Source organism: Typha latifolia, chromosome 12 (genome assembly GCF_019914945.1).
Source record: "Typha latifolia isolate L0001 chromosome 12, TyphaL0001v2, whole genome shotgun sequence".
Lineage (NCBI taxonomy): Eukaryota > Viridiplantae > Streptophyta > Magnoliopsida > Poales > Typhaceae > Typha > Typha latifolia.
The window spans coordinates 745,986-869,197 of NC_133097.1; the positions used below are offsets into that span (position 1 = coordinate 745,986).

Genomic DNA, 123,212 nt, shown 5'->3' on the forward strand with positions numbered 1-123,212 from the left:
TCATATTATTGCTTAGGGGCTTGTTTTAGACCATATAATGATCTAACCAATTTGCATACTTTATTTACTTGACCTTGTAAAATAAAACCTTCTGGTTGATCCATATAAACTTCTTCATCCAAATAACCATTTAAAAATGCTATTTTCACATCCATTTGATGGATTTTGAAGTTATATATTGACGCTAATGAAATCAATATTCTAATCGAAGATATCCTAGCCAAAGAGGCATAAGTATCAAAATAATCAATGACATTAGATTGTCTAAACCCTTTGGCTACCAATCTAGCCTTATACTTATCAATATATCTATCAGATTTAAGTTTTCACTTAAATATCCATTTACATCCAATAGGTTTAGAGTTCTATTTCTTCTTTCGGTCACACCATTTTGTTGTGGTGTATATGGAGCAGTCCTTTGATGCACGATACCATGATTTTCACAAAATGCATCAAAATCATTATTAAAGTATTCACCTCCCCTATCACTTCCAAACATTTTTATTTTACCACCAAGAAGATTCTCAACTTCATATTTGTATAATTTAAACTTACCAAGTGCTTCATATTTTGTCCTTAATAAATAAACATATGCAAACTTAGAAAGGTCATCAATGAAGGTAATAAAATATCTTTTACCACATCTCGTGAATTTATGATTTAAGTCACAAACATCAGAGTGTATCAATTCGAGTAGAGTTATAGAAACTCTATTTACACTATGAAATGGTTTTCTAGTCAACTTGGTTTTAACACAAGTTTCACATTTACTTCTATAATTTTGTAAATTTGAAGGAAGTAAATCCAATTTAACCATTTTTTTAACTAAATCAAAATTCGCAGATCTAATCTAGCATGCCACAATGACAAAGAGTCAACAAAATGAACAGAAGCATCATTCTTTACTAAATTTAGTTTAAACATATAATCTTCGGCATAGCCCTTGTCGACTAACAAGCTTTTTTTAGTTAGTACAAATTTGTCCGATACAAACACAAGCTTATAACTATGCTTAGAAAGCAAATCACTCGAAACAAGATTTTTTCGAATCTTGAGGGCAAGGTATACATCAAGTAGAGTAAGAGTTTTTTCCTATGTGAACTTCAGTTTCATTGAACCCTTTCCAATTACTTTAGTAGAGGAAGAGTTACACATATAAAGCGAGACATCATCATTTACAAGTTCATATTTCTTAAAAAAATTTCTCTCTCCACAAATATGACGAGTCGCGCCTATGTCCACCCACCAATCAGTTTTAGAAACTACCAAATTTGTCTCGAATACAATAGCAACAAGATTTTCTTCAACTTTGCTGGATTATTATTGCTTCTTCTTAAGAATGCGACACTCATTTTTGTAGTGTCCCTTATTCTTGCAATAATGATTTATTAAATTCTTTTTGTTGTTATTTTTCTTCTTCTCATTAGAAGGATTATCTAATCGGAATTTCTTCCCTTTCTTGTTGTCTATTTGAACAACATAGGCAATTTTTGTCATTTCTACAATTTCCTCGGCATTATCTCAAAGTCTTGACTCTTCCTTAATTTTGAGTTGTTGTTGAAGAGCTTCAAGAGTTAAATTATCACCCTTTCTCTTAAGAGACTTGCGGTAGTCTTTCCAACTTAGAGGTAATTTGGCGATGATAATACCAACTTGAAGTTTCTCCTCTACAGAAATATCTTTAGAAAGCATTTGTTATACAATAAGTTGTAAATTATGGACTTGAGAAAAAAATAGGCCTATTGTCAACTATTTTAAAATCAAAGTAATTGGAGATAAGATAGCTTTTGTTACCAGAGTCTTCTATTTTGTACTTATTTTCCAAGGCTATCCAAATCTCCTTCGTAGTCTTCATATGAGAGTACATATCAAATAGATGGTTGGTGATGACCCAAGAATAGTACCATGACACAAAATATTATCCTCATTCTATTTTTGCTTTGCGGCTTTTTCTTCTATAGTAGACTTCTCGGTCAAGAATTGACACTCCTTTTTCATTACATAACGAGTCTTTATCACCGTAAGGACAAACTCAACTTTCTCCTTCCATTGCTTATAGTTTTATCCATCAAAGCGATCAAGTTTGTCATGCAGCAACATGGATAAAAGTGCAGCATTCGAAGTAGCAATTTGAAATCACTAAGTCAGAAAATTTGTTCAAAAATTATCGGAGAAAATTAAAAAGTGGAGATGAATGAAATCAAATGGCTAGGAAGATAAATCTATCTCTTGAACAAATTTACCATCCACTTGTTGTGATTGGAAATTACGAAGGCAATTTATTCTTGGGATACAAGGCCGTTATGAATCAAGGTGCAACATGCAAAATTAAATTTTGATCTGAATAAGAGTTAATTGTAACAAACCAAACACTAAGGTCTTTGAAATTATCCAAAACAATAGCACCATCTTCTATTTATAGAAAATGAAAGGACATCAACTAAAAGGTGCTAGTAGTTAGATAACTAAAAATTAGTTATGATAGTTAAATAACTAACAAACAGTTATAATCATGAAAAGATGTCTAATCTAAATATCTACTCACAAAATTTTTTATTTTAAAATAACACCATAGAAATACTAATATTTCTAACAATTCCATATGGAGAGAGTCCATCTATCCTTGTCTTAATTTTGCTACTCATCATTAATCCTAGAGCTATAGATTGCACCAAGATTAGCTTAGAATCCTCAAATAAAGGTTGTTAATGCTTTTCTTATTTACTTTTGAGTATCCTTGGGTTATTAATCTACAATTTTCTGATGGTATTTTTATTCGTCATGTTTTCATTTATAGTGTTTAGGGTTTAGTCTTCAAGGGTTTATGGCTTAAGTCATGACTATAGATTCTACGCCATTTCTGCAGAATTTTTTAAGTTCATCAACAAGGATAAGACATCAGTTCTGCAGTTTTCTGTTAAACATGAACATAAGCTAGATTGCAGAGGTGGCTATGTGAAGGTGCTCAATAGTTTTGTTGAGCAAAGGAAGTTTGGTGGTAACACACCCCATATGTGGCAATTGTTGGCGGTAATAATCTGATTCCAAAGAGTTACAAAAAACCCAATAAAAAATATATAAATAAATTAAATAAACTTACAGATCACATAATATAAAATTATGTATAGTTGAGTCTAGTGTTTGACACTATCTCCTTAAGACCAATTTGTCCTCCATCGATTGCTTTTGGAACAATGGACGTCAGTCTCCTAGGATACAACGATTGCTTTGCATTCGAAAGGAAACAACTATTCAAATGCCTTGTCGAACCTGAACCGTGATGTACTCTCTCTCAAATGCAGACTTAAGATTCGAACCGGACTTAGAAGAAATGAACCAGTGTATAAAATTATGCAGATTGACAGCCTATTTATAGAATTAAACAAGCTCGACGAAATGATGCAAATGGTCATGAATGGATACACTATTTCGGATCTGAAACTAATTAACAGTTATATTGTGAAGGGATGCACCAATTCGGGTCGAGTTCAACCAACCAACTTACTAATTAACTGTTCTAACAACCAACCAACCCGAACCAGACTAAATTTGAACCCGTATCAGACAAAAAATTAAAATTTGAACTTGACTCGCACGTGCGAACCCAGCCGGGCGGCGCACGCATGTGTGAGTTAAGTTGCATAGTATCATTTACCCACAAAATAGGTACCCCTTTTGGGGCCCAAAGCCTATGAGAAATTTGTCACTTATATACTATACTAATATTTCTCAAATATTCAATATGGTACTAAACTCACTTCTTTTTATTTTTCATTGCTATGATACTCACTTTAGAGCCAATTTTCATTAACTTCTCTTTATAGATTTAACTAAGTAAATATATGACAATAAAGTATTCTTTGAGCTAAATTAATTTTATCATTAAATTATCATTAATAATGTGTGGACTCTACTTAAAACTTAGTTCAAAGTTAATAAAAAATTCATGTCAAATACATGAAATTACCAACAACATTTGACACTCTTATTTCCCGTCAAATCTGATTCTTCATGATTGTAAACTAGATATCTGTAGAAGGTTGTTTCACATGTTCATGTTTTTTGCAGGGTCATGATGACATTCCCAAGGAGATTACTGATCCTGATAGCAAGAAGGTAACCTGCAGTATTTCTGTTTCTAATCTTTCACAAGAGCCTATAAAAGATTTTAGTTTGTTTATAGTAAAAACTAAACTCATGATGTGAGGAGAAATGGAGTATAATCTTGGTACTTGATCTGCAATTAGCAGCTATTCAATCTGACATTTTATTAATGCTTGCTTCAGCCTGAGGACCGGGATGATGAGGAAGGTGGATGGACAGCCCCAACAATCCCCTAACCTTGAATACAAGAGCCTGCGGAAGCAAAAGATAAAATCTTCCTCATTTGTATAAGGTCATCAATGTAGGAGCCAATTTCTGATACCCATTTCTACTTGACAGAAAATTAAGATTCCTAACTACCTGGGCAAATAGAAGGCACCAATGATTGACAAGTTGTCAATGTTCTATCCTATGATAAACCGCAGGAGGCAAGCTAAATGTTATTGATTTGGATGTTGTGTTTGAAGTGCTAATTTTTTTTCTTGGTAACTTATCAAAATGCAGTCTGATGGAATGAAAAAAGAAAAAGAAGTAGCAATGAATATAGTAAAAGTATTTGGAACAAGATCCCCCCTCTCTTGTGCACAAAGCACAACTCTTCGGTAATTGGAGTGAAACTTTGATTAATTTTTTTTTTCCTTTTCTTTTCTATTCTTTTCTATAGGTTCGACTATTAAGCATCCTTAACAAAATAGTTAGATCTGTTTAACTCGTTTGCTAGTAGCATTGATTAAACATTGTTTAACGCATGTCAAACATTGTTCTTTATATGATGTGTCAAACATTGTTTAATGCATGTTAGATGTTATTGGATCTGCTTGCTAGAAGTGCTAAATGTTGTTGGATAATAGTAAACAGTAGATCTCTCATACCATAATTCTATTATGGAAGTGTCTGACTACTTGTTTGAAGGCATATGTTAGGCAAAAGATGTATATAACTATGTAAGCTATTGTAATAGTGTAAATTACATTGAATTAAATGTATAGTAATTAGAATTCTTTAGATAATTTTATCTACCTTTCGTTGAGCATCACATATATGTGGTTTACTCAAAAGTTTCCTATGATATGACATGATTTTTCGTTTCTTTTCCTACGTTAGAACTTTAATTTATTTATAGTTTAATTTAATTTAGTTTCATGTCTCTTTATTTAAAATTGATGTTTGGTATGAGAATCTCAACTTCGTCTTTTTCTCTATCTTCTATCTTGGTTATGTACGTTCTCTTTTGTTCTTTTTAACAAGGTCATAATCTTTGGACAATAAAATAAAAAACTTAATATTGTTATTTGCTTATTTCAAACTATTTATAATTTATAATGGATTATGAACTTTAAATTATGTTTTAATTATTTTGGGATTGTTAGATTTGAGAGTTGGAATACATAAATTTTTAACTTATATTGATGGTTGAATTGTGAAGCTAAAACTATATTGTAATTTTCATGAGAGTTGAGCTATGTTATATGGATTTGTGCTACGGTGGATCATTAGAATTGTTATTTTTACATTGTATGAGTTTTAAGTTGAAAAGAGCGTATTTTATTTGTATCATATACTATTTATATAGGATAAATTAATAAATATTAATTTTTATATAGAGTTAATAAATATTTATGTCATGTTAAACAGATTATCATGTCGCATTAACATGACATGTTTATAAGATGGGTTACATGGGTCGTATCGTGTTAAGTGTTTAATATTTGGATTGTGTTTGTATCTACTAAATGTAATTCATCTAATAATCAGATTGTGTTCACATTTAAGTAAATTTGATTCAATCTGAGCTCATCAGAATTCACTTAACACTACTCAATTGCCACATTAATTTGTATCACAAGTCTAAATAATAAGTTTACTAAAATATTTGTAAAATAAGTTATGTAAAAGGCAATAAATTCGACCAATAATTTTTTTTTATGAAGAGGATGAAACTTAGACTAGGGCTGTCAAAATAAACGAGCTGCTCAGGCTCAGCTCAGGCTCGACTCGATTGACGCTTGAGCTCGGCTCGGCCCGGCTAGAGCTGAGTCGAGCCCGAGCCAGATTAGAAGGCTCAAAATAAATTTCGACGTGAGCTGGAGCCGGCTCGCTCAGGCTCGGCTCGGTAGGCTCTGCTTTAGTATAATATTTATTTAATATTATATATAAATTAACCATTAGATCTTTATCCAATGGCTACCATTAGATCTTTAAAATTAGCCATTAGATCTTTATCCAATGGCTACTATTAGATCTTTGAAATTAACCATTAGATCTTTATCCAATGGCTACCAGCCTACCTATCTTTGAAATTAATTATTAGATCTTTATCCAATGGCTACCATTAGATCTTTATCCAATAGCTACCATTAGATCTTTGATTATACTAACCCTAATCATAAATATAATAAAAATGTCCCAACAACCCACCCAATCTTCTCATCATTTCCTCTTCCTTTTCCTCCTCCTCCGACGATTGGCTACTCCGGCCTCTTTCGCCGATGGCCTCCTCCATCAATGCCGACTCGACCTCGATGTCAGCCCCCTCCTCCATTGTCGTCAACCACGACGTCAACCTCCTCTTCCTTCACCTCATCTGGCCTCCTCGTTCTCCATCGACAAGCCACCGTCGCCACCTTCTCCTCTCCGTCGGCCTCGCCTCCTCCTAATCCACCTCCGGCCTCGGCAAGCCACCGCCTTCTCCTCTCCATCGTCCTCCTCTTCCTCATCCTCATCCTCCTCCGCCTTCTCCTCTGATTTGACTTCCTCATCCTCCTTTAGCCTCAGCAAACCGCCATCCCCGCCGCCCCCTCCTACTATAATCAAGCTTGGGTTCGGCCCCAACTCGATATGGCTCAACTCGAGTTGAGCCGAGCTGAGCCTAAACATATTTGGAGGGCTCGAAATTAATTTTGAGCCGAGCCTGAGCTAGAGTCAGCTCGCTTAGTCTTGGCTGGTTTACACCCCTAACTCAGACTACCATGTATGCACCCAGCCCAAGCTGGGCTGAGCCACACTCTACCCAGCCCACCACACAGCCCTTTTCCTCCGTCAACTAAGAGTTGACGAAAAGGAGGAGATTAGTGGTTGCTAGTGGGCACTCTATCGGCAGCCAAAATTGGCACGCTGATCGACACCCCACTAGTAAAGAAAGGAACCCATGGCGCCGATCTAGCCAAAGGAGCTGAGAACTCCTCTCAATGGAGAAGAAAAGCTCAACTACAGAAGGGGGAGTTGTCGGCAATCTCAGCCATTGTTGGCCCTAGTCGACCCCACCGAAGCCCTCACATTGGCCAGTAGAGGCCAACCAAGGAGGAGATCCACCGTTAGAGGTCGTCGACAGCAAGAATGCCCTTCACCAAGGCCGACGGCAAGGGTGAGATGTTGCTCGACAACTCTAGCCATGAGGTCACCATTAGATGACACCCGAAGCTTCATCTCGCAAAGAGGTATGCTTTCGACCAACCGACAGGAGGAGATGATGACAGGGGTAGCTGGAATCATCCTCGGAAGTCAGAAGTAGACTGGTGGCCTCTTCCAAAAGTGAGGAGAGCCCACGAAGGGCCTCAACCATGAGAGCTTCACGAGGTGAAGCTCCCCCTATACCGGCATGGCGTCGACTCGAGCTAGCCGACTGGCTGATCTCCAGACAAGACCAAAAGAGAAAGAGAAAGAGAAAGGCAAAAAATATAATAAAGGTTAATTAAACCAAAATTAATTTCAAAAGCTCGAAGAAGACTCGCGGACGAACATTTTTATGGCAATGGCAAGCTTTGGTGGCACTCCGTCATAGCAAAAACTAAAAGAGAGAAGACGATGACTACGGGGGAGAAAAAAGAGATAAGAAGAGAGGGAAAGGGAATAGTAACGCTTTAAATATATATTTTTTATGGGGAGTTACAGATCTCAGCCCCCGTTTACTTGTAGAATAAGGGTGGAATAAGCATAAGTATTCTAATTTTTAAAACCAGAAGAAGAGGGCTAATACTAGTATAAGCTATTGTAATGTTTAGTTCAATACTAGTATAAGGCGTAATAATTATATTTGATGTGATATAAAGTTGATATTAAAATAATAAAATTGTATCGGGAATTAGTGATGTTTTAAAACCAATGCCGAAAATACCTTTGACTATATGTTAAATAGTAAATAATATGGGGCATTTCTACTGCAGACTTTCCTGCATTATGCAAGGTTATAATACGGTCTTACAACCCCGCACTCCGGTGTGCAAGGTATTACCTCGCACTCTAGTGTGCAGGGCTTTACCTCACACTCCGGTGTGTAGGGTTTTACCCAGCACTAAGCGGGGTTATAACCTCGCACTCGGGTGTTCATTGATGCTACTTGGTGAGGGCGTCGAAGCGATCATAGGCAAGTGCGAAGATATTGCCCCACCATAAGGAGACGCGGTCGAGGACGACAATGGCTCTAAGTTATAGTTTGCATAACCTCTCTTTGCATCCACAATAAAAACGTCGAAAGGCACTACTTTGAAATCTTCTCACCCGAATTAGGTGTGCGTATTGATAGAGAAACGCAAGACAAAATGCCACATTCACGCAAGTAATTTGTACACATAATTTGTGTAAATAATGTATTGTGTCAAATATTTCCTTGCGGGAAGATGCAGATTTGTTCTCGCGCTACGGAGTCATAACCCCATAGTATGCTGGTATGCGGTGTTATAACCCTGACTCGAGTATGCGGGGTAAGAATCCCGCACTGCGCGGTAATGCGAGATTATCAATCCGCACTGCGCTGGTATGTAGGGTCATAATCCTGCACTCTTCTTGGTTAATCGGAGAGATAGGAGATATGTGCTCCTACAAGGAGAGTGTGTGCGAAGCATGGTCCTAGTGCTTCATGGGAGGAGTGGTGTGAGAAGCTGTAATAACCCAAGGTTAAAAAATAAATAAAAATTATGCACTGCATGGCACGACAGCTCATGCCATGCAGTGGCAGCAGAGATGGGCACCACGCGCCCCAAGCGCCGGCCCGGCCAATCTGGCCGAGCCAGCTGGCACGGTGGGCCCCTGCCGCCGCCGCCGCAGGTCCCCTCCCCATCGCTTCTCTCTCTCTCTCTTATCTTCCTCTCTTTCTCTCTCTCTCTCAAACACCCCTTCTTTCTCTCTCTACCTGCTGCCGCCGCCACCTCCACTAGTGCCGGTGAGCTTCCCTCCTTCTCTTTCTCTCTCTCTCTTTACCTCTCTCTCTCTTTCTACCTCTCTCTCTCTATCTCTCTTTCTCTCTTTGTCGACTTCCTCTCGGGACCGCCAGAGGATTGAGCCATCGGCGAGAGGCCGGCCACTGAGTGGCCACCAGCGGCCGCACCCCTCCCCCATGGCCCAACCCTCTTCTTCTTTCTTCTTCTTCTTCTTCTTCTTCTTCTTCTTCTTCTTCTTCTTCTTCTTCTCTTTCTTTTTCCTCTCCTCCTCCTCCTTCTTCCCTTCTCTCCTTTGGCTGCACCCTGCAATGGGTGCTGGGCTCGGCCCAGTGCCCTTGCAGCGCCTTGCTGTGCATGGTGCTGGGCTGAGCCCAGCACTATATTATATATATAATTATATATAATTATATATATATGTGCACAATTAGTTTAGCTTAGTTAATTTAATGTATTTAGGTTATACAAATTAAATATAATTATATCATAGTTAGTATATAGTAATTATATCATGTTTAGCAAAATACCTGCAATATAAATTACTATTTTAATCCTAAGTAGTTAATAGTAATTATTAGGGTTATGTACGTATATTCTTACGTAATTAATTGCAGTAACTTAATTCTTATTTTCTTAATTATCAAAGAGAATAATAGACAGATAAAATATATTTTAAATACACTATTAAATAATATAATTATGATTAATAAATAAATAAAAATATAGAAATGAAGAGTACATAATTACAGCAAGAAACTATCCTTTTGTCAGGTTAATTTTAATTAATAGAAAGACTCACATATTTGTTATAAATAATTTTAGATCCCGACCCTCTTGTTCAAGATCCCGTGGACTTAGCTATCGAAGCGTGATCGTTTTCGTAGCAGCGTGAACGAGTGGTGGTTTGGTATTTGCAGTGATGTGAGTAGTCTTATCCCTTAGACGCCTTTCTCAAATTATGTTATATTATATATTTATGTACATGCATGTTTTGGCCTCCAGCATGATTATATGATTTTATCTAGAGATGATTACAGTCGAGCATATTTTATCATGCATTGGATTATGCTGATTTAGAATATGAGTACATTGGTGATATATATAGAGATGATTAGAGATGATTCTGTTGTTATGATTGTTTACCGAGTTGATCTGTAGAATGAGTATGCATATAATAGATTAGCATGAGTATGCATGTGTTGATGATATAGTTGGAGACTATATTGCATCATTTTCTCTTGATTCCTATTCCACCTAAATTCCTATTATGCATTGACTTGTTATCGTACTGGATATATGCATTTGATCTGTCATTTAGAAGGAAAGCATGAAATGTGATTGATAGGATAGTTGATAGAAAGCGTGAGGATACTCGAGTGGGCGCGAGGGTTAGGACTCGCTTGGTGGATGATTGATCGCTCGACATAGTCGCGATCCTGTTGGCCTTACGTCCGAGGTCGTTAGTCTATGTGCACAGTAGACATTCGGACACATGCCGTTCGCCACGGCATATGTGGCGAGTTATCCTCACAAGATTTCTATTAGTTAGAAGGGTGCCCGATCTGGATCGATGTTGATACCCTTAGCGGATGGCAGGGTATGATTATATTTGAGATACTCCTTGCGGATGGCAGAGTATGCTCTGAGCCTTCGGGCATGATATTGAGACCGGGTACCGGGTGTTGACTGTGCATAGTGGTCTAGTATGATGATATGATACCGAGATGTCGGTAATGATTGTGATGTTGAGAAATGCATATGATTTTATTATCATTTGGTTATCTGATTATTGAGTGATCAATATGCATCATATATAGTTGTATTTGATATTATAGTATGGTCATGGTCAACATGCATCATTTGTCATATTGCATAGAGAGTTATGATGATAGTATAACTTAGAGATTTATTTATACATTGTCAAGGACTATGTATTTTATCAGTTATGACATGACATATTATCTATTTTTCACTTATGTATTATTGATGTATATTCATATATTCATCCATAGCATGATGCTCTTCCTGATTCATATTATCTAGTACTTGATTTACTCTTTGTTTGGCATCACTAATTCGGGGTAAGGTCTATTCACTGAGCCTTTAGCTCATGACTCTCTTGTTTCCTCCTTTCCAAAAACCCAGGTGAACGAGAGGAGCATGATACTCCCTTAGAGGTCTTGTCGGTGAGTGAGGAGTAGACTGTGGTTAGTGTTATACGCCAGAAGAGTTATCTTATCTGATGTAATAGTTGACATCCTCCAAAGTGTATCTGTATTATTGTCTTATATTTTAGCAGGTGACATTGTACTTGTATAATTATGTATATATCACCGTTATGTGTATGTAGTTATAAAAAGCTCTTGATAATGTGTTGTGGCTTGTGTGGGGCCAATGTAGGGTTATTTGTATGCTGTTGACAGTTAGACTTGAGTTATTCTTAGTTTAAATTTTGTGGATAAAATCATGATATTATTACAGGTTTATTTGATTGTCAGTATCTAACCGAATGGTCAGGTGCTATGTACGTGCCGTGTGGGCTCGTGCCATGCACGTGTTTAGAGTTTGGGTGTCACAGAAGCATGGTTGTACTACTTCGTCGGAGGAGAGGCGTGCGAAGCATGGTCGTAGTGCTTCGTCGGAGGAGAGGCGTACTAAGCATGGTCGCAATGCTTCGTCGGAGGAGAGGTGTGTAGAGGTTAAGGGAGCTCGGCATTGGGCTCGGTAATGGAGGCCATGGCTGCCTTTCTAGAGAGAGAGAGAGAGAGAGAGAGAGAGAGAGAGAGAGAGAGAGAGAGAGAGAGAGAGAGAGAGAGAGAGAGAGAGAGAGAGAGAGAGAGGGAGAGAGAGAGGGAAATCAAACTCCAGCTGATTAGATGTTAGACTAGTGCTGTCAGCTCAAAAGGGTAAAATAGTAATATCTAGGTATTAATAAATTAGTTTTTAAAAGTTGTATGAAATAAGATGAGAGAGAATGTTAAAATAATATATTATAATAAAGTAAAATATTGTTTAGTTACTACACCAGAATAAGGAGACATAAGAAGCCTATTTCTATTTCACAAGTGAACGAGGAGCCTAGAGTGTCGATATTGATCGCGCTTGATAGACAACACTAGCGAGCAAGGATACCACTTTCTTATGAACAACAGATTCGACATTACTTGAGCCTTCCAAAGTTGAGGCATGCAGAACTTTAAATGTTGGACCTCCATTTGCTGTTGCGGCGGCGGTACATATACAAATGACGATAATGAATGACCAGTCTCTTTGATTATAGGAACGTTTTACACTACATTAGAAGTAGATGTCCTTGAGAAGTAAGATACATTAGCTGATTATTTTGTTCTTCTGTTGAAAGAAAAAAGGGATAAGTAAATAAGTTTAAGATAATCATAGAACATATAACATGGATATAGGAGCACTTTACCAATAATAGGAGAGAACTTTCCAATACAATTCTTCTTGGGTTATTTGTACCAAAGATTTAACTTGGTTTTACTTTTGTGAGCCAGGGTCATTTTCAATAAAAAGGTACTTTATATAAATTGATGATGCAACGTCATCACATGCATTTTTATTATGATAGTTATAGCATGAACACAAAATTCAAGGAGTTAGTTAGATATCCTCACCATCGCCTTATCATAAATGTGCATTCTTTAATAAAAAGATAATAATAAGAAGAAGAAGAGAAAAAAAACATATACAAACAAGCTGCCAAAATTCAATAAAAAGAAGGATCTTTCTCATTACGCTTTCAGTTTCATCAGTCCAGTGTTTCTACAAAAACCGGCAAAGACCTAGCAGTATTATAAGTTCAAATATGGCGCGCTTTCCAGAATTGAACAGAGCATTCATCAGCTCAAGAGATAAATGGCACAAAATTTACCAGCCATATTTATTCATTACGTTTTCTAGAAAATGATCCAAAAATGAACAGCTGATACGAGATTTATAAATAAACAAATAACTTATTATGGACAACGCACAGGAGAAAAATCATGTGCTACAGATTTATTTTCACTCTCCAGACTCTTCATTGCCTATATGCATGAATAGCATGCTCGCTGAGACTATGTAAATGTGCAAATAATACATGGCTCACGACAAAGAAGAAGCTCAGCTTTGTCCCTTGACACAAATGAACTAGAATTCTCGCATTCTTACCCAGTAAAAGGAGAAGGATTATTCTGGCAGCAGAAGCAAGTCCAAATGCCACAGATACGAATGAGATCGCATACAATACAATGGTATCTAGTCTTCCTCTTCATAAAGCAATACAAAAGAAAATGGCGCAAACTTGTATCCATCACCCTCATAAAACTTGTTCTGGAACTCCACCCAGTGAAGCCTCAAGGCGTGTAAGAATGCACTTAACGTTTCCATCACAAGCAAGACACCGATAGTGGCAGAGATGAACACAATTAAGCCAATGATGAGAATGAAGATATTATTGTACCTGATGAAATACCAGTTATTCACTCCACAAAAGAGAAAAGGATACTAGATGGAAGAATAATAACTGTAAGAAATGAATCAAATAAGGAAACTCACCCCCAAGCAAGGAGGAGAACTTTCTCATAAAAAACACTGGACAGCTCCGAATGGGCAAGACTGCAGGCAGCACATCAGATATGTTGTTAATTACTGTTGGTGTAAAATCATAGAGGAAAGTAGTTATAAGATAACAATCCGGAGTAAAAGGAACATGAAGTCCATATGAATATACTAAACTAAGCTGCTGCTTTCATATGCAGGTAGCAGATAGTCTACTTTACGTTCTTCCTCTAGTACAGCCTAGTGACTTCAATCTTGCACAGTAAAGGCAGTGAATTTTTCCCAACGACATAGAAGATACTGATAAAAGGGACTTCTCAAGAATAATTTGATCACTTTGATACCTGAGAGCCCATAATCGAAGATATGACGCAGTATTTGAGACAGCTCCAAGGACAAACTCAATTGTATGTATCAGTTGGTGCACAAAAACTTCACTAAATTCAAATTCCTCATTCTCATGAGAATTGTGGTCGTGGTCCACCTCAAGTGATTCTTCTGTGCTCTGAAGCATGGTGTATGATTGGCCTTGATGCCTCTGATTTAACAATCATAAAGATTAATCAGCACGATTTAAGGAGCCAGTCACTTAAGAACAAAAAGGCAATCTGAACAAATAATTACCTCCTGATGTTGCTTCTTCAAAAGCAATGGCTTCGGAATTAACATCCAGGGCACAGAAATAAGAGCCAGAAGAAGTAGCACAAGCTAACCACATGATGATAAGCATGTTAGTGTAAAAATGAACAGAGCAATCTAATAGAGATTCATATAAGATTATAACAAACCTGCAGTGTTTTCTGTCCAGGAAATAGCTGGTTCTCACCAAGATCATCTGTTGGACTGAGGAACATATATATCATTACATGGTATAAATCTGCTTTTGATCCAGTGCACCATTTTACAATGATGAGTAGTGACAGATAACCGAATAGACTGTTCAAGAAGATCAATTGAGGAACAAACTGATACCTGTGACAGAACAGCTGAAGCTATTAACTATATACTTATACATTCATTACTGAATAGAAACTTATATTTAAGTTAAGAAAGAAAGGTTAAATGAAAACAAACTAGCATACTAAATGATGCCCTCAGAGGTTTACTATAGTCTGAGCATTCAAGATGATTAAACAAAAATATTAACGCTGTCAAGTTCTAATGATCATATGATCCATACAGATAGATTTATTTACCCTTTCATGATAGCTTTAGGTGTCTAGGTAATAATAATGCATCCAGAGTTCTATTCAAGTCTGGACTAAAAGGAAATGAGCAGATTGTGTCATTGACAATTTCAAATTGTTCTCTCAGCAACTAGTAGAAGCACATAAGAAACAATACAAAAAGTAGCAGACTATAAGTCATAATACTTAGCCTAACATCATGGCAAATTTATAGAAAATAAATAAGTATAGCAAGTACAGAGACTATGTTCATGTGGTGGGGGCAAGAAAAATGGAGAAACCAAAACTTGTTAAATATATATCAATTGGAACCAAACATTTTTCACAATACGTAGCATCATCAAAATTGGATAGATTAGATGTTATCCATATCCCCAAGTATGTCATCCTCCGAGACGAACAATGTAAGGAGAAAGATATCAGATATGCAGTGAGCAGTAAGTCGAGCAGTGAATCATCAGTATGAAAACTAAAAATGGAAATTAGATTAATGCAATTACCAAATATTAATGCTATTCCTGAAGAATGTTGCATTAAAATAACTCAATAGAATGCCCAGATTCATTTGAGCTACCCCAATGAGGATAGACATCTTCATCTTCAATGAGTTAAGAAATGGAAGCTCACTACGGCTACCATGCCACTCAGGATCCACGCCAAACGGGTAAGTATTCCTCACCTTAATCAAACCTGCTGTAGTAGCATCCCTATAAGAAAGATAAAGGAAAAAAAAGGCATAAGCTACAAAATAATAAAAAAAATTAACTTTCAAAATGGACTTACCCTTACCTGCAAGAAGGATCACGACAGCCGTAGGCTGATTTACCGAAAAGCTCAAATGGGACGGAGAAGAACTCATTGTAGATTAATCCAGTATAAATTGAAAAAAGTCCCATCATCATAATCACATAGCGCCCACCAAACATCATTTCCATGATGTCTCCAAGCTTCTGTGAATCCCAAACAAAATTAAAATAATCATTAAATTATTATAGGAGCCATTATAAAGTAGTAAATGAATAATCTTTAGGGAAAGGAAAAAATTTTAATGAGCTTGGAATTTTTCAAGAAACCATAGCCATAGAGGTCATCAATCAAGACTTCAGGAAAAAAAGAATAAAGAACAGACACAACTATCATGATGATCAATGCAGTAGTTTAAAAGGCAGCTAAAGCGACAGCCTTGACGAGGCCACGCAACGGTCGCCCCAAAAACTAGAAATGTGCGCAACTGCCGTGGTGGGTTGCCTTAGCAAAGAAAAGCGTTTGGCGGACCGGGCAGCTGGCTGTGCAGTTGGCAGTTCGGCCACCCTTGGCATCGAAGCAGGTCAGGTATGCTATTGGGTTTGAGAACTAATTGATATATATATATATAGGCAAAATATATTTTACCCTTCTATACTTATGCCCAAAATCACTTTACCCCACTATATTTTAAAAAATCTCTTATCAATCTCTATACTTATGACTAAATTGAAACCATTAATTTTTCTGTTAAAGTTAATAAAGCACATTCAAATAACCAAATGCTCCCGTTGTATTAATTAGACAAAATAGATAGGTTTTTTTATCTGACTTTTTTTACCACATATTTGTCTTGTTTCTAGATGTGATATAATTATTAAACTTCATAAAACAATCAAATTTAATAAAACTTACTATATAGTTAGCACAATCTAGAAAGTAAAGAGAAGAAAATATGAGTATTCTTTAAAGAGAAAAAAATACTTATATAAGAGGAAAAGAGTATAACCAAATGATTCATCTTCTACACTATCAAGCCCTAGAATCTTCTCCTTCCCTCTCAAGTTCGGCCTGTCCCGAGCTACCATTGTCGACAGTAGCAAGCAACACAAGGCAGCAATGGATGATGGTAGGTTTCTCTCTTTCACTTTCGCTCACACTATGACTCTTACTATCTTCTCACCTCTACCAACAGTACCCCATTGGCGGGCACTACCTCCCATATCCCACTCACTCTCATTGCCTTGATTAGAGATTTAATTATCTAAGAGGCTATGAGCTATATTGTTTGCTCATTGCCTTGATCACAGTTAGTGGGGTTGGGTTGGTAAATTGGATAAGTGCACTATTGAAAAAATTTGTAGTGCACCATTAAAACTTTATATAGTCTATGAAGCACGAATACTGGATACGGAGATATGGATATATGCATATGGGGATACGACATGGATACGCCAATAAATAAATAACTAATATATTTTCAATATGTTATCAACCAATATAACATATAGTAAAAAATAATTATCTCAAGAAATGATAAGATAAAAGAAAGAAAGCTAGATTAATATCTACAAGCCTAAAACATTAGAATAATATTATAACTAAAATTGATATGAAACTCAAAATGTTAGTAAAACATTGAAAAACTATTAATCTACAATTAATTTTGATCTTTAAATGGCTTCCAAGTTATGTTTAGTTCATTATCAAATAAACCAAGGTTCCAAGTATCAAAACTGGAATCGAGATCGGCAATCCAAAAAAATAATGCATATCAGTCGTATCGATAGTATTGACCAAGGATTCCAATTTCAGCCGATCCCGAGTGGGATCGGCCGAAATCCAGGCCGAAACCAGCCGAGATTGGCTGGTTTCGGCCTGTACACCCTGCAGCAGCAGCAGACAGACAGCTGCTGCTGTCTGCAGCAACTGTCAGAGAGAGAGACTAAAAAAAAGAGGGTGAGAAAGGGAGAAAAAGGAAGAGAGAGTGAAGGAGAGGGAAAGATAAAAAAAAAAGAATGAGAGAGAGAGAGAGAAAGATAGGAAAAAAAAGTATGAGAGAGAATGAATATTTCAAACTAACAGTTAGAGGGATAGGAAAGAAGAGAGGGAGGAAGAGAGATTTTTATTTTTTAAGCTTTATATGAGTAATTATTATTTCTTATTTTCTTATAATTTTTTCTAAATTTTTAGAAATTTCTCAACATTTTTAATAATATTTAGAATTTTATTTAATTAAAATAATCTGATCCAATACAGGCGGCCGATACGGCCGATACGTATCATTTTTCTGGACAACCGATCCCGATCCCGATACCGATTTTTGGAACCTTGGTATTGACAATATCGGTCTCCACATCGGCCTGTATTTTTAAATAATTTTCTAATACAGATAAAATTCTAAAATTTTTAGAAAAAATAACAATGAGATATACATTTAAATTTTTCTTATATAAAAATAAAAAATAAATACAATTTTCTTAATCTCTATCTCTCCCCCTTTCTACAACTCACACTTTGACTCCCTCTCACACAAATAAAAAATTGTCTTCTCTCTCACTAACTTTTTCTTATCAAACTCTCTCTCCACTAATTCTCTCTTATCAAACTCTCCCACAACCCCTCTCTCTCCAAGTAACTCTCTTATTAACTCTCTCCCTTAAAAGAAACACTCCCTCACCCTCACCGAGTACCACCTCTCCCTTACTGGCATACTTTTTAAATTTTTTATTTTTTCTCCATGTCTCTCTCTTCACATTCTCTTCCCCTTTCTTCTTCCCTCTCTTACTATCGCAACCCACAAACTCTCTTTTTTCCTCTCTCTCTCTCTCTCTCTCTCTCTCTCTCTCTCTCTCTCTCTCTCTCTCTCTCTCTCTCTCTCTCTCTCTCTCTCTTGCTCCCTCTCTTTCTCTCTATTTCCCTCTCTCTTCACCCTCTCTCTCTCTCTTACCCTTACTCGTCTCGGGCAGGATCAGACCCAAAACAGATTGGGTATCCATTTCAGCTAATCCTGCTCGAGATCGGTCGAAACTAGGATCCATGAAATAAACAGAGCCTTAAATATCATAAATGATTGGATAATCATATATACATATAAAGTATATGTTTTTTATCATCTTTTAACACAAAAAAAATGATTGGATAATCAAGAAACATATCGTGGCCTTATCCCGCCGTATCGGTGCCATATCGGAATATTAAAATTATTTCTTTCAATATGGACACTCCTCCAACAGTATCTCATACGTATCGAGCTGTATTAGAATTTGGTACGGAAGGGCAAACAAAGTATCCGTGCTTCATAGCATATTTTAGTATATATTATATATCATATATAACTATTTTTAAATTTTTATAATATTAAAAATACAAGACCGTTTTGCGGCTGCATGCTGCCTAGGCTCTACGCGGCGAGGTGACGGCCCGAAAACTGCAATCCCCTTTCAAACATTCGATCAACAATACACTAACAAAGAAACAAATTGTCGCATTTTAAAACAAAAAGTCTAATAATCTTCAAATAAATTCCTTTCTCCATGAGATTAGGAGACCAACTAACTTCGCATTTTAAAACAAAAAGTCTAATAATCTTCAAATAAATTCCTTTCTCCATGAGATTAGGCAACCAACTAACTAATTATGCTCAGATTGAACTAAACAAACAAAGCTTGATCATCCATCCTAGGATTGAAAGCTTGATCAGAGATAGGCTCTATTAAGCTCAAACCAATTATACGATTATACCCCTAATCAGCGCCAATTAAATCCTTGATATATCCAAAGTTACTCTCCTTAGTAAGCCTATAACTAATCATCATGACAATTTTATATACCTTAAGACATAACTAACAGTTTCTTGCCCATTAGTTTTAACTTTTAACTTCTCATCTTGCAAAGATGATCTTAATCCCAAGTATGTGACAAGTAAAACAATGAGACAATGAGGAACTTATCTCAGGAGTATGTTCTAAGGCTATAGAATCAGCTATCCTGACATATAAAACAGAAAAGGATGAAGGTGTTTAAATGTCAATGAGATGGCAAAGCAAACAAAGGAACTGGTTTTCATCACTAGGAGGGAGGTATAAGCTAACGAGTTTTGTCAATATTGGGTGGATAGACTATGTGACCAAGTATATTTAACTGATAAAGGCATACGCAGTTCAAAGAAGTAAAGTTGCTTGGAGACTATAACTCGCTAGTCTTGTTCTGCATCCATTTTTTGCCAAATCAAGTAGCCGCTAAATTTAGAAATACCATTTATGGTTAAACTTCCATTTCAAACCATGATTGCTGCCTATAAAAATTGCATGATGTACTTATTCATGGCCTAACTTTGCTGGATTTCTTTTCCTGAAATCCCCTTGTAGAAAGTTGTGGTAATAGTTGACCCTGAATAGTTTGGGCTAACAGTTTGTTAATATTTCTGCAATCATGGTTTTTATAGACTATGTGACCGAGTAGATTTAACTGATAAAGGCATACACAGTTTAAAGAAGTAAAGTTGCTTGGAGACAATAACTGGCTAGTCTTGTTCTGGGTCCATTTTTTGCCAATCAAGTAGTAGCCCCTAAATTTAGAAATACCATTTATGGTTAAATTTCCATTTCACATAGTATCTTCTCATATAACTTTTATATTCATAATCATATTTTGCAGAAATATTAACAAACTGTTAGCTCAAACTATTCAGGGTCAACTATTACCATACTTCTACAAGGGGATTTCAGGAAAAGAAATCCAGCTAAGTTAGGCCATGAATAAGTACATCATGCAATTTTTATAGGCAGCAATCATGGTTTGAAATATTGAACAACACCAATATGTATCGTTATTAGCCATTACCAATCCAAAACAGGAGCCAAAATCATGTTTTCCCTTAGTTTTGGCCCGTGATCAGCTGACATGTATTGGCCATATCAGCCCATTATCGGTTGTGTCGAATCATAAGTCGGATTCGACCTGACTCCAACTTTTTCCACCATTTTAATTTTCTCCCTCTTTATTCTCTCCATTCTTCTCCTTCTTTAGTGATTCACGGTAGATTCAACCAATCAAGGCAGATCCTGCATCGAAATTTGATATTGTTCTTAGTATTTTCACTCTTCATATTATGTTACTAGTTGCTACTATCTTACGCAAGTAATTTACATATTTTTTCCTTCCATTTTTCCTAAATTTCTAGGATTTCCCTATGCTTAATATCAAAAAATGCTCTAAAATCGGAATGGCTGATACAACAGCAAAATCGGGCCATATAGCAGTTATAATTGGAACCAAATTTTATCATTTTTCCTGGCGACCGATGTCGATATCGATATTTAGAGCCTTGGTGGCAATAGATTACATAGAGTTTGAGCTATGTGCAAGATATGCATCTTAACATGTGACTTATTAGACAGTTATTTTGAACACAACTCAAAAGTCAAAACCAAGCAAGTGGGTTAGTTTCTCATATCAAGTCCAGCAAAGAAATCCATACCTAACAGCATAGTTTATTGCATATGACTGTATTACATATGAATAAAAGTTTCCTACCAAATAATTTTTCCGCTTCAAGGAAAAGATATAAGAAAAAATTTGATCATTCAACAATGCAGATTATGTAATATGATAAATTACAGATTAGTGCTGTGAAAATAATCAAGTCGGCTTGAGCTCGGCTTATTTTAAACTTGATTAAAGCCTAAACCAAGTTTAATTTAATTCAAGCTTGAATAGAATCAAAATTTGGCTTGAATTGATTAAGGCTTGAAATTAATTATTGATTAACTCGTTTAGGCTCAAACTCGAAATTTCAAAATTAAAATAACTTCAATTCAAACTTGATCACAAATCTATGCTTGAAATTATTTTTAATTAAAGCTTAAACAGAACTAGGCTTGATCAAACTCGGCTCAATTACACCCCTAGCACAGATAGCCATGAATGCCAGTTGCATCCTCTTAAAGAAGTCCATTTTTCACTGTGGTAGCAAGAATTGAGAAATTAGAAGCTAATAGACTTTCCCCCATTTATGGTGGAAGAAAGTAAAGGGAAATAGCGCGCCCTGCATTTTAGGCAATAATAGAAAAAGACAAGGATGGGAACATGAAGGTCTAAACTGCAGTGTGTAAATGATAACAAATGTGCAGTGCAAATTGCTATTTATAAATTTTCCTAAACTAAATTGTCTATATGTTTGGGAAAAACAATAGAAAAAGAATTGTAATTTTTCAATTTTTCAAATTATATGTTTGCACATTTTGTAGGGAATAGAATCATCCGACTTTGAATAAGCACTCATGCATATCACACTATCACAGATAGAAGTTACAAACAAAATATTTAAGGGATGCAACTGAAGCTGCAAGGCATATGAAATCAAGTTAGTGATTTGCTTAATTTTGAATTGCAAGTGCCAGGCAAATGGTCTAGATAAGTGTCTTCTGAGTCCTCCGTAGCTTAATTTATATGTATAATTGACATTTAAAGAACAAGGAATTGAACAATTGAAGTATTCAGAAGTCAAAAGAATAATGAAAGAACTTAAAAGAGCTGACCTGCGAAGAAAGTTTCTTTTCCCGGAATATGAGATACAATGTTGCCAATAATAAGCAAAAGCCATGGCCCCAATCTCCAAACATGACAGCAAATAGGAATGGAAACGTAACAATGGTGTATACACCAGGATTTGCTTCTTGATACTTAGCAATCCTGCAGTTTTCATAGAAGTAGCTATCACTATAAATCCTTCATATGGGCAGCATTCCAGATAGAATATTTTTATCATATCAAAAAGTCGGAATTGCTTATATATCAGCAGCTACTAGTTATATTGGAGGATCAGTGTGTACATTTATAACACAAACTTGCTTCAAGATCCTCCTCATGACACAAATTGAAAAGAAAAATGTTGATGCTCCAAAGTAGCATATCTAAGTAATGGCAGATTGGCAGATGAGCAGAAGCACAAAGAATGACATAGAATATACCACTAAGTATCAAGATAATTCAAAACCTATCAGAGTCTAAAAGCAAACTAATGAAAATAATATCACAAAGAACAAAACTATCTTTAGCCAAGGACGATTTAAAGAAAGGATAAAATAGGGGAAAAAGGCCGCAGATTCATGGCATCATTTCAAAATCTGGTGCTCAAGTAAGGTTTTAAACAGGTGAACAATGATCCACCTAATGCCAAGATGTTAATCAGGTGCCAAAGCTAGAGCCCATGCGTACATCTTGTAAGGCAGGTTGGCGCCTAGGTAAAAAGGTTCTAGGAAATATAGAAAATCACAAAATAAGAGAATAACAAATTTCAGAATGTCCCAATATTTAAGTGACATATAAGTGTTCTACCACTACAAGAAAAAAGCACAGGTAAGTCTAGTTAAGTCAAATAAGTCTTTAACGCAAGTTCAATTAAATTATGTAAGTATTTAAAACAAATCCTAATTCGAGTAGTACCAGTCTTTAAAACTAGTCCTAATATAACTCATTATGCTCAACTTCTATATATAGAGGGATTGAACTCCTTTATTTATTCATCCAAGAATTGAAAAATTATTTTAGCCTTAAGTTTATCTTAAGAGTAAGAGTAAGATAATCTGAGTAGAAGTATATTAATCTCTCTCTATTGTATTCCATCTTTTCCTTCATCACCACCACTATCATCCCTCCTGCAATCAAAATCGACCACCTTCCATCTACTCCATCAACCATCATTCATCCTAACCAAAGCCTAGACTCCTTTGTTATTCTCAGACAAGATGACAATCACACGTGGGACAACGACAAGATTGGTTGAGGAGACTTCCACAGCTAGTGATCCTCTGATTGTAACTGGTGCGGTACCAGAGACTATTAACTTATCAGAACCATTGACTCCACCTCCGCTGACTACCCAACTAGAGGTGTTGCAGACCTTGCGGTCACTACAAGCATCCATGTCAGAGATGGTGTTTGCTATTCCTGAACTCCGTGACAAACGGACACCACAAGCACAAACAAAGAGGCGTGCGAGAGAACCATGGCCAATGGCGAAGGCCGCGTCTCTCGAACCGGTCAAAGAGGTGGGCGCCCTAGGTTTTGGGGCAGACCCATCATTTAGACATGCACACCAATGAAATACCCCATCAGGAATAAGCGCACGAGATGGAATTCGGCACACTGAAACTCCACCCCATCCAATTGCTAGGGCTTGGTCTGACCCGACGGTGACTAGAGCTTGGCCCAAACCACCTGCACCTTATGCTTGGACCGAGCCACCCACAGTCAGGGTTTGGCTCAAAATAAAGCAAGGTAGACCCTGACATAAATAGTTTGCACCAAGACTAGAGCTTGAGCAACCCGCGGCCAAAGATTGGCCCAAGCCACCTGCAGTTGGGACAAGCAATGATCCAAATCAATGGGTCATGAAACTGATGCCACAATGGGGCCCCCCTCTATGTGGTAGAAAGGACCCATGTGGAGAACAAGGACATGCAATCCAAATAGACTGGCCATTTATAGGGGATCAAGTCCGGACCATACAACTCAAGTTCCCCCATGTTCATAAGAGATGATCTATAGACTGGCTCTATCGAGCTAATCAATTCTTTGCCTACCAAGGGACCCTAGACCACCAAAAGGCTCTAATAGCCTCGTTCCACTTAAAAGATTTCACGAGCAGATGGTTTCAGGCGGCACAATAGACTTGTTTTCGTCTTGGGACGAGTTTGCGTCGACCCTATGACTAAGCTAACTCAACGGACCATGGTCCAAGCTTATCAGGAAGAATTTGAAAGGATTTGCAACCGCATATCAGATTAGTCAGACTCAGGCCTCCGCAGCACCTTCATCAACAAACTCAAGTCCGACATACAAGCAGAGGTCAAGGCCACACGGCCTAAGACATTGTTGAAAGCCTTTTCTACAATTGCCATGATGGAGAAGAAGATCAAGGAGCTCAGAAGAAGCTCCAAGACCCTATGGACCCCTGCGGATTGGAGAGGATCCCAACTAACTGCATCAAGCGTTGCTAGTTTCAGCCCTCCTTCTTAGCCACAAGGAGGGAAGCCCCTACCACCTAAAGCTCCTCTCACCGATGCTGGAGGGCAGCGAAGGAGCTTCTCTCGACGGCTCACTCCAGCACAAATCGAGGAAAAAAGGGTCAAGATTTTGTGTGCTTCTAAAGATGAGAAGTAAACTGATACACTTTGTTAGAGTCTTTTCTTATTGCATTAGTTATTTATTTTTATTAAAATTAAATTCTTGTAGGTCGCGTTTTCGAATGCGGAAGGGGTCGCATTCGAACGCCCTTGCAAACGTCTACATCAGGTTCGCAAAAACAAAGAACACAAAATGTGCGTTCGAACGCGGTCGGGCACGTTTGAACGCCTGCATCGCGTTCGCACATACAGAGAATGCCTTTTGTGCATTCGAACGCAATCGGACGTGTTCGAACGCGATCGACGGGATTCCACTAGGATTAGGGTTAGTTATTGTTATTAGGGCTTGTTGGCTAGCCTATATAAAGGTGTGGATGGCAGCCAAATTCATTATCTTGCCTCTCTATCTTCTCTCTAACCTAATCTCCCTCCTCCCTCTTCACCAACCTACCACCTCTACCATTGGCAAGGTCTCTCCTAACTTCTAATCTCCCTCGTCTGTCAAGTCCTCCCTCTTCTTTGGGATCTCGACCACTTCTTTACCTTCGTTTTTATCCCTTAAACAACATCTCCCATCCACCCTCATCTTCATTATCATCCATAACCCTTCGTTTTTATCCCTTAAACAACATCTCCCATCCACCCTCATCTTCATTATCATCCATAACCCTAACTTCCACTTCACTCGTCACCACCACCATCATCCACAATATATCGTGTTTTTGTCCCAGTTGCAATATGAATCTACGAAGGGCGTAAATACGAAAAACGTAGATCAGGGAGTTATGGAGCGATTCCACTTGGTTTGGTAATTTTTTGACGACAGGAGAATATTTGTGGTAAATATTTTCTCGGTTGCGCGGACTACTACCTGCAATAAATTCAGATCTTAAAGGAATCGTTCTGTAACCTATCATAGACTCTGAGCCACAAATGCAGAAAACAACCTGCAACGATCAAGTTCCTCGGAGACGAGAAGAAGGGGAAAACTAAGTCATAGGGCGATGAAGAGGAGGTCGCGAACATAGAGGCCGCAGACCAAGAAGATGTGGTGCATGCTAAGTTGAGCCTACACACCTATTCGGACGCTACAAGTAGAAGGTTCAATAGAGAAGCACCAAATCAAGATACTAATCGACTTGAGCAGCACGCACAATTTTATGGATGAGAAGGTGCGACAAATTGGGTTGCGGGTGACTCCAACCATCAATTCAATGTAGCCATTGCAGACGACACAGTCTTGCGGACCAATAGCAAGTGCAATGTAGTTGAGGTGCAGATCCAAGGTGAGGCATTTCGATTAGACCCTGCACCGCTAGCGCTCAAGGGGGTCGACTTGGTCTTAGAAGTTTAATGGCTTCAAGGCTTAGGTCCAATCCTAGTTGATTTTAGCATGATGCAAATAGACTTCGAGTACGATGGGAGACCAATTCAACTCAAAGGGTCACGATCGAACCCTAGGGCTAGCCTTCAAGCTCTAATCGACTTACCACAAGCTAGCTACTACAGCTTGTTGATGTGACTGGCCTTAACCACAAAGGAACCGAACTCAGATAACACAATAGCCACTGATTTGAACTCACTTCTCCAAGGGTTTGGTAAAGTCTTCGAAAAGCCATATGGACTACCGTTTATCTGAGACCACGATCATCAGACTGAGATCACACTAGAAGCGGGAACAACAAACATGAGTCCCTATCGCTATACGCACGCCCAAAAGGATGAGATCGCACAGCTAATGTGAGAAATGTTAGACCAAAGCATCATCCAACCAAGCCATAGCGCCTACTCCTCACCAGTGCTACTAGTGCGAATTAACAATTTATGGCGATTCTGCGTGGATTACCAAGCACTAAACGCCATCAACATCAGGAACCAATATCCGATAACGATTATCGAGGAGTTATTGGATGAGTTAGCCGCCACCATCTTCACTAAGTTAGATTTGCAATCCGGCCACCAGCAGATTAGAGTTCAGGCGGTCGACGTCCACAAGATAGCCTTTCAAACCTATGATGGATACTACGAGTTTTTTGTAATGCTCTTTGGCCTCACCAACGCCCAGCAACTTTGCAATGGCTGATAAATGATGTATTTCTCTCGCTCCGTCAATAGTATGTTTTCGTATTTTTTGACAACATCCTCACTTACGACCAATCAAAGGAGGAGCACCTACACCACTTACGGACAATCATGGAGATACCACAGGCGCACGTGTAGAAAGTGAAGAAGAGCACGTGCCTTTTAGGGCAGCCACAAGTCGAGTACCTGGGGCACTTCATCTCTTCCGCAAGTGTGGAGGCCGATCTTGCAAAGATGGCTAGCATGGTGTGCTCACCACGACCGAGGACACCCAACGAACTTCGCAGCTTCTTGGCCTCACCGGCTACTACTGATGCTTCATCTAGGGATACAAAAAGATTGAGGCCTCATCGCCCGCCCTACTCCGCAAAGGTGAGTTCGAGTGGAATGACAAGGCGAAGCGGGCATATCAAGAACTCAAACGAGCCATGATCGAGGCACCCTTGTTAGCCCTACTAGATTTCACCAAGACCTTTGTGATCGAGTGGCATATCTGGGTCAGGGATCGACATGATTTTGATGCAAGAAAGGTGACGCATATCCTACATGAGCAAGGCCCTCTTAGATTGATCGTGCCAATTCTCAACGTGCGTGCATGCAGTTACCAAGTGACGCCTATACCTGATCGAAAGACGATTCATAGCGTACCAATCGAAAGAATCTACCCTACTTACTCGAGCAAAGGATCTACATCACAGCACAACAAAGGTGGCTCTCTAAGTTATTCGGATATGACTATGACTAGGTTTACAAAAAAGGGTTCAAAGAACGATTGATACACTCTCGCATCAGCACGAGATCAGGGAGGCCATCTTGAGGGACTCGAGTCTAGTGGAACTTACGACTTAAGTGGCTCAAGACCCGTCAAGTCAAATCAAGTACAGCACGAGAGACGAACTCATGCTCAAAAGGGACTAGATCTTGATCCCGACTGATACAGACCTGCGAATCACTTTGATCAGCCACTTCTATGACTCACCCCTCACGGGCCATGAAGGCATCTTTCGAACCCACAAGCAACTAAGGCTCAATTGCTCCTGTACTGGTATGAAGAAAGGCATGCACAACTACAACCACACATGTGAAGTCTGCCAACAAGCCAAAATAGATTCGACTCAACTTGCTAGCCTTCTCCAAACCCTTCCTATGCCCGAATTGGGAAGACATTCGATGGACTTTATTGAAGGCATACCAACCGTCCAAAAGCAAACAATTATCATGGTAGTGGTTGACCACCTCTCCAAGTACGCAAACTTCTCAGTCCTCCGCCACACCTACACCCCACGGAAGGTCACGAAAATCTTCGTCCACGACATGGCTAAACTTCATGGCATACCACGATCTATCGTATCCCAATATTCAGTAGTCAGTATTGGCAGAAATTCTTTCGGATGAGCTCAGCATACTATCCACAGACGGACGGGCAAACAGATGTCTTGAACCGGTGTTTAGAGCAGTACCTACGATGCTATGTTGGAGAGCAACCAAGGCAATGGCTCCAATTCTTATCATTGGCGAATTAGGCCTATAACACTGCCCACCACTCGGCCACAGGCACCACGCCGTTTGAGGCAGTCTACAAGAGGTCACCTCCTACCTTGGTCTCCTAAGCACCGACCTAGCAGACGGAGCACACAGACACCAAGGAAACCCTAGTGGATTGGGACACTTAGATCCTAAGGATGAGGGCCAACTTGGCGGCTACACAGAACCGCATGAAGCAATTCTACAATAGGCAGCACCTGGATCGGACATTCGCGGTAGGAGATTTCAAACCTTGATTCAACCTATTATGAACCAAAAGCTGGCCAATAGATACTTTGAGTCATACCAAGTGATTGAACGGGTAGGCGAGATAGCCTATCGACTTGATTTTTCGATGACTTGCGGGTTCACCTAGTATTACATGTTTCAGCTTTGTGAGCCCAAATTTCAATAGAGAAAACTGATGTGGCCAACATACCCGACTCAGCCACACATTACCAAAAGCCACCACTTTGACTTCTAGCCAAGAGAAGGATTTGAATAGATGAAAAATTGATCACACAAGTACAAGTGGAGTGGTCCAACAAACCAACAAGAGATTTGACTTGAAAGTACGAGTTCAAGTTGATGCAGTGCTTCCCGGACTTCTCACCTTAAGGACAAGGTGATCGAAAACATGGTGGAGTAATGTGGTCCAGGTCTGATCGGATTGATTCACAGAGGCATTGGGCTCAATAGATCGAGTCTATTTATCTTTTAATTATTTCATAATATAAGCTCTTAAGGCAAGTCTAGTTAAGTCATGTAATCCATTAAGACAATTCCAAATAAGTAATGAAAGCCCTTAAGGCAAATCTAGTTAAGTCATATAATCCATTAAGACAATTTCAAATAAGTAATAAAAGCCCTTAAGACAAATCTAGTTAAGTCATATGACCCATTAAGCAAGTCTAATAAATCCTAAAATTTCTTAAAGCAAGTCTAGTTAAGTCAAGTAAACATTTAAAGGTAAGTCTAATTAAGTCATGTAAGTCTTTAACGCAATTCTAATTCGAGTTGTATCAGTCTTTAAAGCGAGTCCTAGTATGGCTCATTGTATCTAACCTGAATAGATAAAGAGATTGGGCTCCTTTGTTTATTCATCCAAGTATTAAGAAATTGTTTTAGTCTTGAGTTTATCTTAAAATTAAGAGTAAGATAATCTAACAGTAGAAGTACATTAACCTTTCTCTATCGTAATCTATCTTCTTCCTACACCTTCACTACCACCATCCCTCCTACAATCAAAACTCACCACCTTCCATCCACTCCATCAACAATCATTCACCCTAACCAAAGCCTGGACTCCTTTGTTGTGGATCGACTATAATCGGTCTATAATATGAAGTCCAATTGCGCCGGATGAAACAAAGAACAAGAGGACATAAAAGATTAAAAAAGAAAAGTTGATAATTTAGCATAGCACACTCAAAAGGAAAAGTAACATCTTCTATCCTATGGCACATCAAAGTTTAACCTAAAAAATCAAATTAAATACATCATTCTAAAGGTTTGCTTCTCATGCCTCAACAAATATTGGCCTTGGCTAAAGAAAACATAATGAAATAAGTACTAAATCAAAAGGACATAATTACTGCAAGAAAGAGCAGAATTTCCACTGAATATGTTTCATTTGCTCAAACATATCAATGGCAATTCATCCATGATTTATTTCAATGCACTTATTGGATTCATAAGAGGCACTCAATGCCTGTATTTAATGCTGACATGCTTAAAAATAGAAGACAACTTACTGTTCCCTCAATTTTTTTTTCTGAATTAACCAGATATCCATCTCAAATTTTAACTTGTGTCGCATTCATGAAGTTATTCCTGGACCCACACTAACCATCAGAAGTAGACATAACAACTAATACCAATAAATGGAACACAATTTCAGGCCATAAGTATTTATAGCTTTCGTGTTTACTATGGTTAGGAACCATAAATCAAATACTTATTTATGGGTAAACATAAATCGTAATCTGTTCTCTCACTAAGAATTTTCTGCATTTCAAAGTGCTATCACAGCACTAATGCAAACATTCTAGCCTTTTCCAACAGAATGACATTTAAAATATCTAGTTATCTTTCCCTAATCACCCGAAGCTGACACAACAATGTCTGTGGTTTTACTTTGAAACCTGTGAATCTAATCACTTGTATTCTAACGACAATGGTCTTATCAGATCAAAGAAACATAGGTTGAGTAAATGTTTCCTTGAGCTATGATTCTTCAATACCCCAGAATTATTAGTATCTTTTCACAGAAAACAGCCTAGCATCAATAATATTATAATACTATTGATTCTGTAATACTATCTAAACAAGATCAGCAATTTCAGATGTTTGCTTGGAAATGTGCAGGAACTAACCCATATGCATCGACAATTTCCTGAAAAGCGGAAGTGAATTTATTTGTCCGGAAATATGTAGGAGGAGGTTCTTTCGTGTAAAGAACCTGAAATATTGAGCCAACTTGGGAGTTACTGGCATAGGTAGCCCGCTGCAATGCATCTTGAATCTGCAGAAGTGCACGTAGAGAGATACTAATGAGCCCATACAAAAATAACAAGAACATGAAGATCTGTGGCAAAATAACACCGCAGACAAGGATTACAAGGGGATAGAGGTACCTGGCCTGTTGCAAAAATAGGGCTCCAGCCCTCGGCAACTAAGCATTTCTTTGTCACATCAAGGCTCAGCATGTTTAAAGTGTGATAAACAGACTTCTCTCTCCTTGCCTAAAATAATTTACGTTTAGATACAAATGGAACTAAAGAACTATGCAAGATGCCTATCACTAAATATTAGTGCCAAATGATTCGGGTTTCAAACTAGCAATATGAAAAATTGAACCACAAGCCAAGTCACATGAAATAAGAAAGAGGGCAAATATAGGGGTAATTTTATGTACAAGAAAAAGAATATGTATGTAATTAACTTACCAAGTGATTCCATTGCTCAAACTGATGGGCAATATTTTTGAGTATGTTGTCACGATAAAGCAATCCAACATCAATTGTAGACTTCAGCTCTGAGATCTTTCCTGAGGCCTGGACATTTAACAGACCCACAAGTCCATTAGTTCATATTACAATAATATCAGCAAACAACAATAAGAAACATAGAGAAGACTACCACTGTGTCTGAATGCCTGATCACTAAATAATACATAAAAACCCATTTCTTCACCAATTTAAGAGATAACACATGAAAGAGATACCATATTACCATACTAGAAAGATGGCAAAGGAGAACCCTAGTATTCCAAAAGAAAGAAGCACTATAGCAGAACTATATGCAAAGAGTAAATAGTTTCAGCTAAGAATTTTCAACTAGAGGATTGAGAAGAGTCATGTTCAATAGTCATCAATAAATGCCATATAGGATGTTCCAATGCACAAAGCACCTGTTAATGCAGGTCTAGAAACAAAATTGCAGCAGAAATGCAAGTGAAATATTGTAATCATGAAGGAAATATTGGTGTTATGACCCGATCTTAGCTATTCGATCAAGCTCGAGTGCAGGAATATTTATAAAAATTTTTCGTATTCAGAAAATTACAAAACAAGATCGGTTCACTCCGTATCTTCCTGATCTACAATTTTTATATTTACGTCCTTCGCAGATTCAGACTGTAACTATGGCGAAAATAGACAGCGTTACGGTAGAGGGAAGATGACGGGTGGTGGTGATGAAGGCGGTGATGGAGTAAGCATGAGTTATAGATAGGGTTTGCACAAGGTGTTGTTGGGTGAAGGAAGAGAGAGGAGAAGATGGTCGGTATCCCAAAAAGGAGGGAGGGTTTGACAATCGAAGGAGGCTAGGGATAACTGGCGTCGAGGTGGCATGCAGTTAGGGTTTGAGCGAGGACAGAGAAGTTTCAGATTAAAGGGGAGAAATAGGTTAACTCAATAATTTATTTCATAATTCCATAATGAGACTTCCACATATTTAAAGGCTAGCCTATCCACCAAACAATTAAAAAAACTAGGCCTAATACAAGCTTTCTCGCCGGGTGCGTTCGAATGGGGTCGAGCGTGTGCGAACGGGCTATTTACGTTCTATGTATGTGCGAACGTATACAAATGTTCGAACAGCCCATTCGAACGCGACTTTCTCGCGTTCGGACAGCCCATTCGAACGCGACTTTCCTGCGTTCGAACGGGCAAATCACATTCTTTGTATTTGCGAACGTATGCAGGCTTTCGAACAGAACATTCGAACACGACTTCCCCACTTTCGAACACGACAGTCAGAATTCTTATTCTTCAAGAAAATTAAAAAACTATAACCTACTAGGACTTGACTAAATTACATAAATATAATAATTAAGAATTAGACTCGATCCATCTATCCCAATATCTTTCGAGATGATTCGATCTGGTCCAAATCACATCAACTGGAAAGTCACTGCTATGCACTCCTAATTTAGGAAACCTACTAAGAATATATGCCTACATTGTTGGTTGTTATAGTATCATTACACATCAACTTTATAGCTACAATACTCTTAACCAAGTTTTACTGAAAAGCTTTATACTTATCACTGCCACTAGGAATGCTACATTTCAGAGGAAGAAGTGTAAGAAATACAAAGCCATCTCGCATATATTCTCCCACCTCAATAGGTTAATATATAATAAGCACCAGGGTTTATCCAGGTGACTTAATATCCTCATCTCATTGATCACCATGACAATCTAAGTATGCTTGGCAACATTGTAAACCCAACAGATGAATAGGACATCAATCTCCACCTCTATTGCTACAAGGAGTAGACTTCACATTTGAAAGGTGTTAGAAAACCATAATCTTAGCTGAAAATTTTTATCTCCAAGCCAAAAACAGTCAAAAGAAGAAAACCCACTCTATGACCACAGTTCACTTTGCTAAACAAGATGAGTCAAAACCTCATTTTGCAACAAAAACTTGAAATCTCGATGACTGCATTCCCCCATTAGGTCATTTACACTAGGTAATCTCAGTTATACATACAGAGATAAGAGATTACATCACATAGAGTTGAAGATGCTCCCTTTACCCCTTAAATTTTAAGAGACTGTGTACTATGCCACAGAATGATGCACATCAGTAAGTGTTCACCATACAGGCTGCCTAAAGCCCTAACAATTTAAAGCATTGTCATATGATGCCCAAATATATCGAAAAGAAATTCACTAGTTGTAGATATTATCAAGTATGTCTCACAAATTCTAAAAGCATCATAATTAAAATATTGTATTAGACGCCAAGCAATCGGATCTGAGCAGATCCGATTTGAAGCACTGATACATAGTATACATAAGTAAATGCAGGCCTTTGAAAAGAACGGAAGAAATAAAAATGAGATAAAGATCAACAACAGAGCATGTGAAAACTTAAAGAGAGTTACTACAGATAATCATTTGACTTGGACCACAAAGTTATGCTATTCAACCATAAGTTCTGTGCAAGTTTAGAAAGTTCTGAAGCTTATTCATCGACACTACAAATCATCAGACAAGTGTTTGAAGGGAGGAAGGTCAAATTGCAAGAAAGCGCGAGCACAAACCTCCTCAATCATCTGGATCTGTTTTCCAACATCTTCTGTGAATGGATAACGATTTGCTCCAAAAGCTTCGCAGATCTTTAAAATCTTGGTCTTTGTTCTTTCCCCCGAGTAGAAGACAACAAAGACATTTTTGGCAACCTAGAATGTTAAAGCCAAAGGAATGGGCATCACGAAATATAATGAAATGTAAAGCAACTTCAGATTTACCACCTATCCTTAAAATTGCAAGAAGGATAAAATAAATTTGAAACATCAACCGAAAAAACAATCATGTAACAAAGGCGAACATCAAGTTAAGGCCACTAAGCCAGACAGGTTATGCAGGATTGCGAAGTATATTTGTATAGGTTTCAGCTAGCATTTATTCTTTATGTCCAGTTCCACACAAGCGCCACAGATGCACAAACAAATACAAGATGCTTAAACCTGGCAATTCCATTGATTGGGTCAAAGACTAATACTAATCCTAGAACACTAAAAATTAATTATTTAGGAGAAAGATTGGAACACTACATATCTAGTTCATGACTTTATAAGGACAACCACCTTTTCTCCTGAGACGGGGTCTGTGACTGGGTCATCAATTGGTACTTGTCTAAGGAATATGTTGCCCCTGGTAGCACGAAATAGAATCCGTTCAAAAGCCAATGACTTATCTTTCGGCACAAGGCCACTAACAAAGCCAAGCTTTACTTGCTTTGATGGATCCATTAGCATTTCCTGAAAACAAAAACAAAACAAAAAATAAATTTAGATGAAAATAAAATTTAAATAAATAAGAAGGACTAAATGTTGTCCCCTATATTACCTGCTCCGGCAACAAAGGGCTCTCAAGAGAACCATCACCAGTTTGCTGTGCTTCTAGTTCTCTTTGTTGAGCTGTAGCACTACTTTGAGCTGAGTAGAAAAACTCACCAGCCTGAAAACCAAAGCAGGTCAGGGTCAGAAGTCAGAACAACATACAGATGAGAACTATGGGTAAGATTTTTCATTTCTACAAGCATCCTATTATGGGAAACAGGCTTTCTCTTCTAGTGGTCGGCTGTGCTCATTTTTTGCAATAGTGGTGTCAGAGAGCATCAAGGAGATGATGAATGACATGAGCAAGTAAATAGAAAGAATAGTTGACTTTAGGTACTTTTTATTCTTTAATTTAAATAAGATGAAATATTCTTACTTTGATTCAATTCTGCTAGTTACTCTGGTTAGATTTAACCCATGGTGTTTTTAGTGATTAAATAGATGATAGAGGGATCGTGTCAAACAGATTGAAAAGGTAGGGTGTAAGGTGTAAAAACTAAAAACCCAATTGGTGTTAAAAAAAACTCCCTAACTAGGATGAAGTTTAGACATGGTAAAATGAGATTCCCTTTATTCCAGTTTCTTGATTAATGATTAATTATGCATATACAAGCTTTATTGGAAAAAGTAATTTAAATTCCAATTGAAGACAAACTATTCTTATCACAACAGAAGTTGCTTAGTAATACAAGCAATTTGACATTTACTTGCAAAGCTAAAGAGATTACAAGCACTAGAACATTTGCTCACATAAGCACACCATTATGCTCAAACTATAACATATAATAAAATTAGCATTTACTAAAGATACCCCAATATATGGTTTATTTGCTTTAAGATAATGCATACCTTTTGTAGAACAAGCATATATTCCAATAGCTCGTTATAAGTACGTTGCAACTTTTCACTATTTGCATTAACTTCAATTAGCTCAGCTTCTAGGTCTCCAAGTTTTATCTGGCATACACATAAAGGTTAGAACGAGGACTATTAATTTATACACTCTGCCTATTTATTCAGTAACCGGCATACCTCTAAGTCATCGAGATCAATATGAGCTGGTGTCGTAGGCATTGGAGAAGGTGAAATACCTGCCTTTGTCATTTGTTCTCGGAAAAACCTTAGCTTGCGAGCCATCTCGCCACATCTTTTGATCTGCAAACAATTTTGATTAACATTGCAAATGTTACTATCAACTTTTAATTAAATAACCACTCATCGTGTGTCAGACTGTAGGATAAATCACCCAAAGACTACTGTTTAGCCAATGAGAAAAAGAGATGATATGATTGTCATTCCACCAATAGAAAATCCATGATATCTTGTATTGCATGACCAATATGTACCTCAATCATGAGGCATGACCTTTACCTAACAGGTCAGTGAGGATGTAAAACCACAATAAATGATGTTCTTGGACCAATTCCCCTATTGAGAGATCAGCTCCATGGCTAATAGACTCAAACCAATGACCACTTGGGTGCAAGAGGTAAGCTTTCTCATTACACTAAGCCCTCAATTAGTCAATTGAGATGGGTAGAATTTAATTTTTTATTAAAGCCGGTCTTGTTCCTTCTAAACAGAAGCCATATGAAAGATGGCGCATGTTTTTTTTTCAGTGTTTTGGTAAACCTATTTATACTACGATATAACATGAGATCAACAAATTAATTTAAAAATCTCGTTACAAACGGTTGGTTCTAACTTCAATCAGATTTAGCGGTATGGCGCTTACAACTGGATGTATAACCAAAGTCCAGATTGATGCATAAAGTTAGTTGTTGGTGTTCAAGCATGACAATCGATAAAAATGTTGCGGTAAACAATAATAGATGGAATTTGATGATCAAATGTAGCTTGTGTGTTGAGAGATCTTTACTTCTTAATTCAAAATTTCAAATGATTCAAGATGTTCGTTGAGCATAAAATTACATTGTCACACAATTGTGAAAGTTTAGATGATATAAGAAAGCATTTAAATTTTACAACTAAGAAATTATGTTTGCTCCCTATCAAGGATGGCCATGCCGTGGGTGCCAGGAGAAAAATGGCTCTGCCATCGGCCTAAAGGGAGAGAAAGAGAAGGAAAGAGGAGAGAGACTTGTCGTGCCGCCTTCGCCGTCGCTGCTTTCAGCTTTGCCCTCGGTTCCCTTCCCCATGCCCTAGTCATGAATAGATCAGGAGGAAGAAGATGACCCATAACGGGTTGAATAAAAACTTAAGTTAGCAAATCTAACTTAAGGTAGGCGAGAGGGGACGAGAGCGGCGTCAAGCACCGGCAACAACAGCACGACAAGTCTCCCTCTCCTCTCTTATTCTCTTTTTTCTCTCCCTCTAGGCTGATGAAGGAGCTATTTCACGGGGTGCCATGTGGCACACCTCGTGCCATATGTTAGTACTACATCGGCACGGCTATCGTTGTTCCCTATTGGTATTCCTATTGAAATACATTGCAACAGAACAGGTTGACAAGACAACATCAAAGAAAAAGCAGAAAATATAGCAATAACTTAGAAAATTATGCCAATGCTTGAGAGGTATCAGATATACCTGATTAGCATATGTCCGTTGGAAGGGACTTTTATCTGCATTAAGCTGAAAGAAATGATATGTTAATACTGATAAAAATTTCTATCTGCACCAAGAAAAAGATTAAAACAAAAAGCATAGGAAAAAAAATTCTCTCTTGTCAATCTTTCACCCAATTCTGCTACAGTTCAAGTACAAACTGACCCATGACCCCAAATATAGACTACAAATATAAAAATAAGACACTCTCCCTAAACTGTCACATCATGAATGATTCATCAAATCTAAAGAGTTAAAACTTAGATAAAGCCCTTATAACTAATGTAAAATAGTTTGCTCATCAATGAAATTGAAAAAAGGCAAAGCTTGAGTACTTGACCTTACCAATTCAGCATATACCTAAGACTAACTATGGATTTTGTATTATTATCACCAATAAATTCCTGCTACATACTTCACAATAACTTAAAGAAAAAAAAATACTAATAAGTCTGTGTCCATCTCTATGTTTCCAACTGTATGCAGAAAATGCTTCTAGGTAAAGCAAAGAGCCAAAGACCATGTCAACTTCATTGTCATAGATGCCATGATTTCAGAATAAACATTTCCATATTGCAGCCTTTGCACTAAGAGACAAGAAATGATAACATAAGCCTCATGAGTTAGTCTGGATTCTAGACCCTTCTGGGCAATATTCTTTTTGGATCATTGTTGACTGAAATTAAGATTCTTCACCCTGGGGCTCTGTCAAAAGTCCATAGTTTGGCTATATTTTCCAAGTTTAAGGTGAAAGTTCCAACAAGTGATCAATCAGATAATGAGCAAGTAGCTAAAGAGAATAAGTACATGAAAAATAACCAGTGAGAATAACTGGCAGTATTAAATGGAAACTGTTGATAAACAGTAGTTCATTTTCTCGAGTCAGCAATATATCATACTTGCAATTATGCAACTAGTCATGCAGTTAACATCATCTAATGGGTACTTGCCAGCCAGCTTTAATTTCTCAAATTCAAACTACAAAGCCCAATAAGAAAATCGCTAAGGAACTATTGAGTAATATGCCTTTTCCTCGCCAAACGGAAAAAAAAACTTTGAGAAGGAATTGCAAAAATATGCAAAAATAGAATTTTAATGAACGGACAAGATCAGTCAATCCCAGCAATTGAGATAAACTAAATATACAATACAAGATAGCCTAGTATTGCAAGAATGGGAAAATTTCCTGACGTAATTAAACATTCATAGGTCAAAAGAGAACTCCATGCCAGTATACACATTGCAGGTTGCATCCATAATTCATCAAAGTTGCATACTAAAGTAACTATATTGACACTAGTCACATAAAATTCACAAACTTAAGAGTTTAATCAATCACAACAATCAAGCTAAAGAATATGCATCATAAGGCAAATCATTTTTTACCACAAAAGAAGAAAAGTTCCCCAGTCATCTGGTAACGTCTCAACATTGAGAACTCAAAAAATGTAGTGAAACAAATTTCTGATAAGTGGGAGATCAAAAGAGAACTCAAAAAATAACATTGGAGGTTGCATAAGATTTCAATCAAGGTTACGGTAGCTTATTGATACAACATCGCAACCACTTTTGTATACCTCCCAACACTATTGAGGTAGCAAGCAATGATAGGAATGTACTCAGATGAATAAAGTTCAAAGACAACATAAAACATGAATCAACATTGAGGTGTTTCATGGGATAGAGTATGAGACCAGATCTGGAAAGAAAAGGAAAAGCTTTGACCCATCTCATGCACAAGTTTTATGGAAGTTTGGTGCTTTAGAAACACAAGCTCATCTTGTCAAATTGAAACCCTCATAGCAGCAGCTGTTTAATTCCATTTGACCAACAGAGTTAAATTGGAGACCAATACATAAGAATATTATTGCCATGCCTCAAAAGTAAGAACAATCAAATAAGCATAATGGGCAGTGTACAAATCGAAGGAAAGAAATACAAATAACGGATGGATCCAACACAAAATCGCAAGTAAACATGCTCTTAAAGGAATTATTAAAAGCTGCAAAACATGGTGAAAATTCAAAGAAACTCAAAAGCCCAAATGAGATCACGAGCAACGTTGACCCCTTTGTCAACTCCAAAATCCCATAACAGAAATACCCACATTTCTCCAATCATGCAAAATGCTCGACATTTCCCAAACCCATCTATCCGTTAAGTACAAGAAGCGTCTATCAGTCCAATTTTTAACTCGTGACCCAAAATCCTATCTTTATGGGTCCCCTTGGCTCGCTCCTCATCCCACTCGTCGAGATCACCACAAATCAACGGCAATACGCCATAATCTCCACAAAATCCAAAACCCCTCTTTGTCTTACCTCATTTTTCACACAAAAACAGTAAGCAGATTAATCTTTAGATGAGGAAACAGAAAAAAGAAGAAGCAAACTGGTGTTCAAACATACGTCTTTGAATTGAAGGAGGCCGAGATCGCCGAGGTAGGACAGTGTGATGTGTGCCGACTCGATTGGGATAATGATCTGCACCAGCTGCATCGGCTCCGATCGCATCAGATCCATCGGAGGGCAACACCCGCCCCGAGGTGGATTCAAGACCTCGTAGTCCCCCATTTCTCTCCCTTCTTCTCCGATTGATTTCTCTCTCTCTCTCTCTCTCTCTCTCTCTCTCTCCTTCTTGATCTCTTCCCAATTTCGGGCAAAAGGACGATAAGGAGGTACGTTCTACTGGATCCCGTACACCGATCGGGTCGGACGGGATCGCTCGCCGCTTCTCCTTTCCCTCGGCTTCCCTACCCCTTCTTCTTAACCAAAAAAGAGAGGGTTAGATTAGAAACACGACGACTACTCCTTTTTCTGGCAGAATTATTAAAAAAAATCACGGAAAAACGCTACGCTCACAAAAAGTTTCACAAACTCTCTAGAATATTGGTGACGTGGCAAGGGGCCGTGGTTTAAGATCATGACACGTCATCCTATCTATGTGATTGCCTCCGTTAATTATCCCGTAAGGGTGGGGCCCACTTACGACGTGTGGATCTTATTTGAGTAGCGCAGTGGAAACGGTACGAGTACGCAGAAGTCTCCCAAGATCACTACCGTTTAGTGTTTCGCCACCATATATGAAATTATTTTTGTACCCCTAAGTATTGAGGAATCCTGCGCTGCACCGTTCCTGCGGATACGAAAGAGAACAGGGGCAAATTGGGCAAATCAGAAGAAGGCAAGAAAAACGAGGAAGTGGACGAGATCTAAGAGGGATAGGATGGGATCATGGGACGGATGATTTTATCGCTGGGGGAGGGGATCGCCTGCATACACAACTGGAGGAATCCTTTTTGCATCTAGAGTGGAGCGGTACTTTTTGGACTTAATATTATATTAATAAAAAATTGTTTTTTAATAGCAGATTAAAAGTATATCTAAATTTAGGTTTCTCTCCCTCCCTTACAGCTTCTTAAATAATGATAACACTCGGTCACGTTAGAGCATCCAAAGGAAGGGCCTAGTGCAAAAAGTTTCAGGCTTTGAAAAATCCTCTTGAAGCGATTTTGAGGCGACTTTTACTTTCACTTTGCCTCTATAGCCTAAGGAGAGGGTGCCTCCTCTAGGCCCTCTCCTACTTCCCTCTCTCTTCCCTCTTCTCTAGATGGTGATCCTCATTGTTTGGGCCGCATCCAAACTCCTGGCCCTACTCCTGAGGAGAATGCAAAAAAGGTCTGACTCCCATCTTCCTAAACTCCCATCTTCCTAAGGGTTGAGAAGCTCCTCCCACAGTTCCACCTCCAGTGGCAATGTCTCGCTCTTCTTCAACCCCAAATCTTACTCACTCATGGGCACGTGCGGCAAAGGGAACTCCGGCCAAAGTGTCTAGCGCCAACATTATCTTAAGAGCAACTAGCCATGTTTAAGGCCTCAAACGCTAATATCCTCATTATCGATCCTGATGTCCTTATTATTGATCTTGCTGTCCTTGAGGAGAGCAGAGTTAAATGGAAAAATTCCTTATTCGATAAGTTTCTAGGTAAGGCTCCTTCTTTACATATCGTTAGAGCTGAACGTATTCAGCAGTAAGGGCTCACTAGTCGTATTCAAATCATGGATAAATTAGAAGAATTTTTCCTTCTCGATTTAGCAATAAAGAGGACATGATTACTATTCTAATTGAAGGTTCTTAGCTTGTTAGAGGATCAGTGCTAACCTTATAAAGTGGAAACCGGATTTTAGACTGACGGAGGAACATATCTCTAAAGCTCCTATATGGGCCTGGTTCATGGACCTCCCTGATGAATACTGGAAACCCCACATCCTTGTGGAAGTGGCTACCATGGTTGATAGACCGCTTAGAATTGATGACACCACTATGGTGATAGGTCGAAGTGTTTTCGCTAGGGTTTGTGTTGAGATCGACCTTACTAAACCTATTAAACATGGTTTCTTGCTTGGACCTAAACAAGTCTACCAAGCTATTGCCTATGAGAACTTGCCCTCTATTTGTTTTGTTTGTGGTATTGTGGGGCATCGAATTAATGAATGCCCATTTAGGAAGATGCATGTGCAACCTCGAGTTCAGGCTAGCCCGATGCCTACCCCCATACCGGCTGAGGCATGTACCCTAATGGAAGTCTCTATGCCTAATAACTCTCAACAAGATATGCCTGATGCCCCGGGGTGCTCTCTAGCAAACTCTATGCTCTGCAAGTCTCTCTGACGCCTCTATGGGCTAAGGGTCCTCGTTAGCCGACGGCTAGCAAGGGGAGTTAGGGGGGCCGTAGAGGTCAAGGATCGACTAGTAGCACTAGGGGTGGATGTGGGCACCTGAATGGGTCCAAGGGCTCCCACCGTCTCCAGCCTAGTGTGAAATGGGATCAATCTTAGTCGAACTAGGCTCGATCTGATGGTGAACGATTGATTCGTCCGATTCTGGTTAGACCGAACCAGGCCTAGGTAGCAATAACAAAGAGCCTCTTACTTTAGGCGCCTCGAGTCTAGTGGATGTGACTACCACTTCCTCGAGCCACGCCCTTCATAAATCTTCCTCTAAGACCGCTGGCCAAGTGGCTCATCAATCCCGTCAAGTGGGTCATTAACATGACACCAACACGCAAACCTTTGAAATGGCTCCTACGCGTGGCACAATGGCTGGTAATAGAAAAGGCCACTAAATTTATGAACGTTGGAGGTTTTCAGGTGGCCTATTCTGAACCGTTAGATCAGATGAGTCAGGAAATAGGGTTGGCTAATAACCCTAATACGATTGGGGTAAGGGATATGGACCTATACTGTAATAACCCAAGTAGGGATTAAAAAAAATAGAAAGTAGTGCCCTCGTGCCCAACTTGCATGGTGAGGGCCCCAGCACCGCCACCCTTTTTCCCCTCCACCACTGCTCTCTCTCTCTCTTCTCTCTCTCTCTCTCCCTCCCTCCCTCTCTCTCTCTCTCTCTCCCCCTCCCTCCCTCTCTCTCTTTCTTGCCTTGAGCTCAGGCTCGCCGTAGTCGAGCCGTCGGCGAGAGGCCGACCGCTGGCTAGCTAGCAATGGCCGAGCCCCTCCCCACTAGCCCGGGTCTGCTCCCTCTTCCCTTCTCTTTCTTCTCTTCTCTTCTCTTCTTTTTTTTCTTTTTTTTCCTTCTTTCTTCTCCTTTCTTCTTCTTCTTTCTTCTTTTTCTTCTTCCTTAGCTATTCTTCCTCTGCAATAGTGCTGGGCTTGGCCCAATAGCAGACGGTGTCGAGCCCAGCACTATGACAAGGGAATTACTCCCTTTTAATTTGTTACATTAATTATACGATTTAGTTTCTAAAATTTAGGTAAATTAGTTTATTTAGATGGTAGATTATTTTGATAATTTACACTCACTAGTATAAGTATTAGCTAAGTATTTTTGTATAACAATTTATTAATTATAGTTATAAACATTTGCATATGATTATATATGGTTTAGCAATTGTTTATTAGATTAATACATGTAATCATATTGATAATAATCTTATATTTTATATAGTTAGTTTTATTTAAAAATAATTAAATTATATAAGTTTCTATTAATATTTATGTATGCTTATACATCCATATATTTAATATATTTGAATATGCAATGTGTTTCTAGCACCTTATTATTATTATATATTATTTTCTATGCAATAAAATGATGAGCTCAAATAATTATTTTTATATTTATGGATAATGATTATTATATGTATGATTAGTAACTAGTTAAGTAAAAGTAGTACTTGCCAAATAATTAGATTATAGTTAGTTATTTTATGTACATATATTTTAATTATAGTATTATATATCTGATTCTTTTATGCTTAAGGAAGTTAATTATGATGCCTAATATATATAATTAGAATAAGGACATCTGAATTATATATATATATAATGTATATCAAGTTATTTAATAAAATTAAATAATTTATTATATTTTGCACTAATAAATTTTAAATGGGATAAACGGCTAACATCATACTACTTAAATAATTTCAGATTCCGACCCCCCTGTTCAAGACCCCATGGACTTAGCTATCGAGGCTTGATCATTGTCGTAGCAACGTGAACGAGTGGTTGTTTGGTAATTGCAGTGGTGGTGAGTAGTCTTATCCCCTAAACGCCTTTCTTAAATTAGAAAATATTATATATTATGTAAATTGCAGTGGTGGTGAGTAGTCTGCAACGGCACTTCGTCAGCTCCGGCTTCGGCAACCCGAGAGAGAGAGAAGAGGAAGAGGTATTGAGGTGGAGAAAGGCGCGATCGAGGAGGGGAAGGTGGGGATTAATGGAGGTGGGGGGAGGGTAGCGTGCACGGCAAGGGAAATGGAATAAGAAGGAGAAGAGAGGACGCGGGGGGTGGGGTGGCAGGTGCTTGTGACGCACGTGCTCGGCGCGTGCGTCATGGGATTTTTTTTTAATTTTGGGGTGTTACAAGGCGCAAAGGTTAGGATGCGCTTGGTAGATGATTGATCGCTCGACATAATCGCGATCCTATTGGCCTTATGTCCGAGGTCGTTAGTTTGTGTGTGCAGCAGACATTCGGATACATGCTGTTCGCTAGGGCATATGTGGCGAGTTATCTTCACGAGGTTTCTATCGGCTAGAATGGTGCCCATTCTAAATGGTTATTGATACCCTTAGCGGATGACCGGGTATGATTATATTTGAGATACTCTTTGCGGATGACAGAGTATGTTCTAAGCCTCCAAGCATGATGTTGAGACTAGGTACCGGCATATGTTGAAAATTGCATATGATTTTATTCTCATCTGAATATCTGATTATTAAATAGTCAATTTACATCATAAATGGTTGCTTGTGATATCATAGCATAGTCATAGACGGCATGTATCATGTGTCATATTTGAGAAAGAGTTATGATGATACTATGGCATGAAGATTTGCTATCGAGGATTATATATTTTTATCAGTTATAACATATTATCTATAATTTAATTATATATTATTGAGGTTACATTCATACTCTTATTCATAACATGATGCTCTTTCTGATTCATATTATCCGGTACATGATTTATTCTTTGTTTAGCTTCACTAATTCGGGGTAAGGTCTATTCACTAAGCGTTTTGCTCATGACTGTCTTTATTTTTCTTTTCTAACCCTCACAGATAATGTGGTACGTGATATCAACTTAAGATATCCCAAGGAGATATTTAGAAAGATGAGGTGAGCTATAGACATGAGATGGTTTAAAAGATAATTTAACTAGATATTGAGTTGTACCATTATTGATATTTGTACTTTATTGTATAATTGATAATTGGTATAATACAGGTCAGATTATAGTGTGCTCGTGTATCAGTTGTTTAGTTATATCTGGATAGTTTGTCGTGGCCTGTGTGGGTCTTGCCAAATTAATTAGTGGTCTAGTGTATATTATTGTGGACTTTGATATTCATATGTTAATAGGTTTATTTGGTTGATAGTATGTTTTATTTGGTGTTGGATTATGTGATCATGAATATGTTAGCAGGTATTATTTGATGATGTCATAATTGTATGTGCACAGGAGAATATCTGTGCATGATAGGCCCTGCCCGACCTGTTGTGTGCGCCACACGTGTCGTGTGGGCGCATAGACGTGCACGTGCGTGTGCCAGACGGGGGCGTTACAAAAAATGTATGCACATGCATGTTGTGAATGTGATAATGTCATAAGGTAAATTATTTTATTCTCTACACTACTCTTAGATTATAGGAGTTTCACTTGTCTGAACCGCCTTCCCAATACTAGCTGCAACTACGCCACGAGATTATTCTCATAAGGTACGGAGTCCACCTCGATAAAAAAAGTAAATAAAAAGTATAAGCACAACAATCCTATCAGTAATTAGTTAAACAATTTTACTGACGTTCACTACAGGCTTGGGTAGGTCCATCTGCGAATTTCCATATTTATTAATTAGATTGAGCTAGCATAGTTGTATTAGCGCCTAACACATTATTAAAAGCAATTTAAAATACATTTATCTCAAATTCTCGTTCCATTAATTACTTTCATTTAGGTAAATCACATAGGCAACATTGGATTAGACCGTTTCGCTAATTAAGATAATCTGCTTAATATACTTTCCCTACAATAATCTGTATTAATTCTCTGCCAGGAGCAATTACTATAGATACACACAGATCACCGACTTAATTTGCTAAAACTTAATTTAACCAAGTATACACGACCTCGCTAAATCCCGAATTAGAGTTAGCTCCTTTTATGTGTTATTTATAATAGCACTCTTAGGCCGTGGTCTAATTCATTAAAATTAATTTATAAGATAATTAATAAAGCAAACGCTACTATCTGCTAAAAATATGATTAATTAAGGCTCACGGTTGCCAGCATTAAAAATAATTAAATAATGACTTAAATAATTTAAAGAGATAATCAGCGAGAATCATTAAAGAGAGATGGAAGGGAATGCAAAGAGGAGAATGAGAAGGAGAAGAAAGAAATACAGAGAGAGAGAGAGAGAGGAAAGTTAGCGAAGGGGTTGCGGCAGCAGTGGCAACTGTGAGGCCGTCACGCCTAGTTGGCTCAATTGGGTTGCCTCATCCCTTGCGCGATCCCACCTAGCATGATATAAGACCAGCAACGTTGTGCAATAATTTTTTTTTAGGATTGGGTTTGTTACAAGAGAGAGAATAAACGAGTGAAGAAGATACACGAGGAGAGATGAGGCTCACCGGCGCTGGTACCATTGTAATGGAAGCGTGACCGTGGTCTATGATGGTCGGGATTAGCAATTGAAAGAAAGAAGAACAGAGAGAGAGAGAGAGAGAGAGAGAGAGAGAGAGAGAGAGAGAGAGTTTGATAGAAAGAGAGAAGAGGCGATGGAAGGGGATTCTGTGGCTGTTGCGAGTGGTGTGTGGCACCAACCACGTGGGCGCCTTGGGCACGAGGCTGGCCATGTCGTGCCCATAAGCAATTTTGATCTTTTCTAGAGCTGGGTTATTATAAGTGCCGTAGTGACTTAATCAAGAACACCTCATTCTATTGAGGCTCAAATTTATGTTATCTAAAATTAATCTTGATGTTCGAAGAAGAGCTTAAAAAGTTTAGAAGGAAAAATTATTTTTAACCAAACTAGCTCTCTTCTAAATGCTTTTTATTGAAATAAACTACCGAAGCTTAATATTAAAAGGGGTCTATTTTATTATAGCCGATAGTAAAATACTAAATTTATCAGTGTTTTATCCAACAAGAAATGTTAACAAGTTTGGCATCTTTAGAAACTAATATGATCGTCATTTCATGTGTGACAAAAGAAAGATAGACTTACTTGAATCTATTTGCATTTCATCTAAATTTTTTTATAAAAATCACATAACTTTAATGTTTTAAGTATAGAAGTATTTTATTTTATTAACTTTCATATATAAATATTATTTTTATTGATATTTTTATGTAAAAATAAAACTCTAACTTTATAAATGTTTCACAAGTTATTTGCACCAAAAGCCCATTTGGTTTTCGATTTCACGAGGCAAGGTATTTTTCTGTTTTCCTTGCACTTTAGGTTTTTCTTTATTTTTCTTTCAACTTTACCCTTTTTCTCATTTAGTACCTCATTAAATATTGACGGGATACTATAAAAGAGAGAAATATCCCGGTACTCTTCTTCTTCGCCTTCTCTATCTTCTACTTTCATATACTGCTACTATTTATTCTTTCTTCTTTTTCTTCTTTTCTCTTTGCTGCTATTGCTTCTTTTTTCATCGCTTAATTTTTTTTCTATACAAGTCTCTCTTATCGCTATTTAATTAATAAAATAAAAGATTAATCGAAGATAATAGTGAGATAATTAGTTGAAACACCCACTTCCAAAAATCATGTGTTCCTCGCGTGGAGAGATGATCCACGTGACTCTCACATGACCTGTCAGTATAATAATCTCCCAAGGTATCTAAGCTAAGTCTAGAAAATACCATAATAATCCAAGTAAATAATCTAAAGTTACAATTATCACAGGCCTCAACAAACCTCTAGGAATACAAGTCCATACACAAATTTAAAGCATAAGTCCAACTAGAAATAACAGAATAAATAATATTAATAGAAAAAATAAATCTGCTACTCCTAGATATCCACGTCCTCCATAATTAGCTCTAAAATATTTCCACCAAAATGACAGTGACCACAGGGCCCAGCAAGTATAATCCAATAGTAATCTATGAATTTTATATTGCATGATAAATAGAAATGCATTGCCATAATTATCAACATATTAAGGTAAATGTGTACAATGCCACTTTCAATAAACTTTCATCATCATAAATCAATATATCATAATCCACACAATAACTGTGTCAATAATGTCATATTTCATAAAGCAACATAGTAACAAGGGGGACTAGTCATCTAGCGGTATTATCGCTCATACATGCCTAGCGACGCTGCATATGACCGGTTGTCTGTGGCCATCCAACTAAGGACCCCAATCGTAAGCCTATCATCACCAATATCATCACCACTCTAGTAAATCATCGCACAGAGCAAAATCATTATTTGTAGTTGAATCATCGCACAGAGCAGAATCATCGCATACAGCAGAAAAAGCTCATAGCTCAATAGAAGCCCTAACCCTACGTCCTCAGGTACCCCTAGAGCTATAACCCTACCACTCAAACATCTTACTAATATTATCCTAGACCAATCTCCAAATAGGTCAGTGTAATCACCTAAATGCTCCACCAGCTAACGACCTCAGGAGTAGACTGCTAATATAATACTATATAATACAATTTACCTTTAACCTCGGATTGAGTGGGTGAGAGGGTACTACATAGTTGGGATTAGGCTAATAATGATACGTGCATGTGGTGCTATGACTTCTAGTATTTATTATATCATGATCATCAAAGTAACATGTATTATAACTAGGCATGGGGTTTATCATACTTAAGCGATAAATAGTAATTAATACAAGTAAAAAATGGCATATGTAATTATCATCATAGCAATAACATTATTCGAAGACTAATATAGGATCTAACTCGCCTAAAATATCTCTGGAATCTGTCTCACTCTCTTAAACAGTCGGCTCCTCCTAATTTTTGAGATCCTCCTCGCACAGTAATAGGTCTAATAATTTATAAAATAAAATAAAATATAAGAATGATGAACTTATAGAACTAACTAACTTGTTGCATAAATTAAGTTTGATTTTCTAGGTCCAGGTAGGTGACTTGGTCTTGTATTTATTCTTCTCTAGTAATATATTATTTTGTATTAATTAAAAATGTTCATTTATGGTAAAATTAGAATTATTCGCATTTGCAAATGTCAAAGATAATTGAAATGATTAATACATTCAAATGCCTAATTTAATTATGTATTATCCTAAATTATGTTAATAACATGATTGAGAAAAATCTAGAAAAGTAGCTAACATAAATTTATAAAAATATTAAAAGACTAAGGGCTAGCTAATGATTCATAGGTTGGGCTAGGCTCAAGGCCCAGCCATCATTAGTGTTGAGGAAGTGGGCTACGGGCGGGCCAACCCACAGCCCACTAGGCCGAACAATAGGCTAGCTACAGGTGTGGGCCACGACCCACCCTGTAGCCTGCCCAGAGATTGGGTGGGCTAGGCTTACGAGTCCAGTCCACCACTACAACCACCAAAAATAAATTTGGGTGGACTGGGCTGAGCCAAATCCACCGCTAGCTACGGGCATGGGCTGCAGCCCACCCTGTAGCCCATATATGTCACAAGCCTAGTCCACCACTGGCTACGGGCTTGGGCTGCAGCCCAACCCGTAGCCAACACACGCCGGTGGGGGTTTGATCCAACCCCTACCTAGTTCAGTCTTCCTTTAGAGAAGAAGACTAAGATAGAAAGATGGAGATGGAGCTGCTACTGCCGGCGATCACCGTTGCTGATAGCCAAGCTCCACCGGCTCCCCAAAGCCAACGGGGTTGACTTGGATTCTTATTTGTAAAAGTTGCCTGCATCGCGTTCGCAAATACCGACAGGCGCGTTCGAAGCGTTTGCAAATCCAGAAGAGCGAACTCGGTGCGTTCGAACGCGGTCGGGCGAGTTCGAACGCAGTCGACGAAAATTGTGTTTTTAGGGTTAATTTGAGTTGTTGGTTAGCCTATAAAAGGATGTGGTAGGCAACCAAATTGAGGATTGATTATTGAGATTGAGTTTTTGCCTTGCCTCCTTCGTCTTCTTCGCTCCCATTCTATCAATCCTCGGCGACGCCGCTTCTAACCTCCCTCGTCCGGCTAATTACCCTAGTCCCATAGGGGTGGCCCTCTTCTCCCCCTTCGTCCAATCTATCCAACACTTGCCCTAATCCTTCCATCAACCACAACCCTTCCACCATCACTTTTCACCGGTGCCACCACATTAATGCCGGTCCACCAACCATCATTTCCTAGGATCTCGTGCCTCCATCCACGAATCCAAAACAGAGCATCCTGACGTTCGTCCACTAAACAGACGATATCTCGAGATCCACAACTCCGATTCGCCTGCAACTAGATTTGTTGGAAAGCTCTTTTCTGGGGTTACAACATATCAATGTTTACGTCGATCCGACGGTGGCCTATTTTGGGATATTATTTCAAAGTTCCGTGTCGATCTAGTTCCAGATCAAGAATTGGAAGAGATCGACCCTTTACCAAAAAGGCGAGATCGTATCAAGCTGGTATCAGAGCTCCATAGCCAAAGGCGTGATCGTATCAAAATAATAGAAAAGAAGAATAGAAACAGAAGAAAAAAAGATGAATTAAATACTAATAACAAGTTTCAATGTTCTTTCTATATACTTTATGTATACTACAGAATTTACATATTTCACTCTTCAATTTGCATCGAAATAAATAATAATCATGTAGAGTAATATTTTTGGTTATTTAACTAGTTCTAATTATATCATAACTATCTCCGATTAATATCTAATTATTAATTAAAGAGTGATTAAATAAACTTGTATAGAAAAAAGATTAAGAGATAGAAAAATTAGGAGTAGCAATAAGAAGACAAAAAAGAATTAACAACAGCATATGAATTAGCAGATGAATAAAATGAAGAAGAAGAAGAAGATGATGATGAGTATGAGGCAATTTCACTCTCTTATAGTGTCTCGTCAATAGATAATAAGATACTAAATTACAAAAATGACAAAGTTGGAAGAAAAATAAGGAAAATTCATTAAGTGTAAGAAAAATCGAAAAAGATCCAACTCGTCAAACAAATAACTTATTATTCACTAATCTCGTGCAAACAATTTCATCCACGTTAAGAGAGGGCTAGTTTGGTAAAATAAACTCAACGATGAATAGGAATATTTTGTTTGGATAAATTTTTGACAGAACCACATTGACAGTCATGGGACATTTTAGTAGGTCGTCAAAAAAAGCTTGGCGGCTCACGAAGCTCGCGACCTTGGCTCGTTAAAAGCTCGACTCGTGCTCGGGTCGGCTCATTTTAGGGCTCGAGCCGAGCTAGATTTTTGAGCTTGAAAGGTTAATTGAGACAAGCCAAGCTCGAGTCAACTCGCTCGAGGTCGGCTTGGATAGACTTGAAATATAATATGTGAGATAATATTATATATATATCAAAATAAAAGTATTAATGGCATATAGCATAGTTGGTTAAACCAACTCTTATTAACCCTAAGTAGGGTTCAAATCCTCTCCTATACCATTTTCTCTATTTTTTCCCATAGACTCTTAGCCAAGTTCACATCTAGAATAGGGAGGAATAGGAATAGCTAAACTTAATTTGTTATTCCTAAAATGATGGTTGTATTCTAGGAATAGCTATTCTTATGTTTACATGTATTATGGAATAATGGTGTAGTAATTATTTTTAATGTGATATAAAATTAATAAAATAATGGGAAAATTTACTATTGTACCATTCAAGATTGATAGGATAAAGGGAGAGAAGCTTATAATATTATAAGTATGCAATATATGCATGAAATATTGCATTATTGTGCTTTACGCACCTACCAGCGCGTATTACTATAGTGGGAGTGTACATATGCATTGTGTGCTAGTACGTATGTAATGCATTATCTTTTGGCGAGCAATATTAATTATTATCATGTTTTACTTATCTACCGGCGCTTATTACTATGTTAGGAGCATACCTATGCATTGTGTGCTAGTACATATATAATATAGTACTTTTTGGCAAACAATATCAATCATTATAATGCTTTACTTATCTATCAGCGTCTATTTCTATAATAGAAGCATACCTATGAATTATATGCTGGTACGTATGTAATGCATTATATTTTGACAAGCAATATCAATTATTGCCATACTTTATCTATCTAGCAATATCTATTACTATGGTGGGAGCATACTTATGCATTGTGTGCTAGTACACATGTAATGCATTATATTTTAGCAACCAATATCAATCATTACCATGATTTACTTATCTACTAGCACACATTATTATAGTGGGAGCATACCTATGTATTGTGTACTGGTACATATGTAATACTTTAAAATATTAGTTTATTTATATTAGTTTTTTGTTATATTTAATCCTACATATTTTATACTAAAAAATAATATGTTATATTTTAAATATTATTATATTTAATGTTAAAAATATTAAAGTTTTATTTTACATGGAATATATATATTTTTATAATCTTTGCAAAATGAGATTATTAATAATATCAAAATATTTATACTTTCATATATTTTTTTAGCTTAAAACATGAGATTATTAGTAATATTATATTATTTTTTTCTAAATTTTCTATTTTATTATTTTTAAAAAGATTTAATTAGATTAATATATAGTATAAATAGTAAATATGTTATTTTATCTATGAGTTAATATTTAATTCAATAAAATATTAGTTTATTAATATTATATTTTGATGTTATTAGTACATATAAAAATAATTTTAATAATAAGATAATTTATAAAATAATTATTGCATCAATTAAATAGTATATTATTAAGAATTTTATAATATTTATATTTACAAGAAAGTAATATTTAATAATAGTAATACTTTTTAAAATGTGTTTATTTTTATGAAATATTAAATTATTGACATTTATGCTGTTTAAATTAAATTTTATTTATTTAGTATAAAATAAAATAAAAAAATATGATAAGAGAGAAGAGAGAGTATTATGATAGGATGTTAATTAGACGTTTAAGAGAGAGAAAAGATGGGTAATAAATTATGATAAGATGTTTGAAAAAGATAAAAGATAAATAATAAATTATAACAAGATTTTTAAGAGATGTTATAGTCAAATCAAGGGTAAATTAATAATTAAGTTAGTGTGATATAAAATATATATATTTTAGAATATGATTATTACGGTGTTTAGTTGCTATTATGGAATGAGAGGTTATATTTTGAAATAAGAATTTTTGTTATTCTTGAAGTGAACGGGCTTACATGTTTAGTCCCATTTTGAAAATTGAGAAATATAGATACGTAGTGTCATTCCCTCTAAATGCAACAAAATTAGTTGTTGAATTAGCTTAATATAACACTTAGATTTTGGATAGAGGCGTCTGCCCACGTTGGCCTATTAAGCAGCCCATGAGCTGTTGAGTTGAGCTCGAGCCTCATCGAGCTAGAGCCAAGCTGAGGCGAGCTGAGCTCAAATCAACCTCAAGTCCGAGCTGATTTTTTCCAAGCGGGCTCAACCTTTGCTCGTTTACACCCCCCTACATTTTAGTAGTCACTGTGGGAAGAATTATTACTCTAATACTAAATTAGTTGCTCCAATATTATACTCGATAGATATCGTTGGGAAGGGAACAAGCTATTACTAGTCACTACCAGTAGTCGCTATCAAACTCTTTACCCTTTGGTTTAAACTTAAATCTTTCCAAAGAGGAAGCATTCCATGGAAGAGAAGGTAGTCCCATGCTCCTGGTTGCTCCACCGTTACCACCATCCTCTCTCTCTCTCTCTCTCTCTCTCTCTCTCTCTTCTCCACCATTGGATGGCCTGCTTGCTTCTCTGCAGGCAACCGCTACAGCTAATCCTTTTTGAGCGCAAGGCAGAGGTGAGCAGAAGGGGAATTTTTAGCTTATTTTAACAAATCTGAGCTTTCTTTCTTTCTTTCTTTCTTCTCCTCTCCATTCTCTGATGAAAAAGTTGTATATTTTAACCACCTACATTTTGATCTTATTGCAAAAGACAACCTCATTTGGAAAAATATAGTGCTATCATGCTTTAGATTTTGCATGCGGGATGTAAAGAGAGATCATCAAGATGCTGCTACCTCACTAATTCTCATCCAAAGTTTGATACTAGATTTTCCTTGCAATTTTCCTTGCAATTTTCCTCTTTTTTCCTTGTCCTTTTCCTTTTGTTAATCAGATGATGCGATTTACTTAAATTTATCCTTATTTTTGATTGAGCTTGTTATGAAAATTCTTCTGTTTGATACACTTTTTTTTTCCTTCCGGCTAAATAGAGGATTTTTCTTTTCTTTCCCTTGTGAGGTGACGAGTATTATCTATTTTAAATTATTTAATAGTTCTTCTTAGTTTTATTCTTTTTTAATAAAAATATATATGGTTAGAAAACTCAATTAGTGATCTTTAAAATAATATTAATATATAATAGTTTTAGAAGTAATTTAAAATTACTACTTTTTTAATTAAATGCATCAAAATTATATTATACAAAATAAACATCGAAATAAGTATTACACATTATTACTAAAAATATTAAAATTACATTACACAAAATAAATAGAAACTAATATTTAATAATAAAAATAATAAATATTTAATAGTCTGGTAAGTCATTTCCATAGTCACCGGTTCTGTAGACACTTTCTCTTCGTGGACTATATCCACCTCCTCTGTATTGATATTTCGACGAACCTTAGACTAGAAAATAAATATTGTTTCTTCTACTAAATTTATTTCTTTTTCTTTGAAAAAAAGAACGACGTACATCCGGATCTTAAACCTTATTTGAATCAATTGATAAGATTTCTCTATGATCACGATTTATATTCAATTGCATAGCTCGTTGTTTTAATTGCATAGCTCGATCTACTATGTTTGATGTATTTTATATTTGATTTATTTTAATATTTATTATTTATTAAAAAATAATTTTGAGTTGTTATATTTTATGACACATCGATTTGAAATAATAAAAAATAGATATATACTTAGTTTTTTGTGGTATTATTTTTGTTAAAAAAATAATTAGTAAAACTACTTATATACTTAGTTTAACTAACTATATTATTTAATAAAGTATACATATGAAATTAAAATTGTTGGATTAAATATTTATTAGGCAAAATTAAAATTTTTAAAAAGTCTGAAAAGAAATGAATCAGGGCTCCAAATTTGGAGTCCACTGGGCTTCAGATTTTGAGATTTAGAGCGCGGTTGGAGATGCTCTAATTTGAAGCCCGATGGACTCCAGTAGGGCTCCATAGCTAGCTCCAAATTTAGAGCTAGTTAAAGTGGAGCTCCAAATTTGGAGCCTTACCAAAATATTTGGAGCCTGGCACAATTTCTTTTTAGGCTTTTTAAACATTCTAATTCTGCTCAATAAATATTTAATCTAACAATTTTAACTCTATGTGTATCCTTTATTAAATAATCTAGTTAGTTAAACTGAGTATATAATTAGTTTTACTAATAAGTTTTTACCAAAAATATTACCGTTTAAAATAAGTCTAATATTAAATTAGATTTAAATAATTTTAATTTTTTATTATTTATAAAATAAATATATATTTTTTATTTAAAATCGATGTGTCCTAAAATATAATGATTCAAAAAAAAATTTCAATGTAAATATTAAATATTAAAATACATCAAATATAAAATATATCAGACATAAAATACATCTCAGAGACATCAAATATGAAATACATCAATAGACATTATATTTTTGGGTCTCTGCCATAAGTATTCAATCAGTGCATTTCGAAGCTCAAAATGAACCTCTTTATCTTAGATCTTTGTAGGTCGAGTGAGGAATCATTGAAATCGTTCGTTATCATTGATTTCTATCCCTTCAATGACTAGAGGTTGAGTAAAATCAACAATATTGGGTTCCTCGTCTCATTCATCCTCCACAGGCACATTGTGTAGTATCACACAAGTAATCATAATGTCGTGTAATACTCGTTTATTCATTTTTAAGTCAGAGGTTCATCGAAAGATTAATATAAATGAGATGGATATAGTCAACGAAGAGGTGGCTACGGATCCGGTGAGTATGAAGATGACTTATCGGACTATTAAATATTTATTATTTCTATTATTAAATATTATTTTTTATTTATTTTGTGTAATTTTATTTTTGATATTTTTAGTAACGACGTGTAATGCTTATTTCGATGTTTATTTCATGTAATGTAATTTCGATGTGTTTAATTAAAAATTAGTAATTTAAAATTACTTTTGAAATTATTGGATATTAATCTTATTTTAAAGATTTGGATGAGAGTTTTCTAACCATATATTTTTTATTAAAAAATAATAACACTAAAATGACCTATTAAGTGATTTAAAATAGATAATATATATATATATTATATTATTTTTTTAATAAATATAGAGCCCGGTGCATTGGAGTGCACCAGGCTCTATATTTATTATTATTATTATTATTATTATTATTATTATTATTATATATACATTGTCTTTTAAATCAATTAATAGATTCTCTTAACCTAATTATTAGTTTAAAAAAATATTGTTAGAAAATTTTCATTGAAAATTTTAAAATTAGAACTAATATTTAATACTTTCAGAAGTAATTTTAAATTACTAAATTATTAACTAAAAACATCAAAATTATATTACACGAAACAAGCAGAAATTAGTATCTAATAATAAAAACAATAAGCAGAATTACATTATATGAGAAGCATCGATTTTAAATAATAAATAAGAAAAAAATTTATTACTTAATTTTAAAAAATAAAAAATGTAAAATAACTCAAAAGGAATTTAATATTAGATGTATTTGATAGGTGTCGCTAAGACTTTTTCAATGACACATTTTTTGTTAAAAATTGATTAGTAAAACTAATTATATGTTCAGTTTAAATAATTAGATTATTTGTACAAACAGAATTTAAATTATTAGATTTAGAGGGCAGAAGTTAAATTTTAAAAAGTTGAATAGTAATTTAGTGCCGGGCTTCAAATCATTGGGTCACGCTCTAAATTATGAGCCCCACTGTAGCGGGTTTCAAATTTGGAGCCCTGATCGAGCTTTGAATAGAGCCCCACATTTGGAGAACTTGGAGCTCAACCTATTGATTTGGAGTTCAGCTCTAAATCATTGTTCATTACTTTAAAATTTTAGTTTTGCTCTCTAAAGTTTAAGGTAATAATTTAAATTTCATTAATATTTTTTATTTAAAGGAATTTAGCTGTCTCATGAACTTTCTGCAACAAATCTGAACTTCCTTTCTTCTCTTCTCCATTTTTCTGATGAGAAAAAAAAGTTGCATATATGTTTCTTTCAGGTTTTCTTTTTGGGCCTTTTGCATATCACCAACCACATATTGATCTTATTGCACACAATCATCTCATTTGCCAATGTACGGTAATATCATACTTTCTTTAAGCTAATAGATTTTCCCCTTTTGAGGTGATGAGGATAAGCACCAGGTCTTCATGAGATGCTGTTGATTAGATGGAGAAAACCATTACATTCTTCATTGGATCTTTTCTAGATGGGTGAGGAAAGTAAATCCTTCTTTGGGTTACCTCATTTGGAAAAATATGGTGTTATCATCTTTAGTTTTGCATGCGGGGTATAAAGAGAGACCATCAAGATGCTGCTGCTTCACTAGTTATCATCCAAAGTTCGGTACTAGATTTTCCTTGCAACTTTCCTCTTTCTTCCTTTTCCTTTTCCTTTTGTTAATCAGATGATGCAATTTACTTAAATTTATCTTTCAATTTGATCTCGTTATGGAAATTCTTCTTTTCGGTACACTTTTTTTGTGTGGCTAATAGAGGGTTTGTGCTTTTCTTTCCCTTGTGAGGCAATGAGGATAAAGCACTAGCTATTCATGCGGCGGGTAAACTTGAGGCTGAGAGGTAGCAATGCTCAAGAATGCCCCTACTTACAAACACTTCACAAATATTCTATGCTCAATTTTTTTCTTCTTCTTTTGATCAAACTAGCCCTCTTTACAAACTTATGAGTCTTGGATAGGCTACCCATAAACTTTCTACGATGATTGGCTTGGTAGTTGGATGGCCTACTTCTTTGTTGGTAACCACTGCAGCTACACATTTTGAGCAGGGTGTCGGTGAAAGTCTTATGGGCTTTTTGGCTACAAAATCTGAGCCTCCCTTTTTTTTTGGTGTGTATCTTCAATTTTTTTTTCCTTTAAAGTTTGCCTTTTGAGGGGTCTTTTTATGGGATTATATCTCTATTTTGGCAAGAGTATGTATGGATCCAATTCCAGATGAATTTCAATTGATTTCATTTGGAAATGAATCTGTTGTTTGTGTTAACCGAACCATATCTCCTAACCAGGTTTCTGTTGCAACTCCAGATGATAAACAATCTATCAATTTGTTACATCAAACTGATCATTTTGGCTCTTTAGATTAGCTTGAGCATGTCTTCTGTTATACTTTGTATATTTGTTACTATTGATCTGTTCCCTAGTATCTATCTCATAACAAGCTTATTATAAATATACCAATCTAGTAAGGTTTTGGTATGTTTGCCAAAACCCAATTCTCTTCAATCTTTCATGGTATCATAGCCTTTTTTGGCTCACACCTGATCTTGACTTATAATGTCTTCCTCTTTAGCTTCTGCTTCTTCCTTTATTTTACCAAATATTGTCCAATTAGTTTCAATAAAACTAGATGGCTCGAACTATTTGAATTGGATTTATCAGTTTATGCCAATCTTGAGGAGCAATGATCTTCTGGGTTTCGTGGATGGCACAGAACCGTGCCCAGATGAATTTTTGTCAACTTCGGAAGGAAAGTCGACCACCGAGGTGAATCCTGCTTTTCGCCTCTGGCAAAAAAAGGACCAATTTGTTTTGAGTTGGCTTAATTCTACCCTTCATGAAAAAGTTTTGTCAATTGTTTACGGACTTCATATGTCTCAGCAAGTTTGGCAAGCTCTTGCCAATCGATTTGCTTCTCTGACGCCTTCGCGTATCAGTGAACTCCGGAGACAACTTCAAGGCTCGCACCACCCTGTCCGAGCACCAAACATTCGCTATGATGACTTGTCAATTGGCCAATAAGAAGACCAATTCCGCAGTGATCTCAATACAACAATCAGAACAATAATAATTGGACACCTCCTCCTCGTCCCATTCCATTAGCTTCTAAGTTAGATTCATCTTCTTGCCAAATTTGTGGTATGAAAAATCATGTTGCTCTTGACTGTTTTCACAGGTTTGAGTTATCAAGGGAGACATCCTCCTCAGCAACTGGCAGCTATGGTGGCTAGATCAAATGTTCTTTATGATGATGCTACTTTGTTTGTAGAAAGTGGAGCAAACCAACATATTCCTCCTGGCATCACCAATCTCACCAACTCCGAGCCCTATAATGGAGAAGAGAAAGTAGCCATAGTTAATGGTAATGGTCTTAATGTTGAAAACATTGGTTTTCTTATTCTTTATGCACTGAAATCCAAGTTACATCTTTCCCAAGTCTTACATTGTCCTAAAGTTCTAACTAACTTGCTCTCCATAAACAAGTTTTGTCTTGAAAATTCTTGTTATTTTCTTCTATCTGACACTCATTTTGTGATCAAGGACAAACTCACAGGGCACACACTACTATCAGGACGAAGTGAAGGATGAGGGTTATATCCGATCAAAGTGAACAAGAACACAATAAATAAATGTCAATCTAGTATTGCTTTGTTAGGTGTCCGAACTTCCATAGATGTGTGGCATGCGCATTTTGGGCATCCCTCATCTCAAGTTACCTCCAATATGGTCAAACACTTTCAATTGCCAGTTGATGGTTCTATTAGCTTTAAGCAAATATGTCATTCATGTCAATTAGGAAAAGTCAAATAATTGTCGTTTGGTGAGTCTCAACATGTGTCTTCTTCTCCTCTAGAACTCATACACTCTGATGTCTGGGTCTCTCCTGTGATATCCAATAGTGGTTATCGATACTATGTTTTGTTTGTACCCTATTGCCAATGAATTTGATGTTTATATTTATTTTGTTCAATTTAACACTCTTGTTGAGAATATGCTGTCTTGCAAAATCAAGAAATTTTATTCTGATAATGGAGGTGAATTTACATCAAGTCAGTTTCAAAGTTTCTTGCGTTTCAATGGTATTCACCATAGGCTCACATGCCCATACACATCTCAACAAAATGGATTAGCCGAGAGAAAGCATCATCATGTTATGGTTGGCTTATCATTATTGGCACAATCTTCTCTTCCTAAATCCTATCACCTCGTCTCCTAAATGATGAGTCTCCTTTTAGCAAGTTGTTTCACAAACATTCAAATTACCATTTTTCAAGAATATTTGGATGTGCGTGCTATCCACTATTGAGGCCTTATGCAATGACAAACTTGCCTTTAGGAGCAAGCAATGCATTTTTCTTGGTTATTCTCCTAATCATCATGGATATAAATGTTTTGATCCTGTCTCTTGCAAAACTTATCACGACATGTCGTTTTTGACAAAAACTTATTCCCAGCTCGGATGTGACTCTCTCAAACTCCCTTCCTCAGTAAGGATGCGTCCTCATCAGGTATGTCTCTTGATACAACTCCTACCTTTTCACTACCCCACGATATTTTAGAGCCTCATATTGATCATACAATACAATCTGAACAAACCTCACCCTCCTAGAATCACACTCTTACTCAAATACCACAAATAACTCTTCACCCCTAGAATCATGCTAATGAAACTCCCTCTCCTATTTCCACTACCATTGTTGAAATTCTATATCTATCTATTCCCTCCACATTAGAATCATCTCCATCTCAACCTCTCCCTTGTATGACAACTAGGTCTCAAACTGGAACACTTTGACCCAAAGCTTTCCCATATTTTCAAATATTTTGCACTATAAAGCATTCTCTCCAAGCCCTTACTGCTGTTTTAAACATTAAAGAACCAAAATCTTACTCACAGGCTTGTGTCTCAAGATATTGGCAGGATGCTATGGATGCTATGGATGTTGAATATAATGTACTTATTGCCAACAAGACATGGATTTTGGTTCCTCGACCTATTGATCATAATATTGTCAAGACTCGTCGAGTATTTAAGATCAAACAAAAGTCAGGTGGCAGTATTGATCTCTTTAAAGCAAGACTTTGTAGCGAAAGGGTATGAGCAAGTGAGTGGATTAGATTTTTTGGAGACATGTAGTCCGATGATCAAACCAGCTACTATTTGGGTGGTGCTTGCAATAGCAATTTTCTTTGGCTGGACTCTTAAACAACTTGACGTCTCCAATGCTTTCCTCTTTGGGATGCTACTCAAGGAGGTTAACATCGAGCAACTGTAGGGCTTCGTTAATCCATTATATCCATATTATGTTTGCCACCTTAAGAAAGCTTTATATGGCCTAAAACAAGCCCCTAGGGCTTGGTTCCTTTGCCTTTCAACCAGCTTACTTGATCTTGGGTTTCAAGGGTCCAAAGTAGACACTTCACTCTTTACTTTTCATAGAGATGGTCTTCACATTTTTATTCTTATTTATGTGCACACATGATTGGTGTAAGCCTTATCCAGCTCCATGTATTTTTTTTGGGGGGGGCAAGCTTTCCTCACAATCTAGTACACCATTATATGATGTAACTGAGTATAGACAACTTGTTGGAGCTCTTCAATACTGCACTCTTACTCGTCCAGAGATTGCATACTCAGTGAATCAACTTTGTCAGCATCTTCATTCTCCAACATCATGTCACTTGCAATCGGCTAAGTATATTTTATGCTACTTAAAAGGCGCTATTGATCATGGTCTTTACTTCTCTCGTGGTTCTTTTAATTTACAAGCTTATTGCGATTCGAATTGGGTCAGTGATCCTGATGATAGGCGTTCTAAACTGGATATGGTGTGTTTCTTGGCCTTTGCCTAATTTCTTCGTGTGCCAAAAAACAAGCAGTTGTTTTTTGTTCTAGCACCGAAGCAGAGTACCGTGCATTAGCTATGGTGGTGGCCGAGTTATATTGGCTTCGAATGCTTTTATGTGATCTTTGTTTACCACTATTATCTCCACCAATCATCTGGTGTGACAATCAAGGAGCAATGTCACTTGCATCTAATCCTATGTTTCATGCTAGGACTAAACACATAGAGGTTGATTATCATTTTATCAGGGAGAAGGTTACTAATCGAGATGTATATTTACAGTTCATTTCTTCTTATGATCAAGTTGCATATATTTTTACCAAGGACCTTTCCTCTAGTCGGTTTCAATACTTGAAGGCTAAACTCATAATGATTGAACCCACCATTCGTTTGACGGGGGTTGTTAACCAAACCTTATCTCCTAACCAGGTTTCTGTTGCAACTCCAGATGATAAGCAATCTATTAGTTTGTTACATCAAACTGATCCAGATTATTCCTACTCTTTAGATTAGCTTAAGCATGTCTTCTATTATAATTTGTTTATTTGTTACTATTGATCTATTGCGAATCAGATCTGGAACGATTTGTCCATATGATGATCTTGAGATTTTGAGAGGTAGTAACCTCGGAAGTTTCAGATCTAATGGCCTTGGAATGAAATCAATCGGAGATCCGAATGGAAAGTTATGATTAAAATAGTGGAGCAAGGTCGAAGTAGGGCAGAATAGTAATTAACCAATATTACGACAATCATCAGAGGGTGGTGGACAGCCAAGAGTGGTGGTGGACAGCCAAGAGTGGTGGTGGACGGTAGTATACAGCCAAGGGTGGTGGTGGACGGTAGTATAGTACGGTGGCTGCTGGTGGTAGAAGGTGGTTAGAGTTTTGGAAGATCGGGATGTTTCTACGGTTATGATTTACTCCTAAAAGGATAAAAGAGATCTAACGACTAGGGTAAAAGATAAGGACAAAAATAATAACTTAGCTAAACTCAGATTCATTCCCTGATTATTATCAACACATGTCCACTCTTATTTATAGGAGTAATATTTTCTAGCATATCGAATCTACATGCGGATTATCTGATTTATTTAAAATTCAAACAAAAAGATAAAGCTAACTAACTAACTAACTCGACTCGACTTGACTTAACTTAACCCATGTGGTCGGATTTTCCTCTAGTATCTATCTCATAACAAGCTTATTATAAATATATCAATCTACTAAGGTTTTGGTACATTTGCCAAAACCCAATTCTCTTTAATCTTTTAGTTTGAAAATAATGGAATTAAAATGAAATCCATTTCTTGTTGCTTGGAATGAGGTAGGTATTCATTTCATTACATTTCCCTTTTGTATTTTACCCTTTGAACATCAATATAAATGTAGCAAAATAAGGGTTAGTTTTGGGATTCCAAAAGGTTAAGTGGGAAATGAATTCCATCAACATCCAACTTTAAATCATTGCATTTCGTTAGAAATCCACTGAAATAAATTGCTAATTATTCATGTGGATGCATCATAAATGTTATCATCTTTAGGTAAACCATATATCTAGCTAAATAAGCTTCTCTCAACTACTTGAGTGCATATAATAGATGTGATACTGAACTGACCTGGTTTGGTCAAAAATTCTCCGTTGGCTGACTTGCCTAAGTAGGTCTAAGTATCATTTGATGTGTGCTAATGCATCGATCATACGCAGCCAATAGTTTTGATCATGGTCGAAATTGAATGTAGTGTATGTAGGATTCGAGCAGGCACAATGAGGGTTTCTGGATACGCGTGATCGATACGTTGATGTGCATCTGATAATATATCAGGACTTTGTGATCAGCTGGGATCAAATCCCATTCCACCACTAATCCTCTCTTTTTCCACTCTATCCTTCTGCGTTTGTTCCTTTCTATTGATAAAATGTGCTTGGTAGTTAGATGGTCTCCTTGCTTCTCTAAAGACAAACTAGATGGCTACTCATTACTGAGGGAAAACTAGAGTTGAGTAGCAAAAGAATTTTAGCTCTCATATGATCTTACTACAACAAATCTGAGTCTTTTCCTTCTCTTCTCTTCTCTATTTTGTGGTGAAAAAAGCCACATTCATTTTCCTTTTAATGGCACGTAGTCTCATGTTATCTTTTTTGGGTCTTTTTATTTAGCATATCACCACCTATATTTTGGTCTTATTGCAAACAACTACCTCATTTGCAAAAGATATAGTGCTTTTATGTAATAGATTTTTGCATTTGGAGGCGATGCGGCTGGCATCACTTCGCCGTCATATATTCTTGCAAATATTTTTTCCTCAGTCTTCCTTCTTTTAAACTGACGACGTGATTACTTTGAGGAAACCTTCTTTTGGTGGTTTCTTTGATTGTTTTTTTACACCACAGTTACAGAAGTGCTTCTTTTCATCACAAATTTATCTTCGGCTAACCAGAGTTTTTTCTTCTATTGAGGTGATGATGATAAGGACCTGCTAGTCATCCTGATTAGATGGATAAAACCTCTCCTATTCTTCTTTGGTCAATTTGCAGGAAAATCAATAGATTTATCCAGTAGGGTTACGAAAATAAAAATGCTTCCAGTCCTTTATAATGTATTTTAAGAGAATTTTATCTTTGAAACACTTTTCTCCCATTTAATGTTTCCATTATACATTCTTTTTATGTTATTCTCACTAACTTGCCCTCTAGCTTTTTAAAAGTTACTGACAATGACACATATGAGAGAATGGAATGATTATATTATACGGATTTTCAAGATATTTCTCACTAAACATTAAATAAAACAGAAGTCGAAGTTCTAAAATTACATATCCTCTTGATGTCGTACTATTATTTTGACGCTATAGTTTTAGTGAGCAGATTATTTGAGATTATACTTTATTTTAACATGATAGTTTTAATGAGCGAATTATTTGGGATTATGCTTCATTTCAAAAGAGATACTCGAAAGATCACATTCATTGTTTTTGCCTCGCTAGTATTGCTACTGTCAATCTCTAAACTATTTTACACAGCAACTTTAATTAGCGGACTATTTCAAAGATATGCAACTAATTACATTGAGATAAGTATTGAATACTCTTTCAACTAGTTTTCGTCATCGCTAATCATCATCTCATTTGTAGTAAATTATAAACCTCTATTCCTAAAACCCTGAGCAATCTTCTTGATTATATCTCATTCTCAACATAAGTTTTGATTCGTTTTACTTGTGCTTATCTTCCGTCTAGTTATTTTGTTGGATACCAATATATATATATCGCTAGCGATCTATCTAATTCCATAGTGACCTACATAATTTCATATATACCTATGTAATATGACATAGACTAGAGTAACCTATTAATGTTCGATGTAATTCACAAGAGCCTCACCTTATTCGCTATTGACTGACGTAACCTATTTATGTTGGTGACTTGTGTATCACACTTAATACCAATATAAGTCAGCTAGATACCTACAAATAGGGTTAGATTAGAGGGAAATAATATATTTAAACTATGATAGCTGCAAATTTGACAAACTCATGGAAGGGCATGTTAGCTTATAGGATATAGAGTTGAAGTACCCTTTCCTATAAGGGACCACGAGATTTTTGTTGACATCTTAATGGACCGTGATGCTCGTTTTATGTTTGAAGTGTGCCTATTGTACGCCCGAGTGATCAGCATATTTGCCATGAAGATAAGGTAAATACCATACCTACATAAATGCATACTATATCGATGTATGCGTAATATCTTAACGATCGACGTAAGTTCATACTTTACATAATAATTTAATGATCGACGGAAGTCCCTACTGCTCTACTTAATATCTTATTAACTGATGTAAGTACTTACTCCTCTACTTAATATCATAATAATCGACGCAAGTCCCTACTTCTCTATGTAATATCTGATATTCTTAATAAACGAAGTAATTTCCTTCTTTATGCAGGTATACCGGGACCTCCATCACGGAATGCACAAGTTCCAAGTCTATCTAGCTTGCCAAGTACTTCGACTGTTAATCTTGAGCAAGAACCTTCAACTAGTTTCCTTAATGTTTAATCTAGTTTACAAGATGTTATTATTGAGAGCAACCAAAATATCACTATCACTCTAAAAGTCAGAGATATCCCTGTTGGTGTTATGGAAGAATCTCTATCCGAGATGCTAAACCATTAGAGTCCTGATGTAGAATAACTGTTACCTGATAGTTATGAATTAGAAGATTTGTTTCCTGTTAATATTATTGTACAACTGGTTCTTACTAGTAAAAATATTGCAGACCTTAATACAACTGCAGATGATGCTAATGTAGTAGACGACTATGATTTTGTTCCTTACTGTACTTGCGAGCTATATGTCATTGATATGCAGTCAGTAGAGGGAAAACTTGTACCTGGGTAATGATGGCATAGGATATGGCCACGACCGAGATCCATTTCCATCTGTAGAAGCTGTAGATCAATACGTCCTATATTTTGACACCCCAGAAGCCAATGAAACTAGATTTACTATTGGAGAATTATTTGTTGGCCAGGTGATTTTTGTTAGAAGATCACTTAGGGAGTACGCTATCAAGCATAGATTTGAGTACCGTTCAATTAGGTAGATTAGATTTACGCACAGTGCATTGTTAAGGAATGCCAATGGAAGATTAAGGCAAAAAGTTTTTCAAACTACAAACATTCTGAATAATAACTTTTCTAAAATAACATATATGTAACAATTCAATTTGTGCAAGAGATTACAAGTAGTGCTCAAGTGTGTTCATTTCAATTAAGAATGAAGTGGATATGATTTACGCAAGAGATCACAGGTAGTGCTTAAGTGTATTCATTTCAAACAAAGTTAGAAAATATGTCTTAGATGACGAAAGATAACTTTGGCTTATATTATAGGGTGCAACTATATTAGCAATGTTATATTAAGCGGATATGCATATCTATTTTCAAATTACATAAAACCACTATGTAACCTCTAATTCTTTGACATATTTACATATGTATACTATAGAGATGGTTAAAACGACATGGAAAATTGGTACGGTGTTGTTATGTTGTAACCCAGAATTTTGAAACATGAATAAATAGAGATAATTATTTAGATAACGAGGAATTTTGTTTTATCTTATATATATATATATATATATATATATATATATATATATATATATATATATATATTATGATTCAGATTAAATCAAATTAATATTTTTAAGCTATATCTTCAAGATCTTAGAATCTCTATCCTAATAGCACTCTTATTGTATTTTTTTTTCAATTATAAGTGGGGGGCCTAGAATGAAACCTTAGGGAATTTAATAGAAGAGTTTGGGGGCAGCACTGTAGTGCCACTGTATCGAGGAAAGAAAAAGAGATCATACTTAAGAGATATTAAAGAGAAAAAGAAGAGAGAGAAAAATAGTAATATTGTAATACCTCATCCGACACGAGCATGTGCACGCCCACATGCTCACACAGCATGCACGGTGCACGCGATAGGACAGACGAGACCTATCAAGCATAGATATACCTATACTCAACACAACTCATCTTAGAAATAAATCATACTATTAGCCAAATAAACATGTTAACATCTGAATATCCAAGTTCATAATAATATACACTAGACCTCTACATAATTTGGCAAGACACACACATGTCACGATAAACTATCAAGATACAACTATACAATAATGTCCAACTGGTATAACATTTTCTATTATACAAAATACAGTATAATATAGTGAGATACAAAAATATACAACATCATTACAACTCATATCTATATACACTACCTTCTATACCATCTCATATCTATAGCTACCTCATTTTTACTCTAAAATATTTTCTTAGGACATCTCAAGTCTCTATCATGTACTATATATCTAGGGGTGACAAATCTTGACCCGACACGATAACCCGGCTCTTAATCAAGTTTGGGTTTAGTATAATCGAGTTTAGGTCATAAATGAGTCAATTCACTTAACCCGTTTAATAATTGAGTCGTGTTCGGGTTTATATAGCTGACCCGTTTTGACCCATTTAAATATACATGTTGGGTCAAGTTAGGTATAAGGTAACTAAACTCTAAAACCTAAATTGTTCATCCAATCACCCTCTCTCTCTCTCTCTACTCTCCATCACAACCGCGGCCCATAGCCGCCTCATCTCACCGCAAGAAGATTTCGTCGTCGCCTCTCTCTCCAATCTCTCCAGTAGCTGTCTACCACCTGTCGCGATGCCTCCTGCTTAGTCTACACCTGCCGTCTATCTTAAGAGTTCGTCGGCGTCCGTCCATAGTGCCTCTGCGCCTTCTCTCTTTCCAAATCTCTCTGACCGCCTCCATTTGCGGTGTCTCCTGACTTCCACCTCCGTCTCCGCCTCCGTTCGAGTTCCTCTCACCTCCTCTCTCCACCCCCCTTACCCTCGTCGGATCTCTTCCCCATTTGCCTAACCCTTACAGTCGCTACCTGCCGCCTTCATTGCCACTATTGTTTTTCACCGCAACTGCTACCTGCCACCTTCACCGCTATTGTGGCTTCTGCCAAGATGACAAATAGGTGAGTTAAGGGTGCATATAAGTGTTTGTTTATTATCCATTGTGTGTGTGTATATATTTGTTTGTTTCTGATTATAAAAAAAGGAAACATTGACGGTAGTTAGATTGCTATTATGTGGAGCAATGAAACGTAAAGTGTAAACGCTTAATTTCAAATGTAAAAATAAATTAAATACAAGCATATTTTCTTAAATCTGGAGAATGACTTTAATGCTGATATCAAAAATCTAAAATATATTTTGAAGTTCTCAGATGAATTGTTATTATGTTAGATGTGTAAACTGACTATGCGAAGGCTTTCTATCTTTTCCTATGTATCTATTATTATGTTAAATACAAGCATTTTGAAGTTCTTAGATGAATTATTAATGTTGATTTTCTTAAATCTTGTGTATCAGATATTCTTAACCCTTCAAGTTTGTCTGTCATTCCCATTCATCATTCGAAAACAAAAGCAGCATTAACAATGGAATGGCCACTCCCATGTAGGTGAAAAAAAGACTATCTTTTTTCTATCTTGGAACATAATAATTCTCATGGCTTATATTGTTTGGTATCCTCTTTTTAATTCGATTGTTAATTAATGTTGTTCAACTTCCTTTTATGACAATATCCATACTGTTACAAGAATAATTTGCTTTATTTATTTTGATTAGTTGGTGCCAGCAGCCACAGAGCTTGTGATTGCGAAATTGCTTTACCTACAGTGGATGGATCTAGATCAGCCGATTCATCTTTACATCAACTCAACTGGAACAACTCGTGATGACAGTGAAACTATAAGTGGTTTTAGTTTCCCCTACTAGTTATAGCTGGAACTTTGTCATCATATTTCAAGACAGTTCTATTTTGTGTCTTGTATTCTCCGTGGGTCTCTACTTTCCTTTTAAATGCAAATAAACTTTTTCATGCCATTTATGTGACTTAAGATTATAGTCTAAGTGATAATTAAATAAACACCTCACCTAGATATTTCATAACTGATGGGGCTGTTCGAAGTCGATACTTGATGGGGCTGTTCAAAGTCGATGCTTGCTAAGGCTTTCTCAATGTCGGTGATATGTTAAGAAGTATTGAAGCGGCATCCATCATGCACTTTGATTGTGACGGCAATTCAAAAGGCAAAAACATCAAATTAGTAGGTATTTCTAAACTTGGTACATGAAGAATTGATGGCCTACTATTAATCAGGTTGATAAATTTGTAGGATGAAGCACCAAATGAAAGATGAGTGATATTGCTGAGTTGTTGTTGATGCTGCATATTGTTGTTAATGTTGAACTGTATACCAGACCTAACTTCTCTTGTGCATGAGACATTCTCTAAGCTGAACTGGCTCCTTGGTGCAGTCTCTGAGACAGAGAAGATGCCTTGTTCATTGGTCTCAGGTAAGGGAGATACCCATGAATGAGATAGTGCTATCTGTGGCTTTCCCTCACCTATGGCTTTCCCAAAAAGGCTTAATGTTAGTATTTATTTATTTCAAACTATTTATAATTTATAATGGAATGTAAATTTTAAACTTTATTCTAATTGTCATGGAATTGTTATATTTGAGAGTTGGAAACTAAAACTTGTTGTGTAAATTTACTGTAAATTTTGTTCTAAATTTTATTCCATATAATTTGTTGTATGATTTAGGCTTAAGAATTGGAAGTTTGTTCTAAACTTTGTTGTATGAATTTTTGTTATAGTGAATTATTAGAATTGTAATTTGAATATTGTATGAGTTTTGAATTAGAAATAAGAAGTAGGTTATTTTATTTGTATGATAAATTAATAAATATTAAATTTTATATAAGATTCATTAAATGGGTTAGACGAGTCGTGTTAACCCGGCCCATTTATCTAACGGATTAGGCGGGTCGTGTTAGTATGACCCGTTTATTAAACATGTTAGGCAGGTCGTGTCGTGTTACCCGTTTAATAATCGGGTTATGTTCGTGTCTACCAAATGCAACCCTTTTATTAATCGGGTTGTGTTCATGTCAAAGTAAAGTTAACTTGACCCAAATCTGACCCGACCCGATTGGCACCCCTATGTATATCTTGAGGGGGGGGGGGGAGGGGGGTTATAAAAATAAATAAAAAGAGTCATGAGCTAACGGCTTAGTGAATAGACCGTATCTCAAATCAATGATGCTAAACAAAGAGTAAATTATGTATTGGATAATATAAATTAGAAAGGAGCATGATGTCATATATGGGCATGCATATATATGTATCATCGGTAAATATATATAAATATAATCAATATTATTTTATAAATGAGCATATTATATCTTCAATCAAAAATATATCTTATGATAAAATTATAATATATCATCATTCAATATAACAATATATGATGTATAACAATTATGATCTAGTGATAGTAGTCACATTAATAATGATGCATGATGCATACCAACCACTCGATAATTATAAATGTCAGAGTCAGCTACAATATATATATATATCTAACTATCATAGTTAATAGTCTCAACTTTGAATATCATCCACCATACTGTATCACGATAATCGAATCCAAATTTGATACCTATCCTACTATCATGCCACAAGCTCAAAGCATACCTTGCCATACGTTAATTGTATCTTTGAATATAGTCATACCCTGTCATACGCTAAGGGTATTTCAATAATAATCATACATTATCATACGCTACGGTATATTAATGATAGTTGTACATTGTCATACACTAAGAGTATAACCATTAATCATTACCATACTCTGTCATTCGCTAAGAGTATATCGAGTATCAGTTTAAACTAGATACCGATCTAGTCATCACATCATATATATATGATTTTTTATACATGATAAATTATATGCATATATCCAGTACTATAGCAATTCATGCGTATCAAGAATTTATGCGGTAAAGAGGCTAAGAGAAAAATAATATAATATAGTCTTCGACCATGTATTTAATACATGCATATAACTAGTCTATCACTTGCATACTCATGCTAGAGATTAATTTAATTAAATGAATGATAAAATATGCTCTACTAAAATTATCTTTATATAAGATCATATAATCATGTTAGAAGCTAAAGTAGAATGTGTATACATATAAGTATAATATATTCTAACTTGAGAAATACGTCTAGAGGGTAAAACTACTCACCTCTCATTAGAAGATACAAACCACATATTTCTCTAAATAAACTAATTTACTTTAATTTGAGAAATAAATTATATAATTAATAAAAATTAATAAGAGGGAGCAACCCTTTTATTATAAAAAAGGGAAGGAGGAGGAATAAGGAAAAGGAAGATGAGAAAAGGAAAAAAGAAAAATGAAAGAAGAAGAAGAGAAGAGAAGAAGGAAGAGAAGGGAAGCGAGGAGGAGGTGGGCTCAGCTCAGCCATTGTTGGCCAGCTAGCTAGCGGCAAGTCTCTTATAGGTTGTTTTGTTTTGGCTAACCCAAAACAAAGTGGAAAAAAGATAAAAGGGAGTACAGAGAAAGAGAGAGAAGAGAGGAGAAAGATCTCACTCTAAAATATATGTTCCAAGTAAAATAAAATTATATTATTTTTAACTATAATAATATTTAAATGTAAAAAATTTAAATATTAATAATCTAGTATTTTATAAAATTATAATAATAAATTTGTGGATGTATTGTATCGCTAGAATTGCATATACAACTCTAAACATTACATACATAAAATATATTAATCTATCTATTATTTATTTTAAATTAAATCAAAGAGTGTTTTAATAATTTTTATCTTTTATTTTATATTATATTAAATATAATTATTATTCGTAGAGATAAATGTAGATATTCGTAGAATAAATTGTAATAATAATTTTATTTATTATTCCTATTTCACCTCGAACAAGGCAATTAATTATTCTAATATTATAATAAAACTCGGTAGTAGAGCCTGGGGAAGTGAACCAGTCATTTACTAGTCACTATCACTATAGTGCTTTTTACCTTCAGGGTCAAAGTTAAATCCTTCCAAAAGAGAACCATGCTATAGAAGAGGAGGGAGGTAGTCTGATGGTCTGATGCTACTGACTGCTGCCACCGGCAACGGCACCGGCACCGGCACCACCACCTACTTCTCTCTCTCTCTCTCTCTCTCTCTCACTAACAAAAGTTTGGCTGGGCAGTTGGATGGCCTGCTTGCTTCTCTGTAGGCAACCACTGCAGCTAATCCCTCATGAGCTTTCTTTCTTTCTTTCTTTCTTTCTTTCTTCTCTGATGAAAAAGCTGTACATTTTCTTTCAATTTAATGGCAAGCACCACCTACATTTTGATCTTATTGTAAAAGACCACCTTATAGTGCTATCATCTTTAGTTTTGCATGCGGGATGTGAAGAGAGACCATCAAGATGCTGCTGCCCCATCTTTAGTTATCATCCAAAGTTTGGTACTAGATTTTCCTTGCTATTTTCCTCTTTTTTTTTTCCTTTTCCTTTTGCTAATCAGATGATGCGATTTACTTAAATTAGTCCTTATTTTTGTTGATTTTTTCCAGGGTAACGTGCATGAAAAATCCATTCAATTTTCGATTGATCTTGTTATGGAAATTCTTCTTTTCGGTACTCTTTTTTTTGGCTAATAGAGGGTGTTTTCTTTTCTTTTCTTTTCTTTTCCTCGTGAGGCGATGAGGATAAAGCACTAGCTATTCATGCGACGGGTAAACTTGAGGCGAGAGATAGCAATGCTCAAGAATGCCCTACTTACTAAAATTTCACAATTATTCAATGCTCAGTTTCTTCTTCTTCTTCTTCTTCTTCTTCTTCTTCTTCTTTTTCTTCTTCTTCTTCCGAGTTTTTGACCAAACTAGCCCTCTTTACAAACTTGCAAGTACTTGAATAGGCCACCCCCCAAACTTTACACAATAACTGGCTCGGCAGTTGGATGGCCTCTTCTTTGCAGGTAACCACTGCAGCTACTGGTTTTGAGCGGGGTGAGGGTGAGCATCTTATAGCCATGGGTTTTTAGCTTATTAAGGCAAAAGTCTGAGCCTCACTTGTTTTTTTTTTTTTTTCCTTTTTTCTTTTGGGTTTGTATCTCCATTTTTTTTTTCTTTTAAGTTTGTCTCTTGAGGAGTCCTTTTTATGGGATTATATATAGCTTCCTTGTTACTAAGGGTGATATGTTTGGAACCAATTTTAGATGAATTTCAATTAAATTCATTCTGATAGATTCAATTGATTTCATTTGGAAATGAATTTCTTATGTTTGAGATTATTGGAATTGAAATGAAATCCATTTATGTTTGCTTGGAGTGAGGTAGGTATTCATTTCATCACATTTTCTTTTTGTATTTTCTCTTGAACATCAATATAAATATAGCGAAATAAGGATTAGTTTTGAGATTTCAAAAGGTTAAGTGGGAAATAAATTCCATCCAAATCTGACTTCAAATCAATGGATTTCATTTGACATCCATTCAAATCCGCTGAAATAAATTGGTCTTATCACTCATTGGTTCCAAAAGTGCATCTCGAGAAAATAGAATTCCAATCAATTGAATTGGATTTGGGGTTTTCAAAAGGAGGTGGAAGTGTACTAAGAATTACCAACCAAATTAAATTGTTAATTATTCATGTGGATGCATCATAAATGTTATAATCTTTAGCTAAACCATATATCTAGGTAAATAAGTTTCTCTCTTAACTACTCGATTGCATATTATAGATATCATACTGCGTTGGCCTGGTTTGGTAAAAATTCCATGCATGCTGATTTGTCTTAGTAGGTCCGAGTAGCATCTGTTGTGTACTAGCGCATCGATCGTGCGCATCCATCGGCTTTGATCATGCTTGAAATTGAATACAAAGGGCGTAGGATCACAGTGGGCATGATCAGAGCTGTTGGATGTGCGTGATCGATGCGTTGGTGCGCATCTGATGGTACATCAGGATTGACATAACATGCAAGGGATTGATCACCAAATCCCATTCCACCATCAATCCTCTCTCTGCAGCTGTCTTCCTGTATTTGTGCTTTTTATACTAATAATGGATGGCCTCCTTGCTTCTCTACAAGCGACCATGCGACTACTCATTTTGAGGGGGAAGTAGAGGTGAGTAGTAGAGGAGTGTCACCTCTCTTATGATCATAATACATCAAACTTGAGCCTCTTCTTTTTCTTCTCTTCTCTGTTTTCTTGTGAGAAAAGTCATTCATTTTCCTTCTAATGGCACGCAGTCTCAAGTTTTCTTTTTGGGGTTTTTTTGGCATATCTCCACCTACATTTTGATCTTATTGCAAACAACCACCTCAGTTTGCAAAAGTTGGGCTTTCAGGCTGTTGATTTTGCATTTGGGGGGCAATGCTGCTGGGATCACTTCGCTGTTATATTTTCGTGTAAATATTTTTCCCCTTTAGTTTTCTGTTCTTTTAATTGGGTGATGTGATTAACTTAGAGGAGTCTTTGTTTTGGTTGATTTCTCAATGAGGTTTCTTTAAATTTTTTTACACTTCGTTTCAGGAATGCTTCTTTTCAGCACAATATTCATGCTGATTGGATGGATAAAACCTTTTCTATTCTTTGGGAAATTTGCATGAGAAACCATATATTTATCTAGTGGGGTGAGGAAAAGAAAAATGTGTCTGGTCTTTTAGGCCTTGTTCAAATGTAGAATAGGGTTGTTATTACCAAAACGAGACTTATTCCAAGAATAACTATTGGTATATTCAGTAGAATTTTAAAGTGAAAGAAAAGATGAGAATTTTTTTTTTGATTTTTTTATGAAATTACGATAATCACTTTTTGATTTGATATAAAGTTGATTGATGAGATAAATATTAAGGGTAAACTGCTAATTGAATTAGTGTATGATATAAGATGTAATTTTTTATGATTAGTGTTTGTATTCTTGACTAAAATTATTATGATGTTTAGCTATAATTCTAGAATAAGGGGTAGTATTGTAGAATAAGAAAAAAATTATTCGTAAAGTGAATAGGGGCTTACAATGCTTCATATCCCCATACATAATCAATCCTTTAATAGAGTACATTTGTTAACCAATAGGGGAAACTTGTGTCTATAGGTGGCAATGCTCACTATTTTTTGATGCTCTTCTTCCTTCTAAATTTGAATTGAACTGTAGTCTTGGCAGTTGGATGGCCTACATCTTTGTAGGTAACCACTGCAGCTACTCGGTCAAGCTCGGCTCAATTAAACCCTTAGCTCAGGTAAGTAAGATTCAACCTCAACTATTTAGGTAGATATTATGGTTTGCAGGCCTAGTTTGGTCAAAAACTCTACTACCACACCACCATTACCATCACCACCACCAATACCTCCCCCTCTGCCTACTAATGGAATGTTGTTTGGCAGTTGGATGGCCTATTTGCTTCCCCGCAGGCAACCACTGCAGCTACGTGTTTTGCAGGGAAGTAGAGGTGACTAGAAGAGGAATTTTAGCTCTCATGATCTTGTTACAACAAATCTATGCCTCTTCCTTTTCTTCTCTATATTTTCTGATGAGAAATGCTGCGTTCCTTCTATTAGCACAACTCTTTTTTTTCCCTTTGTATCATCACCTACATTTTCATCTTATTGCAAACCACCACCTCATTTACAAAAGTTATAGTGCTTGCATGTTGTCGGTTTTGCATCTGGAGGCGATGCTGATGGCATTACATCGCTGCTATATTTTCTTGTAAATATTTTTGTTCCTTAGTTTTCTGTTCATTTAATCCGATGATGTGAATACCTTAGAGAAATCCTTGTTTTGGTTGATTTCTCAATGAGGTTTTTGTGATTTTTCGCACACCTCTTTTCAGCACAATTTTTTTATTTGGCTAATAGAGTTTTTCCTTCTGAGGCAATGAGGATAAGGTCCATAAGGGCCACCTATTCATGTGACGGTGCTGATTAGATGGATAAAACCTTTGTTATTCTTCTTTGGGAAACTTGCATGATAAACCAATATATATTTCTAGTAGTGTGAATAAAAGAAAAATGCTTCTGACCTTTATAAGGTCTTTTAAAGTATTTCATATCCCTCGTATATCATTGATCATTTATTCGAATGCATCAGCAACCAAGATGGAAACTTGAGTTTTATATGTAGCAATGCTCACTATTGTTTGGTACCCTTCTTCCTTCTAAATCTGGATCAAACCATAATCTTGGCAATTGGTTGGCCTACCATTTTGCAGGTAACTGCTGCAGCAAATTGGTCACCTTTGCTTAGGTAAATAAGTTTCAACCTCAATTACCTGGTTACATATTATGGTGTGCAGGCCTAGTTTGGTCAAGAACACTACTTTCAACCTCAACTACTTGGTTACATATTATGGTGTGCAGGCCTAGTTTGGTCAAGAACACTACCACCACCAGTGATACTACCACCGCTGATATTGCCATTACTGATACCTCCTCTGCCGCTTTCTCTTCATCTCTCTCTCTCTATGTCCATTTTTTCTAATAGTGAGACCTGAAGCAAAAAATTTCTATTAGAAAAAATCTTCATCGCTCTCTATGTCCTTTTCTAGTAGGCCAATAAATTTTTCTTTCCCTTCTGTGGCAATGTGGATAAGCACCATGTCTTCAAGCAATGCTGTTGATTAGATAAAAAAAGAAGTGCTCAACATTTCCTACTTTTGACTATAAAAGTGAATTATCATGCCAATCATTCATTCTTTTGCCCTTTCTTTTGTGATGATATGGACATCGATGATGCAGTCAGGGCAGCAAACAATATGCTTCCTTAATTTCTATGAACTGCGAAGAAATCTGGTCTTCTCAGAGTGATCTCCACTATCAAAACATTGGCCGGGCAGTTGGATGGCCTTCTCTGCAGGTAACCACTGCAGCTACTTGTTTTGAGGCAAAATCTGGTAAACATTGGCTGGGCTCTTTTCTTTCTCATGGGCTTATTATCTGAGCCTCACCATTTTTTTCCTCTCCAATTTCTGGTAAAGTTGCATATTTTCTTGCTAAGTTTCCTTTCTCTTCTTTTTCAAATGATGGGGTTAATTTTGTTTATTCAGATGACTTATTGTTTGGTTGATTCTTTCAGGTGCTTATTTTTTATATTTATGATGGATCATTTTTTTTTGGAAGATCAATATTTTTAAAATGGGTAAGATTGATGTTGGCTAAAGTCAGAATGATTTGTAAGATAATTCCACTTTTAAATGCTATTAGCAAACTTGGACCAAATCCCATCTTACTAAGCAGAGCCATGTGATGTCATGCTTTGGGTAGAATTCTTGAACTTCAAAATTCACTTTAATGTAAGGTTTTACATGCAGGAAATCCCTGCATTTGGGACAGCAGAGGATCTGCTCTCTTCTTTCTTTTTCTTCTCTCTTATTGCTGTTCCTGCTGCTGCTGCTGCTGCTGTATTTGTTGCCAATTGTATTCTCTAACTTGTGGGGTCTGGTGGTTGGCCTCATCCTCTGCAGGCATTGGCCTGCAGCTCTAATGCATCTGAGAGAATCTAAACCCAAAATTCTGACCCTACATATTTGATATGGGCATCATCTTCAATTTGACCAAAATAAAGTTGCTTGAGTCTAATTTTGGACTAATTGAGCTAATCAGGCTCAATTTATTTTTACATTTAATTTGTTGATTTGATTTTTAATTCAAATGATCAATTGAGAGTAGATGATTTAACAATGCAGCCTAACCGACTTACCAATTTGATGATAACTTTCTAAGTGCTGGTCAGTGGATGTTTCATTCCATACAGGTAGTTGAGCCAGAGAAGTATGCATAGTGTAATTCTAGTTTACCTTCATCATGGAGTGTTGCAAAACCAAGATGCTTTAGTGGAAAAGTTGATGCGTGACCTCATCCAACATTTATGCATAGCCATATTGGTTCATCTCCTTGCATCATACTGAAAGGACGAGGTGGATCGAATTTCCCTAAGTTCTTGATTTACATCAAAATGGTATCAGAGCCAATATTTCTCGACATGCCCACCACCCATTCAATGGCAACAAGGAAGGACGCGATAGATCCAAGCTCTTTGACATTGGTCATGGTGCTGCTCAACGTACCGTGGATTTTCACAAGGAAATGTCATCGACCACAGCCCTGGTCTCGCATCCATGATAGTTGTGATGTGCTCTGTCCTTACTAAGTGGGTGTTGGCAATCGTGGAAAACAACCACATACATTCTGGAGATGATGAATGGAGGTGGATTTGGGTCTTGACCACTATAATGCATAGCCCTAAGTGAACCTAGCTAGGGTTTGTCCCCTTTTATTAAACCACTCCCTCACCTTAAATGCGCCTCCAAAACCCTTAAACATGCCTTTACTCAAGCCAGCCCAGCCTTTGTGCGCACGCCATAGCTAGTCCAAATTCACCTTGTGTATTCGATAACTCATTAGTTCCAAACTTGTGCTGAGCTCTTCTAGTCAGACCCATCCTAGGTCCTCTTCACTTGAACTAGCTAAACCTTGAATCAAGATGCTCTCACCAAGACAAAAGCCTATTGACTAATCTACGCAGGTCTAGTTTGAAGCGAAGCCTAATCTTGCTATTTGAGTCAAGCCTCAATTGAATTTGAGTGATATCAACTAATGTGGCTCACATCTCCAAAGCTGTACAGGCATGAAGATGTGGCCGTCACACTTATGGGACTATCACCTTAATTAGCGGCCTTGTTGCCCACACCCAAGTCAAGAATGTCTAATGTAGTCGCAGGAGGACATCACCTTGTTGATAGCTCTCCATTGCTTTGGCATACCCATCACACCTAGTCGGCTACCTGCCTCTTATAGACATCCTCCCCTCAGTTTTGGACGTGCCAAATTCCTAGCTAGCCAACCAAAGACTATGCGCATATAACCCGACTAGGACTCTCCTTTGCATTCGAGCTATGCCTAAGCTCAAACACTAGTTAAGCCTTACTCCAACCTTTAATAGGGTCCTCACTACGATACACTTTCTTCAGGTTGAGTCATCCCAAAGCTCTAGGAAGACTCGATCCACCTTAGATTGCGGTTTGGTTTATCCCTAGCTACCCTTCTCCAAATTCTCCATGTGCTAGATCTTAACTAGGCTGTTATCTAACTTCCGCCACAAGCCATGCGTCGTTAGATATCCAAATAGTGTGTGCCAACAGTTTATCTAATTCACTAGTTGAGTTTGAGCTCTGTCACCATATTCCTTGAACCAAGGCTACTCCAGCCCTTCGTAGAGCTGCGTCAACCCCTATCGGCCACTCTTATCCCCTAGAGGTGGTCATATAGACTTGAGACACTTAGACTAGCCATGGACTATCCTATTGAGCATAGCCTAGATATAGACCTTAGTTGGCCTTTGAATCTATTAGGTATGAGTTGTTGAACCCTCACTTTGGATCGTAACAATAAGTACTTCCATTGAGTGGACTTTGCTGTAGCATCCAAATTGAGATGAAGGCAACTTGACCATACTCACTTGAAGATGCCTTCTACATGGCTAGTGTGATGGAGGAGAAGCTTCACGAGCTACGGTCGGCCTAGATATCGCCGTAGAGAGCCTTAGACGTGAGGGGCATGTCTTGGCTATCCACAACCACAACAAACGTGCGTGAGTGGGCTCGGCTACCTACGATAACGGCGGGCGGACGTGCATAGGTTGGTTCGACCACCTCTGACCAAATTCGGCTCTGAGCTCACTTGCATGACTTGAACAATCGAATCAACTTGCATGACTAGGTGTTTAGAGTTCTCACCTTTAGAACAAGGTGAATGGAAGCTTCATTGAATATAACAGTCCAATCCGAGTTCGAGTTTAAGCCCGAGTTAGCTTGTGTCGACGAGCCGATTGAGTCCAATCCTTTGTTTATTAGGTTTAGTTCAGTTAATTGTTTATTTAATTAGTTTGAATCTATATATGATTTAGTCCTAACCAATTTAGTATTTGTTTGCGTTGTGCCCTAGCCAAATTGGCTAGTTAGTTATTTTAGCCTCTATATATATGTGGAGTGCAGTACAGTCTCTTCTCCCTCTTTCTCTCCTTCCTCCCATCTCATCCAACCCTAACTCGAGTTGTCCCTTTGCACGACTCTCTTTCCTTCACTTTTGCATGTGACCAATCATAGCTGAGAGCGAGCATCCATGCCCTCAGCCTCACTATCTTTCCCTAATCTTCATCATCCAAACCCTATCCACATTCTACAGATCTACCATCCTTACCATAGCCCTAAGTTGCCATGCCTTTAAGCCCTAAGCCTTTTACCGTAGAATGGAGAATCAATTCAAAGAACTCAAGGAGTTTGAGTAGCGATCCAGAGTGACGTACTGTGAAACAAATGCGGAAGCAATCTAATCTGGGGTAATTGATCGAGGCAGATTTTGAGCAAGAGATATGAACTCTAGTACTTAGACGGCGAACTGTCTAGGGGTTGTAAGTACTTGTTTCTACTAACAATATGATATAGATTGATCCGGTTTTAGCGGATCTGTAGTTTTTTGTCTTTTCGATGGATTGAGAGATTTTCCACATCCTCATTTGCTTGCTGTGCTTATCCTATTTTTCCGTAACTTTGTGTTGTCTTCTCTTACTATGTTTTGACTTTCTGATATGAGTTTGGTTTTCATAGTTTCAGTAGGATTAAAATTTAGATCTACTTGGTTTCAATTGTTTAAATATGATTCTTATTTGACTTTTTTAGACCTAGTATGATTTGAGTTTTTCTGATACTGACTTGACTTTTATTTTCTATATCTCTAGACCTAGTCAAAGTAGAAATCATCTCCCCCAAGCTTTTCAGATTTGAATACCAGTGTTTTTAATTCTTCAGATACTAAGGAATTGGACGAAAGGCGAGCAGATGATGAGTCCTCGAGAGGACAACAACAAGGAGAAAAGTTTGGAAAACAAGGGGTCGAACTCAAAACAAGGTGACATTTATTTGTTATACGTCCATGCTTGAACCAAAGAATGTCATTGATGCTTTATTAGATGATTCTTAGGTGAATGACATGCATGATGAATTTGAACAATTTGTTAGAAATGACATTTGGTTCCATATACCTAGATGTAAGAATGTGAATGTAATTGGAACTAAATAGATTTTCAAAAACAAGAGTGATGAAAATGGTGCGATAATAAAAAAATAAATAAATAAGGCTAAACCATTTGCTTCAAGATATAACAAAAGTTGAGGGTATTGGTTTTGATAAAACATTTTCCCATGTAGCTAAGCTTGAGTCTATTCATATCTTGCTTGCCATTGCTTGTCATTTAAAGTTCAAATTATTTCAAATGGATATCAAGAGTGCTTATTTAAACGGGACATTGAATGAAGAAGTGTTAATAGAATAGCTCAAAGGATTTGAAGATCATTACTTCTCACGTGTACAAGCTGAATAAGACTCTTTACATATATGAGTTGAAATGAGCTTGTTAGATGTGGGTTTCACTCAAGGGTGCGTGGATAGAACTTTGTTCATTAAATGGGAAAATAATAATTTTGTTGTTGCTTTAAAGCAATGTGTCAGAACTTAGCCAAAGACTTTGCTACTCTCATGCAAAGTAGCATAAAATGCGCCCTTACCCTTCTGATTTTGTTCAATTTGAGATGAGTATGATAAATGAGTTGAAATTCATTTTAGGATTACAAATCATTCAGCTGAATTAAGAGATATTTAACTCTCAATCCAAATATGCTAAGGACTTGGTGACTAAATTTGGCGATAAGCTCTTCCAAGCATATCATAACTCCTATGAGTACTAGCATGAATCTTAGGAAAGACAACATGGGAACCAACGCCTTACAAAAGCACAATAAGTAGTTTGCTCTACTTGATTGCAAGTAGGTCTAATATTTTCACCACTGTAGGTGTGCCCTAGATATCAGTCTAATCCTAAGGAATCATATTTCTTTGTCATTAAGCGTATCATAAAAATATGTTAATGGTAGTACAGATCACTGTATTTGATATACCTTTGACACCGGCACTATTGTATCGAGATATTTAGATTCAGGTCGAGTCAGCTGCTGTGATGACAGAATAACCACATCTAGTGGGTGTCTTTATGTCGGGAACAATTTGGTTTGCTTAGCATAGTAAGAAGTGGAATTTTATCTCTTTGTCTATTGCAGAGGCAGAATATATTGCAATAAACAGTTGTACTAAATTACTGGATGAGACAAATGGTTCGAGAATATGGAATTGGTTAGGGCACCATAATGTTATATTGTGATATTATGAATGCAATTAATATATCAAATATATTCATTTAACACTTAGGTACGAAGAACATTGACAGACGACATCACTTTGTGTGTTGAAGGCAAAGTGATATTGTTGGAGTACATTCAGACATAATTACAACTTAGTCATTTGTTCACAAGGCGTTTAGATGTTCAAAGACTTGAGTTTCTAAGGCAAGGGTTTAAGAAGCCACACCTGGGGTTTATGATTTTCATATATGTCACTACCTTAGCTTATGTTTTGAGGTTGGTTGTTAACAATTTGAGGACTGAATATCTAGAAAGCTTTTGTCATGTTTCTCATGCTGGCATCTATCATGCAGAAATTTAAGCTGAAATCCATGTCATATTTCCCATGCTGGCATCTATCATGCAGAAATTTAAGCTTTGATGCTGCTCTTTCTTAAGGGATGGGAAGATCTAAACCAAAGAATTTCTCAGCAACGAAAAGCTAGCGTCACAGAATGTCATTCATTATCTCTAATTCTATTATGTTAGGGAGCTTTATATGTAATACTAATGCAAGGGAGATAAATTAGCATTCCTAATATATTTACATCCACTTTCCTTCAAACATTGGTAGGAAATTTGGAAAGGTACTCAACATTGAGCTTCAGACTCTTGTACCCATTTTGAGCAAAAGCTTGCAGTTAGAACTATACCTGACACATCTTGCCCAATGCATCCTTTCAGCAGGAAGTGACAAGTGAGCCCTTTGGTGATTGTGCAGTATTTGTTCTGGGGAGTCTTTATACCCCTTTACAAAAGTTGGCAAAGCTTTGTCGAGATTACTTTTTTATAAAGTAAGAACAAAATTTTCCTAAATTCTTCTGAATCTATCATGTAGAACACTGATAATAGAAAGTTTCATTTACCTTTTCACTCTTCAGCGTTGTTGGCAGTGGACTCTAAATTATTTTATTCTTTACCGCAGTTTGATGCAGATATGTATAAGCAGTTACAAACAAAATGAAGTGTCAGACTGCTTAATATGTTCTTTGCAGTTAAATGGTAGAGAGTCCATCTTTATGGGCATTTCCCAGTTCTCCATTTTTTTCAAAGTCAACTCAACAGTTCCCTGCTTTATATTGAAAATTGAATGTCTAAAATTGAGAAATTGTTCTGTGTTTAAAGCTGAAGTAATAAATGTCTCTATAGCTTTAATTTACACGTTTGGAAGAGCTGTGGCAGTTAATGTAATTAGTTTGGATTTGATTTATGTTATCTTGTGAAGTTCAAATATTTGCTGAGAAATTTGTATTATGTGAGCTGCAATTTTATTGTTTTTACCCAAGTGAACCTTTTCTTATTCTCTCACAGGCATTTTGGCTACATGAACTGGCGCAGTTACGCAGATCTCTAGCCCATAGATCTTTTGCAGAACATACTAAAAGTGGAGTGTATTGTTTATTTCGAATGTAAATGATTGTAGTCAATAATCTGCTTCTTTCCATCCAAAACTTGATAGATTGGGTTTACAACCAATATGAAGCAACATCAAATAAGTAAAATAGCAAGGCAACAGATGACAAGAACAATGCCTATTGATCTATTTGTGTGTCAGGCTCTTCAAAAGCTAAAAGTTCCATGTTAGTCAAGATCAAATCACACATGTAGTAGAATTTGAATCCAAAGATTCATGATTTTTGAGATCTCTGGCAATCAAATGCTCTACCATGTGTACACTGTCATCATGAGAAGCTTTTCATTTTTATGTGGAAATCATGACTGATGGAGCATAGCTGCACTTTCTCATTGTTCTCTCCAATTTCCTACATAATGAAAGTGGAATTAAGTAGTCAGCAATACCCTGTGGTGACGACTATGCATTATCAAATCCTCTATCCGCCAGGCAGCATATTGATGAACTAGCAATAAAGCAAAGGTTGCTTACTCCTTGTGACAAACCTTTAGATTGCATGGACTGCAGAACTTGCCAGAATTGTATGCACCCTGAGTTCTTTGATTTTGCTCCAAAGCCAATCCAATTTATCCAAGTATGAAAATGTCCCTTGCCAAAGCAAAAGGTAACAATATTGTATATAAAAAGGAAAACGTCACTTCATTTCTTTTAAGGGAAATAATATATATATATATAAGCTCGAAGTTTAAAAAACAATGCAAATTGCTCCCAAAATTAGTGACCAGATCCTAGTAGATTGAGATTACCTGTTTCTCAAATACATGAAGTTTTACAAACAATGAAGAAAAAGGAAGTAATTTTCTAAAATTATATTAACTTAAAAAATGTATATTTCATTAGAACTTAGAGGTACCTTCTATTGGATTGTGCTCTTTTAAGGTAACTTGGATGAATAGGTAAATGCTAAAAGACCTGTCATTATGATTATGAACATTAAATATAGTATGTAAATCCCATATGTTGCTGAAATCCATAATTGATTCCAGATAATGCGAAGCTATGTCTAGTTGTAATTTTTATGATGAGAAAGTTGAGAGTCTAAGCATATTAAGATGCTCTTTAACTATATTAACTTTTAAAGAAATTGTGATTCATTAGGCTTTCATGGTTTAAGAAAAGACTTTGATAAAAACCTGTTTGGTAAACTTGTTAATTCTGCAACCAATTCAACATCTAAACATCTGTAAGCAAGTAATGAGAGGAAGGGGTCCTGCATGAAATATAGAACATTGATCTCACCATGCAAGATTGTGTAAGAACATCTTCCAAGAAGGGTCTGTACCTTGAAATTAGATTTATTCCTTCACAGTGGTAGTTTTCTTTCTTTTACTTGATTTCATCGATTTGAAACCTATACTGGATTTCCTTGCTGTTTCTGTTTCCACATATTCTTTCAGCTTCTCTAATGCTGTAAACATTCAAGTGAAACAGAAACAAATGGAAAACTATGAGCTAAGAAATAATTGGTGAATATTCTTGGTTCAATTCAATTAAAAAGAAAAGATTTGCTGATGACATCACCAGGAGAATAAAGAGGAAGAATGTTTTCTACTGCATCTGCAGGTAAAGAACGAACACTAGAAGAAGTATTATCCGCCTTTTGCAGCATCAAATCAAAACGTTTAACCTGATAACGGAGAAAAAGAAAATGCCATGTCAGGAAATAATAGGTAGCAAAACAGTCAATTTAATTTCATTACTCCTTTTTGAACAAAGCATCACCCTTTCAGAGGCAGGCACTACACAACTTTATAAAAGAAAACATAAAAGACATATTCAATAGATAGCAAGTTGGAAAGGATGTATTCTTGGTAAATGCCTGATTGATATCATTTGTATTCCTTACAATTTTAGACAAGATCCCTTCCACCACCACTTGGAAGGAAATTGATTTAAAAAATTAGCACCCAACTCAGCTTTCTCCCTGGAAGGCTGCAATTCCTGTGTCATTTTAAATACATTGGTGATGCTATGTTAGCTACTCAACTTTTCATCCATGTGGAACACTACTCCTTTCTCCTGGCTCACCATGTAAATGAACTTTTCAAAGTTGAAAATGAGTAATACTATCCAATAGTTAATTATATGCAACAAAAGTAGTGGAATAGAGTACTAATACTTTGAATCGTATACACTAAAAGAATGTCCCCTAATGTAGGGTCCAGAGTGGGAAGATGTACACATTCTTAACCTCATTACTGAGGAGGTTGTTCCTAAAAGAAGGCATTCCAATGCATGGGGCATCTACAACTAAAATACAGGTTAATTAACTAAGATGATTTTGGACAGAATAATTTAGAAATTAGGGATGTAGTGTTAAGCTAAAAGATCTTATGAAAAATAAGGGGTGGTTCTTGAATAGTCAACACTTGTAGAGAAGAGAATCTATTTCACCAGGTCTTGTGTATAAGTTCAATCTATGTTCAGATGGACACATATGGATGGGCCCTCCAATGAAGGAACGGAGCTTCTTGCCTTCATAAATTTTGGCTTTGAGGTCATAATTGCTATATAGACATAAGAAAGATAGTCATGAGCAAAATATATGTTTATATTATCTAACATGTTTAGGCTTTGGAGCAACCTCAAATGTATAGACCTGCTCCCAGGAGGTCAACTTTCCCAGGCACAACCAGATTAATAAACGCTTCAACTTTGATCAGTTAAAGTCAACGGACACTAGTGAGCTTGAAGGGCACAGCATATAAACCACCACAAGGTCAAGTTTTCTTACCTCATGTTTTCTCAGCAAAGTAAAGCAGCAACCAGACTGGCCAGCTCTTGCAGTGCGACCTGCTCGGTGAATGTATGTCTTGACAAAAGCTGGCATCTCATAATTGATAACATTTCTTATTCCCTCAACATCCATTCCTCGAGTCATTGCATCTGTAGCAATGAGCACTTCTATCTTCCCTTCCCTAAAGGCCTTCAACGTTTTGCTACAATGAAAGAAATTTCATCAGTATAAGAAACCCACCCTAAAATCATTAAGTTCAAGATAAGATAATAGAACATTCACATGAGTTGTCAAGAGAATAAATTCTAATGAGAATAAAATCTAATAACCTACTCGACAGTCAATGTAAGATGAATCAGTACATCCTATTTGTCACCAAACTTATGGCTAAACTTTGACAACATATCAAATGAACAGGTCTGTCTTGAGTGATTGTGCACATGTTGGCATGCAAAGACATGCAAAGAACTTAAACATAAAAATTGCTCTTGATAGGAAGTATAATCAGCAGGAGGGAAAAAAATTAAAATGTATCTACAAAGAACAGAGTGTATTATAAGTTACATGAGGCATTCAAAGTTAACTTAAAACCATAAGATCATGCTACAATCCACCACACCTACCTCAACCAAATTCACAACTCTGCTATTATTTACCTTCTGAGCTTTGATGGTGTGTCGTTAGTGCTTTTCATGTAGCTTGATTGAGCGCTAATATCAAGTATTAGTTGGAGTTGCAGGTTGTCCGTAAATATATAACACAACATACTGATAATTAGCAATGATATTTTTGTAACTCTCCTATAGGGTTCATCTAACTTTACCTTTCCATAGTCCATACTATCTTGCAACATAAATTACATCCAATTAAGAGCTATGACTCTCCTTAATACCTCCTTATCTCATCACCCAGCCAACTAGCAAGCATGCAATTATTAACCAGATATCTACCAAAGAAGAATGATCAGCCAAAAGAGCTGAGCGAGAATGCATGAGGCTTATAAAATATCCAAGCAAGCTAATGATGTTGGGCATGGATAAGGTAAATGCAGCATTAAGTAACATTTATCAGAAAAGTGAATTTCATCCTTTTTGCTATTGGTTTCCATCAATCAATGCAAAATTTCTGTAAATGCCAACTCTATTGCTGTAGCATATTTGAAGCAAGGACTAACAGAATACTTTTAAAAAAGTTAAGACAGTTACCAAACTTTTTCCACAAAACAAACAATATCAGACAGACAGTTACCTTCGGACAGATTGATGCTGCAGTCGTGAATATTCGCTAAATTGAAATGGCAATTCTCCAAGAAACTTTAGTAACGTGCTTAGTCTATGAGTAGATTCTATGGATGATGTAAAAACTATGCACTTCTCTCCTTTCAACTCTTGAAGAAGAGCAACCAGATATAATGGCTTCAGTTTTGACTTGCATATCTGCAAAGGAACCAAAACAAGAAGACATCAGAAGCTAAATCATTATTGAAGGAAAAAATATTCCAAATCTTTGAACCAATGATGACTGTGCTGTACCACCATCAGCACGGTACGTGTTGGTCGACGTGGGGCGTGCTACTAGAACATATTCATAATATTTTTAATAAAAAAAAATAGAATATTTAAAGAAGTTTTTGAATCTTCGACATGTTAATCCTTAATTTTTGCTTTAAATGTACATAAATATTAAAATCTACATTATAGTATTTTATCTTTAGATTATTTTTATAAATGACATATTTTATTAAAGATAAAACAAGAGTCAAATATAAATATTATTCAACATATAATATGATTGAATACATCCATTAAAACTAATATTAATGATTAAATACTCTATAATATGAATAAACACATAATAACATTCAACACATAATATTAATTGAAAAAAGGCTCCATATTGACACAATGACCGGCACACAACTGTGCCGACCGACACAGCTCGGCCATCCTTGCTTTGAACTACTAAAAAAAGTATGTGGAATGCAGACAATTAATTTGATGCTTTCTTCCCTTCTTTCGCTAAGATCTAATGCAAAGAAAAATTATGTTAAAAAGGGAATCTATTTTTAGCAATAACCTGATATTCCCAACATGCATACTATTAGAAAGTTAATGCCAACTAATTAAAAAGTTATATATAAACTACAAAGCAAGTTCAACAATATCTTTTATCTATGGCAAGTTTATTATGCAACTATATTACTATATTACAAAAAGGGAAAGCACAAATGCCACATGGTAGGGAAGAGACAAATCAGGCATTTGATTTTCCAGTGACATCATTATTTTGAATTGCACATATAGGAAGCTGCTGGAGTTATATTTGACTAAAAGATACCAGTTTTATAAAATTTGAATAAAAGATATCAGCTTATACCAGCTTATAGGACTCCAGCTTTTCAGGTAGTCTGTAACGTTTATTCCCACTTGTCAACAATAAAGGATGATGTAAGTCAAGTTGAGAAAGCTTGCTAGGGTCTTGAGTCAGCGTGGCAGAGAAAATCATTTTTACCAGTCTTGGGTAGCGTTTTCCTTTATAACCCCGTTCAACACCTCTGCATGCCAAAGAGGCATTAATCAGAATATTTGTCCAAGTTTAGGAACATAAAATGACGAGCCCAACATTTACTATTGGAAAAACTGATGTCAGAAAATGGTTCCAGAAAATTGGACAGGAAGAGATAAAAATTACGATCTCCTGAATGTAGTCAAGAAACCAAGCATAGAGGGGCTTGTCGTTTCATGGCCAAATGATTCATCATCATTTGAGTGAGTAAGTTGGATCACAGTAGGCAACCAAGACTGATATTCCTCTCTTAACAATCTGTCTGTTTCATCAACAACCTGAGATTTCAGAGAAACAAAATATTCAGCAAAAAGTAAAGAAGATGCTGAACAAACAATAAAAATTTAACTCTTAAAACATTAAATCAATGCGTTAAGATAAAGTCCAAATAAAATGGCATTCTAACTCGTTACAAGTTTGACAAATGTTCCACATGAAAGTAAACACCATTAAAGATATTCTCAAGTATTACATCTGCATACTCTAGAAATAGTAAAACTGTTTGTACATAAAGGAGATAAATAGAAAAAGAGACAGATATGCAACATTAAGCTTCAAGTGATCTTAGAAAGTGCTCCACTCTCATCCATGCAAAGGAAAACTATTTGATTAATTGATGGATCATAGTTACTGAAGATGCACACATCCAAAGCTAAATTGCCCATTTTAGGTTCGTCGGGCTTTCTTTAAAAAAAAAAAGGTTATTTGGGCTTAAATAAGATCGATTCATTATAGTCCAATTGGTGGGCTTAATTAGATTCAATTAACTTTAATTTTACTTTCACTTTTCTTAAAAGTGGCTCATTTTAGGTTCCATTTCCAGTTTCATTTGAATCTCTATTTTTCTTTTCTGGGCCAAAGTAGGCTAATAATACAAGTCAGATTAACCTAAGATGTAACAGTTGTTCATATCAAGTCAAACTACATTAAGAACTTTTGAACTTCACTATGGGTTAATTTGGACTACGAGTTGGTCCTTACTCCTAAGATCATTAAGTTGGTTCTTCTTCTTTCTCTCATTTTCATATCATACAATTAGGAGTGAAAAGGGACTGGATACAGATATGGGTTATGATATTGAAAGGATAATGAATTTAATTACCATATATGCAAAGCACAAAAATGAATACAGATCAGATATTAGATAAAATCCTTTTTTTTTTAAACCACAGGAATTTAAGATATTATTAAATTTGTAGCATAAATTGGTAAATATATAAGAAAAGTATATTAGAGATCCATAAAAGTACAAAAATAGTCTTTGTTATCACTATTTTCATAGCATTTCAGACTTCCGGATACTTATTTAGCCAAACTCAGATATGGATCGGATTGGGTCAGATTTTATCCTACCCGTTTTCAGCCCAACATAAATCTCCATAACTTTTTTTATCACTATTTTCATAACATTTCAGACTTCCGGATACTTATTTGGCCAAACTCAGATATGGATCGGATTGGGTCAGATTTTATCCTACCAGTTTTCAACCCAACATAAATCTCCATTTCTCTCCTTAAATCCTAATCATTGTCATGCCAACACACACCTTTATTCTCCTCTCTCCTTTCTCTTTTGAACCAAAACCAAAAGGTTGAGGTCTTCCTTTTCTTTTTATTCAGCAATAAAACTACCCATCTTTTGCACAAACCAGTGCACTAAAATAGAGATGAATAGAGAGGAGGATTCATATAATCGACCCCAAATAGTTGGGACTAATGGCTTAGTTGTTTCTATTGTATCATCCATCTTCTTCCTCTAATAATTTTCTTTCTCTCTCTGCTTGAAAACTATATTATTGAGGATTTTTTGATGTTCCTTAGTGCCCAAATGATGAAATTGCTAGTTGAAGACCCTAGGTATATCCCTCTAGATTCAAGAAGAACCCTACCTTGGTCTAAAAGGCCAATCTTGGAATTTTGTCATTAACAGTTACTTTCCATTATTTCCATTATTTCCATTAACAGTTACTAAATTTTGTCATTAATTTATCAACTACTAAATAGAAGCTTCATTTCTTTTGAATCTCTTTGGTATTGTTTCTTTAGGTAAGAGACACTAAAGAGGGATCTTTAAGAAAGTTAGATGAGATGTATTTAGAAAGTGGTAGGGTGGAAAAACTGGTATAGTGTGCCTTTCCTATTTCTTCTACAAATAGCGGAATGATGGAAGCTTCATTTAGCTTAGGTTGATGTACATAAAAAAACAAAGGTAAGTCATGGTAATCATTTCTTCAAACAGAAAAGAAAACTTAATATTGCTCCCAATTTAGAGTACTATGAGTAGAAGTGATATAAATGAGGAAAATTTTCCTCAAAGGTACAAAAGTAAAAATCAAATAGTAATGTCAAAATTAGAAATATGTGGTTTCCTAAGCTCTTCTCAAGGTAAAAAAGTAGGTGGGGAAGAGAGGGAATTCATATACAAATATAAACTGAACACATCAAACACAGTCATAGAGGATCGATATGAACATAAATTAGATAACGGAGAACACAAGTGCAGTCATAATTCTAATCAATTTCTAGAGAAAGAAGAGGGAATCCTCAAAAAACATGCTTCATCCTCTCAGACATAATGTAGGTCCAAAATATATAGTGAAGAAAACTCCATCTTTTACTCTCAATTTAACGATAAGTTGCATTGAAGGATCAAAAAGTAGAATAAATGGTGTTTCCATTATAAATGAATCAATTTAAAACTGACTATGAGGGTGGTACGTAAATGCCTGACAACAACCTGACATAGTGTTGTATTGAGCAATCATTGATAAATTGTTTTGTCCTATTGAGTCATATTCGTTATGAAATATGCCAGACTGCTGCCCTCATTACAAAGAGAAGGGATAGTGTTTAATCTATCCCTTAAAATCTATTTCAGTTACGAGAAGCAGGTTCAAACCCAACTATTTTGGGTTTTACTTAAACTCCAATAATTCATTATCATAGAACAAACAATCCGAAACCTACTTATTCTCTTTATCTAATTGAGAAATAGCAGTAGCAGCCTTATCCTTCCTCTTCCTGTCTAATGGTGAACCAATAGCGAGCATTGGTGATGGCAATGATGGAATCTAAATGCTCCCCCTCTCAGGAGTTTGTATCCCCTTAGCCAACAAAAGGCTGTGCTGGATGGCACAAACGATGTTGCCTGACACATCCCAAGCTGATGATGAGCCAAAATATCTTGTGCTGACAGTCTGCCTATACATCTCGAGCCGACAGTCCTTCAACACTAGGGCTGCCAGCGGCATTAAAATGCTTGATTAATACCACAAATGTGGGAATCTGATCCTTAAGTGTATCTGGTAATTCATCAGGACCATGTGTAGAGAAACAACAACCTCAAAAGGCTAACCTGTAAGCAAACCACTGCCAGTAATGTAGAGAATCATGGCATGGAGAAATTGAAAAGGGTTGCAAGCGATGATAGATGGATGGAATCTGAAATGACTATCAAGTATCAAGATTCGGGAATGGGCCATGAATGCAAATTCATGCATCAAAATATTACATATCTTTAGGACCACAAAATTACCATTTAATTTTGTGCACAAATCTCTTCACGAAAATTGAGCAATGTGGATCAGTGAATAGAGAAATGATGACAGTTCCAAAACAGTCCTGTCCAACTAGGTAGTCACAACCAATTTACTTCTGAAGGACAACTGCTGACTCCCAGAAATGTTGAGCATTTATTATTCTTTTTATTTATTTTTTTCTTCTTCATTCTCTTCCTTCAGTGTCTCTTCTCTCTTTTCCTTCATTTCCACCCTTCTTATCTTTTAGCAAATATCCTGAATTTGGAAATGATAAATCCTTAGTCCTCTAATAAGGCCTCAAGTAGACTTTTTTTTCCTCTCCTTGTACCTAACCTATGAAGCCAATATAAAGCAGCTACTTCTTTATATCAGCTAGCCACAAATTTTCAAGAAAAAATCGCACAAAAGTAATGTCATAATAAACAAACAAACTGCTTGGAAAAATATTTATTGATAAATTGATCCTATAATTGACAAAAATACTACTGCTAATATGAGTAACCAAACTGAGAAAAAAGAAAATGAGGCACAAATACCTTAAAAAAAATATTGAGGGACAAAGAACAAACGAAGTTTCGCTACATAATGTAAAACTGCAAGTTCAGAGTATTTAAGTAATTTAAAATAAGAGAGCAAAAGGAGGGGCATAGCAAGTCTTTCAGTGGATAAGCAGTAAACTTTTGAGAAAAAAAGCAGGGAAGGTTGTCAAGAGAAGTATCACAGGAAGATGAAATAAAGGCTTTAAGACAAATGAATCAGTCAAGTACCAGATAGCGAAGATGTTCTAGACTAAAACCCTTTGTCAAGTTAATATGATCCATCAGCCTTCCTGGAGTCGCCACTAGTATATCCACTGCAGTTTGCGGTTCTCTTTGTATATCTTCTGGATCAAATGTTGCATATATCTCTAGCTCAGGCTTCTTAATAAGCTCTGAAATTTCATCTGCAATTGATGATTGTCCCACTGCTAGGCCTACAGCTAAGCCCATAGCAGGTGCAATAGCATCAAAAACTTCTTTAACCTGTCAATCAACAAGGAAATCAAAGTACAATTGAAGTTTGTATCTGGAAAAAGAATTTATAGTTTTCACATTTGATGTTTACAACAAAGAAAAGGTTTTAAGAAACATATTAATTTCTCTAGCTAATAATAACACGACCCGAAGCCGGAATCATGACCGGCTATGTACCTCAATACGCTTGAGATACACAAAGTCTTACTAATATTTTCTAACTACACAATGACAATAATAAATAAAAGAAAAAAAAATTTGATTTATATAATTTAAGCCAATCATGAGGAAAATAACCAATGTCATTACTAATGTGTTTCTAAACGAATTGAATTAACAAATAATCTATAACATAAGACTAAAGGAATAAAAAGGTAAATAGGTAGGTCTTTAATGGAGGTAGGGTCCCACTGCATCTCGTTCAGTCATCATGCTGACCATTACATAAAATATTAGAAGATGAAAATCCACAAGCCAACAACTATAGTTCAGTGAATGGAATCCACTCGACAACCAAATAAATCTAAAATTTATAACGTTAAATAAAATCCAAATTCAGTGATATAAAATGATAATTTCTACTAAGCATGTTCTTAAAGTAACAATAATAATGACAATAATAATAGAAAGTCATAACTCGTTCCATGCTCAGTTTCAACATATTAAAATTTTTCTCAAAAATAATAATGCCATTTGTCTTAAATAGGTCTATACCCTGTGGATCCACATCAACTAGAAGTCACATCGAGATAACGCTCGAATCTTTTCCTTATAGTTGATCTGATTAGAGTCATTAGGAGGTGTTACTAAGTGATAAACACACCCTATCTTTTCCACCAACAATTGAGAAATTATAGTCATCTCATGAAGTCTTTCGATCTATTCTGGGACTGTTTCCTAACCCCGCCAGAGTCATTTAAGAAAGTCACCGCACTGATCTGAAATAGAGCTCTCTCCTAGACTTTCAGTTAGACTTGAATCACCACAGAAAATATACCGAAATTGTTCTCTACAGTCTACACAGAAAATATATTAAATAATTTGCGCACAAAAAAAACGTAGTCTAATAAAAGGTACGAAATGCAATATGAAAAAATATGTAAGTAAATCCATTTACATATTTATTCATATTGCATTTCGTACCTTTTATCAGACTACGTTTTTTAATGCAAATTATTTATTGTATTTTTTACGTGCAATTTAAATTTTTATAATTCTGAGCGCAAAATATATAATTTAGCGCATTGCTATGCTTCGTGCAAATTGCAAATTTTAGTCGAGAAAATATGACTAGTATTTGGTATGATTTAAAGAACAGTCCCTGTATAGATCGTTTGCGATTTTTCGTGGTAACTCAAGTCTAACTAAAAGTCCAGAGAAAATCCTATTTCATATCACTACAGTGACTTTCTTAGGTGACTCTGGCAGGATTAGAAAAAAGTCTCAGGATAGATCAACAGACTTCCTAAGGTGACTCCAATCTCTCCCAACAATTAGTAAAAGAGACATGGTGTGTTTATCACATGGTGACACCTCCTGATGACCCTAACCGGATCAGCTATGAAAAAAAGGCCCGAGCATCATCTCGAGGTGACTTTTAATTGATGTAGATCCACAAGGTATAGACTCAATTGAGATAAATGACATTATTATTATTGAAAAAAAATTTAGTATGTTAAAATGGAGCATGTTACGAGTTATGACTTTCTATTATTATTATTGTCGTTATTATTGTTACTTTAAGAATATGCTTAGTAAAAATTGTCATTTTATATCTTTGAATTTAGATTTTATTTAACGCTATAATTTTAAATTTATTTGGTTTTCGAGTGGATTCTACCACTGAGTTATAGTTGTTGGCTCATAAATTTTTCTCTTCTAATATTTTAGGTAATAGTCAGCGTGGAGACTGAGTGAGATGCATCGGGACCCTACCCCCACTTAGGACATACCTATTTACCTTTCTGTTTATTCGGTCTTATGTTTTAGACTATTTGTTAAATCAATTTATTTAGAAACACATTAGTGATGACATTAGTCATTTTCCTTACAATTGGCTTAAATTATATAAATCAAATCCTTTTTTTATTTATTCTTGTCATTGTGTACTTAGAAAGTATCAATAAGGCTTCGTATATCTCAAGCGTATTGAGGTACATGGCAGGTCATGATTCCAATTTTAGATCGTGACAAATAAAAGGCTGATTCTATTAATGTAAGTGTACTAATGTTTTCAAATATCAAATCCTCATTTTCCGATTCACAAGATTGAAGATGACGTCATTTTGGAGACCGAAAAGAAGCTGAATTTATAGAATCCCAAGGCATGAACGAATGATAGAAAAGCAAACTTTAACAGTATTGAGAAAAATAAGCACTAATCAGCCATCAGTCACTAAAATCAATAAATTCTGAAATTATATCTCTTGTGGTATGTTTTTGGAATTTGGATTTACCTTGCATTCAATGAATTCTAGTCGACTTAAAACAATGGCATGGACCAAGTCATAAAATAAAATCTACAAAATCATTCAGAGGAAACATATACCGGAGATAATACAAAATCAATTGACCTTACTTATGAAAATATTAGGTAATACATATTAGAATATAAGATAATAAGAGCACATACCCATACTTTTTGTAAGTAGCAAAAGGAAGAGGACCTTTCCAGAACTAAAGAAGTTCTCATTAGAACATCATATAATTGTTAGAAAATGGTTAAGCATTTATGAAGTAATCAGTTAAAGGGATTCCTAGAATAAACTGACATTATCATAGTTGTTCATCAACTACATGAATCTCTAGTTTCTTCAGTGTGTGAAATGGAATAACATGTGTATTATCAACTCAAGTTTATACTTTATATAGCATGTGTCTACAATTTCTATTAGCATAATACAAAATGGTTTAAAATATGATATCACTTGCGTGTGTCCAGCATTTGTCATACCAATAATGATGACATTTCTGCAACTATAAAAATTGAACTAACCTGCAAGGCTAAGTCTCGTGTAGGCAAAACTACTAATGCACGTAAACATCTTATCGTTCGACTTGAGAGCATTTGCACAATAGGCAAAGCATATGCCAAGGTTTTTCCACTTCCTGTTGGAGAGTTTACACAAATATCTCGCTCAAAAGCGCCAGGCCCAATTGTTTCCTGCCATACAGCTACTTGCACAGGGAAAAGTGACTGGATATGCATTTTATACAAAGCCTTCTCCAGTCTGCAATGACAAAAGATATACTTAGTCACTAGGAATAATGAGGCTGTTTTGTTATAGAAAACTAAAACCTTGAGCATATGGGTGCATATCTGCTGCAATGTGCTATGTATTAATGCTTGAAGAGCATAAAATAACCTCAATCATAGAAGGAACAAAAAAATTTAACAAGAGAAAGTATCTAGATTCTAGAGGCTTCTTTCTCTAGTTGACTTCAACTTATCTATCATGGTGAAAACAAATATAGTCAAGCAGTGGAGAAATCTTTGATATAGAGTAAATAATGGTCAAACTGACTTACATCTTTCCGGAATGACAATCTAACACCGTTTCAACAATATGTAAGCCTCTTCGCACATTAAAGGAAAAAATATTGTAACCCTTAACCTTAAAGATAGTAAGTTTATATCAACATATGCATGGCAGTTTTGTCACAAAAAAAAACAAAAACATATGCATGGCAGTGGACAGGAAAATCCAACTAATTAAGTATAATAGGGGAGAAACCAGAAGCCCGTAGGCTACAACAATTTAAAGAATTACTTTTTCTTGGGATGTACAATGACTTATCAATTTCTCATGGTTATGGGCATCAGAAAATATCCTTCCAAATTGGACCTTACAGAGTCAGAAAATCTTGCATGAAGGGAAACTTCACCTTAGCTGTAATTATAGTGATATTTCATAATTAGAGACAAAAAAACTTAAACATTTTTTCACATATTGAGATAAATCCATAACAGAACGAACCAAATTAGGTGATAGCTTACGAAGATCATTTGGTCTAGGAGCAATCACAAAAATTAAAACACGCACATGTAGAGTAAAAGAAAAAAAAATTAAAGGAGATCATTGGCACCTGGTATCAAGACATGGAAGGAGATCAAGGGGACAATCGTCGAAGAGATCAATGTCCACTGAATTCCTCATCCATGGCAGGTGGGGAACGTGCTTCTTTGAGGCCTCCATATCACCCAAACTTTGAGGAAGGAAGGAATAGTATTCTTGTTCTTCTTTACTAGGGTTTAGGGTTTTAGGCCTTTCGAATCCAGAGGGCATGAAGAATCAAAGGACACAGCAGGCAGGCAGGACATTCGCGCTAAAGTCGATTTGATTACACGAACCTTGATGCAGATCCCAAGAAATGTTCATCTGATCAAATATTTAACAAATAATTCATTAAACATATTAATTAAGACAAATAATTCATTAAACATATTAATTAAGAAAATTGATAAAATTGAATATCATGCACAGCTTTTAGTAACTGTATTTATTAGTTTGTGGTTTTGTAATATCCTGTTTTCCTTCTTTTTTTAAAAACTGATTAGTGGGAGTAAAAATAGATTAGATAGTGTTCAACCCATGTCCGAGTCCTAGTTTTCATCTAGATACAAATTCAGATACAAATACCAGATAAAGAGGATAATTAAAAATCATATCCTGACTAAATATTTAAGAATAAAAAACGGTCAAATTCTGAATAGATATGGATACAAATTGGATACGGACCAGATTTTAAAGGAATATGAATATCTATCAAACACGAACCAGATCTTATATTGAATTTGGATATAAATTTGATATTAATCGAAATAAAAGAGACATGATACGCTCTAAAAAAATAATAGAGTCTTAAGCATTTTGCTCTCATAATAACAATATGACTAAAAAATTATTAGTATATATGTTCTAAAATACATTCCCTCTATTTTTTTTAGCTAATAACCAACAATATTAGTTTGCATATTATGTAGACATATGGGCATCTTCAAAATAGTTTGGCGCAAACTAACAGGCATGTCCAAGGGTAGCATTCATTACATCTCAAAGTAAAAGAAATTATGAAAAAAATCAATGGAAAAGGGCAGTCAACTAAAAAGAGACTAAAATTCCAAAGGATGGTCAAAAGTTAAACGCTCTTATCAGTGCATGTGACAATATAAATTATAGTTCTCTCCAAAAATTTGACCAAAACGACAAAATCCTATACTATGAATACAGAAAAAAGGAAAAATATCAAATCAGGCAAATCCACCACAAATAGTAAATTTTGACCATGCAAGGGAGACTCCAACTAAACTACAACAACTAAATTTCTTTAAATTAAAAGACGCAATTATCCAGTTCTAGCTTGAAACCCTGCATTATATGCTAATCTGATTTAGACACCAAGAATACATAGTAACAAGGAAAAAGAATCAGAATAGAACAAGTAATTTGTCATTGCATCAGCGCCAATTTGCAAAGTTTGAATTTGCTTATTTAGAATAATAAAGAACTGTTCTTTCTAATGACATATACTACAAGTTAAATGTAGTTTTTCGCCAATTAAGCACTAAACCGAAAGACCCAACTCTGGAATCAGCAATCCAAGGCGCAAAATTGCAGAAAGATCTCACCTATCTTCGGAAATCGACAGAGTGAAGCCTTGTAAGCGGAAGCCACAATCTCCTCGAAGGGCAGCTTGAGCAAGACGGAAGCAGCAACGGAGGCGCTGAGTGTGAGGAGGCGGCGGGCGAGGAGGTGGAGAATGCAGGCGGCGTGAGTGAAGGGGATCGGCGTCGTGACAAGCTCGGCCGACGTGAGGCCCCGACGGCGTGAGTGAGGGGGAAGATCCGACGTGAGAAGCTCGGGCGTGAGTGGGGGGGGGGGGAGATCCGGCGTGAGGACCTCGGGCGGCGTGAGAAGCTCGGGCGCCGAGCGGTATGAGCGAGAAGCGCCGGCAGCGTGAGCAGTGAGGAGTGAGGAGGAAAAGGGCGATGTTACTCGGTGTGAGGAGTGAGGAGGGAAGGGGCGATGTTACTCGGTGTGAGGAGTGAGTAGGGAAGGGGCGACGGCAAAGTGGGCTGCGGGCATGGTTAAGGGAAGGGGCGACGGCGCCTATATATATTGGTGTGTGTGTTTGGGTTGGCGGGTTGACCCGACCCGACCCTTTACTTAAACGGTTTAAACTAGTCAAGTGGGTCAGAGGTATAAGCCCGAACACGACCTTATTAATAATCGGGTTATGCCGGTTGACCCGTTTATGACCCAAATTCGATTAACATAAATCCAAACCTGATTAACAACCGGGTTATCATATTGAGTTATCGGGTTAGATCAAGTTTTGTCACCAATTTTCAGGTGTGGCAGGTTGGGGCACGTGGTTAAGAACTGCAACATGAGGAAGGAGGATGAGAACTTGCCTCAAGCCAGGAAGGAAGCTACCAACTCAGGCTAAAAGGGTCAAGGTGAAAACACTCCAACAAAGACCGGCCAGGAGGATGGCGACAAGGGTGAGCATTCTACTGTTGGGCCATGGATGCAAGTGAAACATAGGCGACTAGCTAGCCCCAAAAGGCTGAGCGTGACCCAGACCCGTGACTAGAAAGAGGTGTAGCGGTCAAACACCCAATTGCAAACAGTGGAGGAGCGGAAAGGAGATAATCTCAAGAGAAGCACCAACAAACAGAAACAGCAAAGCAAAAATTTGGTCCCAATGCAAACCAAGGCCTAAGCAATCAATGCAATAGTGGAGGATACGGGCATCCAGATTAGAGCCAAGAAAGGGAAGGGTGCAGTAGTCGAGAAGGATTGCTCGAGCTCAAAGGGAAGAAGCTACCAAAGAAATGGCGTCAACGAAGGGACTCGGGAGACCAATACCAAAAACAACATGGGGAACTCGTACAGCAAGATCAAATCTAAGGAGTAGGGTGTCATTCCAAAAGATCAGACGATGGTAGATGCAGCTGGTAGGAATAAGGAGGGTACCTCGGTCCATGCAAAAGATGATTCCACCACTGCCAAGCAACAACTAGCGTAGAGGTACTCTCGGCTTCGCTAATATAACATTCCCCAAAAAAAAATTAACATGGGCACGACATGGCTGGCCACACTGTGGGGGTGCCATGCACCCCCCTTAACACCGTTTTTCCCTTCTCCTCTCCCGTCTCTCTCTCTCTCTCTCTCTCTCTCTCTCTCTCTCTCTCTCTCTCTCTCTCTCTCTCTCTCTCTCTCTCGCCCCCTTTCTTTCTCTCTCTCTCTCGAGTTTGCCGAAACTGAGCCGCCGGCGAGAGGCCGGCCGTTGGCTGGCCAGCAACGGTCGAGCCCCTCCCCTCTAGCCCAGCTCCTCCTCCTTCCCTTCCTTTCACCTTTTTCTTCTCTTCTTTTCCTCTTCTCCTCCTTCCTCAATTCTTCTCTCATGACTATAATGGTGCTAGGCTCAACCTAGCATTGTAGCAGACAATGCTAGGCCAAGCCCAGCTCTGCGACAGTAGTTTATTTTTATTTTTATTTTCTTTCTTTCTTTTTCCTTTTAGTTAAGTATTTTATGTTAGTTAATGCAATTTAATTAAGTAGTTAATTATATATATATATATATTTGATAATATAATTATTAGCTAATTATAATTAGTAGAATTGATAATTTATGATATTATAAACACCTAAATATACCTATTACTTATGTATAATATTACTTGCATATAATATATTAATACTTAGCTCTTTTAATTATAGCCATGAGATTTATAAATATAACTTATAATTAATTAATTAATTATATATATATATATATATTCATATATTCAGCCTTTTATTTTATTTTATTCTATTTTATAGTGTCATACTGAGACTATTTTTTTATCTAAAAAGGAACAACCCTTTTATTCTTATTTTATAACTGACCCTTTATAATAATAATATATTCTTAACATTAAAGTTTTATTTATAATATAAATCTAACTAGTTATAAAATAAGTAGAAACTCTAGAACTTAATAAATTATTATATTTTACACGAACAAATTTTAATTAGATAAATAGTTAATTTTATGTTACTTAAATATTTTTATATCACAAACCTCTTATTTGAGACCCCGTGGGCCCTGCTAGTGATTAGTTGACACTCGGTTGACGGATGTAAGGGTTACATGGTTTGTGTTTTCTAATTAGATGTGAGTAGTCTTATCTCTTAGACGCATTTCTTAAATTAGGATATACTATATAATTATATATATGCATATTTTTGCCTCCAACATGATTATATGACTTTATCTAAAGATGATTTTAGTCGAACATATTTATCATGCATTTGATTAGGCTGATCCGGGATATGAGTATATTAGTGATATATAGAGATGATTGGAGATGACTATACTATTATGATTTTATGCAAAGTTGATCTCTAACATGAGTATGCATGTGATAGGCTAGTATGGGAATGTACGTGTTAGATATAGGGATGGAGACTACATTGCATCATTTTCCTCTTGGCTTCTTTACTACCCAAATTCCTTAGTTACATGATTTGTTGTAGTATTAGATAAAATGCATATAATCTGTCATTCATAAAGAAGGATGCCTGATCTAGATGGATGTTGATATCTTTTACATTCAGACACATATCGTTTGCTAAGGCATATGTGGCGAGTTATCCTCACATGTAGTCTATCAGCTACAAGGATGCCTGATCTAGATGGATGTTGATACCCTTAGCAGATGGCAGGGTATGATTATGATTGAGATACTCTTTGCGGATGACAAAGCATACTCTGAGCCTTTAGACATAATATTATTATTTAAAATTTATACTTCATTATATAGACGGTAATTTATATAATACAGGTCAGATCAAAGTTTACTCATATACTAATAATTTTAGTTGTATCTTGATGGTTTGTCATGGCCTTGTGGGCCCTACCAGATTATGTAGATGTCTAGTATGGTTGTTGTGGACTTGGATATTTATATGTTAACAGATTAATTTGGTTAATAATATGATTTATTTAGTGATGAATTATATGGGCATGGATATGTTAGTAGGTTTTTATTTGATGATATCATGATTATATGAGCACAAGTGTGTATCTGTGCGTGGGGGCCCCATCCGACCTGTCGCATGCACCACGCGTGCCGTGTGGGCACGTGGGCGTGCACATGCCCGTGCCGGCCGGGGTCAACGTGGCTGGCGAATACGACTCTGGATTCTTTGATAAAGATCGCTAGGGCCTTTTGTACGGGAAAAAGCTGACGACCGGCGAGGTATTCACCTAGTCGGATGGGAAACGTTAACTGCTCCAAAAAAGGAAGACGGGCTGGGTCTGCATACGGCTAGGAAAACCACGATGGGCAGACATGTCCTTAGTCTCCTCAAGCAAAAAGGTACACTGTGGGTCCACATCATGCTGCACAAGTATGGGGAGTTTTCAGCTTGGGAAGAGCCGAAGATGAAGATGTCCTAGGTGAGGCGAAGCTTGGGTAAGCTTGCCAAGGAGATAGGAGGTATGTTTTTTATGAACAAGCTAGATGAGCAATGGATTCTAACGGAGTGGAGCAAAGATGGGAAGAGGAATGAAGAGATCAAAGCCGTGATAGCCTCGAGTATGTGGGAGATCTGGAAGGCACGTAACGGTAGAGTTTTCCATGGCGAAAGGATCACGACCAAGGTAGTAGCCAAGAGGGCACTGCTACTAGCGAGTGATTATGCATGCAAGGACAGTAGTTCACGAAAGTTGGCAAGGATAGGACGAGCAACCAAATGGGAGGCACCACTAGAAGGCTGGTTTAAAGTTAACACATATGGTGCTTATAATGGGGATAACTACCAAAGCGGTAGTGGGCTAGTCATACGTGATGAGAGGGGCGAGTTGATTCCAGCGGCGACGGAACCGGTAGTTAAGATCTCCTCGAAATTTAGGGAGCTTGCAACAGTCCTAGTGGGATTTCAAGAAGCTTGGGGTAGAGGGGATAATGTGATCATGGAGCTGGATGCGGAGGCTACAGTGAAGATGCTAAATGGACAAAGACCAACGTCATGGATACTATGAGGCATAGTAGCGAAGTGTAAGTCATTAACTGAGTAGTTTAGAAGGGTGACCTTCAAGCATATCCCTAGGGAGGGGAATGTTGCAGCTGATTGGGTTAGCAAAATGGGTATGCTAATGGCCAGGCGCATTGTGTGGCTTATTGACTATCATCTGCTGGAGGAGCTAGAGGGCTTGCTTCAGCAGGATAAGAGAATTTGAAACTAATCTCCTTTTAATTAGCTGAAATACAGCTCCTTGATTTTAAAAAAAAAAATATATGGACCGATTCGAATATGGAAATAGTTCCAGTTGGATTTACTCTCACTTTGGACAGAGAAAAGAAGAGAAGAAAAAAAAGATGTTAAATGCCCCTGTTAGAAATACTTAAATTAACAAAATGTCTTTGGCAATGATGCAAAAATACAATAATATTTGTGTCTACAATCACAATATTATTCTATCATTCAAAACACAACTTAATAACTATCATAATATTATTAAGTGGCACGATATAACATAAAATAGTTTAATTACGAAGTAACATAAAAACCTAATGCAAATGCATTTCTTCTGGCATGCTAAAAATAGGTCCACTCGTTGGGTATCATGAAATTCATGATATCCGCTGCCTTAAGCTTTTGATTTATATCAAGATTTAGTTTATCTACCTCTCCGAAAATATTCTTTCTATAGCATGAGGCAAAATTGATACAACGAGTAATATCATTCATTGTTATGTCATTTAGCGAAAAAGTTATCAAATGCATGAGTTATCTTGTCCAATCGCTTAGTAGTCTCCTCACTTATTTGAGCTCAGCGACTGGGAGGTGGAGAATATAGTCTATGACGGCAAGGCTATTCTTGTCACTCTCAGTTCGGTGGATGTCTGTCACATGAGCCGATGTAACAACTCTATGGCTCATTCTTTCACCAAGCTTGCTGTAACCTTAGAAGGCCACCACAGATCCCAACATATAATATCATCACTAATGAAAAGGGAGTCCAAGGACTTTTATCTCAATAATAATAATAATAATAATAATAATAATAATAATAATAATAATAATAATAATAATAATAATAACCTCCTCCTTGCCCTTCTCTCCATTGCTGCAATAGTATATGTGGGAACTTCCGCCATTTCTTTTATAGTCCCATCTTTTCCAAATAAAATCAACCAATCCTCATAAAATGGAAATGATTTGTTACGCATATATCTAGCTGCAGGATCTCTCTGCAACATATTGTAAAAGAGATAATAAAATTACATGTACTTAATGTAGAATAAAATAGTACTTTAGTAACTAAATATTTTAAGTTTACCTTAACACAGTTTTCATAAACGTCATCACTCTCAATACTTATCATCATTCTCAATACTTATCATCATTTCAGTCTTATTCCAAACAAATTCACTAGTGCATCGCACGGTGACTCAATATGAGGTTGAGCACATAACTCAGCTCCTAGAAAACTCAAAAGTATACGTTTTTCGAGCTAATTAAGAAACCCATGTAGGAATCGTCCATTCTTCATCTAATGATGACTAAGCAATTCCTTTACTATGGTATTTATTAGAAATTCATCTTCCTTCTTAGACGTGATTCTCTTGACTTCAATGATGATGTAGCCTTAGATCTTCTTTTCTTTTGTGGTCCATGCTACAGCTTGCATCCATTCTTACTAAATGCAAAATATTAACAAGGCTCATAATAAATTATAATTAATACGCGTAGACAAGTATAGTATGCAAAAAATGTAACCATGCAAAAATAAGCATTCACAACCATAGTTCACACTGAGAATTATTCATAACACCATAAAACTTTCAAATGCTAAAAATATTCTCAGGAAAATTATTTGATTGATAAAATATAATTAATATTTTTTAATCTAATCCTCTACTTTATAACCACTCTTTATGCATCTGCAAACCTAAAGTGGCCCTCGAATCAGTCCATTGATTTGATGGTTCCACTGTACTAATAAACTCTTTATTTGTATCTGCATTCCTGTCTATCCAAGCTCAACTTCTAATGGATCAACCCCTAGTAAGATTACGTATAAGGCAACATGCTGTGACAATGTGACACTGTGTCTTTTTTTGGGAAGAATGAAGGACTCCTTAAAATTGCCCGCCTCATCTTGAGCAATCTAAAACAAAGCTCGATTATATTACGAGCAGCTTAGTGCTTCATATTGAAGAACTCTTCAACGCTTGTAGGTGTACCATTCAATCTCTAATCACATGTATGTCATGAGCTCATAAGACACGTGCAAGGCACAAGGCAACCTAGTTAGTTGCCGACAATTAAATAAATTTTATATCAATATTATAATTTAATTATTAATATCTAAACTATGAATAACTCATACAAATAACTTTAATAGGATCACGCACATGCCACACATATCATCAAGAACATTTCACTATTACATATACAATAGTTATATATACATAATATATCAAGTACACTAAGGGTATCTTAGAAGATAATCATACACCGTCATACACTAAAAGTATCCCAGTAAATAATTATACCATACCATATGCTAAGGATATATCAATGATAGTTGTACTTTGTCATACGCTAAGAGTACAACCATCAGCCATCACCATACTCTGTCATACGCTAAGAGCATGTCTAGTACCAGTCTAGACCAGATACCGTTCCAGCCATCACATCACATACACAAATATTTTTATAATTTTCTAATACATGATAGATCATATGCATATATCCAATACTATAATAGATCATGCAACTTAGAAATTTAGTTAGTAAAAAAGCTAAGGGAAAGATGATGCAACGCAGACTCCAATCATGTATCTAACACATACATAGTACTGTTAGTCTATCACATTCACACTTATGATAGAGATCATCTTGACATAAAACCATAATAGTATAGTCATCTCCAAAAATCTCTATATATCACCAATGTACTCATATCCTAGATTATCCTAATCAAATGCATGATAAAATATGCTCGATTAAAATTATCTCTAGATAAAATCATATAATCATGCTGGAGGCCAAAATATGCATATACATAATTATATAATATATATCATAATTTGAGAAATACGTCTAGGAGATTAGACTACTCACATCATATCAAAAGACACAAACCACGTATCCCTCACATCCAACAACCAAGTGTTAACTCATTGTTAATAGGGTCCACGAGGTCTCACATAAGAGCTTCGGAATCTGAAAATGTTTAGGTAACATAAAGTTAGTCGTTTATCCGATTGTAATCCGTTCGAGTAAAATATGATGATTTATTAGGTTTTAAAATTTTTACATATCTTTATAACTAGTTAGATTTATAACTATAAATAAAAATATAAACATAAATATAGATAAAAAATATAATTATAATTAAGTTGTAGTTCTCACTCTATCTTGAGTAATTAGGGACTATGTAGTATTTACTTTATAAAATAATAAATAAATAAGCCTAGTATTTCATTTGTTATAGAATAATATTATATAATAAATTATTAGAATTACTTAAAAAGTATATCATAAGAATAATAGTACATAAATCTAATAATTATAATTTACAAATCTATCTATTATTTAATAGAGATATAAATATATAAATAAACAAATATAAGTATTACCTATATCAATGAGTAATAGTTTATAACCTAATTAATTATTAATTATACTAATTATAATTAATAACAATCATATTGAAGAATATATATTATTATTAAAATAATTAATATCTAAATAATCTATTTGCATTAATTAAGAAAAAATACCTAAATAAATAACATAAATAAAATAAATAAATAAATAAATAACACTGTCACCAGTGCTGGGCTCGTCTCGGCATAGTGCTAGGCCTAGCCCAGCACTATGTAGAAAGAAAAGGAGAAGAAGCTGAGGAAGAAGAAGAAGAAGAAGAAGAAAGGAAGAAGAATAAGAGAAGAAAGCAAAGGAAGGAAGGAGAAGGACCAGCGCCGATGGGGAGGGCATTGGTCGCTGGTGGCCAGCTAGCGGCCAACCTCTCGTCGGCAGCTTGGCTCTGGCGAGCTCGAGCCCACGGGCAAGAAAGAGAGAGGGCGAGAGAGAGAGAGAGAGAGAGGAATAGGAAAAGTAAGGAGAAGAGCTCACCTCGGTGGTGACGATGGCGATGACAGTTGTAGGCCGGCATTAGTAAGAGGGTGAGAGAGAGAGAGAGAGATTTAAAAAGAGAGAGAGAGAGAGGTGGAGGGGACATCGGCACTGCGGCTGCAGCGTCGCCTGGCCTGGTTGGCTGGGCCAGTGGTTAGGGGTGCGTGGCACCCCCAGCCCGCACCACCCTAGCATGGCACGAGGCCGGCCACATTGCCATGCAATTTTTTAAGGGATAGGTTGTTACAAGTGGTGTCTAATGTGATGATTGTAGTTGTTGATATGTGATATCTCATTGTCCATATACGTGTTAGTTGAGTATGATGCACATAGACAATCGAACACCTGTCATTTGCGAGAGCATGCGTGTGGTGAGTTACCCTCATGTGATTTCTATTAACTAGTAGGTACTCAATTTGGATGGATATTGATATACTCTTAACGTGTAATAGGGTATGATTATGATTGAAATAACCTTAGCGTATAACAGGATATATTTTAATCCTATGGATAAAATGATAATATAGGGTATCGGGTATTGATCATGCATGGTGATCTAGTATGATAATGTTATTCAGAGATAATATTGATGATTGAAAATTTGAGAAAAAATGCATATGACTTCATTTTCATTTGATATACATGGTATTCGATTCGTTATTATGCTTTGTTGTGGTTACATTTGATATTATAACATGGTCATAATCGATGTGCATCATATGTGTTATATTTGAGAGAGCTATGCTATAGTATGATTGAAGATTTATTTATACATTATCAAGAATTAAATATTTGATTAATCCTGGCATATTATCTATCATACTTTTGAATAGCATTGATGATATATTTATATACTCATTCATGACATAACTAGACTTGCTTTAGTAACTTACACGACTTAACTAGACTTGTTTTATGGGCTTATATAAGAGATAAGCATGAATCAATTAAAAGACAAATATACTAGATCCATCGAGCCCAATGTCTTTATAATGCGATCCGATCTGGCCCAATTCGTATCAATACACCTCACTTCCAACCATTTTATCTCCCAGTTGTCCATAGTGATTTCCATACCTTTCGCCGCTCTCGAACTGTATGTCCTCGATCTTCGTGTGGATCTCATCTGCCATGTGGAAGAGGGCTCGATGGTGGGTTTCTACTTATTCGAGCCATTGCTTGCTCTAGTTGTAGGTGGTTTAGGCCAAGTCCTAGCCATGGGCGATTCGAGTTAGGGTCCTCATTCATGTGGTTTAGGCTATGTTTTAATGTGGGTAGTCCGAAGATATTGGACGTGATGGTTAGGGCCGGTGGAGGCTAGATCACTACCAATGGAAAGCTAGAATTTTCGGCCCTAACCTCCATTGCGGGTGGGGAAGATGCCGTCACGGCCATTGCAGGGGGCTGCTCCAAGTCTCTTGTCTGCCCATGGATTCAGCAATAGCGGTCGAGGGCTCAGTCTACAGGGATGGAGGGTGCTCCTCAGCCCAAAGGAGACATAGTTGTTGCGGTTTGGGGCTCCCCTCCACCTCTCTTAGGGGTGGAGTTTTCTAGCCGTAGCTAGGTTAATTCTGTAACAACCTAACCTTAAAAAAATTTAATTAATTAATTTTGGGCACGACATGGCCGACCACACTGTGGCTTGCCTCGTGCCCATGCAAGCTGCTCATGCAACTTGCGTGGTGGTGGCACCACGCGCCCACTGCTACTGCCGCAGCCAACTGGCTGCGACCAACTGGCCGCGGCGGTCCCCGGCGCCGCCGCAACCCCTCCTCCACCACCTTCCCTCTCTCTCTCTTTAAATCTCTCTATCTATCTCTATCTCTCTCTCGGTCACTCTCTCACTCTACTCTCTCTCTACTCTCTCTTGCACTCTATCCTCTCCTCGTTGCCGACGTCGGCCCGCCGCCACCTCCCCGAAGCTGCCGCCGCCAGTGAGATCCCTCATTCCCCCTCTCTTTTCTTTTCTTCCTCTCTCTCTCTCTCTCTCTCTCTCTCTCTCTCTCTCTCTCTCTCTCTCTCTCTCGCCTGAGCTCAGGCTCGTCGGAGCCGAGCCGCCGGTGAGAGGCCGGCCGCTGGCTGGCCAGTAGTGGCCGGTGACCTCCCCGCCGGCCCGGGTCCGCAACCCCCTCTCTCACCCTTTCTCTTTCTTCTCTTCCTCTTCTCCTCTTCTTCTTCTTCTTCTTTCTTTCTTTCTTTTTCTCCTTCTTCCTCGGCTTCTTCTCCTTCTTTCTACACAGTGCTGGGCCGAGCACAACACTGATGACAAAATTAATTAATTAATTATTTTATTTATGTTATTTATTCAGGTATTTTTCTTCTTAATTAATGCAAATAGATTATTTAGACATTAACTATTTTAATAATATTATATATTCGTCAATATAATTTTATTAATGATTTTTATAATTAATGATTAATTAGGTATAAATATAGGTAATACTTATATTTATTTATTTATATGTCTATTAGATTAATAGATAGATTTGTAAATTATAATTATTAGATTTATATTCTAATACTCTCATCATATATATTTTAAGTATTTCTATTAATTATATATATATATATGATTATTCTGCAACAAATAAAATGCTAAGCTTATTTAGTTATTTATTTATTATTTTATCTAGTAAAGACTGCATTGTCCCTAATTAATCAAGATAGTGTATGAATTATAAAATTAATTATAATTAGACCTTGTCTATACTTATAGTTATTTAGCCTTTTATTTTATTTTATTTTATAATTATATATTTAGAAATACTCTTACATAAAAGGAAACATACCTCTTCTCCTTATGTTATAACTAACATTTTATGATAATAATATAATTATAGTATTTGAATCGTTTCTATAATATAGACCTAGTTATGTAATCAAAAATAAAGAGAAGTGATTCTAAACCTAATAAACATTTATATTTTAATTGAATTAATTCTAATTATATAAACGGTTAACATCATACTACTTAAATATTTTCAGATCCTGAACTCCTTATTTGAGACCCCGTGGACCTTGCTAGCGATAGGTGTCATTCGATTAACTAACGGACGTGAGATATGCGTGGTTTGTATCTTCTGATCAGACGGTGAGTAGTCTTATCCCCTAAACGCCTTTATCAAATTAGGATATATTATATGTTATGTATACGCATGTTTTAGCCTTTATCATTATTATATGACTTTATGTAGAGATGATTTTAGTCAAGCATATTTTATCATGCATTTGTTTAGGCTGATCTGAGATATGAATACATTGGTGATATATAGAGATGATTATACTATTATGGTTTTATGTTGGGATGATCTCTATTATGAGTATGCATGGGATAGACTAGCAAAAGATACATGGTTAGAGTCAGCATTACATCATTTTTTTTCTCTTGACTTCTTTATCACCTAAATTCTTGAGTTGCATGATTTGTTGCAGTACTAGATATATACATATAATTTATCATGTATATGAAGTCATAAAAGTACATGTGTAAGTGATGTGACGTGATATAATGTGATGGCTGGAACGATATCTATTCAGAACTAATACTATACATACTCTTAGCATATGACAGAGTATGGTGATGGTTGATGGTTGTACTCTTAGCATATGATAAGGTACAACTATTATTGATATATCTTTAGCGTATGGCAGGGTATGATTACTTTCTTTTGAGATACCCTCAGTGTATGGTCGAATATGATTTATCTATAGAGATACACTTAGCGTATGACAGGGTATGATTTATCTACAGAGATACTCTAAGCATACGACATGGTATGCTTTAAGCTTGTGACATGATATGTATCGAGTTTGGGGCCGGGTACTGTAGTTCAGCATGGTAGATGATATTCAGAGTTGAGACGGACGATTGTGATAGTGAGAGATATGTGGATTATATCTGGCTCTGACATATACGATTATCTAGTGGTTGGCATGCATCATGCATCATCATTGATATGACTAGTATCATTGGATCATAATTATTATACATGATATGTTGTTATATTCGGTGATGTTATATGGTAATTTTATTATGTGATATATTTTTTGGCTGAGGATATAATATGCTCATTCATGAGAATTGATTTCATTCATATATATATGTCATTGAGGATACATATATACATGCTCATACATAGCATTATGCTGTTTTCTAATTCATATTATATAGTACATGATTTACTCTCTATTTGGCATCACTAATTCGGGGTAAGGTTTATTCGCTGAGCCTTTTGCTCATGACTCTCCTTATTTTTTTTCTAACCCCCATAGATAATATGGTACATGATACCGACTTGAGATATCCTAATGAGATATTTTAGAGTAAAGATGAGGTTAGCTATAGATGCGAGACGGTATAGATGATAGCTTATATAGAAATTGAGCTGTACCAGTATTTAATATTTGTACTCTTTTGTATTAGATGATGATTTATATAATACAGGTCGAATCATGGCGTACTCTTGTATTAATTGTTTTAGTTGTATCTTGATTGTTTGTTGTGGCTTGTGTGGGTCCTACTAGATTATGTAATGGTCTAGTGTGTAATAACAAAAAAAGAAAAAGAAAAGAAAATAATAATAATAAATAATAAAAATAATAATAAATAATAATAAATAATAATAATAATTAATATAATAAATAATAATAATAATATAAAAAATATAAAAAAAGAGACAAAAAGAAAGAAATATAAAAATAAAAAAAAATAAATAAATATATTGGCGTTGCATGGCACGAGCTCGTGCCATGCAATGTGGGCACGTGTTGGGGGCGCTACGTGCGCCCACAACCACCGGCCCAGCCAACCGGGCCGGACCAGCTAGCTGTGACGGGCCCCGCCGTCGCCGCAGCCGCCGCCCTTCCCCCTCCTCCACCGCCTTCCCTCTCTCTCTTTATATATATCTCTCTCTTTCTCTTTCACATATTCTCTCTCTCTCTCTCTCTCCTCACCTATTTTCTTGCCGACGTCGGTCTACCACCGCCGTCGCTGCCGTCGCCGCCGCAGCACCACCCTCACCGCCTCTCTCTTTCTCCCTCTAAATCTCTCTCTCTCTTTCGATCTCTCTCTTTCTCTCCTTCCCTTGCCGACGCCGGCCTACCACTGCTGTCGCCGCCGCACCACCTTCTCTTTCTCTAACTCCCTCATTCTCTCTTACCCTCCTCTCTTTCTCTCTCTCTCTATCACCTCTCCCTTTCTCACCACCTTCTCTCTCTCTAACTCCCTCTTTCTCCCTCTACCCTTCTCTCTTTCTCTCTCTAGCACCGCTCTCTTTCTCTCCTCGCCGACGGCTTCTCGTTGTCGCCGTCGTCGCCGCCGCACCACCTTCTCTCTCTCTCTCTCTATCTCTCTCTCTCTTGAGCTATCTCCCTTCTCTTATCAACGCCAGTCGCTGTCGCCGCCGCAACCTAGGTGAGTCTCCCTTCCTTCTCCTTCTCTTCTTCTTCTTCTTCTTCTTTCTTCTTTCTTTCTTTCTCTTCTCCTTCCTCTTTTCTTCTTCTCCATTCTTGGCCCTCTTCCTCCTCTTGTTGTGTAGCAGACAGTGTTGGAAGAGGACTATTATTGTTATTTTTTTATATCATTACTTCCTAATGATAAGTAACATAGTCTATTTAGGTAATTAATTATTTTGATAATTTATAACTAATATAATTTTACTAAGCATTTTAGTATAATAATTTATTAATTACAATTATAAATATTGCCTATAAATTTATTTAGAGTTTTAGTTATTATTTATTAGTGAATATATGTAGTCTTATATTTATATTTAACTTATATTATATATGTCTATTTTTATTATATTAGTATTGTCTAATAGTTTGTATAAAATAGAATACTAGAATTGCAGATTATTTTTGTATAATAGGATAATGATTATTTTATGTATAATCTAGGATTAGTTAAATAAGAGTAAGTATTACAAAATAATTAGTAATAATATTATTCTATAATTATATTTTTATTAAATCATATATATAGTCGTCTTGGTTATTTATAAAAAGGAGATAAATTACTATATACTTATTTTCTATAATTACCAAATTAGGATTTTATTAAATAAATATAAATAGCATATTAATATTGCCACAATTAAATTTATCCTATAAATCTAATCAATGTTAAACCTAATAAAATATCATATTTTACTCGAACGAATTATAATCAGATAAACAACTAACTTTATGTTACTTAAACATTTTCAGACTCTAAACCCCGTTATTTGAGACCCCGAGGATCTCACTAGCGTCGAGTGGCAGTTGATTGATGGACCTGAGGGATATGTGTGTTGAGTCTTCTAATAAGATGTGAGTAGTCTTATCCCTTAGACGTCTTTCTCAAATTAGGTTATATTATATATTTATGTACATGCATGTTTTGGCCTCCAACATAATTATATGATTTTATCTAGAAATGATTATAGTCGAGCATATTTTATCATGCATTTGATTATGCTGATTTGGGATATGAGTACATTGGTGATATATATAATAGAGATGATTAGAGATGATTCTACTGTTATGATTGTTTACCGAGTTGATCTGTAGCATAAGTATGCATGTAATAGATTAGCATGAGTATGCATGTGTTGATGATACAGTTGGAGACTACATTGCATCATTTTCTCTTGATTCCTATTCCACTTAAATTCCTGTTATGCATTGACTTGCTATCGTACTGGATATATGCATTTGTTTTGTCATTTAGAAGGAAAGCATGAAATGTGATTGATAGAATAGTTGATAGAAAGCGTGAGGATACCCGAGTGGGCGCGAGGGTCAGGGCGTGCTTGGAGATGATTGATCGCTCGAAATAGTCGCGATCCTGTTGGCCTTACGTTTGAGGTCGTTAGTCTGTGTGCGCAGCAGACATTCGGACACATGCCGTTCGCTAGGGCATATGTGGCGAGTTATCCTCACGAGGTTTCTATCAACTATGTGGGTGCCCGGTCTGGATGGATGTTGATACCCTAGCGGGTGGCGGGGTATGGTTATATTAGAGATACTCTTGCGAGTGGCGGAGTATGCTCTGAGCCTTTGGACATGATGTTGAGATCGGGTACCGGGTATTGACTGTGCACGGTGGTCTAGTATGATGATATTATAACGAGATGTTGGTGATGATTATGATGTTGAGAAATGCATATGATTTCATTATCATTTGATTACCTGATTATCGAGTGGTCAATATACATCACATATGATTGCATTTGATATCATAGCATTGCCATGGTCGGCATACATCATATATCATATTTGAGGGAGAGTTATGAGGATCATATGACGTGGTGACCTGTTTATTCATTGTCAAGGATTATGTATTCTTATCTGTTATGACATGCTATCTACTTTTCATTTATATATTATTGAGGATACATTCATATACTCATTCATGACATGATACTCTTTCTGATTCATATTATCCAGTATATGATTTACTCTCTGTTTGGCATCACTGATTCGGGGTAAGATCTATTCACTGAGCCTTTTGCTCATGACTCTCTTTATTTCTTTTCTAACCCCTCAGATTTGTGGTACCTGATAGCGACCTGAGATATCTTGAGAAGATATTTTAGAGTGATGATGAGGTGAGCTATTGATGCGAGACGGTATAGAAAATAGTTTAACCAAACATTGAGTTGTATCATTGTTTGTTATATTTGTACCTTATTGTATCAGATGATGATTTGTATAGTATATGTCAGATTTTATAGCACTCGTGTATCAGTTGTTTAGTTATATTTTGATGGTTTGTTGTGGCCTGTGTGGGCCCTGCCAGATTATGTAGTGGTCTAGTGTATATTATTATGGACTTGAATATTCATATGTTAATAAGTTTATTTGGTCGATAGTATGATGTATTTGGTGATGGATTATGTGATCATGGATAGGTTCACAAGTTTTATTTGATGATGTCATGATTATATGTGCACAGGAGAGTATCTGTGCGTGACGGGCCCCGCCCGACCTGTCCTGTGCGTCGCGCGTGCCATGTGGGCACGTGCCGTGCTAGGCGGGGGCGTTACATAGTGTATATTATTGTGAACTTGAATATTCACATGTTAATAGGTTTATTTGGTTGATAGTATATTTTATTTGGTGTTAGATTATGTGAGCATAGATATGTTAGCAGGTAGTATTTGATGATTTCATAATTGTTTGTGAATAAGAGAGTATCTGTGCGTGATAGGACCCGCCCGACCTGTCGCGTGCACCGCGCTTGCCATGTGGGCGTGTGGGCGTGCACGTGCCCGTGCTGGGCGGGGGGAGGGGGTGTGGGTTACATATTTTATCGTGGCCTATAGTGCTCGTATTAGATGATGATTTGTATAATACAGGTCGAATCATTGCGTACTCTTGTATGAGTTGTTTTAGTTGTATCTTGATGGTTTGTTGTGGCCTGTGTGGATCCTACTAGATTATGTAGTGGTACAGATTTTATCGTGCCCTATAGTGCTGGTGGCGTTCGATGGTGTTGTACAGCCAGTAAGACCTCTACCAAGGACTCGATTGAGTCCTTGATGGTCTCTTTCAAATTAGTAGAAAGTTGTTTGAATAACATCTTTGCCCACACTAGTGGGTCGTCATCAACGGTTGCTGGTAGTGCCGCGGAAATGTTCACAAGGATAGCGACGAGTTATTGGTCTCCATGGCCGCGATCTCTCTTAGGTTATTTTAAATCACGTGTTCACCATTGTTCAAGGAATGTTGTCTCTAATACCATTTTTATAAACCAAATTTGGTCTAATCTAGATGCAAAAAAATTATGATATTTCCATAAGTGTTAGCCTTAAAAGTAGGGTTCTAATGAATTTGGTTTCATATGAATGAGAGGTTGGAATGAAATATTAAAAATAAATAGTAGAGAAAGGTTGAAACGGGGCAAAATTTTAATTATTCGACGTTGCGACAGTCGTCGGACAGTGGTGGTGGATGACCATAAGGTAGAGTAGCTTGTGGAGGTCATGATGGTTATGGGTTAGAGGTAGAATTAGAGTTCTAAGTTAGATTTACTCCTATAAAAAATAAACGGCTATGATTAATTTACTTCTAATTCTGGATTATCTTAATCTTACTCCTAAGATAGGCTAAGAGAACATTTAGACTAGCGTAATGAATCCTACTTAGACCTTCTTAATTCTTTATTGAATGCTTGGATGATTAAACAAAGAAGCTTACCTCTTCTATATATAATGGTCGAGTATAATGAATCCTACTTAGACTAGTCCTAAAGACTTACACGACTCGAATTACGACTTGTCTTAGAAGCTTATATAATCCAATTGGACTTGCCTTAGTAGTTTACATAACTAGATTTGTCTTAAGAGATTATATGACATAACTAAACTTGTCTTAATACCTTACATGACTTACGTAAATTTGTCCTAAAATCTTACATAAGAAATAAGCATGAATCAGTTAAAAGATAAATAAACTCGATCTATCGAGCCCAATGTCTTTATGATATGATCTGATTTGACCTAGTTCGTATCAAGGAGTCTTTTCCCCCTTCCTTCTTCCCACCGAGCTGAAGCACTGCCAAAACCGCCAACCCCCTAGATCGAAATGCCATGATATATTTAGTTAGGGTATTTTCTTATTGCATTAGCATTTAATTTTCATTAAAATAAAAATTTTGTAGATCACATTCGAACGCGAAAGGGGTCGCGTTCGAACGCCTACATCAGGTTTACAAAAATAGAGAACGCAAAATGTGTGTTCGAACGCGGTCGGGCGCGTTCGAACGCGTGTTCAAATGTCTTCATCGCGTTCGCGCATACAGATAACATCTTTTGTGCGTTCGAACGCGTTCGGCGGGATTTCACTAGGATTATGATTAATTATTGTTATTACAGCTTATTGGCTAGCCTCTATAAAGGTGTGAATGGCAACCAAATTTATTATGCGATTGGATTTTTAATTTCTTGCCTCCTATCTTCTCTCTATTCTCTCTACCCTAATCTCCCTCCTCCATCTTCACCAACTTACCACCTCTACCGTTGGCAAGTTCTCTCCTAACTTCTAATCTCCCTCGTCTATCAAGTCCTCCCTCTTCTTTGGGATTTCGACCACTTCTTTCGCTTTGTCTTTATCACTTAAACAACATAAACCATCCACCTTCATCTCCATTATCATTCATAACCCTAACATCCACTCCACTCGTCACCACCACCATCATCTGCACTAAATCATAATTTTATCCTTGTTATAATTTGAATTTACAAATGATCTAAATATGAAAAATGTAGATCAGAAAGTACGGATCGATTTCACTTGGTTTTATAATTTTCTAACTATAGGAGAATATTTCGTGAATATTTTTCCTCGGTTGTATGTACTGCTTCCTACAATAGATCTAGATCTTGAAAGAATCGTTTCATAGCATTATCATTGTTATCAGAGCCTATCAATTTAGTACCGTAGAACCTATCATTGGTATCAAAGCCTATCAATTTGGTACCATAGCCTTATCATTGGTATCGGAGCCAAGTGAACCTCAGACCTCCATTAATTTAAAAGATGGTTCAGAGGACGACCGTATTAGAGTACCAAGCTGAATTTGAAAGAGTTAGTAGTCGTTGTGAGCCACTTTTGCCCGAACCGACATTGATGAGCACATTCATTTCAAGGCTGCGGGATGAGATACAGGCGGATATTCATGCTCTTTGTCCTACCACTCTTGAAAAGGCCTTTGAGAAGTCCTTGAGGATGGAGAAAAAACACAAGGCTCTCAAGATGGCAATGAAAATAAATTAGGGCAACCGAGATGGACGATTTGTACCTAGAAAGCCGGCTGAAAATTCTGCAAGTTCAAAGACAACGACTGCGAGTACTAGACCACGACCACCTTTGAGACATTCTTCCAATATTATAGGAGGCACAAGGCCCCTCGTTCGAACTCTCACACCTACCCAAGTGGAGGAGCGAAGAGCGAATGGCCTTTTCTTTCGATGCGATGAACATTTTACCCCCAGTCATCGGTGTTCCAAACCGATTGGGAGTGTGATGCTCATCGACGGTCTCGAGGATGATGATGAGGTTTTTGATGATGGAGAGTGTTCAAAGGAGGTCCATGAGAAGGCCACTGAGGGCGTGGAGGAATATATCCAAGTTGAAATATCATTGCATGCATATTCAGGTACTTCCGCGCTGCGGACGTTACGAGTAGACGGACTCATTAGAAAGCATTTTGTGCACATCCTCATCGATTTTGGGAGTACACATAACTTTCTAGATGAGAGGTTAATGGGGAGATTGGGCTTGGATGCTGAACCGACCACAGGGTTTGACGTTGCTATTGAAGACGACACGAAGCTTAAGACGGAGAGCATGTGTCGCCGTGTCAGTATTTCGGTGCAAGGATACGACATCATTGTGGACTTGTATCCGTTGCCACTATAAGGAGGGGACATTGTGCTTGGCACTTAGTGGTTACAAAGCTTGGGTACCGTCACTTTTGATTTTCGGAGTATGTGGATGAAATTTAAGCAAGGAAACAAAGATATGTGGCTTGATGGCATTTGATCTCCGCCGATTTCTACGATGTAGTCTATGGTGGGGCAGCCATGTGCAAGTGATTTAGCTTATCTACTTTAGTTAGGACCAGCAGGAGATGAGCCTTAAATGAGTCCATATTGAGTTATCTAATTTATTAGACACGCTGGACTGTTTGAGGAACCAAAGAAGTTGCCACCAAGGAGAACGACGGTTCATCGCATAAAGATTGTGCCCGGGGCTGCACCGGCGAATGTGAGGCCATATCGGTATCCATATGTGCAAAAGCAAGTTATCTCCAAGATGGTATCCGAGATGTTGGAGCAATGGCTCATTCAACTAAGTCATAGCTCTTACTTATCGCCCGTGGTATTGGTGCGAAAGAAGGACAAGACATGACATTTTTGTGTCGACTATCGAGCACTAAACGCTATTATCGTCAAGGACCGGTATCCCATTCTAGTTATAGAGGAGTTGCTGGACGAGCTTGCAGGGCGACTATATTCAGCAAGCTTGACTTGAGGGCTGGGTACCATCAAATTAGAGTTCACTTGACGGATGTGTACAAGACTGCATTTCATACTCTGAATGGGCATTACGAGTTCCGGGTGAAGCATTTTGGTCTCACCAATGCTCTAGCGACTTTTTAAGGCCTCATGAATGATATATTTTGGCCTCTATTGCAAATGTCTGTTTTGGTATTCTTTGACGATATTCTGATGTATAGCATGACAGAATTGGAGCATCAATGGCATTTGAAGAATGTGCTGAATTTGTTGAAACAAAATCAACTTAAGATCAAGAAGTCCAGGTGGCTATAGGGAGTACCACAAGTAGAGTATTTATGCCACATCATCTCAACTGAATGTGTAGCGGCGGATCCTCAAAAGGTAGCATGCATGACCGCTTGGCCGATTCCTACTATCACCACATGATTGTGAGGATTTTTGGGGCTGACCGGATATCATCGCCATTTCATCACTATGTATGGCAAGATCGCTGCTCCTCTCACTTTTTTATTGAAGGACTATTTTAGATGGACGGATGAAGCCACTATAGCCTTTGAAAAATTGAAAACAGCAATGATGATGGCTCCCATTTTAGCATTACCAGACTTAATCAAAGAGTTCATTGTGAAATGTAATGCGTCGGGAGTTAGTATACAAGCTGTACTAATGCAAGGAGGACGTCTCATTGCTTTTCTTAGCAAAGCTTTATCATAAAAATCTCAACAATTATCAACTTACGAGAGAGAGATGTTAGTAATTCTGCATGTGGTGACGAAGTGGAGACCTTATTTGATTGGTAGGTAATTCATTATCCGAACTAATCAAAGGAGCCTTCCATGCTTTATGGGACAACGTATACACACGCCGGCATAGTAGAGATGGGTCACAAAATTACTAGGGTATGATTATGAAATTCAATACAAAAATTGGCATGACTCCATTTGAGGTGGTGTATGGACGCACGACTCTGACATTATGCGCTTATGGTCTAGTGGCATCTGCAGAAAGAACGGAGGTGGACTTAGCTTTGATGGATAGAGACGCCACATTGAAGAGGTTGTGCGCCAATCTTAAACTTGTCACATGAAGCAAGTTTATAATCGTAGCCATAAGGAGCGGGAGTTCGATAGCGGTAGTTGAGAGTTTGTGAGGGTGCAACCGTATCGACAGGTGATCTTGCGTCCGATGCGAAACCAGAAGTTAGCATATCGCTACTTTAGTCTGTTTTAGGCATTAGAGCGTATTGGTCCGGTCGCATATCGTTTGGAGCTGCAGAAGGGGTCGAGAGTATATCTTATCTTCAATATTTTATTGCTTAGGGAGCAGATTGGAGATCTTGAGGTCGTTGGATCAATTTTACATGAGCCATTGGACGAGATAGAGATCATAGAGGTAGTTTGTATACTTGCTAGACACCGACGACGACATGGTACCAGACTAGAAATAGAGAATCTAGTCGAGTGGCTTGGCAAGCCATCCGATGAGGCGACATGGGAGTTGGAGACTAATATTTTGGAGCGTTTCCCTAACTTTTCACCTTGAGGACAAGGTAGGGGAAGCATGGTAGGCTGATACATTTAGTTAGGGTCTTTTCTTATTGCATTAGTTGTTTATTTTTATTAAAATAGAATTTTTGTAAGTCGCCTTCGAACACCCTTGCGAATGCCTGCATCAGGTTCATAAAAATAGAGAATGCGAAATGTGCATTCGAACGGGGTCGGGCACGTTCAAGCGCCGCGTTCGAACGCCTGCATCACATTCGCACATATAGAGAACACCTATTGCGCGTTCGAACGTGATCGGCGGGATTCCACTAGGATTAGGGTTAATTATTATTATTAGGGCTTGTTGGCTAACCTCTATAATGGCTTGGATGGCGGCCAAATTCATGATGCGATTGGATTATTGATTTCTTGTCTCATATCTTCTCTCAATTCTCTCTACGCTAATCTCCCTCCTCCCTCTTCACCAACCTACCACATCTACCGTTGGCAATGGTCTCTCCTAACTTATAATCTCCCTCATTTGTTAAGTTCTCATTCGTTTTTGGGATCTTGACCACTTCTTCTCCTTCATCTTTATCACTTAAACAACATCAACCATCCACCTTCCTCTCCATTACCATCCATAATTCCAACATCCACTCCACCCATCATCACCACCATCATCCACACTAAATCGTAATTTCATCCATGTTTTAGTTTGAATCTGTGAAGTGCAAAAATACAAAAAAACGTAGATCAGAAAAATTACAGATCAATTCTACTTAGTTTCGTAATTGTTTGACTACGATAGAATATTTGGTGAATATTTTTTCTCGGTTGCACGGAGTGCTTCGTACAATAAATCTAGATCTTAAAAGAATCGTTCCGTAGCCTTATCATTGGTATCAGAGCCTATCAATTTGGTACCGTAGAACCTATCATTGGTATCCGAGCCTATCAATTTGGTACCATAGCTTTATCACGTCAAAGCTCTCTCATCCTCTGGGTAAGTTTGATTTGAAATTTCTTATTTAATTAGGGTTTTTTCTCCAATTTTCTCCTCCTCTCGGTCTCTTCATGATTCGGCCGGTCGGCGGCCTCGTGCTTTGCCTCGGCAATCTTGTGAGCTTCCCCTCTTTGCGAGAATGCCCTCGGTGGTTTCCTTCGGCCCCCTTATGACCGAAGTTGCCGGGTGGCCCCTTGCCTCGCCGATGTAAGATGGATTCTCACTGTCGGACGCGTCTAATAGCTGGGCTTCCCCTCGATTAGCTTTTGCTTATCGAGAAAAGTGTGTTGGTGGGTTCAATGGGGTTGTCGACGGTCAGGTTCGCCGATAGCTCTTACCTTCTCTCACCGATTAGGTTCTAGCTCGTCGATGGGTGGTCCCCGTCTTCCCTATTGGTCGGGTAGGCACCGTGGGTGCCTTCCTTCGCCGGTGAGGTGTCGGCCAGTCTGTTGGCCCTAGCTGCCAACGTCGATGGCCACCAGTAGCCACCCTTCCTGCCATCCTTTTTTTTTGTAGAGGTGAGGAAGGAGGGGGTGTCTCGAACTCGGGCTGGGTGCAGCTAGCCCGATTACCATGTTGGGCTAGGTGTGGCCCAGCCTAATTTTTGGGTCAGGTTGGGTTCGACCCAGCCTGGTTCCCCAGAGTGCGGCC

General features: G+C 36.7%; 5 protein-coding genes and 1 long non-coding RNA gene across 50 annotated transcripts; 4 read left to right on the forward strand and 2 right to left on the reverse strand.

Annotated features, from left to right (window-relative positions):
• Positions 1-13,134: 13,134 nt before the first annotated feature.
• On the reverse strand, positions 13,135-40,211 carry LOC140799384 (V-type proton ATPase subunit a3-like). Its single transcript, XM_073153708.1, has 18 exons — positions 39,820-40,211; positions 37,394-37,438; positions 35,876-35,998; positions 35,693-35,800; positions 34,851-34,961; positions 34,589-34,762; positions 34,043-34,180; positions 31,434-31,541; positions 31,122-31,229; positions 30,861-31,009; positions 22,291-22,444; positions 15,794-15,954; positions 15,505-15,711; positions 14,606-14,789; positions 14,442-14,525; positions 14,162-14,355; positions 13,815-13,874; positions 13,135-13,719 (listed from the first exon to the last, which is right to left on the reverse strand). The coding sequence occupies exons 1-18, from the start codon at positions 39,982-39,984 to the stop codon at positions 13,515-13,517; spliced, it is 2,478 nt and encodes an 825-aa protein (XP_073009809.1). The 5' UTR covers positions 39,985-40,211; the 3' UTR covers positions 13,135-13,514.
• A 13,480-nt stretch (positions 40,212-53,691) lies between these two features.
• Positions 53,692-66,172, forward strand: LOC140798542 (uncharacterized). Of its 9 annotated transcripts, none has more exons than XM_073152398.1 (4): positions 53,692-53,897; positions 57,476-57,697; positions 59,263-59,448; positions 65,881-66,172. In XM_073152398.1, the coding sequence occupies exons 2-4, from the start codon at positions 57,610-57,612 to the stop codon at positions 65,991-65,993; spliced, it is 387 nt and encodes a 128-aa protein (XP_073008499.1). In that variant the 5' UTR covers positions 53,692-53,897; positions 57,476-57,609; the 3' UTR covers positions 65,994-66,172. The 9 variants fall into 9 exon arrangements, 5 of the variants coding, with proteins under 5 accessions (XP_073008499.1, XP_073008500.1, XP_073008501.1 ...); XM_073152399.1 differs by having other exon boundaries at positions 53,701-53,897; positions 57,484-57,697; XR_012110847.1 differs by lacking the exon at positions 53,692-53,897 and adding an exon at positions 60,542-60,595 and having other exon boundaries at positions 56,490-57,697.
• LOC140798544 (uncharacterized) lies at positions 57,704-58,353 on the forward strand. Its single transcript, XR_012110850.1, has 2 exons — positions 57,704-57,930; positions 58,018-58,353. It is a non-coding gene; the product is annotated as an uncharacterized lncRNA (long non-coding RNA).
• Positions 66,173-72,413: 6,241 nt separating the features above from the next.
• On the forward strand, positions 72,414-84,197 carry LOC140798603 (uncharacterized). Of its 28 annotated transcripts, none has more exons than XM_073152510.1 (8): positions 72,414-72,881; positions 72,990-74,546; positions 74,748-74,830; positions 77,163-77,317; positions 81,230-81,329; positions 83,229-83,241; positions 83,339-83,448; positions 83,580-83,957. In XM_073152510.1, the coding sequence occupies exons 3-8, from the start codon at positions 74,796-74,798 to the stop codon at positions 83,875-83,877; spliced, it is 711 nt and encodes a 236-aa protein (XP_073008611.1). In that variant the 5' UTR covers positions 72,414-72,881; positions 72,990-74,546; positions 74,748-74,795; the 3' UTR covers positions 83,878-83,957. The 28 variants fall into 28 exon arrangements, 16 of the variants coding, with proteins under 16 accessions (XP_073008611.1, XP_073008609.1, XP_073008617.1 ...); XM_073152513.1 differs by adding an exon at positions 76,637-76,671 and having other exon boundaries at positions 72,415-72,881; positions 72,990-74,830; XM_073152520.1 differs by adding an exon at positions 76,637-76,671 and having other exon boundaries at positions 72,418-72,881; positions 72,990-74,830; positions 77,163-77,280.
• On the reverse strand, positions 84,072-100,008 carry LOC140798601 (DEAD-box ATP-dependent RNA helicase 1). Of its 10 annotated transcripts, none has more exons than XM_073152499.1 (13): positions 99,552-100,008; positions 98,009-98,301; positions 96,918-97,152; positions 93,677-93,931; positions 89,497-89,648; positions 89,182-89,359; positions 88,054-88,241; positions 86,803-87,007; positions 85,590-85,695; positions 85,351-85,476; positions 85,202-85,278; positions 84,554-84,656; positions 84,072-84,417 (listed from the first exon to the last, which is right to left on the reverse strand). In XM_073152499.1, the coding sequence occupies exons 2-10, from the start codon at positions 98,206-98,208 to the stop codon at positions 85,364-85,366; spliced, it is 1,632 nt and encodes a 543-aa protein (XP_073008600.1). In that variant the 5' UTR covers positions 98,209-98,301; positions 99,552-100,008; the 3' UTR covers positions 84,072-84,417; positions 84,554-84,656; positions 85,202-85,278; positions 85,351-85,363. The 10 variants fall into 10 exon arrangements, with proteins under 10 accessions (XP_073008600.1, XP_073008605.1, XP_073008598.1 ...); XM_073152504.1 differs by having other exon boundaries at positions 84,540-84,656; XM_073152497.1 differs by having other exon boundaries at positions 84,554-84,980.
• Positions 100,009-103,414: 3,406 nt separating this feature from the next.
• On the forward strand, positions 103,415-103,957 carry LOC140798895 (uncharacterized). The gene has a single exon (XM_073152978.1). It carries the CDS (start codon positions 103,415-103,417, stop codon positions 103,955-103,957), a length of 543 nt encoding a protein of 180 aa, XP_073009079.1.
• Positions 103,958-123,212: the final 19,255 nt, after the last annotated feature.

Excerpts from the sequence above, each read along its gene's own strand:
- LOC140798603 (XM_073152506.1), top strand. The coding sequence starts at position 75,791 with ATGGAATGTTGTTTGGCAGTTGGATGGCCTATTTGCTTCCCCGCAGGC. Across the intron at positions 76,672-77,162 it reads AATTGGTCACCTTTGCTTAG|TCAGGGCAGCAAACAATATG; the intron begins GTAAATAAGTTT and ends TCGATGATGCAG. Across the intron at positions 77,318-81,229 it reads TTGTTTTGAGGCAAAATCTG|ATACTAAGGAATTGGACGAA; the intron begins GTAAACATTGGC and ends TTAATTCTTCAG.
- LOC140798601 (XM_073152496.1), bottom strand. The coding sequence starts at position 98,208 with ATGCCCTCTGGATTCGAAAGGCCTAAAACCCTAAACCCTAGTAAAGAA. Across the intron at positions 85,696-86,802 it reads CTTTGCTGAGAAAACATGAG|GTTAAACGTTTTGATTTGAT; the intron begins GTAAGAAAACTT and ends CTCCGTTATCAG. Across the intron at positions 85,477-85,589 it reads TCTTCCTCTTTATTCTCCTG|CATTAGAGAAGCTGAAAGAA; the intron begins GTGATGTCATCA and ends GAATGTTTACAG.
- LOC140798895 (XM_073152978.1), top strand. The coding sequence starts at position 103,415 with ATGTTTTTTATGAACAAGCTAGATGAGCAATGGATTCTAACGGAGTGG.
- LOC140799384 (XM_073153708.1), bottom strand. The coding sequence starts at position 39,984 with ATGGGGGACTACGAGGTCTTGAATCCACCTCGGGGCGGGTGTTGCCCT. Across the intron at positions 14,790-15,504 it reads AGGAATAGCATTAATATTTG|GTATCAGTTTGTTCCTCAAT; the intron begins GTAATTGCATTA and ends GTTCTGTCACAG. Across the intron at positions 14,526-14,605 it reads CTGGACAGAAAACACTGCAG|CTTGTGCTACTTCTTCTGGC; the intron begins GTTTGTTATAAT and ends TCATGTGGTTAG.
- LOC140798542 (XM_073152398.1), top strand. The coding sequence starts at position 57,610 with ATGGTGTTATCATCTTTAGTTTTGCATGCGGGGTATAAAGAGAGACCA. Across the intron at positions 57,698-59,262 it reads TAGTTATCATCCAAAGTTCG|GTTTGAGTTATCAAGGGAGA; the intron begins GTACTAGATTTT and ends CTGTTTTCACAG. Across the intron at positions 59,449-65,880 it reads GAAAGTAGCCATAGTTAATG|GTATACCGGGACCTCCATCA; the intron begins GTAATGGTCTTA and ends TTCTTTATGCAG.